General features: G+C 40.9%; 1 protein-coding gene across 4 annotated transcripts; it reads left to right on the top strand.

Annotated features, from left to right (window-relative positions):
* The first annotated feature begins 11,087 nt into the window (after positions 1-11,087).
* ilrun (inflammation and lipid regulator with UBA-like and NBR1-like domains) lies at positions 11,088-92,653 on the top strand. 4 transcript variants are annotated; one of them, XR_013889252.1, is made up of 6 exons: positions 11,089-11,471; positions 39,779-39,933; positions 48,790-48,987; positions 52,669-52,997; positions 66,797-66,940; positions 68,279-68,394. XR_013889252.1 is itself a non-coding variant. In XM_080210237.1 (5 exons), the coding sequence occupies exons 1-5, from the start codon at positions 11,317-11,319 to the stop codon at positions 92,466-92,468; spliced, it is 954 nt and encodes a 317-aa protein (XP_080066363.1). In that variant the 5' UTR covers positions 11,088-11,316; the 3' UTR covers positions 92,469-92,653. The 4 variants fall into 4 exon arrangements, 2 of the variants coding, with proteins under 2 accessions (XP_080066363.1, XP_080066364.1); XR_013889253.1 differs by having other exon boundaries at positions 52,669-58,791; XM_080210237.1 differs by lacking the exons at positions 66,797-66,940; positions 68,279-68,394 and adding an exon at positions 92,352-92,653 and having other exon boundaries at positions 11,088-11,471.
* Positions 92,654-108,788: the final 16,135 nt, after the last annotated feature.

The following is a 108,788-nucleotide window of genomic DNA, read 5'->3' as shown; positions in this document are numbered from 1 at the left end:
GATCTGAAACGTCAACCTGCTGTCTCCAGCAGTACATAGAAGGTAGCATTGCTGATGTGAAACAAAGTCTTTGAGAATCCTAAGTTGTCTTTTGTTTCTTCCAACTCTAACTCTCATCCTTGGATTGGCATTTGAAATATTGAAGTTGAAAATTTGTCATGGCCTTCTGCCATGCAATTGATGCCAAATCCAAAAGTGGCATAGTGATTCGCACTGCTGTCTCACAGCTCCAGGGACCCAGGTTCAATTCTGGCCTTGGGTGACTGTGTGGAGTTTACATGTTCTCCCCATGTCATCATGGGTTTCCTCTGGTGTTCCAGTTTACTCCCACACCCCAAAGGTGTGCAAGTTTGGTGGACTGGCTATGCTAATGTACCCAAAGATATGTAGGTTAGAGGATTATCAGGGTAAATATGTGAGGTTACAGGGAAAGGATGTGGGCATGGGTAAGATGCTCTATCAGAGAGGCATTACAGACTCGATAGGCTGAATGGCCTCCTTCTGCACTGCAGGAATTCTTTGAAAATTATAGTCTGCTGTCTGTGTTAAAATACCACGAACAGAGATACTGAGCTTACTTTTAGTTTCATATGCTATATCAGACTATACCCTGCCCACCGCCCCCCACCAACGTGAACGAGCCTCTGGATTAATATCGGGCCCTGAATATTCTTCCTATAATTGCATTTTTTTGTTGCTGGAGCGTGTTACAAAGCACAATGATGATGGTATTTCCACCCAGGTGTCTGCATCTATCCCATGAGTATAATGTTTGCAGGTACAGGTTCTCAGGTGTAGCACACCACCCAAATAGCAGATAATAAGTTTAGATTCTTGTGTGAAGTTAACAAGTTGCACCTGGAATCCCGAGGCTTTGGTGAGCTTTGTAGATTGTCTTTCATGTTGTAAATGACACAAAGAGAACATGATACGAAATGGTGGTGGGGGAAGCTGCAGCCTTATCATTGTTACAAGGTGATGTGCAAAGAGAATAGTGCCTCCACTTAGCCAACATTTAGAAGTTGTAAAGGCTCTGCACTGTATGGCAATCTGTATCCAGTGGAAGTTGCACAGACTGCTTTATAAGTCTGGAACTACACTCTTGAGGCTCCAGCCCTTTTAGAGATTTCATCTCGTAAAGCTTTGACAATGGGTTTGGTGTGACAGTGCTCAGTGACTGTTTACAATCTGGAGCCTGTGGTCATGCTATTGATTTATTGAGAGATCCTGGCTTTATTTAGTTTTGCAACCTGACAATATTGATTAATTAGCACAACTGTGTCATTGTTAAAGCACTTATATTAAATGCTCCTTCTTACTTTTAATTCTACCACCCTGACCAGCATAGGTACAATACATTAAATAATGTCTCTCTCATACCAGTGATAATCCACATAAATCTTCAGGCCTTTTGCAAAGATAATGTGATCTTCATTATCCAAGGAATACCTGAATTGGGTAAAAGCTTAATACCACAGGGACACGCTAATCAGGAGTCTCCAGTTACAAGATCAACACAACTGTTAGGAAAGAGTCTGTCTAAACTGATTTTTAATAAAATATTCATGTAAATCAATTTAAATTTCAATGATAAGTGCAGGAAAAACTCTTGAGCTTCAGAGTCATGATCAATGTGTCCCTTCAGGATTAAGCTTTTTATACAATTCTGGTATCCAGTGTCGTTGCTTGCACTGTGCCACTTTGAGTTTTCAAGAGGCCAGAGTCCAATAATTTTACATTTATTATCACCGGCCTAATACAACATTGACAGCATTATTTATTACACTACACTTATACCAGCTTGGCTCAGAACCAAACAGCAAATCAAAAGACTCAGGGCTGGACTTTCATTGAGTCAGGAAAATTCTGCAGGGTTTCAGAAATGGTGAGCAGGATCTGGAGAGGGAAACCCTACCCTTCTTAAGTAAGATCTATTTTTCCCCAGTAGGCGAAAGGGGGTCGATTGTGACTCACACTGTAAAACCTGAATTCAGCAGTACCGAATTCAAATAGACACCATTTGGCTTTTGCATGGACCTTATCCTGCATTCTACGAAATGATTCTGTGATTTTCTTATTCTTTGAATTCCAGCTGGTTTTATTAAATGAACTAGCCAGAGGAGGAAAATAATGAAAACTCAATACAGTAAAATGTGCAGCTTTGTTCAGTCTATCACAGGGGATATTCGGATGCCTGTGGGAACATCACCAGGTCAGTCAGGTCATGAGCCTTAGAGGACACCTGCTGAGGAATCAGGAGCATTTCAAAAGCTAAGTTTGAAACAACTGTCTCATTTTACCCAATTCCCCTCATATCTCTTCCACCCATCACCCTCTCAAATCTTCTCTGTAACCCCATGCTCCTTCCAATGCCCGAGCTACTTCCATTCCTATGTTTTTAACTTCTAATACCTCTATGAATCTTCCATGCCCACGTCTCCCCTATTCAAAACATACAGAAATAGTGAGCCATACATTAACGTTGGTAAGTCTTTGAAATGCTCCTGAAACTGACAAAATAGGAAAACGGGCTCTGAAAATCTCTTTTAGCAAAAAACTGCTAGTGTTACAACCTCAAAATTGTCAATCAGTTACTCACAGACCTGAATCCATTTGCCAGTCTTGCAGCATTCTTAACAAGGTCATCTGAAAACTGTATTGACAGAAGCAGTTTAAATAGATGACTAAATATTGTTGTTGCAGATGGTCTCATTATGAATGCCTGACTGAGCTCCAAGAATGGAAAATGAACTCAGCCACAGTGTGGCAGTCACAGATTAATGAACGAGACATAAATGCTCTTGGAGGGCAAATAAAGTCTATAAAGTTGTTATGATCTTAAGTTTTTACATAACTCATTCTCCAAATTAAAAAAATGGCTGTAGCTCTCAAGAGTTAAAAACTCTGTTGGGCTGTTTTGATTGACAGATGTAGGTCGGAAACAGACTTCATGCCTGGTCGTATTGGTTCAATGAAGCACTATTGTTCCCCAAAGGCTATCATAACATCATTATGCATGCACGGCTGAGTTTCAAACAATTATCTCTGCAGGAGGTTCCAAGATCATAATTTAATTGTTAGCTCAAAGAGGCAATTAAATGATCAGCTGTTTTAGATGTGGGGTCTGAATAGAAATTTATTTTTTTCATTAGAGATTAACCACTTGGAGAGAGTTAAAAGCTTTGAATGGGAGTTTTTTTTACAATCATCTAGTCATAGAAGAACTGTTTTAGATTATGCAGAAAGTGGAATCGTTGTGGGTAGAGATTAGGAACAGCAAAGGGAGGAAGACGCTGGTGGGTGGGACCTCGAGGTCCTTGTGCATGAGTCGCAAAAACCCAGCTTGCAGGTGCAGCAGGTGGTCAGGAAGGCGAATGGGATGCTGGCCTTCATAGCGAGGGGGATTGAATATAAAAGTAGGGAGGTCTTGCTGCGGCTATATAGGGCATTGGTGAGGCCGCAGCTGGAGTACTGTGTGCAGTTTTGGGCACCGTACTTACGCAAGGATATTTTGGCCTTGGAGGGAGTGCAGAGGAGGTTTACTAGGCTGATACCGGAGTTGAGGGGGTTGAGCTATGAGGAGAGGCTGAATAAACTAGGCTTGTACTCGTTAGAGTTTAGAAGAATGAGGGGAGATCTCATTGAGACGTATAAGATGATGAATGGGATGGATAGGATAGAGGTGGAGAGACTCTTCCCGCTCAGAAAGGACAGTAGGACTAGGGGGCACAGCCTCAAGATAAAGGGGGGGCGGTTTAGAACGGAGTTGAGGAAGAACGTCTTCACTCAAAGGATGGTGAATCTCTGGAATTCTCTGCCCGTTGAAGTGGTGGAGGCTACCTCGCTAAATATTTTTAAGACGCAGGTTGATGGGTTTTTGATAAGAGAGGGGAATAAGGGTTATGGGGAGAGGGCGGGAATGTGGAACTGAGCCACGACAGATCAGCCATGATCTTATTGAATGGCGGGGCAGGCTTGAAGGGCCAGATGGCCTACTCCTGCTCCTATTTCTTATGTTCTTATTTTGAGTTTATTTTTGTCATCTCCACATGGTTCCTGAGGTCTGCCCATGATGAACCCTGGGTGTGTGGCGATAGAGATGATATGAAAGGTTTGAGGGGCCATGGGGGATGGGTGGGGAAGAGGGGTTGTGAGGGGTGAGGCGAGAGTGTCTAACAACACATAAAACTGCAACAATATCCCAAAAGATTGAGTCATGTCTTCTAATTGGCCTACCTCAGCATTTGCTCACTATGCTCTGCTTCTGAGGTTATTGCACCTTACTCTATCCTGTATTTACCCTCTTCCTTCGATGATAAAGTTACCCATTTCAGGATCCTTTTTACCAATGCAGGTCTGGCAAACTGGAGCTATCCATCTCGATTACAAAAATGTGGCCTTCAATATCAATTGAATTTATAACAGGAGAAAACTTTAACATCTGTTTCAATATATGTCATTATGTATGCTTTTTGTCTGTTCCAGCTGTTATCCTGCAGTCTGCAGGGTATTGGTGCTATAACTTAGCTAACCTTTAAACAGAAGATTCTATGTTCAACTCCCACAGGTGTCTATTAGATGTAACAACCTTGTAAAGTGAATGGCACTCTTGAAATTGTGTCACCTCAGAGGATCTTTTCCTTGGGAAGCAGATTGTGCAGCCCAAGTAAAGCAACATTTGGTGGCTGTGTCACTGCAATTTTAACATCAATGAGAAAGAAACAATGAATAGCAGCTTCCCTTGAGGGACAATATTTTGTGTTTCATCAACATGTTGAGGCTCAGTAATTTGTACATCTGATGATAACAGGTTCAAACAAAAGCAAATGAATAACAGCAACACGCATAGGTTTAGCACAGTGGCATAATGGTTAACACTGCTGCCTCACAGTGCCAGGGACCTGGGTTTGATTTCTGGCTTGTGTCAATGTCTGTGTGCAGTTTGCACATTCTCCCCATGTCTGCATGGGATTCCTCCAGGTGCTGTGGTTTCCTCCTACAATCTGAAAGATGTGCTGGTTAGGGGCACTGACCCGAACAGTCAATGAACTGTTGCGACTCGGAGAATTTCACAGTAACTTCATTGTAGTGTTAATGTCAGCCTTACTTGTGACTAAGAAGTAAACTTCATTTTGTTTTACTTTTTAAGGCACTAAAATAGTTCAAAGTCTTTTCCCAGTTGTTTTATCAAACAACATTTTTGGACAAAACTACAAAAGGAGATTTTAGAACAGGTGGAAGAGGTAGATTTTAAGAGGCACTTTAAAGGAGAGACACATCGAGAGCTTTAGGCAAAGAATCCCAGAGCTCAGGGCTTAGGCAGCTGAAGACACAGCTGGCAAGCTTTGAGTGACTAAAATTGGGATGTGCATGAGGCCAGATTGGAAAAGCACAGAGATCTCGAAAACAATCAGCGTTTAACATAACTCTTTGCATATTTTTTTAAACTAAGAGCATAAGAAGCAGGAGTAGAAGTCAGCCGTTTGACTCTTCAAGCCTGCTCTGCCATTCAATAAGGTCATGGCTGGTTGTTCTGCCTCAATTCCATTGCCCCACACAACTCCCAAAATCCTTTCATTCCTACTTAAAATTGAAATCATGCTGCAGTTGGGAACACCAGCTCCTTAAGTTGGCGTGATAGATAACAGGTGGATGAGGATGGTGTGATGGGCTGTTTCAAAGGCCCGCCACAGTACATCATGTGAGTTTGGTACATGGTTGTCAGGCAGCCTAGCTCTCAACATACCTTCCCCCCCCCCCCCCAACCAAACTCTTTAATCTCTGATGCCTCCTCATATCCCCTTTGTCCCCTCCATGCCCCCTCACATTAAATAAAAGCTAATACTCCCCTTCAAGCAATGTAAACAGACCTGCATAAGCTGAGTTCATCTTCCATTCTTGGAGCTCAGTCAAGCATTCATAATGAGGCCATCTGCGACAAAATTTAACCATCTATTCAAACTGCTTCTGTCAATATAGTTTTCAGATGGCCTTGTTAAGAATGAAGGGCTGAGCTCCAAGATTGACAAATGGATTCAGGTCTGTGAGTAGCTGATCGACTTTCTTATAAGGTTGTAAGGGTCACAATTTTTTTTGTAAAAGAAATTTTCACAGACTGTTTTCCTATTTCATCTGTTTCAGGAGCATTTCAAAAACATGCCAATGTTAATTTATGGCTCACCATTTCTGTACATTATGAATACTGGAGAAGTGGGCATGGCAGATTCATGGGGGTATCGAAGTAAAAACATAGGAATGCAAGGGGCTCAGGCATTGGAAGGAGCATGGGGGAACAGAGGGGATATGGGGGGAATGATGGTGTATTGGGGATATGAGGGGAATAGGATAAAATGAGACAGTGTTGGCAAGACCTTTCAAACTTACCTTTTGAAATGTTCCTGACTTCTCAGCAGGTATCCTCCAAGGCTCACTACCCCGTGTAGTAGACTGAACAAAGCTGTACATTTAACTTTGTCTAGTTTTGCTATTTTTTTTCTCCTCTGGCTCATTCCTTTAGCAAAACCAGCTGGAATTTAATGAATAAAAAAAACATAGAATCCCTACAGTGCAAAAGGAGATCATTCAGCCCATCAAGTTTGCACTGAATCTGCAATCAAGCATCTTACCTAAGCCCTATCTCCACATATTCACCCCACTAATTTCCTTAACCTATAGATAGGCACTAAGGGGCAATATACCATGGCCAATCCACCAAACCTGCATGTCTTTGGATTATGGGAGGAAACTACAGCACCTGGAAGAAACCCATGCAGACGTGGGAAAAACACGCAAACTCCACACAGTCACCCACTTAAGGATGGAATTGAACCTGGGACAATGTGAATGGCACTGTGACACAGTAGTTAGCATTGCTACTTCACAGCGCCAGGGTTTGATTTCCAGCTTGGGTCACTATCTGTGCAGAATCTGCATGTTCTCTGTGTCAGGTGTCTTCTGGGTGCTCAGTTTCCTCCCACAGTCCAAAAGACATGCTGGTTAGGTGAACTGGCTATGCTAAATTCTCCTTACTGTACCTGTAAAGGCACCAGGGTGTGGCAACTAGGGAATTTTCACAGTAAGTTCATTGCAGTGTTAATGTAAGCCTACTTGTGACACTAATAAATAAAATAAATTGCAGCAGTGGTAATCACTGTGCCAATTAAATAAGAAGTTTAACAACAGCACATCTTGCATCGGCAGTTCTTCATTCAACCGTATCTAACCATTAAAATATCTAATTCAAGTATTTTTCGTCCCAAAGTTCTCTGGATTAGTATTCAAAATGTGGGTATGCCGGTGTTGGACTGGCGTAAACACAGTGAAAAGTCTGACAACACCAGGTTTTAGTCCAACCTATTTATTTGATAATATACTCACAAGCTTTCGGGGTTAGCCCTTTTGTCAGGTGAATGGAGAGTTCTGGCCTCAGACAGAGCATATAAAGCACAGACAGTTTAGAGATTACTGATTAGAATGCGAATCCTTACACCTAACCTGCTGTTCAAGACCTGAAGTGGCTGATAATGTGAGTGGAAGGAGCACTGATCACAGTTTAAAGAGATGTGTATTGTCTCCAGACAGTACAGTAAGTGAGGTTTTGCAAAACCAGGCAAGTCACGGGGGTTACAGATAGTGCGACATGAACCCAAGATCCCTGTTGAGACCGTCCTCATGTGTGCGGAACTTGGCTATCAGTCTCTGTTCAGCGACTCTGCGCTGTCGTGTGTCGTGAAAGCCGCCTTGGAGAATGCTTACCCGAAGGTCAGAGGCTGAATGCCCGTGACCACTGAAGTGTTCGCCAACAGGAAGGGAACAGTCTTGCCTGGTGACTGTCGAGCGATGTTCATTCATCCGTTGTCGTAGCGTCTGCGTGGTCTCCCCAATGTACCATGCTTCGGGACATCCTTTCTTGCAACGTATCAGGTAGACAATGTTGGCCGAGTTGCAAGAGTATTTACCATGTACCTGGTGGACGGTATTCTCACGTGTGATGATGGTATCCATGTCGATGATCCGGCATGTCTTGCAGAGGTTGCTGTGGCAGGGTTGTGTGGTATTGTGGTCACTGTTCTCCTGAAGGCTGGGTAGTTTGCTGCGAACAATGGTCTGTTTGAGGTTGTGTGGTTGTCTGAAAGCAAGAAGTGGGGGTGTGGGGATAGCCCTGGCGAGATGTTCGTCTTCATCAATGATATGTTGAAGACTCTGGAGAAGATGTCGTAGCTTCTCCGCTCCGGGGAAGTACTGGACGACGAAGGGTACTCTGTCCACTGTGTCCCGTGTTTGCCTTCTGAGGAGATCGGTGCGGTTTTTCGCTGTGGCGCATCGGAACTGCCGATCTATGAGTCGAGCACCATATCCTGTTCTTATGAGGGCATCTTTCAGGGTCTGGAGGTGTCTGTCACGATCCTCCTCATCTGAGCAAATCCTGTGTATACGGAGGGCTTGTCCATAGGGAATGGCTTCTTTAACATGTTTAGGGTGGAAACTGGAGAAGTGGAGCATTGTGAGATTGTCTGTGGGCTTGCAGTACAGTGAGGTGCTGAGGTGACCGTCCTTAATGGAGATGCGTGTGTCCAAGAATGCAACTGATTCTGGGGAATAGTCCATGGTGAGTCTGATGGTGGGGTGGAATTTGTTGATATCATTATATAGTTGTTTCAGTGATTGTTCACCATGAGGCCAAAGGAAGAAAATGTCATCGATGTATCTAGTGTACAGCATCGGTTGAAGATTCTGTGCAGTGAAGAAGTCTTGTTCGAACCTGTGCATGAAGATGTTGGCATATTGAGGTGCAATTTGGTCCCCATGGCTGTTCCATGTGTCTGGATGAAAAACTGGTTGTTGAAGGTGAAGACATTGTGGTCCAGGATAAAGCGGATGAGTTGTAAAATTGCATCTGGAAACTGGCAGTTGTCTGCATTGAGTACTGAGGCAGTCGCAGCAATGCCATCGTTGTGGGGGATGTTGGTGTAGAGCGCTGAGACATCCATTGCGACGAGGAGTGTCCCTGGTTCAACTGCTCCGTGTGTGCTGAGTTTCAGCAGGAAGTCCGTAGTGTCGCGACAAAAGCTGGGGGTTCTTTGTACAATGGGTTTCAGGATGCCCTCGACGTAGCCGGAGAGGTTCTCACACAGAGTTCCATTGCCCGATACGATGGGACGGCCAGGTGTGTTTGCCTTGTGTATCTTTGGGAGGCAGTAGAGATCTCCAATGCGGGGAGTACGTGGAATGAGAGCACGGAGGGTGCTCTGAAGGTCCGGATCAAAGGTCTTGATCAGATTGTTGAGTTGACGAGTGTGTTCTTTGGTCGGATCTGTGGGTAATTGTCTGTAGTGTTCCTCATTGTTTAGTTGTCGGTACACTTCTTTACAGTAATCCGTTCTGTTCAGTATGACGATGGCCCCTCCTTTGTCTGCTGGTTTGATGACAATGTTGCGGTTTGTCTTGAGAGCGTGGATGGCGTTGCGTTGTGCTTGGGTGATGTTCGGGGCTGTCTTGTGAGTGCGGCTGATGAATCTGGTGTTAACGCACCTCCTGATGGTTTGGGCATACAAATCCAGTCGAGGGCAGCGGCCTTCTGGAGGAGTCCAATTGGATTCTCCGGAGTCTTCAACATATCATTGATGAAGACGAACATCTCGCCAGGGCTATCCCCACACCCCAACTTCTTGCTTTCAGACAACCACACAACCTCAAACAGACCATTGTTTGCAGCAAACTACCCAGCCTTCAGGAGAACAGTGACCACAATACCACACAACCCTGCCACAGCAACCTCTGCAAGACATGCCGGATCATCGACATGGATACCATCACACGTGAGAATACCATCCACCAGGTACATGGTAAATACTCTTGCAACTCGGCCAACATTGTCTACCTGATACGTTGCAAGAAAGGATGTCCCGAAGCATGGTACATTGGGGAGACCACGCAGACGCTACGACAACGGATGAATGAACATCGCTCGACAGTCACCAGGCAAGACTGTTCCCTTCCTGTTGGCGAACACTTCAGTGGTCACGGGCATTCAGCCTCTGACCTTCGGGTAAGCATTCTCCAAGGCGGCTTTCACGACACACGACAGCGCAGAGTCGCTGAACAGAGACTGATAGCCAAGTTCCGCACACATGAGGACGGTCTCAACAGGGATCTTGGGTTCATGTCGCACTATCTGTAACCCCCGTGACTTGCCTGAGTTTGCAAAACCTCACTTACTGTACTGTCTGGAGACAATACACATCTCTTTAAACTGTGATCAGTGCTCCTTCCACTCACATTATCAGCCACTTCAGGTCTTGAACAGCAGGTTAGGTGTAAGGATTCGCATTCTAATCAGTAATCTCTAAACTGTCTGTGCCTTATATGCTCTGTCTGAGGCCAGAACTCTCCATTCACCTGACGAAGGGGCTAACCCCGAAAGCTTGTGAGTATATTATCAAATAAATAGGTTGGACTAAAACCTGGCATTAGTATTCAAACACATTAACGTTGAAATTCATCTTGGGTACAAAATGGTAATGTTGGAATCACCAATAAGCACCATATGATATTTAATTGCACAAAATTGCAATAAAACTGAATGACAGGTGCTGTGGATATCAGACAAACGATCAGACACTACATGCCTTGCATCAACACTTGTAAAATCTCGACCCCATCTTATCCTACAACTCTATACAAGTTCAAGGAACAGCACCTTATTTTTCTATTAAGCACTTGGCAACCCCTTTTGCCTTCATTTAACTTAAAAACTGAACTAAATTTCCCAATTGCTTTGAAGGATGGGGTTTGCAGCTTGTTCATGGGAATGGTTTGATTCCTTGGGTAAGGATTGAAACACCAAGCTGCCCTATACCCATGGCTAATCCCAGAGAGTTGACAACCACCCTACAGCCCTCTCAACACCATGGCCCTAGCTGATTGTCCTTTTGACCTGAGGGAGGGTGGCCATCTTCAGAGGGACGGTGACGTCACGGGCGAGTATGACGTCAGCGCAACGGTGACGCCGGGGCGAGTGTGACGTCAGCGCGGCGGTGACGCCGGGGCGAGTGTGTGTGTGACTCGTGGGGAGGGCAGGCCTGGCGGGGCGCGCATGCGCATGGCCTGCGAGAGGGGGGACCGTGCGGTTGAAGCGGACGCCATCGGAACGAGGTAGCGACAATGTTGGAGGGGTAGGCCTCGGCCTGGAGTTACACACGTCACAGCGCACCCCTAATACAGCAAGCTGAGCGGGGGCCCCCTCACCGACAGCCGGCCCGGCGGCACTTCAAAGAGAGACAAGAGAAAGGAGGAGACCCAAGAAAGAGGAAAGCCATGGACGTGGATATGGACTTAGATCAGGATCTGATGCAGAAATTTAGCTGCATGGGAACCACCGACAAGGATGTGCTCATCTCCGAGTTCCAGAGGCTGCTGGGCTTCCAGCTCAACCCGGCCGGCTGCGCCTTCTTCCTGGACATGACCAATTGGTGAGTGCCAGGCCTCCCCTGCAGGCCCCGCCGTCCTCCTCCTCCCCCTCCCCCGCTCCGGTTGATAGGCCGAGGGTGCTCACTCCGGGGCCTTGTTGTGCGTCTGGCCGCGGATTACATAAGCGGCTTGAGTGGGAGGGGGGACGCTACCATCCGCCTCCCTCCTCCGTTACCGAAGGGGTGATGATTGCTGGAGATTTTGGGGAGGGGCCTCCGTCCCGGCCCTCCGCCTCTGCCACAACGCCGCCGCGCCTTGTTCAACTGGCCGCCCCGCTCCTTTTTCTGTCGAGTCATTTTGCAGCCTAGCTGAAAAGTTGTGCGATTTAATGGTGCCGCCGACCATCTATTTATTGACTCTTTCTTGGCTGTGTTCGGGCAGACTATCAAATGTCTGCTTGCACACTTTGTGGCCAATAAAAGTTGATGAGAATTGGCTACCTTTTATTGTCGTCAATACGTTAATATTTAAAAGTTATAAGTATCCTCATTTGGCAGCAGTCTTCCAGAAAGTTCCACATAACTTGCAATATTTCTCCAGTTATGCTTGAACGCTGTCCTGTCAGAAATTTCCAACTAATTTCAACACATTTTCAATCTGGTAGAATTTGAGAAATCTGCTGATGTGAGATGAAGTTCAAAAGCTGGCCAGACTAAGCACATTTTCTTCCCTTTGTCTTCTGAGTTTTTTCAAAAACAGATCGTAAAAGGGGTTTGATTTACTTGACATATTTCTGAATAGTATTTTTATTTTGTGCAAGTTTTTTTCAGTTGACATAGAAATGCTGAATGTCCAAGCATAGTAAATAACTTTCAAATGTTGACTTTGAAGTTCAAGTTTTGGATTTTCTCAAAAGTGAGATTGAGCGCAGTTGGCTCACTTGTTTGTGTTTGTCATTTTCTGATGAGCTCCACAAAACTAGCCTTAAATGCATTTAACTTTACGTGTTCAGTACGATGTAAACAATTCTGTTGTTTTCACAAATGGCATTTTATGTAAATTAGAGTAATGGCATTCTCTTCTGTTGGATGCTCTTGTGAAGTGCTTTTGAACGTTTTTACGACAGCAAATCTACTACATAAATGCAAGTTGTGGTTTCGGTAGTCTGAGACGGAACTTGCAGTTGACAATGCCTTTCAGTCTTTCAAAATATCCCAAAATGTTTCACTTTCAATTCATTACTTTAGACTGTTTTTTGTCACAGTTAAAACAGGGTTCCACAAACATGATTGAGTTAAATCAACAGTTATTTTGTTGTATATGGGATGTTGGTTGAGTGATAAATTTTGGCTAGAACTGGGAGAGTCCAATCTTCCTTTCCCCTCAAACTAAAAGTAGAAGATATTTGAACAATTCAGGAATTTACTCAAAGTATGAGAAGTTTCCAATTGTTGAAGAAATTATATTTTGCTAGGCCAGGAATTATAATCATAGGTCATTCAGCACCTCATGCGTTAGGCAATCCTGACTCATTATCTATGGTGAGCTAGGTACTACACCAGAAGAAACATCTGTATCCTTCATCCAGATTGATGTGCTGGATTTTAATAGACTGAATCAAATTTTTTATAATTAACCTATACCGTATATCATGGGTGCACTGTTGCAGTTTTTCCACCTTGCACACTGATTTCTAACAGGTATGCTTGTGGCAGGTCTTACATAATATGCAACTACCCCAATAACTGACTTCCTTTAGGAAAGTAAAGTTGCCATAGTCCCTGATGAGCATAGGCTGCTCTGTCCTTTTGAGATGGAGAGTTGACTGGAACTGATTTAACTGAGGTCACCCCATCTCATGAGAGGCAAGGTTGAAAAGGCAGGACTTCACGAATCACCTTAGTCGGTATTGGAATTGAACCCGTGCTGTTAGCGTTGCCCTGCATCACAAACCAGCTGTCTAGCTAACTGACCCCCGACTTTGTTTATATAGTGCCTTTAGTGTAGTGAAAGACCCAAAAAGCTTCATGGATCATAACCAATCTAAATGTGACACTGGCTACTTGAGATATTAGAACAGACGATCAAAAACTTGGTCAGAGACGTAAGGCAGAAGTTGACCTTTGAAGCCTCAAAATAGGGTTTAATTTTCTTTAATATTTAGCATTTATTGTCCATACCTAATTGCCTTTGAGGATGTGGTGATGAGCTGTTTTCTCAAATTGCTACAGTCCAGGTGGTGTAAGGACATACATAGTGCTGCTCTAAACAGTTCCAAGATTTTCATTCAGTGACAATGGAAAAACATTGAACATCCAAGTCAGCATGATGTGGCTTGGAGGGAACTTGCAGATGGTTGTGTTCCCATACACCTGCTGCTCTTATTCTAGGTGGTAGAGGTTGCTGGGATGGAGGGAACCTTGCTGAGTTTTTGCAGTACATCTTGTAGATGGTACAAACTATTGCCACTGCATTGGTGGTTGAGGGAGTGAATGGTTGTGGATAGGGCGCTAATTAAATAGGCTTCTTTGTCATGGGTAGTGTCAAGCCTGTTGAGTGTTGTTGGAGCTGCACTCAGTCTGGCAAGTGGAGAGTATTCTATTACATTCCTGACTTGTCTTGTGGATGGTGGACAGGCTTGGGGAGGCAGGAGCTTGGGGCAGGATTCCTTGCTTCTGACTACTTTGATTTGCCACTTGTCAGACAACGTCTGGATGTCATTTAGGTGTTCCTGCATTTAAGAACATAAGAACATAAGAAATAGGAGCAGGAGTAGGCCATCTAGCCCTTCGAGCCTGCCCTGCCATTCAATAAGATCATGGCTGATCTGTCGTGGCTCAGTTCCACTTTCCCGCCCTCTCCCCATAACCCTTAATCCCTTCTCTTATCAAAAACCCATCAACCCGCTTCTTAAAAATATTTAGCGAGGCAGCCTCCACCACTTCAACGGGCAGAGAATTCCAGAGATTCACCACCCTTTGAGTGAAGAAGTTCCTCCTCAACTCCGTTCTAAACCGCCTCCCCTTTATCTTGAGGCTGTGCCCCCTAGTCCTACTGTCTTTTTTGAGCGGGAAGAGTCTCTCCACCTCTATCCTATCCATCCCATTCATCATCTTATACGTCTCAATGAGATCTCCCCTCATTCTTCTAAACTCTAACGAGTACAAGCCTAGTTTATTCAGCCTCTCCTCATAGCTCAATCCCCTCAACTCCGGTATCAGCCTAGTAAACCTCCTCTGCACTCCCTCCAGGGCCAAAATATCCTTGCGCAGGTGCGGCGCCCAAAACTGCACACAGTACTCCAGCTGCGGCCTCACCAATGCCCTATACAGCTGCAGCAAGACCTCCCTACTTTTATATTCAATCCCCCTCGCTATGAAGGCCAGCATCCCATTCGCCTTCCTGACCACCTGCTGCACCTGCAAGCTGGGTTTTTGCGATTCATGCACAAGGACCCCGAGGTCCCTCTGCACCGTCGCCTGCTGCAGTTTTTCGCCCCGTAAGTAATAGTCCTTCCTACCATTCTTCCTACCAAAGTGGACCACCTCACACTTGCCAACATTAAATTCCATTTGCCATTTCCTGGCCCATTCGCCCAGCCTATCTAGATCCTTCTGCAGACTCTCCACACCCTCCGCACAATTTGCCGTTCCCCCAATCTTGGTGTCATCAGCAAATTTCGACACCCTGCACTCGGTTCCCTCCTCCAGATCATCTATATAAATGGTAAATAGCTGAGGCCCCAGCACCGACCCCTGGGGCACCCCACTAGTCACCATCCGCCAATCCGAATAGCACCCATTGACCCCCACTCTCTGCCTCCTATTTGACAACCAATCCTCTATCCACGCTAACACCCTACCCCCAACTCCATGTCCCCTGACCTTCTGCAATAACCTCTTGTGAGGTACCTTGTCAAACGCCTTCTGAAAATCCAGAAAGACCACATCCACCGGCTCTCCTCTATCCACTGCCCTAGACACATCCTCATAGAACTCCAGTAAATTTGTCAGACACGACTTCCCTTTAATGAAACCGTGTTGCGTCCGCCCTATCAAGCAATTCCCTTCAAGATGCCTCGCAATTTCCTGCTTAATGACGGATTCTAACATTTTACCTACCACAGACGTTAAACTAACCGGCCTATAATTCCCCGCCTTTTGCCTGGCACCCTTCTTAAACAACGGCGTAACATTAGCCGTTTTCCAATCTTCCGGCACTTCCCCGGAATCCAGCGACGTCTGGAAAATAACCACCAAGGCATCCACTATCACCTCCGCCATTTCTTTCAGAACCCTCGGATGCATTCCATCCGGTCCTGGGGACTTGTCCACAATCAGCCCCTCCAGTCTGTCGAGCACCACCTCTCTAGTAACAGTAATGTCATTAAGACCCTCCATTCCTACCACCTTTCCATCGCTAACACCCGGCAAATTATTCACGTCCTCCTCCGTGAAGACAGAAACAAAAAAGTTATTCAAGACCTTCGCCATATCCCCATCTCCTACCACTAGCTCCCCTTTCTCATCCTCTAAAGGACCAACGTTCACCCTAGCCAGCCTCTTCCTTTTTATATATTTATAAAAACTCTTGCTATCCTTTTTTATATTAAGTGCTAGCCCAGCCTCATAGCTTCTCCTACCCTCCTTTATCAACTTCTTTGTCAATCTTTGTTGACATTTAAACCTTTCCCAATCCTCTTCTCGCCCACTGCTCTTAGCTACTCTAAATTCCTCCGCTTTTAATTTAACACTTTCCTTCACCTCCTTCGTTATCCACGGCTTATTACCTCTCTTCCTACTGTCCTTTTTAACCATCGGAATAAATTTCTGCTGAGCACCAAGAAAGATCTCCTTAAAGATCCTCCACTGCTCCTCAGCAGACCTACCTTCCAACACATTCCCCCAGTCCACATTCGCCAATTCTTCTCTCATCCTACCATACTCCCCTCTGTTCAAACAAAGGACGCGTGTCCGGGAACCCACTTTCTCCTCCTCCATCTGCACCAGAAACTCCACCATACAATGATCACTCTCTCCAAGAGGATCCTTCACCGCAAGGTCCCTAATTCTACCCGCCTCATTACATAGCACCAGATCCAAGATAGCTTGCTCCCTCGTCGGCTCCAACACACACTGTTCAAGGAAATGATCCCGGCAGCATTCCAAGAACTCCTCCTCGAGCCCACCTCGTCCAACATGGGTCGACCAATCAATATGCAGATTGAAATCTCCCATAACTACTGCCGTCCCATTCCTGCACGCCGCACTTATTTGCGTGTTAACAGCCCGCCCCACCTCCAGATCATTATTCGGGGGCCTATAGACGACACCCACCAGCGTCTTCCTCCCTTTGCTGTTCCTAATCTCCACCCACAACGATTCCACGTTCTGCTCTTTGGCTCCGATATCATCCCTTGCTACCACCTTGATACTATCCTTAATCAGCAGAGCTACGCCACCCCCTCTTTCCTCCTGCCTATCCTTCCTAAACACTTGATAGCCCTGTACATTCATCTCCCAGTCCCTGTCACCTTGCAGCCACGTCTCTGTAATGGCCACCAGATCGTATCCATTTGTGTCGATCTGCGCCACCAGCTCATCCACTTTATTCCGAATGCTTCGTGCATTCAGATAAAGCGCTTTCATCCCAGCCTTCACCTGGACCCTATTTGCCGTAACGCCACCAATTGGGACATCCTCGGCCTCTTCCCTTACCTGTACCCTATCCTTAACTTTAGACCTCGTAGCGTCACCTACCCTCGCACCCTCCCCCCCTAATTAGTTTAAAGCCCTGTCTACAGTCCTCTTTACTCGATTGGACATGGACTGTTTCAGTATCAAGAATGCTGCTACACATTATGCAGTTGTGTTCTCACTTCTGACCTTTTAATGGAAGGAAGTCATTAAAACAGCTGAAGATGGTTTGGCCTAGGACGCAGCCTTGAGGAACTTCAGCAGTCATGTCCTCAAACTGAGGCGATTGTCCTCCAGCAACCATAGCCATTTTCCTTTGTGTCAGGTATAACTCTATATAAATACTGTGGTGGAGAGTTTTTTTCCTGATTCTCATTGACTCGTTAGATGTACGAGGCCGATTTTTTTTAATGCAAAAAGTAGTGGGTACCTGGAACTTGCTGCCGGGGGAGGTAGTGGAAGCAGATACAATAGTGGCTTTTAAGGGGTATCTTGACAAATATATGAATAGGATGGTAATAGAGGGATATGGCCCCTGGAAGGGTAGGGGGGTTTTAGTTAAGTTGGGCAATAAGGTTGCTGCAGGTTTGGAGGGCCAAAGGGCCTGTTGGTGTGCTATAATTTTCTTTGTTTTGTTCTTTTGACTCCAGTTTTGCTAGGGCTTCTTGATGTCACACTTGGTCAAATGTTACCTTGATGTCAATGTCAAGTCACTTTCGTACAAGCGAACGGCTAGTGTGTGTGTGTTTACCATCTTTGTTTGACACATAGAGGTTGTGAGGATGTGTCTTAGAGTCAAACAAATCTTTCTGATGCCGTCCATATCACGGTTATACAGTGCTGGGAAACGAAATGTCCATTTGTGGGATGGAGAACTGGGGCTGAGTGTTAATGCTGTGGCTGGAAAGTGTGATCAGTGTTCATTTATGTTTCTTTCTTGATTTTCAGAAGGCGTTTGACAAGGTACCTCACAAGAGGTTATTGCAGAAGGTCAGGGGACGTGGAGTTGGGGGTAGGGTGTTAGCGTGGATAGAGGACTGGTTGTCAAATAGGAGGCAGAGAGTGGGGGTCAATGGGTGCTATTCGGATTGGCGGTTGGTGACTAGTGGAGTGCTTCAGGGGTTGGTGCTGGGGCCTCAGCTATTTACCATTTATATCGATGATCTGGAGGAGGGAACCGAGTGTATGGTGTCGAAATTTGCTGATGACACCGAGATTGGTGGAAAGGCAAATTGTGCGGAGGGTGTGGAGAGTCTGCAGAAGGATCTAGATAGGCTGGGCAAATGGGCCAGGAACTGGCAAATGGAATTTAATGTTGGCAAGTGCGAGGTGGTCCACTTTGGTAGGAATAATGGTAGGAAGGATTATTACTTACGTGGAGAAAAACTGCAGCAGGCGACGGTGCAGAGGGACCTCGGGGTCCTTGTGCATGAGTCGCAAAAACCCAGCTTGCAGGTGCAGCAGGTGGTCAGGAAGGCGAATGGGATGCTGGCCTTCATAGCGAGGGGGATTGAATATAAAAGTAGGGAGGTCTTGCTGCGGCTGTGTAGGGCATTGGTGAGGCCGCAGCTGGAGTACTGTGTGCAGTTTTGGGCGCCGTACTTACGCAAGGATATTTTGGCCTTGGCGGGAGTGCAGAGGAGGTTTACTAGGCTGATGCCGGAGTTGAGGGGGTTGAGCTATGAGGAGAGGCTGAATAAACTAGGCTTGTACTCGTTAGAGTTTAGAAGAATGAGGGGAGATCTCATTGAGACGTATAAGATGATGAATGGGATGGATAGGATAGAGGTGGAGAGACTCTTCCCGCTCAAAGGACAGTAGGACTAGGGGGCACAGCCTCAAGATAAAGGGGGGGGGGGCGGTTTAGAACGGAGTTGAGGAAGAACTTCTTCACTCAAAGGGTGGTAAATCTCTGGAATTCTCTGCCTGTTGAAGCGGTGGAGGCTACCTCGCTAAATATTTGTAAGAAGCGGGTTGATGGGTTTTTGATAGGCAAGGGGATTAAGGGTTATGGGGAGAGGGCGGGAATGTGGAACTGAGCCATGACAGATCAGCCGTGATCTTATTGAATGGCGGGGCAGGCTCGAGGGGCCAGATGGCCTACTCCTGCTCCTATTTCTTATGTTCTTATGTAAATGCAGCACCAAAATTTTTGGGGCTCAAAAGTTGTGTTATATGTCAGGTTATCTTGTATGCTGAGATCAACAACACTATTAAGGAGCATCTTAAAGGAAGAGAGCAAATAAGATCGAAAAATGGCATTTCCAAACTTGGAATCAATGTGCATTTGGCTACAGCAGCCAATAGCTTTTTAAAATTCATTTATGGGATAAGGGCTTTGCTGGTGAGCATAGCATTTATTGCCCATTCCTAATTGCGCTCGAAGGCTGTGGTGAGCTGTGTTCTTGAACAGTCCTTGAGGTTTAGATATACACACCCTGCTGTTATGGGGAGAGTTTTAAGAGTTTGACTTAGTGACAATGAAGAGACAAAGATATATTTCCAAATCAGGATGGTGAGAAACTTAAAGGGGAACCTCCAGGTTTCTGATGTCCTTTCCCTTCTAGATGATAGTGGTCATGGGTTTGAAAGGTGCTGCCTAAGAAACCTTGGTGAGTTCCTGCAGTACATCGTGTAGATGATATACACTGCCGTTAGTGTTCATCAGTGATGGGGGAGGAGTGAATGTTTCTGGAAAGAGTCCTAATAGTGAGCTGCTTTGTCTTGGATGGTGTCAAGCTTCTTCGGTGTTGTTGGAGCTGCAGTCATCCAGAAAAGTGGAGAGTATTCCATCACACTCCTAACTTGTGCTTTGACCAACTTTCAGAAGTCAGGACATGTATGGCAAGATTCCGAGCCTCTGATCTGCTTTTAGTATCCATCACAGTATTTGTATGGCTAGTCCAGTTCAATTTCTGATCAATGATAACACTCAGGGCATTAATAGTAGAGTGATTTAAAATTAGGGATGTGCAAGAGACTGAATTGGAGGACCTTAGGGATCTGTGATTTGTAGAGCTGAAGGATTTGGGCAGCACTGAGTGATTTGAAAACAAGGATGAAAATTTTAAATTCGAGCCCACACTGGACTGGAAACCACTAAGTGATTTGAGATGAAGGTAGGAGGCCTTGCTTTTGGAGCAGCTATGTAGTCTGAAGTCAGATCACATATTTGAGGTCAGTCAGGATACCCAAGTTGGGAGTGATCTGGTTCAGGAGGAATGGAATTTGTGCAGGGACTAAAGACTTGTTTTCAGGCTGCCCAGTATTTACCAGTGTTGGATGTTGAATAAGCAACATGACAAAAAAAAGTAGTAGTCTTTGAGAGAGGTGGTGGTGATCATGAGGTAGAGCTGCGAATCATTGATGTACCCATGGAGCCTGGCAAGTTTTTGGATTATGTTGCGAGAAGGTAACTGAGAAATTGGTATGGCTCAAGATCAGACCATGGGGAGCACCGGACATAGTGGTATAGAAGTGATTGTATGTGATTTTTTTTGGATCAGTGAAGAATTGAGAAAGACTAGTGCAGTCTCACCTGCTGAACGATGGAGAGGTATTCAAGGGACATGGTCAACTATATCAAAGTTGCAGTCAAACAGCAAAGGATGAGGAGAAATATTTCACCACAGTCTCAGGGTGCTATATGTGACTTTGCTGTCTCGCAGTTGCAAGGGTGAAAATCTGTTTGGAGGGATTCAAACATGGAACTTTTTGGAAAGGCGCTTGTGGATTTTGATGTTGGTAACATATTCAGAACTTAGGAAAAGAGAGAGTTGAAGATGGAACAGTAGTTTGCAAGGTCAGGAATCAAGGGTGAGTTTTATTGAGTTGAGGGCTGGTGACAGCAGATTTGAAAAGGAGGGAGTTCTGAGGAAACTGATCTTTTAATACATTGAAGAGACTGGTGAGCTGAGGGTTGAGCATTGCTTTCTTGGACCCTCCCCCATTTGGATAAAGATGTTTTCAGATTCCTTCTCAAGGATTGTACTATAATTCTGTATTTGTTTTGCTAATAGGCTTTGTGGTGATTACTACCTTTGTGTTACATATAGTATGATCTGCATTGTATAGCTTCTAAAAGTGAGGAGAGTTCTTGTGTTTATAAGAATCTGGATTTTGCAGTCAGTGGCGAAGCCAAGATCATAGAATCACTACAGCACAGGAGGAGGCCATTTGGTCCACGAGTCTGTACCGAACCACAGTCCCACCCAGGCCCTATTCTCACAACCCCACACGTTTACCCCACTCATCTCCCTGACACACTAGAGTCAATTTAGCACGGCCAGTCAACCTAACCTGCACATCTTTGGACTGTGGGAGGAAACTGGAGCACCGGGAGGAAACTGGAGCACCCAGAGGAAATCCATGCAGATACTGGGAGAAAGTGCAAACTCCATACAGGGTACTTACTCATCATGTGTTAGAAGGAGAGATCCATCGGCCTCTGGTGACAACTTTTAATTCTTTGCGTATTTAGCAGCAGCTTTCTTTCATCGGGATTTCCAGAGTTGAGCTGCATTGATGTCATGGAGATGTCCAAGCAGTCAAATACATTAAAGAATTCCCACGTGCAATTATGAAATGAAAAGCACTAATAAAATCACTTCAACAAATTTTAAAGAGCGAAACACAGATTGGGGCATGCACCTGAGAATACACCTTGGATGAAATATGAATAAACTCTGAAAAGAAATTAATTAATTTAATAAGGGGTTAAAAATTTATGAACTATTATGATGAAGATATTTTAACAACATTCCAAGTACTACTTGGACCCACATTTGTGTTTGTTAGTTATTACTTGGATCCTTATTAAAAATGCATCTCGGTGAATAATTTTGATCTTTTATGGAGATATGCAAGCCTAACAGGGAGGTTCCTATCAGATAATTGATTTTGCTGATTGCTGGCTCCAGGGTTGTGGAGCTGTTTGTAGTACAGCCTGTGGCAGAACATTGAATGACAGATTGCAATTTAAGAATTTCTGCGTCAATTTATGCTTGAGGAACTGCTGACTCATGAGTCAGATTCAGAGGACGTTTCGTTATCAAAAACTCTATAAATAACAGATCATTGTCCTATTTCTGCCCCAATGAAAACATTGATTTTTGGAGACTGGGAGCATGATGTATCAATTTTAACTCCACTGCTATGCCAGCTCTCATTGCCAGAATGCCAATGATCAATATGTTTTGCTTTAGTGAAGTATCTTAGCCCACGATGGCACTATCTGATCTTGACAGCTGTTCTCTGCCAATTCGTGATTGAAATTGTTGGTGAGAGGAGAGCACAACTCACTTGTTCCTGCTATTAAATCAGAAGTAATGGACAAAACAAGCCAAAATATTTCCTGTTGAGAATGGATTGACAGAATGTTTGTATAATAAAAACATTGACTTTTGGAGACTGGGAGCATGATGTATCAATTTTAACTCCACTGCTATGCCAGCTCTCATTGCCAGAATGCCAATGATCAATATGTTTTGCTTTATTGAAGTATCTTAGCCCACAATGGCACTATCTGATCTTGACAGCTGTTCTCTGCCAATTCGTGATTGAAATTGTTGGTGAGAGGAGAGCACAACTCACTTGTTCCTGCACAAAACAAGCCAAAATATTTCCTGTTGAGAATGGATTGACAGAATGTTTGTATATGAAAAAATAAGCAATTGTCGTTCGTGTTTGAGTCTTGAAAACAAAATCCAGGCTGACACTTGATTACAGTACTGAATGTGAGCTGCGCTAATGAAGGTCTTTTGGATAAGAAATTAGCTAAGGCTCCTTCAGGTGAACATGAAATATTCCCTTTAAAGAAAGACTTATATTCATAAATGTTTTTTGTCAACACCAGATGTCCAAAGTGCTTAACAGTCCATTAAGTTAGTTTAAAGTCCAGCCACTTGTAATGTGAAAACCTGTTTTGTAGAGGAACTAATAATCTGGCCAGTATTTATTCTTCAACGACAGTTCAGTACAGAAGTCTGATCGTTACCAAATTGCTCTTTATGGGCTCTTGTGCTCTATTGTGTTGTTAACTATCGATATTCTCTTGATTAATTCAAGAGGTCCTGTGGTGAGTCAATTTGTTGGCATAGAATCATTGGTTCAGCAATGATATCGACACTGGCTCAGCCATGTTCGTCAGATAGATGATTCTGGGTGACATGGTGACACAGTGGTTAATGCTGTTGCCTCTTGGCACCAGGGACCTGGATTTAGTTCCAGCCTTGGGTCATTGTCTGTGTGGACTTTGCTCATTCTTCCCCTGTCTGTGAGGGTTTCCTCTGGGTGCTCAGATTTCCTTCCATGCTCCAGAGATGTGCAGGTAAGGTTTATTGGCCATGCTAAGTTGCCCCGTGGCGTCAGGGGAACTAACAGGGTAAATACTTTGGTTTACAGGGATAGGGTCGAGGTAGGGTTACTGTTGGTGCAGGCTTGATGGGCCAAATGGCTTCTTCAACGTTATAGGGGTTTTATTGTGGCCGCAAAATCTAAAACTGTCCTAAATGTTCGTACTTCAACTACAAGGACATTGCAAGTTTGATGTGAAGGTGATGGATATTGAACTTCACAATTGGGAGATGACTATGACCTCTGATGGTTCGGTTTGGAGGTGAGCATAAATGAAAAACTCATCTAGCTGAGAGGAGGCCTGGAGGAAATGGCAGCCAGTACTACCTTGGCCCACTGTCTTGTGGCAAACTCTTGTGCCAGAATGGTGATGCTGGGCCAAGAGTTGACCAGCACAGAGTAAACCATTGTCTTACTAGACAGAATGCTGCTGATGAATGCATAATTAACAACTTTCCCTTGCAACTTCCCAGCTGCACTGCATCCCAGAACTTGTGGTGCAGCTGCAAACTGCCCATGTACACGAAGCGGTCCTTTTAAGATGTACCATGGCAGTGCCAACATTAAGGGCACTTAAATGGTCATTGGATAAACATATGGATGATATTAGAATAGTGTAGGTTAGATAGGTTTTAGATTGGTTTCACAGGTTGGCGCAACATCAAGGGCTGAAAGGCCTGTACTGCGTTGTAATGTTCTATGTCTTAAAGGAATATTGCAGTTCAACAAATAGGCCATGCACAGTGCAAGGATGTTCGATGCAACAACAATGACTGCCCTGAGAAAGTTTGTTGTAAAGTGCTTGAGGATGTACTAAGCTCATGAAAGACTGTTAAGTTTTTTTCTATGGACCTGTACTACTTTGCAGCCCCAAGTTTTTTTTGCCTAAGTTTCATGTACTGTTTAAGAAGTAACTGTGCCAGACCATTGCAGTTAGCACATGCTGTATGGAGCAGGATCTATGGCTGCTACAGGTGCAACTTCAAAGCTTTAAAACAGCCAAAGACACCTAAGGTCCATCAATGTGATTTTGATGGCAGAACAAAATCACAAACAAGGTATTTCATTGTGCTGAGCTCAACAGCATGGAGACCATCTGCCAGAAAATTCAACATCAAGGGGTAGGGCAAGCCAATTATCCCACATGGGTGACTGTGGAAAGCACTTTGGGATGTTTCATTACATTAATGGTGCTATACAAGTTGTTATAGACTGGTACCGAAGGACCGGGATAATGGCGAACTGTTATAACACATGTGCCAAGCTTTTCCTCTTTCTTTTGCCCATTCTAATTTGTCAATCCAGCCTAATAGACAATTTCCTCTTAAATGCAGTCTGATGCTGATATGCCACTGCAAAAATGTTCTCAAATCAAATCGCAGCTTTGTTTTGTTTGTTTTCCTTTTTCTTCTAAGTTCTGAATGCTGAGGCCAATCGTTAAACTCAACTGCCATATTGACTGAGAATAGATAACTTGGCGCAGGTTATGTGATCAAACCTGGGACCTTCTAATATGTATGGCAGAGGTCCACGTTGGATAATATGTTTAAGGCTAAGATACTAGAGCCTAATATCAATTTTTTCACATGTTAACTGAGGAGGAATATTCTTCTTTTTGTTATGCTGTGTGATGCTTGCTTAATACTGTTTTGGATTTGGTCTTAAATATACTTCTGATTTCTTGTCCTGGATGTTATGTTGTGTTCAAGATGGCTGGGATAATTCAATCAGTGGTGCCATGGGAATAAATTTAGAATAAAATTTTCCCCCCTTCAACATGTTTGAGTGATTTGCTTTTTCTGCCTGACTCTGCCATCCAATAAATCAAAGGCAATCCGTAGTATCACCAGAATTGTGTATTTCGTAGTATTTCAGTCATAACTGAGGTTCCAAATTCCTAAGTTTTCCATTTTGAGAATGATTGGTAGAATAGGAAATGTCAGTTAATAGTCTTGCCCGACATTTTTCTGCCACTGTAGGCTGAATTTTCCATGGAGTGGCAATCACTGTTGGATTGCTATTTGCTCCTTTTTTACTTGCCTTAGCTTCTCGTTTCTTGCCTGGACGTCCAATCTGGACCTGCTGTGAGATATGTTGCGCAGCTGCTCTTCAAGCCCATAAGATTTTTGGATGAAGTAAAGACACGCCCCCTTTGTCCAGCACTACCTGCAATGTTCCAGTAGGTTTAAATGTCCCAGCTACTCCCACAGGAGAGAAAATAAGCATGTATGGTAGATGGGAAGCGTTCAGATTTTATTTATTCTCGTCACATGTCTTAACGTACAGTGAAAAGTATTATTTCTTGCATGCTGTACAGACAAAACATACTGTTTATAGAGAAGGGAAGCAGAGAGTGCAGAATGTACTGTTACAGTCATAGCTAGGGTGTAGAGAAAGATCAGCTTAATACATGGTAGATCCATTGAAAAGTCTGATAGCAGCAGGGAAGCAGTGTTCTTTTTAAAGTTGTTGAAGTTTGTTTATTAGTGTCTCAACAAGGCTTACATTAACATTGCAATGAAGTTACTATGCAAAAGTTGCTGTGAAGTTACTGTTCTTGCGTTGGTTGGTACGTGATCTCAGACTTTTGTATCTTTTTCCTGTCAGAAGAACATGGAAAAGAGTATGTTTGGGGTGTGTGGTTCCTCATAGAATTAGTGTAGTTGCTCAGGAGTTCGAACTGCTTTATTCCTTTGAACCTTTCCTGGTTCTGCTAGGAGAGTTCGAACCTCTGAAATCTCACTGACTTTAAATCAATTTCAGAGGGTTCCAGATTCAGGGTAATTGCCCAGCAGAAATAGAAAGTTCCTGGGCAATTCCTCTGCAGTCCTTGCCTGGGGACTTCTGAGGGGTTCCCCAGTGCACCTTCTGGGGTACTTCGAGGGAACAGAGGTAATAAAATGTCTCAAAGTGCTTCAAAGGAACATTATAAAACTAATTATGACACCAAGCCCCATGAGAAGGTATTACATCTGATGACCAAAAACTTGGATTCAAGCAAGGTTTTAATGGAGGGAAGTGAATTAGCAAGCTGTCGGGATGGTATTCCAAAGCTTGGGGTTCACAGAACAGCGGGTATAGTATCAATGGTGGAGCAATTAAAACTGGCAGTGCGCAAGATACCAGAATTAGAGGAGCAGCTATCTCATATTCAGATTACATGATATTGGAGTGTAGAGGCCTCCAAAAATGAGAAAATAAACAGTCTTACCGGTGGCGCAAAAATGAGGTTAGATATGCATCTTGGAGTCATGTGATGCCAAGAATCTGAATCAATTGAAAGTTTAAAGTTTATTTATTAGTCAGAAGTAGACTTAAGTTAACACTGCAACAAAGTTACTGTGAATCCCCAGTCACCACACTCTGGCACCTATTCGAGTTCACTGAGGTAGAATTTAGGATGGCCAATGTACCTAACCAGCACATCTTTCGGATTATGAGGGGAAACCAGAGCACCCAAAGGAAACCCATGCAGAAGGAGGGAAAACGTGCAGAATCCATGTGACCCAAGCCAGGAATTGAACTCAGATCCATGGCGATGTGAGGCAACAGTGCTGCCTTGCTTCTGAGTAGAAGGATGGGACCACTAGCTGGGGAACAGAGTTTGGAGCAGGACCGAAAGCAGTGGTGTCTTTCTTCGCCAATGTTTGATTGTAAAACATCTAATTCAGTATTGAATGTCAGATAAGCAGAGTTTGATAGTTTAGCAACAGTGGTGGAGTTGAGAAAGGTGGCAGTGAGATAGAGTTAGGTGTTGTCAATGTACGTGTGAAGACTAATGCTGTGCCTTCAAATGGATTTGCCAAGGGGCAGCATGTAGCTGAGAAACAGGAGGAGGCCATGCATCAATCCTCAGGCGATAGAGGAAGTAAGGGAGCAGGGAGAGAAGAAGCGTTTGCAAGTTCAGAAAATGCTGCACAATCTCAGCAGGTCTGACAGCATCCATGGAGAGAGAAAGAAGTAAACGTTTCAAGTAAGAATGACCCTTGATCAGAGCTTCGTCCTGTTCTGAAGAGGGGTCATCCTGACGAATGTTGGCTCTATTCTCTCTCCACAGATTCTGTCAGACCTGCTGAGATTTTGCAGCATTTTCTATGTTTTGTTTCAGATTCCAGTATCCACGCTATTTTACTTCTGATGATTGAAAATTATTCTCTGATGGTAATTGGATAGATAAGAATCATGTCATGACTACAGCACACATTATTTGCTAAGGAAGCTAAATTGCAGAAGGAAAATTGTCTTCCTGCACACAAAATAATCTTTTTGCATTCTGAAAATGAGGAATTGATCTCAGAAGCATAGAGTTCAAATAACACTTTTGGGATTTTAAAAATGATAGAAGTTATTAACACAAAAGGAAAATTTAAACAGAACTTGCCCTCCTGGCCCCCCCCCAGTGTTAATAGTGTAAAATGATTCTCTCACTGGGTGTTTTTGGCTTTCCTTTTAATGTGCTGTCATCACCCCTGTTGTGCACTCAACTATTGATCCCTGTATCTTGTAAATGACTACCTGATCTCCAATGTCCCTTTCTTCTCTGAAATACTTGGTCATTGTCACTTTCCAAATCCGACCCTTGTTTTCAAAGAACTCCCATGTTTGAATCCCACCGAAGGGTGATTTTGGGAGAAACATGAGAGGGATGGAACAAGGTGAGTTGTTCAAAGATCAAAGTTTGGGGAGTAAAGAGCAATGTCCATGGTGTATCTGGTGATGAGGACATGACTATGATGGCTATGTACTGGGCTGGGCATACAGTATCAAGGAGCTGTTATCTGTATTTGGAGACAGTGAAAATCGGAAGCTGTTTCAAGTTAGAGTATCAGGGGACCTGCTGTTGGAGTATTTTTGAAGGTATGAAGATGCAGGAGGTATACAGAGCTTCTTGAAGGGTAGAAGGATGAAACCACATGATCTGACGGAATTGGTCACCAAGCCATGTAAAAGGCAGACCAAAAGCTTGGTCAAAAGAGCATTTTGACCAAGTATCTTAGAGTTTTAAAAAGGGAAATTTAGAGCTTTGAGCCTTGGGTTAGGAGAAAGCACAGTTGCCAATGATATGACAGTGTAATTGGGGCTATCCAAGAGATCGATATTGGAGAACTAGAGGTGTTAGATGTGGAGGGGATGTGGTGGCAGTGGTAATAGGACTGAAGGAAGTTATAGAGACTTGAAGTCTAATTTTGCATGTTGTTAGATTTGGTTGCAGACCAGTTACTTATTGTAGATAAAATTTGAATTTCTTTTATATTCATTTTTATGGGATGTGAGCATCACTGTCTGGGCCAGCATTCATTCCCATCCTTAACTGCCCTCCATTTCAGAGGGCAGTGAGAGTCAACCATGTTGCTGTGGCTCTGGAGTCAAGTGTATGCCAGACCAGGTAAGGGCAGCAGATTTCCTTAAAAGGACATTAGTGAGGCAGGTGGGTGTTTACAACAATCAACAATGGTTTCATAGTCATCAATGGAGTTTATATTCCAGACTTTTATTTAATTTGAAACCCACCATCCGCTGCGGTAGGATTTGAACTGGTCCCCAGAGTATTATCCTCGATTTCTGGATTGCTAGTCCAGTGACGATACCACTGCCTCCCCTGAATCCCATGTGTTCATTAATAGAATAATGTAACAAGATTTAAACAAACTAAGTTTTTTAACAACAGAACAGCAGAAAACATGTGAACAGCACTTTATCTTGCGCTGTAATAATATGCAGAATTGAGATGAAGTAAATCTGAGTTAACAGTGCAACAGTGGTCAAACACCATAAATTTCACTAATTTCGTAGGCAAAATGAGGACAGATCCTACAAACTCGTCAAGCAACCCACCCATGTGTCAGTGATTACTGAGTCACAAAATCCTTTCAAACTCTCTCTTCTACATGAGAGATTTCAGCTCATCTCCCAAGCAGCAGCTGCATCTCAGCCTGGAAGCCTTCTCACTGCTTCGACTTGCATTAAGTTGCCAGATAATACTGACTCCAGCTCAGACTTCCCTGACTGCTTATCTCCCAGCTACTCAATCACCTTGTCCAAAACTGCTACCTGTTGGGTTGCATTCTCTTGCAACTCGGCCAACGTTGTCGACCCGATACACAGCAGGAAAGGATGTCCTGAGGCATGGTACATTGGGGAGACCATGCAGACGCTACCACAACGGATGAATGAACACTACTGGATAATCACCAGGCAAGACTGTTCTCTTCCTGTTATGGAACACTTCAGTGGTCACGGGCATTTGTCCTCTGAGCTTTGGGTAAGCGTTCTACAAGGCACCCTTCACGACACACGACAGCGAAGAGTTGCTGTTCAGAGACTGATAGCCAAGTTCCGCACACGAGGACGGTCTCAATTAGGATCTTGGGTTCATGTCACACTATCTGTAACCCCCATAACAACTTGCCTGGGCTTGGAAAATCTCACTAACTGTCCTGTCTGGAGACAATATACATCTCTTTAATGTGTGCTTAACGCGCTCTCCACTCACATTGTCTGTAACTTCAAGGCTTCTTTACTTGTAAAGACTTGCAAAAATTCCAATCATTATTTTGTAAATTGAGTTTGTGTCTTTATATGCTCTTTTTGTGAATAGAACTCCCACTCATCTGACAAAGGGGCAGCACTCCAAAAGCTAGTGGATTTTGCTACCACCTGTTGGACTTTAACCTGGTGTTGTGACTTCTTACTGTGTTTATCCCAGTCCAACGCCGGCATCTCCACATCCTGTTGGGTTGACCAGGTTGCAACTTAGCATTTCACCACTTAAATTATACCAACTATCTAGCTGTGCTGAGCAAACAATCATGGTTCGCCATGGGCTACACTTTTCCCCAACTGCTAGCTCCAATGAGCTGACAACTGTTCCAGAATTTCTCTGGGCCCCTACTCTCTAGGAGCATGGAGCTATCATTTCCAATGGTTTTCTGAGCCCAGCTCCCCGTTGGGTTCTCTGAGCTCAAGCTGTATGGAGCTAACAACAGCTGCCATGTGTGGGCTAACCCCATCAGGTGGTTTCCGTAGTCCTGTAGTTGGGTTTTGGTGGTGTACATCTGGCCTCATGGGCAATGTTTTTGGTGCCATCTCCTCAGCTGTCAAAGGGAACCTGGAATTGATCATGCATAGTCTATACCCCTGCTACACTTGTGCCAGAAGCCCTGACATGCCAAGAGCTTTAGATGTTGTCCTCCACCTCCAAAAGCACACAGAAGAATCCACTAACTTTGATTCCATTGCAATGTATTATATTGCTGCCTTAAATCCACACCCACCCTCAATTCTGAAGCTGGAGAAAATAAAACTCTTTTGATTAGAAAGATAAGTTTCAACAAATGGGACGAACTAGTTTCTTTTAATTAAAATAATGGGCTGCACATCGACGTCTTTGAATCCATTTATTATCAAGTCCAATCTCCAACACTTGGAGTTAAAGCTAGCCACTAGTTCTAGCAGTGCATTGTAGAGTTATGATTGTTTGTGAAAGAATGACCACTTGCCAAGATTCAGTATCTGAAACTGTTGATATGCTAACTACACATGAATTTGAAATCTGCTTTACATCCCATGTCCTCAACCCAGGAAGCAGCAGTTGATTTTATTGTGAAATCTATCTGACTCAATTTCCAGCATACAATTTAGTAGAATATTGCGGTGCTCGATAGCCTTAATGTTCCGAATATATCTCGTCCTTTGCTCAGTGCCCTGCTTTGCGATCCAGAGTAAGCCATGATCTCTGGCATGGAGGAAAGAGCAGGCATTCAGCCAATCCACACGGCCATCTAAATGCGAGTGCTGTCAGACCTTTTGAATAGAATTATTTTAGAATATATTTGTTAAAAGTTCCAATTATACCTTATTCTTTAGCACAAGTCTGCAATGAATTGTTTCTGCATTACAAAACAACATTTATGGCATTTCACTTGAATTTATGATCCAAATGCCAGTGAATATTTCGCACACTTCAAAAGTAACAATTTGGAAGTCTTGTCATCTTTTTCAAAGTGTTTGCAGTTTGACATGGTATCATTTAAAAGTGCTTTACTACTTTTATTGAAAGATTTGCCTTTATTCCAAATACCCCCAACTCAGTTGTGACTGTCTCAACATCATGTGAATGCTTGGCATGCCAGCTTGGATGAGAACAAATCTGTTAAGTAATCACTCTAAACTTCAGGAATGAGGCTAACTTTGCCAGGATAATTTCATGTTTGTGTCGTTGGTTATTTTTCTCAAGTGTTTGCTTCTTCCTGTATATTCAAAGTTAGCATGGAAATCATAAAATGTTCCTCTTCAGCTTTATTTGCTTTATTGTCACATCTATTAGTATACAGTGAAAAGTATTGTTTCTTGCATGCTATACAGAGAGCATACTGCTTATAGAGAAGGAAAGGAGAGAGTGCAGAATGTAGTGTTACAGTCATAGCTAGGCTGCAGAAAAAGATCAACTTAGTGCGAGCTAAGTCTAGTCAAAAGTCTGACAGCAGTAGGGAAGAAGCTGTTGTTGAGTCGGTTGGCACATGACCTCAGACTTTTGTACCTTTTTCCCAATGGAAGAAGGTGGAAGAGACAACGTCCGTGGTGCATGAGTCCTTAATTATGCTGGCTGCTTTGCCGAGTCAGTAGATAGGAGGATGGTTTGCGTGGATGGACTGGGATTCGTTCAAGTTTCTTGAAATCTTGGACAGGGCAGGAGCCATACCAAACTGTGATACAACCAGAAAGAATGCTTCCTATGGTGCATCTTAAAAGGTGGTGAGAATTGTAGCGGATGCACCAAATGTCCTTAACCTCCTAAGAAAGTAGAGGTATTGGTGGGGTTTCTTAACTAGAGCTTCGACCTAAGGGATTAGGACAGGTTGTTGGTGATCTGAACACCGACATCAAGAGTGGAAGCGCTTGACCACTTCCACTTCATTCCTTGATGTAGATGAGGTGTGTCCTCCACTATGGCAGCATGGCAGCAGTATCGAACATACACATTTATACCAAGTCCTGTACATTAAGGGATAGACACTTAATTTGTGCAATAACATTAAAGGAGGATGGCTGGTGGAATATTGCTGATGGCCCGTGAGCTCTGTGTGGCACTGAAAGAAATGTGAGCAGGCACAAAATAAGATGCATCAATTCAGGTTCATCCATTCTAGCTCCTGAAAATGTGTCTTGATGCGGTTTAATTTGTAAGGTAATTTAAATGGTTTGAGCTGCAGAAGTTTTTAAACTGGAGAATTCTCATGCTTATTTACGGGTGTTAGAACTTTGCATCTGTCTGGTAATGGAAAATGCTATTTTAAAGTCTTGAAGAAAATGGACCCTCGTTATAGTAGGACCTCATGGACACCTTGCTGGTGAAGTGAATTCATGGAAATTTTGGCTGTTGTATGAATTCGCTACTGTGCTCGAATCCTCCCAAAAATACACTAGCTATCAACAAGAAGTGTTTGCAATATTTGCTGCTGATAAGCTGTGCAGTTTTAACAGGTTAAGTTCCACTGCATGCTTCAGCAGTCCCTTGGAACTGGTCCATCTAAACAGAATGGGATTAGTTGTGGGGTTTTCTGGGTAGAGATAAAAAGAGAGTCATCAAAATGACAAGCTGCACAATTTCAATAGATACAAAAGATCACTAGTAGAAGATTTGCTAATGGTGATGTATATATTTTAAGAAACCAAATGGAATAATAACTCAAACCCAAAGTATCCTGCATCCATATCAGGGTAGTTAATGTGTAGAGAGGAACAATGTTCTTAAAGTTATGACATTACGGCTAATGTTAGAATTTGCAAACCCTTAACAAAATTAACTAATTTTTCGAGTGTCATATGTTGAATTCCATCTCAAGCTTGAGTTATCTGAAATTTACTTCTCATGCATACTAAAAATATATCATTTGTTTTTGCTTTTCTAATTAAAAATGTTTAATCACAATGTGGCACACTGGTGCTGCTATAACAACAGCCCTGCCAGTTTAAATACAGGTGCATTGAGCAGATGGAAGCTTTTAGGCTATCAGCAACCCAAACTTGCTTTCTCAGATCAGGCCTAGTGCACTAACTGACAAGCTCACTGTTGTATCATCTTCCAACTGATCTGAGAGATGGTGACTTGTTTTCTTAATTGGCTTTTAGACCAGCAATAGAAAATACTCACTTTTATTTGGGAGCTTTATTTTGTTAAATCTAGAGATTAGTTTTGATGTCAAAATGTTGTTAAGATGCTACAAGGAAGATAAATATTTCCTTTTGAGCTGACCCTGAAGGGGGGAAAATTGTCGTCTGTAGTCTCCAATATTCGGGCAGAAATAGTTGGAGACTTGAAGTACTGTATTGTCAACTGGGATATGAACAGTGTGAAGAGCACAGAGGGCACAAAATTCTTGAACTGCATTGAAGAGAACTTTTTAGCTACCTTTTAACAAGCCCAGTGAGAGGGGGCGCAATTCTAGATTTAATCTTAAAAAATTAAGCTGGGCAGTTTGTAGAAGTAGAAATGGATTTGCAACCACTTTGGAGGCAGTGACCATAATATAGTTAGATTTAGCATCATTATGAGAAAAGGACAAAAATAGAAAAGGAGCGAAGGCTGTAATTTGGAGGAAGACAAATTTTACCAAGCTGAACTCATGAAAGTGGACTGGATACAGTTACTAGAACAGAAAAGTGTGTCAAATCAGTGGTAGGCATTTAACAATGAGATTCTGTTTAGTCAAGTCCCCACAAAGTAAAATAATGGTATTGCCAAATCTAGGGCCCCAGGCTTTCCAGAGGCGTAAAGGGAAAGATTTTGCAGAAAAAAAAATTGACAATCAAAAGCTTTATATTGTAAAAAGCTTTGAAGTAGAGAAAGTACAGTAATGAAGTAAAATTAGGAAAGCAAAGAGAGGATATGAGAAAATACTGGCATGTAAAATGAAAGAAAACCAAATTTCACCACTTCATAAAGAGCTTGAGAATAGGGCCTATCAGAGATGCACGTGGTGACTTATGCTTTGATGCAGAAGATGTGGGCAGAGTTCTCTGTGAGTACTTTGTCTTCATGAAGGAGAGGGGTGATGCAGACAGTCTAGTTAAAGAGGAGGGTGAAATATTAGGCACAATAGGCATAACAAGAGTAGTAATACTGGAGGGACTGTTGTCCTTGAAGATGGATAAATCATAGCCAAATTGATTGAATCCCAGGCTATTAAAAGAAGTCAGGTAGGAAATACAGTGGGTGCTCAGAGGATCATTTTCCAATCCTCACTGGATACAGGCAAAATATCAAAGAATTTGAGGTCTCCAAATTTTGTACCATTATTTTAAAAAGGTGTAAAGGATAGGCCAGAAAAATTGTAGGCTGGTCAGTCTGACTTTGCTTGTGGGAAAATTATTGGAATCAATTTGGAGAAACAGGGTAAACTGTCACTTAGGCACAGTGTGATCTGGATTAGTCATCATGATTTTCTTCGGGGAGGATTGTGTCTTGCTAACTTAATCAAATGTTTTGAGAAAGCAAATGAATGTTGATGGGGGTAGTGCAGCACATGTTGTTCACATGGATTTTAGTAAGGCATGTGACGAGGTTCCACATGGCAGACCAGTCAGAAAAGTGAAATTTCATAGTGGTAGGTGGCAAGTTGGATCCAATATTGGTTCAGCGACAGAAAACAAAGAGTAATGTTGGATGGATGTTTTCGTGAATGGAAAGTGATTTCTAATGGCATTCCACATTTCTCTGTGTTGGGGTCCTTGCTATTTATATTTATCAATGATTTGCTCTTCAATGTGGGGGGCATGATTGGGAAATTTGCAGATGGCACAAAAATTGGCTGTGTAGTTAGTGAAGAGGAAAGCTGTTGTCTCCAGAATGACATCAGTGGTTTGGTTGAGTGGATGGAAAAGTGGCAAATGGAATTCAATCCAGGGAAGTGTGAGGTAATGCAGTTGGGGATGGCAAACAAAGCAAGGAAATACTGAGTGAATGGGAAGTTCGTGAGAGGGTGAGAGGAAGTGAGACACTTTGAAGTGCATATCAACAGATCCCTAAATGTGGCAGGACAGCTGGACAAGGAGATCAAGAAAACACATGGAAAGCTTTCTTCTGTTGGGCAAGGTATTGAAGACTGAAGCAGGGATTTAATGATGGAGCTGTGTAAAATGCTGATCAGTTGGAATTGTGTATACAGTTTAAATCACTAGGAGGACGTAATTGTTCTGGAGAGAGTGCAGAGGAGATTTACAAGAAAGTTATCAGGGCTTGAAAATTGCAGCTATGAGCAAAGATTGGATAGGCTAGGGTTGTTTCTCTTTGAATAGAGGAGGTTGAGAGGTAACCTTATTAAGGTATACAAAATTGAAGGTTAACAGGAGAGATCTGTTCCCTAAGATGAGGGATCAATTACTAGAGACATCGATTTAAGGTGGTCGGTAGAGGATTAGAGGGGACATGAGGGAAAACCTTTGCACCCTGAGAGTTGTGGTATCTGGAATTCAATGTCTGAATTGTGGTTGAGGCTGAAATGTTCAACTCATTTAAAAGATACCTGACCTGTATCTGGAGTGCTGCAAGGCTGCAGACCAGGTTCTGCAATGTGAGTGGCTAGTTTCTTTTCTCTCTCCATTTGGCTGGTGCAGACACAATGGGCTGAGTGGCCTCTTTCTATGCCATTAACATTTCTACGGTCCTATTGTTTGACAATCCTGCTATCTTTTGTTCCAAAAGTCAGTAGAAATGCAATCAAAGAAAAGGAAAATATCACAGTCTAATTTTTCAAGGATAAACTAATAGGTTATGTTGCTGTTAAGGAATCTGAGGTTATGGGCAATACTTTTCCTTTCACTCTGCTTTCAAGCTCATTGTCTGACAATTGTATTGCCACACTTGTTTGGACCTTAAGTGTCTTTCAAAAATGGGATTTTTTAACAGTTGGCACAAATTCTAGAAAGAATTAGGATGGTCTTGGCTTTCAGAAAATATTTGCTCACTTCAAACTTGAATATTTGTAACATACAAAGTGGCAGTTCACCTTGCATGGAATGGTTTTCTGTACTATTGCACTTTTCCTTTTCCATTTCCATACTTGTATCTTCCCAGACATGTTCCGATGTTCCTTCCATCTTGCTGCCTGGCAGAGGCGAGGCCCCCAATGAAAGGCTGCTTCTGCAGTGATGCTTCTGCCATTAATATCTTTGGTGGAGACTATTGCATGGAGCAGTGCTGTTCAACATGGTTGTGAGCCACTCACAAACGCCCCAGCCACACACAATTTCTGTGGCTTGGAGGAAACCATGTTTCTTGAGTCGAGAATTTTCTGCCCCTATAACTTTTAATTAACTGGCTATTACTCAATTTGTTTTAACCTCAGTCTCACATTTCACATCATGGGGCACCTATTGCAGAGGAGGCAGGCAGGTCAGAGGACTTGCTCATGGATTTGCTCCTGATTCTGGTCCAAGATGAATGCAACACCAAAAGGGGAGTTGCTCTGGCTGACTGACTTTCTTTTCCAGTTTTCTGTTATGTTCAGTGGTATGGGCAAGACGTTTTGACAGGTGGGTACTGTAGGATGTTCATTGTATAATTGATTTTTATGATGGATTGCAATTAATTTGATTAATACCAGTTAGAAAATTTTTAGTACTGACATCTTAAGCAGTTCCACAATTGTTCAATTTATTTGTCCATTGAGGTTGTGACTTTGCTGCTATTCTGCAGTTGTTATCTTTACTGATGTAATTTAAAACACAATTAACAGTGTAAATGTTTAGTTTGAGATTTGTTTGTGCCAAAATAATGATGCACAGCTCTCTGTTGATGTACCATGTCTATTCACTACTTGAACCTTAATAAATCCAAATGGTTTGTGATTTGATATCTGCTCTGAGCTCTGTTTCCTGATCCCAGCAGTGGAATGGGTTCAGGGTAGAGACTATCAAGTTAGCTTCCACATCCTGATTTAAGGTGGGAGACAGATTGAAGATTTTTGCTTCAGGTGATTATTCAGTAATATATACTAAACTGATGAGGACAGGATCAGTTGTGGTTATGATGGTATAACTACCTGATGTTATGGCCTTTTGGATACAAGATTGAACAATAATTTGTGTCTGTTGCCATCTGGAAGGAATAAACTTGTGGATGAACACTGGGAGAAATATTGGCTTGAAGAGAAAAGCTGAAAGAATAACATCCAGTACATTGCTTTTTCTGTCCTGTTCAGTCTTTCTCCATGCTTCTATATGATCTAAAATAATTTACAGAATAATGAACATGACTCACTTCGATATTTTAAGTTTATTTCTTAGTGTCACAAGTAGACTTACATCTTACATAAAGAGGAAAGATAAGGCAACTGGATCTCAAGTACTTGCTACTTTTGAAACTTGTCATGTATCATGAGGAATCCGTCTCCTAATGGCAAAAATTCCACTCGGTGGCTTTCTGAAAGCATGGTTATATTTGGGAATCCAGCTGACATCTTGCTTCAATATGTTTGATTGGACATGTTGAAGACTTCAGTTTTGCTGCTTCTATTCTTTGATACACCTCAGGGAGATCGTTCTTGCATCATTCTACTCCTCCTAATCTCAATATAGTTAGCACCCTTCCCATTTCTGCATGGTCCCATTCCAAGCTCTCCAAGATCCATCCTAAGCTTCCTTCCTTTTCTCCTCTGTATTCTATCGCTCTCTAACATGTATACTGTCCTCCTTACACCTGTTTTCACAGGGTAAGCTCCCATCCATTTGCTAAAGGCACTTTATTGTAATTGTCCATCCCTTCATTTGACCCCATAACCATGTATGCTTATGCTGGCATACGACTTTCTTGCAAATTGGTAAGAAGACAGAGTTGAGAAATTTGGCAGGATATAACATGTGGTATTCTCTAGGGATCTGCATTTAGGTCTCAGGGTTTCACCATCTATGTGGCTGTCTCGGATACAGGAATAGAGTTGCATTTCTCTGTTTCCAGGTAAACCAAGATTAGGAGCTGGAGTAAGTTGTGTAGATGGGGTGCAGGAAATTCAAAGGATCAATTAACAAACTTAAGCAAATACTCAAAGTTGTAGCAGATGGAGTTAAATGTGGGAAAATGAGCATTATCCACTTGGAATTCAAGAATGACAAATAATAACTTGAAGAATAAAGGGTTTTGGGTGTCCACATATGCATGCTAAAATACTATGTACAAGTGCAAAAAGTAGTTAACATGGGTGATGGAATTTTAGCTTTTATGCTAGATGGGAGATGTGGACCATGGGGGCTTGGTGGGGTGGGATGGGGGGGTAGTGTGGTTTGGGGAGATGGAAACAAAGGGGAAGAAATTATGCTTTCGACAGAGGACAGAACCTGGTTAAATGCTGACTGGAGTCCTGTGTTCAGTTTTTGCATGCCACGCTTCTGGAAGGTTGTATTAGCCTGGTAGAGGGTATGATGCACATTCAGCAGTATGTATCTGAGCATAAAGGCTCAAACTAAGAGGACAGCTTGGCTCATATTCCCTTGAGTTCAGAAAGTTGGGTAAATATATCAGGGAATATGGATCAAAGATAAACGTAATTGAGGTATAGATCATCAGTGATTGAATTGAATAGTAAAACAGGCTTGAGGAGCTGAATGGGCGACTCCTGATCCTATCTTCTTATGTTGTGGATGAGCCAGGATTTCCTACAATTGAAAATCAGGATGTTCGAAGCCATTGAATCCATCTCCTTCCCTGGTTGGTTGTTCATGTTGAACCAGACTACTCGCATCCATGGCATCCAGGTAAACCCATAGTTGAGCTTTAAACCTCATATCCACTACAAAGACTGTTTGCTTCCACCTTTGCCCCTGTCTTTCCACTCCTACTCCTGTCTTACCTTCACTCTGACAAAACCCTTATGCACCCCTTTATCATCTCTAGATTCAACTTCTGTAACTTTCTCCTTGTTGGTGTCCCAGTATCCATCCTCAGTAAAAGGCTAATTAAAATGCATCTCTTTGACCAAATTTCAGTCACCTATCCTAACCCACTCATAAAGGCTCACACCTCATTGAAACATCATGGGGCATTTTCTATGTTAAATGCAATATATATGTGTATATATATGAATGTTTATTGTTTTTTGGGTGTTGTGCTTTGTTTGTTGTGTGTTTGCTATTTGCTCTGTGTTCCAAGTAAAATCAAGTTTGTGCCCTTGTTGTGCGGGCAAACTTTTTTCCCCCCAGTGATACTTTTTGAATTCAGTTTTCTGGGGATTTATATGCAGGTCTTCCAGTATGTTATCTCAAAAAAATTAAATGTTTGTCGATTTCAGATAATTGATTGAGAAACTTTTTATTTTGTTTTTCAGGAATTTGCAGGCTGCCATTGGTGCTTACTATGACTTTGAAAGCCCAAATATAAATGCACCTTCTATGTCATTTGTAGAAGATGTTACAATAGGAGAGGGGGAGTCTGTTCCACCTGACACCCAGTTCACCAAAACATGGAGGATACAGAACACAGGTAATTATCTGTCTAGAGAATGACATTTTGAAAGGTTAAATGTTGATGTAAAAACATCAAATACACCAACTTATTGAAGTTCATCATACAGAATCGCAGACAAATGAAAAGATGCCTATCTTAGCTAACAAAATTTATTGTTCTGAAGTTGGTGAACCACCTCTGTTATACTAATGTTGGTGAAAACATTTGCCTATGTATCCATGTACATAGACAAAACCACAGTGCCGATGCTGACAAATAGAGGTAGATTAGGAATAGGGGAATACAGGGCAAGTCAGGATTGTACACAGTAAACCATATGCCACACAGACTCCAATTGCACCCTTTCTATCAGCAGAGTGCATGCATAAACGCACAATGTTTGATGGTGCTGATAGCATCAGGTTTGATCCTGAAGGCTATGGATGCAGGTCTGTCTTGTCTTATATTGTGGAGATGCTGATGTTGGACTGGGGTAAGCACAGTAAGAAGTCTCGCAACACCAGGTGAAAGTCCAACAGGTTTATTTGGTAGCAAAAGCCAATCGCCTTACTTTTCCACACTCTTCAAAATTATTTTGTGTCAGGGGCATATCCTAAGTTTTCTGCAGATACTAAAGGTTTGGCAGTTAGGAAAGCAATGTAAATCCATTTTTAAAAAAGAGCTTTTTTTTGCACTTGCATCAGTTTGAAAAAAATGCATGAGTTTGAAGGAGCTTGATAGATTGTATCCACTGGTTGGAAATCTAAAACGTGGTGCAGTTTCAGGCAAGAGGCTGAAATTGAATCCCTCGAAGGGTTGTATATCTTTGGAATTCTCTACTCCAGAGAGTTGTGGATGTTCCATTTGAATACATTTAAGACTGGGATACATAGATTTTTGGGTTCTCCAGGAGCCAAGAGGAATGGATGGGAGAAATCCCAGATTAACCATGATCATGTTTAATGGTGGAGGCACTCAACAGGCTGTATGGTTTGCTCCTGCTTCTATCTCTTGTGTGTTAATTTACCATCTTAAATGCAAGAAAATATCCTAAGGTGCCTCAGAAGTACTATTGAACAAAAATGGACACTAAATTGGACCAGGGCCTCTTAAACTATAAATTTTGTCTTTTTTAATTATATACATATTACCATCATAAGTTTGCACTTCCACATGTGTAATGAAAACTACACCTGCAAACTTGTCTTACTTAAGTTACACCCTATCACTGGCCTTTCCAGTAGTAAGGGCGTGCAATTATAGTATATTATGTTCTAAATGTGAGCATGAAAATTTAAAATGGATAAAGATTGACACAGTATTAATATTTACATAATAGAGCAAAAGACAGCTATGAGCAAAAGTAAAAGCAGGAGTAGACCTTAATGGGCCCTCATGGCTGATCTTCCTTAACTCCACCTTTCCATATTGCTTCATTCCTTGAAAGATCAAAAATTTATCTATCCCATCTTTTGATATAGTCAATGATGACATATCCCAGTGGATTGTGGACAGGTAATTTCAAAGAGTCACAACTCTGCATTAGAGATAATAACAAAACTGATATTAGGACTAATAATAAGAAAATTATTATGCTACCTTTAATGGAAAGGTGAAAAGGGCTGAAGAAAAAGTATGAATAAAGACCACAGCAAATAATATAAAAAGGAATATTAAGTCCTTTGAGATAACATGTGTTAATCAAGGGCAGCCAGTACAGATTTACTAAAGGCCAATCTTGTGACAAATTTAATTTTGTTTTAGAGAAGTGACTGGATTTTTAAAGGAGATGTGGAGATGAGAAGCATGGACCAAGTGGATAGTCAGAAGTTATTCTCTGAGGTGGAAGAGTTGATTACTAATGGGCATAGGTTTAATGTGCAAGGGGTAAGGTTTAAAGGAGATGCACGAGGCAAGTTTTTTGCTCAGTGGTGGTTGTTTCTACTACTGGAGGAGATCGTGGAAGCAGATGCAATCGTGACTTTTAAGGGGCGTCTGCACAAATCGTGAATGGATTGGGAATAGAGGGATATGATCCCTGGAAGAGTAGGGCTTTTAGTTCAATCGGCAGCATGGTCGGTGCAGGCTTGGAGGGCCGAAGGGCCTGTTCCTGTGCTGTAATTTTCTTTCTTCTTTGATCTATGTGGTATGCAAGGAATTTAATTATATATTTCATAAGCTTTTTCTCAAGAGGTTTGTCAGGAATGTAAAAGCAGTATGCATAGGAGGTTGATTGACAGACACATGAAAATATAGATGATCAGCAATGGCTTTGGGCTACACTATTTTATACTGTTGAAAAGTGCGGTGATTCTAACTCTGACCCCAAGAAAACATGCTGAATACGTTCGTCTGGTACAAAAAACTGCCATTGATCACTACTCTTTGCTCTCTGTATCTCAGCCAATTTTATTTCCAATTTGGTGCTGTCACCTCCATCTCACGGGCTTCAGTTTTTAAATTGTTCTGTTGTATTGCAGTATCAACTGCATTCACTTTATCAATCTTTGCAATTTCATAGCACGTAACCAAGTTAGTCAGATACGATTTACCTTTAACAAATCCCTGTTAGCTATCATTTATTTGCCTACGCACTTCAAAGTGACAATCTTGCTCCCAAAAATCGCTTTTCCAAGTTTCCCCAATGCTGACCGACCTATAATTGCTTTGTCTATCTTGCATACCTGTTCCAAAAAGGGAAGAAACATTTGCAATGTCCTACTCCTCCGACACCACTCCCATATCCAGGAATCGTTGAAGTTTTGGAAGGACTTGAGATCTCGAGGCTATTAGCCATTAAAGCATAGAAGGCTATAATAATTTTTATTCAAATTGAGTAATTTGGTTCAACTGTATAAGGAAAGACTTAAATATGCAAGTAGGAATAGCCATTGATTCAAAATTAAGAGAATGGGAAGAAGATTTGTTCTGCAGAGAGAGAGAGAGGAGGACTGCTTTACTACCAGAAATGATTGATGCAGAAACAATTGCATCTTGTAAATAAACCAGCACAAAGTCAGTGCTTGAGGAGATCTTAAATTGTGGGACAGGTTTTTATGCTGTAAATCTTTATGGCTGAAGTGCAAAGAAAGTTGTCTGCATTTGCCTTCACAATCTGTCAGAAAAGCACAGCAGAATGACCAAGAACTTAATTGTTTAAAAAGCCAAGGCAGCCTGTTTAATTATAGGTTTTGATATGATCAACAATATAACCCATTCAGGGCTGATAAGTGAAATCAACTGTTTATATTTGGCTGATATGGTTATTAGAAACAGTTGTCTATTCCTTTTTGAATCACAAAACTAAGGGTTGAAGTATTCTTGTCAGGAGATCTTGTTTCACTGAGGAGAGACAACTTGAGCATTCCAGCCAGCAGCAGGAGAGTTTAGTTTTCAAAGTGGGACACATTAAAGTTGTAGCAAATAAACATCTGTTTTTAAAACCATTTAAGACAGTCAGTCATATCTATTATTTCCTATATACCAGAGAATAAAGTGTATTTCAGTTTTTCATCCCATACAGTTCACTTGCCAAAATAAGCCAGCTGTTCCTTTGGAGTCTTATTCTGGCTTAGTCTGCATTCTGAAGAGAGAAGAATGACGTGACAGATGTAATAAATTTCACCAACCAGTGCACAGAGTAAGGGTTCTCTCGAGATCCAGATTTCATCACATGATCGTTCGTATAAATGTTAAGTCGGCTTAAAGCACACTCTGGGTCATGGGATGAGATTCACAAACGATAATGGTCAGTGACATCAAGTGTGGGAAACTAGCATTCAAACATAAATATTTTCAATCCTCATACGGACCTGAAGAGAACTTGTGGCATCAAATCATCACAATGCAATCTTTATAGATCAATGAGCTAGTCCTCAGATTTTAGAGGAAAAATAATCATGCATACTGAATTTAAAGCAATTGTATTTTTTATTCCCCCAGATGTATTTTCCTCCTTGTAATTAGTCATGCTCCTCACTTGGGACTAGGTATTTATCAAATAAATTTTTAAACTGTGGAGGTGGCTACCCCCTTTTCTGAAACTGCAAGTTAGTCTGGATACTAATTCTGTTCAGCTTGTTGGGGAAGGATGAAATTTGATTAAAACCTGAAAGAAAACAAGTTCCAGTGATTGTTCTGAATGATGTTGGGCTTATTTCAATTTGTGTGGATGATAGATTCTTATTCCTTCAGCTTTTTGTATGAGCAATTGTAATCCCTTGGCACAAGAGCAATATATGAATTACTGTCTCTCTTGAGGAATGTTTCCCAAACCTTTAATCACTGTGACTTTATTTTGACTCATCAAATTTGGTATGTTCCCCTAGTGAGAGCTGTGGCAAGACAAGAGTTGTAAGAGCAGGGTAGAGGCACTTTTGCAGCTTTTAATAAGATATGAGTAGGTCAGTGCTGCTGTGTTCTCTAAACACAACATATTGAGAAGGTAGCTACCAAAGATGTAACAACTGCTGTACTTATCAGGATGTTACTTACAACCTTTAAAAGGACTAATTCATGAACACAGGAATAACACTGATGTTTCAACATTAATAATTAATGGTATTCCCAGAAAATTGATTTACAGGGAAAAAATGTTTATCAAATTGAAAAATCAGGACGGGTTAGAAAGAAAAGGCATAAGAAGGAGAAACAGGGACATACTCTCCTGAATGGACTGATTCCACAGTTGCGAGACTGCGCAAGGGACAGTAATTTGTTAATATTCCGGTGTACCCAGTCCCGCTGTAGATCCACTTTACACAGGAACGGATCAGCAGAGATCATGGCCATGTCCCCAGTTACAGCCGATAAATGTGGCAAGTGTTGGATTTTTCAACTGAGGCAGGATGAGAGAAATAGAAATTTAAAAACAGGCTTAAAGGAAATGTGAATCAAATTGAAGTTAACACTTAAACAGTCTGCTCATCTTGGTATGATTCCAGTTGCCCTTTTGACATGGATTGAGAACCAGTGCTCTGAAGAGTCCATTGAGAGTTTGATGCATGGGTGGTCAACTGCACTGAGGCAGGCTTTTAATTTTTAGCTGCAGGAGGCTGCGGTCAAGTGCAAATTACCATTGAAAAATAGGCAGAAATTACAGAGAATTTGGTGAACTGGGATTTTATCAATAAAATAGATGGATAACTAGGCTTATTTTCATAGAGAATTAAAGCTAAGTCTGTGACGAAAATTGTGATTTATGGAAGGCTTGTGCTGCATGCCAAAAAAGTCCTACTGTGGAATACCACCATGGAACTCAATTTGCTTCTTTTAATACTCTGACATCACCTGTAGACTTCATTGATTTATTTGTTGGTTCTCAGTGTTCATATTATGGATCAGATGTCTGAGTGATTAGATGGTTCCATCATGTGACACAGCCAAGCCTGATGTATCTGCAACTGGAAAAGCAATAGTTGATAAAAGTCAGAATTTTGGGCAGCCTGAGTTTGGAAATAGGTGGAGATAGATGAAGTCAGTTACTTGAAGTTCAAAAACTTCAAAGAAAATGCTGCCACACTCTGGTGTGAAATTTATAGCAGTATCATCTTTTCAGTTCTGTAGTACCAATTAAAGTCATTCTGTGGGGCTGTTGTATAGAGGTTTATTTGTGAGCTGTTTCTGCTTGTATGTTCATGTTTCGATGGACTTTTTGATAGGGGAATGTTCTTACTCGAGTAGAAGTGGCCTCAGTTAGTCTAATTTGCTAGTTCTCCAGGCAATTGAAATACTCAATTTTGGCCAGTAATTGAGCTTGTCCCCTGAGATCTGACTCTATAATTCAATAATTCACTCCTACACGGTCATGAGTTGTAGAATTGTTGTTGTTCCCCTCTGTTGTTTTCTGAATACTAAGTACTATTATACTTTTGAAATGATGAAAATTACACAGCTAGACTACAGAAACTAATGTGTTTGTGAATTTCCTGGTGTACAAGAGAACACAAATATAAGAAATAGGAACAGGAGGAGGCCATTTGGCCCCTCGCGCCTGCTGCACCATTTAATGGATCATGCTGATCCAGCATTCCTCATGTCCACCTTCTTGCTCTTTCCTTGTAACCCTTGATTCCCTTACTGGGAAAAAAAACTATCTCAGACGTAAATATACACAAGAACGTTGCTTCCACAGCTCGCTGCAGCAAGGAATTCTAAAGACTCTCAACGACCTGAGAGAAGAACTTCTTCCTCATGTTTTCTTAAATTGGTGCCTCTTTACTTTGAGACTGTGCCTTCTGGTTGTAGACTCTCCTATGAGGAGAAACATCCTCTTAGCATTTACCCTGTCAAGCCCCATAAGAATCTTATATGTTTGAATTACATTACCTCCCATTCTTCTAAATTCCAATGAGTCGAGTCCCAAACTGTTTAACCTTTCCTCTTAAGACAACTTCTCCATATCAGGGATCATCCTAGTGAGACTTCTCCGAACTGTCTCCAATGAAATGATCTTTCTTTAAGGGGACCAAAACTGTCAGAATTCCAGATGTGGTCTCACCTGTGCCTTGCACAGTTGCAACAGGCCTTCCCTATTCTTGTACTCTAACCTCCTTGAAATAAGGCCCAAGATTTCATTCCTGATTCCTGCTGCATTTGTGTGCTAGCTTTGTGTTTCATGCACAAGGATCCCCAAGTCCCTTTATGTTGCAGCGTTTCTCCATTTAAATAATGCTTGGTTCTTCTGTTCTCCATTTCCTAAATGAACAACTTCACATTTTCCCACATTATAGTCCATTTGCAATTATTTTCCCACATACTTAGCCTATCAATATCTCTTTGTAAACTGTCTGTGTCCTTCTTACAGCTTATCTTTCCACCTATTTTATGACATCTGCAAGTTGGGCTACAATACTCTTGCTTTGGTGGGTTTGGGGAGGGAGGGAATTGGTGAGGAGCAGCGTGGGGAGGGGACAGGCAAGGGTGCAGGGGGTGTGGCATGAGAGGAAGGGAGCAAAGGGTGAGGATGTGGAGGTGATGTGAGGGGGAAAAGAGGACTGCTTGGGGGGGAGGGAGGGAATGGGGATGGTGAGGAAAGGTGTGGGAGGAGATGGGGCTGGCGAGGTTGAGGCTGGCATGGGGAGGAGGGAATGGTCGAGGGGGTTGGTCGATGTGTGGAGGGAGGGGAGTGGTCAGGATGGCGGTTTGGGAAAGAGGAGGGAATTGGTGAGGAGCAGCGTGGGAAGGGGACAGGCGGGGTTGCGAGGTGGGGAGGGAATGAGCAGTGTGGGATTGGAGTGGTGGGAGGGAGGGACCCGGCGGAGATGGGGTTACGATTGGCATGGGTGGGGGAAATGGGGGAGGGGTTACGGGGGGAGCAGGCAGGAGAGGGAAGGGGAACGGAGGGGAGAATGGGGGAGCAGGGAGAATGGTCGAGGTTGGCGTGGTGACAGCTGTGAGGGGAGGGAGGCAATGAATGGGGGTGCAGGGAGTGGACAAATGGCAGGGGTGTGGATCAAGCATGGGGAGGGAGTGGATGGAGGGGGGTAAAGAATGGTAGGGGGGGGTGGTGTGTGGACAGGGAGGGATGGAGGTGTGGGTGAGGTGGGCAGATTTCAGAGTGAGGGGGCAGGTGGGTGTGCGTGGGGTTTCTCCCGGGTGTTCCAGTTTCCGCCCACAGTCCAAAGATAGTTTAATTGGCCATGCTGAGTTGCTCCTAAGGTTCGGGAGATTGGCCTTGCTGAATTGCCTCTTGGGGCTAGGGTATTGGCCTTGCTGAATTGTGCCTTAGGTTAAGGAGATTAGTGGGGCAAATATGTGTCTGGGTGGGATTCTCTTCCATAGAGTTGGTGCTGCCTCGATGGGCTGAATAGCCTGCTTCTGCATTGTAGGGATTGGGGAGGAATGGCTGGAGTATGATGACTTTTAATTTGCCTGAAGTGTAACTTGTCTTTGAAAATACTTAATTTGGAAACAGTGTTAATTTAGTGACAATACCTGCAACACATAATTACATCTAATTTGAGTAGTAATCCACTGCAAGGCAAATATCAACATTTAGAATAAAACTATTACTGAAAACCTTGCTGGCATTTGTTGTTTTCCTGTGTCATGAATGAAACATGATCATTTTAAAAAATATATCCTAATATATAAATCTATAATTGAATAAGCTGGAGTCAGGCTCTGACATCAGGGTGAATTAAGTGCAGTAATAGATGTTTGCTGTCATGATTTGGAAAGAGACAATTAAATAAGTTGGCGCATGGAAATTTATTCATTTAAGTGCAGGTTTCATCCATAATGTAACAATAAACCCAGTGGTATGGCTGAATGAGAGTATTTTCTGACTGTTACTATCTGACTTATATTTGTGATGCTTCTTGTTTATGGGGAGGGGGCGGGGCATTCAGTGAAGGAAAAGTATGAAGAAATCTTCAGTTCATGCCGCACTTGAAATCCATGTTTCACTCTGTGGATCAAATCATTTTATTTTGCGCCAATTGAAGCTTATTCTTGATGCTTTAGTGTTCTCCATTTTACTGTTAAATTTGATAGTTTGTGGAATGAATCATTATTTTCTAATTTGGAAGGTTATATTCATTGGGTTGAGTTAGTAATTTTTCCAATCTGAAGTGGTAGCTTTTGACAGTAAAAGCGAAATACTGTGGAAGCTGGAGCTCTGAAATAAAAACAGTATGTGCTGGAAACGTCAGCAGGCAGGAATAGTGCTAATGTTTTGAGTTAATAAGACCCTTCGGAACTGTGGAGTCACATTGGACTCAAATGTTAGAACATAGATTATGTTAACGTATATTTTATATAACTGTTTCTCTCCCCATAGATGTTGCCAGAATGTTGAGTTTTTTTCAGCACTTCCTGTTCTTAAAGTTTTTGACCACATGAGTTAATGTCTGAACAGACAATACTGTACTTGTTTTCCCCTCTCCTCAGGCACAGAGCAATGGCCTCCTGGTGTGTCTTTAAAATATGTGGGAGGTGACCAATTTGGGCATGTTAACATGGTGATGGTTCGGTCACTGGAGCCTCAGGAAGTTACTGATGTCAGCGTTCAGATGCGAAGTCCAACTACTCCAGCAATGTACCAGGGACAGTGGCGCATGTGCACAGCTACTGGGCTTTACTTTGGAGGTAATGAGATCAAATGAATCACCTACTCCAGTATTTTCTTTTCAAGCAATAGGCAATTTGATGATCTCTTGTCTCTGTGAGTGAAAATTCTAACAGTCTGAGGGTGTAGAATCAGCTTTCTCGGGATCTAGGCTTTCAGAAAATGACTATTATAAGTTTTGTACAAAACCAATGAAACTGTGATAAACCAAGTAATTGCAATGCCTTAGTGCATAAATTATGTGAGCTTGCATTTTTTTGTTAACTTTTACATCTCTGTAACAAAGGTTTCCAAACTATAATTTGTCAGTCCTACTTGGCCCACGAATCCTGATAATCTGGCCCATGGAGCAAAGGTAGCTCTCTTTGCAATTCTATTTGTTTGCCTGGAAATTTTGCCGAATGTCATTGATGGGTGGCATTGTGGCACGATGGTTAGCACTGTTGTCTTGCAGTGCCAGGGACCCAGGTGACTCTGTGAAGTTTGCACGTTCTCCCCATGTCTGTGGTGAAACTTGCATGTTCTCTCCACGTCTGTCTGGGTTTCCTTTGGGTGCTCCAATTCCCTCCCACAGTCTAAAGATATGTGGATTAGGTGGATTGGTCATACTAAATTGCCCCTTAGTGTCAAAGATGCGTAGGTTAAATGGATTAGCCATGGTAAATGTGTGGGGTCACAGGGTGGATTGGAGGGTCTGGTGAGTTGGTGTAGACTCAATGGGCCAAGTCACCTCTTTCTGCACTGCAGAGCTTCTATGGTTGTATGGTTGACAATGTTGACTAACTGGAGGGTAAATCCTCAATCCGGATAGCAAGGCATGCTTGTTTCTGCAACTTGAGATGTTGCAGGTACAACATATCTGAAACATTTATATTGTGTTTTAGAACATGCACTGATGCTACCACCAAAAGAAAAGGCTTTGATATGTTCCTAGAAAGCTGCTAATCTTTCATCACTCTACAATTTCACCTCCCTTCCATTTTAATGGAACAAATATTACTGCTTTAAAATGTTTATGCACTATTTTAATCCTCTCTGTACCTGCTTAATCTTTTTAAATAAAGTCAAATTTTTGTTCATCACACTTTTTTGATGAGGATCGCCATTGGCTGATATGATGGTTTGGTAAGTCAGCTTGTATCTTGTACCAGTACTTTTGTGCAATGAGCAGTTTATGATTTGTTGATTTCAGTTGGGCACAGTCTTGAGTCCTTGCGTCATTCTTACTTATCCCCTTCTCTGCTCTTGCTCCCTCCCCATTCCTCTGAATTGCTTAGCAACGTATGAAATACTCAATATGTAGTAGGTTTGACAGGTCTTTGAATATTGGGGATTGCATATTTTCTTTTGCATTATGTTGAGAGAACTGTCACCAATCTCTATTTGGATTTTGTTGAATCATAGAAAATTTTTAACCTTCAGTGAATCAGCACAAAGAGAGCTCTGCTGCCTCAATTCATATTAAAATTTGCTTCAGTTTTCTGAAGGAGCTACTCTGGACTTGAAATTAATGCAAGATTTATAAGAATAAATCTGGCAAACAGCACTGCTGATTTGTATTATGAAGCAGTTGTGATGCAACAGCTGTTTTTGCCCCTTGATTCTCAGTAGTCGAGGTGGACAATTTGTAAATGGCTAAAAAAGTTTCACAACAGAAAGGGTATTGTGGAGAGTCTGCAGAAGGATCTAGATAGGCTGGGCGAATGGGCCAGGAAATGGCAAATGGAATTTAATGTTGGCAAGTGTGAGGTGGTCCACTTTGGTAGGAAGAATGGTAGGAAGGACTATTACTTACGGGGCGAAAAACTGCAGCAGGCGACGGTGCAGAGGGACCTCGGGGTCCTTGTGCATGAGTCGCAAAAACCCAGCTTGCAGGTGCAGCAGGTGGTCAGGAAGGCGAATGGGATGCTGGCCTTCATAGCGAGGGGGATTGAATATAAAAGTAGGGAGGTCTTGCTGCAGCTGTATAGGGCATTGGTGAGGCCGCAGCTGGAGTACTGTGTGCAGTTTTGGGCGCCGCACCTGCGCAAGGATATTTTGGCCCTGGAGGGAGTGCAGAGGAGGTTTACTAGGCTGATACCGGAGTTGAGGGGATTGAGCTATGAGGAGAGGCTGAATAAACTAGGCTTGTACTCGTTAGAGTTTAGAAGAATGAGGGGAGATCTCATTGAGACGTATAAGATGATGAATGGGATGGATAGGATAGAGGTGGAGAGACTCTTCCCGCTCAAAAAAGACAGTAGGACTAGGGGGCACAGCCTCAAGATAAAGGGGAGGCGGTTTAGAACGGAGTTGAGGAGGAACTTCTTCACTCAAAGGGTGGTGAATCTCTGGAATTCTCTGCCCGTTGAAGTGGTGGAGGCTGCCTCGCTAAATATTTTTAAGAAGCGGGTTGATGGGTTCTTGATAAGAGAGGGGATTAAGGGTTATGGGGAGAGGGCGGGAAAGTGGAACTGAGCCACAACAGATCAGCCATGATCTTATTGAGTGGCGGGGCGGGCTCGAGGGGCTAGATGGCCTACTCCTGCTCCTATTTCTTATGTTCTTATGTTCTTATGTTCTATAATGGGGTATATCCAGACTGAAGCATGGCAGCACAGTAGTTAGCACAGTGTGAAGACCCAGGTTCAATTCCGACATTGAGTTACTGTGGAGTTTGCTGTTGTACTTGTGTCTGCGCAGATTTCTTCCAAGTGCTCTGGTTTCCTCCCACAGTCCAAATTTGTGCAGGTTAGGTTGATTGGCCATGCTGACTTACCCTTTAGTTTCCCATGATATGTGGGTTAGGTGGATTAATAGGGTAAATACATGAGGTTCTGGGGTTGGGACCTGGGTAGGATGCTCTTTTGCAGAGTGGATGCAGTCTCACTGGATCAAATGCACTGTAGGGACTCTGAGAGTCACCTTTTTGTTGTGCTTGTGTATCTCCTCATTGACTATAGAATGTGATTTGAGACTTGGGAAAAGATTCCCTTGTGCATTTTTAATTTGGGCTTTTGTGTGGCATGAGAAGATGCAAAAATCCATCTCATGGGGAAGTCTTTGTTCATAGAGGCATTAAGCAGGAATGAGCTTGGTTTATCTCAGATCTGTGGTGGTAAGATGCCATAATTGATGTAAATGCTCTCCAACAAAATGATGATGAGGGAGGGGCTGTGGGGCACCGATTGCAGGTTAATGACTGCTTCCCTCCCTTTGCCGAAAGTAGATTTATTACTATTAAAGTAGGAATAAGCTTGGCTGTGATGATCTTTCATAATCAGATAGCCTTGCCATCATTCAAGGTAACCTTGGAAAGGCCATGTGTTGTCAGTCAAAGCCTACTATCGAAGAAATGAGCAGAAAATTGAGAACAATAATAATATTTGGACATCTAATAGAAAAACTGTTTGCATTGTTGGCTGCCTTTATTTCTTCTTCCTGTTTCTTTTCAAATAATCTTTTTCCCAAGGCAAAACTGCAAGTTGGAGAAGGAAGCACATTTTGCAATTCATATGCATAGAATATCTATAATCCTAACTGGAAGCTCACCTTTGTATATTGATTTAAAAAAAAACATGTTTATATGGGGTGGAAAATGTTTAAATGTAAGTTGTACTGAGTTTTCTGTGGATAATTAGAATTTTTTACAGAAAGAAATTTTAGCTCTCAGTCATAATTGCCATGCTTATCATAATTCCATGCTTTTGTGTCGCTCTCAGATGTGATTTGGGTGATTCTGAGTGTTGAAATCGGAGGCCTTTTAGGAGTTACGCAGCAGCTTTCTTCATTTGAAACAGAATTTTCTTCACAACCCTGTCGCAAGATTGAAGGCAATTTTAACCCTTTCGCTTCACCACAGAAAAACAGGCAATCTGAAGACAACAATGTGAAGGACCCTGGGGGCCAAAGTACAAATCCCATTAGTAAAAATTCATGGGGCCCAACTGAAGACCAAAATGAACAAGATCAAAATGGACTGTCGCAGAACTCTGTAAATATCTCCCCTAACAGTCACTCTAGCAACTTATCAGTGGTGACTTACAGTCAGGTAAATACAGAATGATTTGTTTGTTCCTTTTTATATTTTTTCTATGCATGTGTGAATGAGCTTATGAAGTTGAGGGATGATAGTGTTGGGAGAGAACCGTTTCCCATTTTATGCCTTGAAGCACCATTGAAGATCCCTAGCTCAGGTCATTCTGCAGGCCAGATGTCATAGGAGCCTGACTATATTTTTACTCTTGCCACAAGTAAACCTTAACTTCAGAAGTGATTGCTGGGTTAGTGAGGTTGATTTTAAAATTTGACGGTAGCCTTTCTCATCCTATATTGTAAAATTTGAGTTGAACTACCAATTTGAAGTACTCTTGCGACTTGTGAGGGTGAAATTTGTTTTATCTTGGATTGTAATGATACATTGTACTGGCAAGCTTTCTCATCTCTTTTATTTACCCCCTGGATAACAACAAATATAGATGGCTGAATTATCTGCAACCTGCTATTTGACATAAAATCCTTTGGAGTGCAATTTTATTGACACTGGGAGGCGTACCACATTTTGCATCCTTAGCTTCATAAGGGTATTTGAATGCTTACAGAGGCTGAAGAACACAAATGTATGTTATATGTGTTCTGTAAATAAAATGAAAAATCTGAACGTTGTTTTAATTCATTTTAAGTTTTGCTGTTTTGATTCTTAACTGTCATTTTCTAGCATAGTATTTTATCTGTTTTCTTCCTTCATCTGCCCAGTTCAAACTGCTTTCTCTCAGTAACGAGTGTGATGCACTGTCTGTACCTGAATCTTCTGCATATCACATTCATATTAGCCCAGTAGCAGATGATCCTTGTCTTTTCCCTGCCTTAAGCATAGTGCGACGGTCCTGAATTGGTGCAAGTGTGTTGCTCTGCCTGTTACTCGTGTGAGGATCCAACTTTGCTAGTTAAATTACAAGGTACTGAGATTTCTTTTCTTTGAAATTCTCAAGTCCGCTTCGTTGTGCGAAACTTAGAATCAGTGCACTGTCAGTTTTATTAACTGGGTAAACATACGTACTTAGCACGCTCATTATTGAGTATGGAAAATAATTGAGAATTTTACCTGCAGTAGCTTTAATTAGACCTTTTTTTTCCCTTCCCTTAAAGACCGTTAATGTGTTGTAATTACTTTGGACAGAAGTGAGGATTCAGGAAACAGTTTTAAAGTGGTTGCAAGGTCCCGGATTAAATTCCTCGTCTGTGCATCTAGCTAGTTTTACAAGGGGCAATAGTGAGTGAGATGAGGGTAGTATATTAACGATTTTCAGTATAAGGAAGGCAGATGTTTTGGGAGGGTTGGTCCTTGAGCATGAATTAGTAATCCATATTGTATGTATAAGTAGAATGCTGGGGAAGAATTTGGTCCCCTTCTGCTGCTGGTGCCCTCGATGAACATGTTTATACAAGTTTTTGTGTGAGATACTGGAGTCAGCTGGTGCCCAGGGAGTTGTACCTTGCTGTCATTCATAGCTGGTCAGGGCAAGAGTCTCACGGAGAGTTGTTTGAGAAGAAACTCTTCACAAGGTTGTTCTTCCTAATTTAAATTCTAAAAAGAAACAGACAATCCACTTTCAGTTCTGCTCTATTCATTAAAATAATTAAAAATGAAAGTCTGAACTGACAGTGCACTTGATGTTTTAGAGACAATTCTTGAGTACTTGCTGGCATTCATTTGCTCAAGTGATGTCCACTTGAGGGGGGGTGGGGGGTCAGGAAACCTGCAGATTGTCTGATCTAAAACAAAAAGCATCTTTCAGTGAGGCCCTTCTTGAAAAGATGATCTTATGATCCTGTATTTGAAAGGTGAATAATGATATGTTAAAGGTAGCATGGTCTTGGAATATGTTGGGAATGTTTTTAAAAAATGCTACATGTTTAGTATATACTGCAGCTTGAAATATCCTTTCATTTAATTGTGCCTTTTTTTGAATGGTGATATACCTGTACTTAGGGAACTGAAATCACTTCAAATACTGGGCTGCTAAAGGATAAGTTATGCTTCCCAAGTGCTACTGAATTGGATAGAGTGCTGTAGTTTTTGATTCTTTGCTGTAGATGGCATGCTTGTGTGCGCCCATGAAATGCTTACATTTCCAGTAGAAATTCTTGATCGTATCTATTTAGTATTAAATGTCTATTTTGACTGTAAAAATTGCTAAAGTGAGGCTGTAACATTAAACAACTAAATGGTTCCCTTTGCCTATCGGCTAAATGGTTTTGAGAATATCAGTTTTGAATAAGTTGAACCAAATCTGAACAGTGAGATTGACTTCTCATCAAATTGTGTTGTTCCATAACACTGTAATCCTTAGCTTTTTGTTTGCTGTGTTGTGATGTGTGGAAGTTAATTGGCAAAATAACAGAAATATTTTCAATTTTGCAAAGTAGCGTTTGTGTGTCAGAGAATGTCTGATTACTGAACCCTCTTATCTCGGTTATGTTTATCAGTTCTTTCCTTGTTATTGGTCTTGCTTTTACTTCAGATTAGTTTTCCAGGTCAAGAATGTTTTTGATATAATTATGTATTTAAATCATTAGCAAATATTTTCCCCATTGTCATATCTTGCAGTTACAACTTGAATTGGATACTGGAATGTAATTTGCTTGACAGCTGTAGCGGAATAAATACCGTTGAGTGTTTTGATGAGCAATTTTTTGTATTCCATTCCATAAATGACGTTGCATTGGTGTGAATGTGATAAACTTCTATAATTGCAGGACTAAATCCTGTCAGGCTGGGTTCAACACACCTGAAATGATAAGTATGTAAGGATGCATATTTAATTGAAAACAATCCTATTGATGATAAACAGCCAAAACAAGAAGTTCTCAAGAAAAATCTTGCTGATGCAAGGCATTCCCCCAAATCTTTACAGGGCAGGGGAGAAGAGAAGAAGAATGAAAGTGTAATAACTTGAGTTTCAGCACTGATTTTGACAGCAGCTAGAGTGGAACCCTTAAAGGTCAGGAGAGTTACTTTGTGAGTCTTGAGGTCATTTTCCTAAAGTACAAGGCCAACAGTTAAAAGCGTTTGCTTAAAATGGCTTACTTGTAGATCAGTTAATGAAGAGCTCACTGAAATGCAAAAAAAAATTGTACAGAAAAAAATTGTCAGTTGACTTATGGCAATTATTGCATTTTTAATTCTGAGATCAGCCACAATCTTGATCTGACTTGAGCAACTCTGAGCTGATAATAGCTAACTCTCAATCATGCTCCAAGAACTGACACGGTATATCGTTTCGTGTGCAGTACCACAGTGTAACAGTATATAAAGTTGTGCCTGTATTTTTCACTTGTTCAGTTCCCAGTTGGAAATGGATGTGCCTGGAAAGAGAAGGTGTTTTTGTGGTGTAATATCTGGGTCTTGGGAATAAGTAGAGGTAAATTAGAGAGCAGTTGGTTATTTTAAAACTGCTTAAAGTTCTTCAAAGTAAGCTTCTTAGTATGTGTTGTGCCCAGTCCCTGAGGAATTGATTGGAGGCTAGGAACCCATTATCAGGATTGGAAGAATTTATTCGAGTCTTGAGTCTGAGCAAATTCTTATTGTTATTTTGATCATTTTTAATTACTCTGCCCAGTCAGTACTTGCTCTCAATTTGTATTGGGTTGGCTTCTCACTATTCTGCGTCCAGACCAGGCTTGAATTCTTTGAGTAACTCTCAGCTTCCCTTAGTCGGTATTCTCCAAAGGGAGGCACTTGTTGCTGCCTCCTTAAAACTAACAGTTGCAACTCCTGCATTCTCTTGACATCTAATCTCGTCAACTTTCCTATCTCACTCACCCCACCCACCATCAACTCCCAAACACCAACCCTTGAACTCTGCCAGCAGGTTAAGAATCACTACCTCACACGGCGTGTTCCTCCAGAATGTACACTTATTGGAATCAATGCTCTTATCTCCACAATCTCACTGTATTCAAATCCATATCATTGATTTTTCTCCTGGTAACACGTTTTCCTTTTGAGTGCTTGCCTTTTTCCAACATGCTAACCTCTCCTTTTAAAACAAATTCTTGTTCTTCTCAATCACCCAAGTTTTTCATCAAGATAGCCTCATTCCTTTTCTGTTGTAGGCTCCATACTGAGAGTGCCTTCTTACCCTTGGTGATTTCAACCTCCATCTCAACTTGGCTCCCTCCTTTGTATACTGCCTTTTCCTCCTTCCTTAATATTTTTCTCTGTATAAACTCACCTACCCACATTCACAGCCACACTGTGCTGTGAACTGTCTTCTTTCCTATCTCCCTGAGCTCGTATTGGCAACCTCCTGCTCTCTCAACTAAATTGTTGAACAGTCAATTGTCTTTTCCACAAAGAATGTTAGTTGCCATTGCCAATGTCCCTCTTCTCAGATTCTGTCTCCCTCCCTTTCAAGACTGCCATCATCACTTCTCTTCTTGTTACAAACTAGTATTCCATCTTCAATTTTCTCTTGTTCAACATGTTCATTGTTTTTTGAACATGTCCCCAACTCGCTGTTTGAATCTCTTGGATCAGCTTTGCACACTACCACTACATTGAAATGGCCATATTCAGTCAAAAATCATATCTGTAATTAATTGTGGCACACTTCGTGTCATTTTGACCACTGTACAGCTTGACATGGCTGAACTTGTCACTCCTCTATTCACTTGAATTAGATTGCCATCACCCAATTGTACTTCACCTATTCAGTCATAGCCAGAGTATCTCCTGCCATGACTTTTCTTCCCCATCGTTTGGTTCCCTCATGTTTCTCATTTATATGCTTCCCCTTGGTGACATGATCAGAAGCAGACTCCTGAGACTGATTTAAAAGTCGTATCTGCTTGTGCATCTGCAAAGAAGATGGTGAAGCCATCAAAATGGTGCCACAAGTTAAAAACTAAGAGAAAATTCTTCATGTAAAGGTTTGTCCCAATATTTTTGTTACAACAAATGCTACAGTAGAAGTTACTAAAGTAGTTTAAGAATGGAAGGTGCATGCAAATTTATTCTTTTGAAATTGAGCCAGATTTGGAGATTAGGGGGATGTGCAGTGAACCCAAGTTAGGCTCCAAAGCTCACCAATGTTTGTTATTTATTTGTTGAATATGCAACATATGATTAGAGGCCAGTCCACTGTTACAAGGGTGATTTTAGGCTTTTGTACACGCTGTGGGGAAGGCACCCTCAGTAAATTTGATGGAGATAAAAGCCTAGATTTCCACTCAGACAAGATTCTGAATGGCAACTGTGCCGTTATATTTTTAATCGCATATTGGCTACTTCCCCTGCAGTTTCAGGGTTAGACAGTATGGGAAGCACTCCGTGGTGTTGCAGTGTCAGTAGATGGAAAATAGCCAAAAATACACCACACAGCTCAAAATGGATGAATCACAATTTCCTTTTGTTAAACATTGGGAAGTCTAAACCATGGTTTTCAAATGTCACCTTCCCAGAACTCAGCATAAACCCAATTTGCATGCTATTAACCTTTCATAAGCCACTAACAGAGCTTAGCTAAACTATTTGCAGCTTTGGGCTCAGAACTTTGCACTTCTGTCTTGGCACTTTTTTGTAACTTCCACTTGTTCACCCTAATATTGATGGGCTTACTATAAGCCATCCACGGGCTAAGCTCTAAAATTCTGTCCATAAATCTCTCTGCCAATTTAGTATCTCCTTGTGGTTTCTTGAGACCTATTTGTTTGACCAAGTTTGTAGTTTCCCTCTGAGTATCTCATCCTTAATATCAGTTTTTGCTGATTATGCTACTGTGCAGTGTTTTGGGACTTAACTCTGTTGAAGTTATTATCATTGCAAATTGTCAGAATTTAGGGTAAGAAAAATTCCAAATCTTCTTCTTAATGTTGAACATAGTTTTGTTTTTAATCCTCGATGTAAAGGAAAATAAATATGCTGGAGAGTTTTCATTCAGTTCTTAGTGGGAACTTATCCATTACGCAAAAATTCTCTATTCTTCAAATATTATCACTAGCTACAGGCATCTAAAACCCTGAAGCTGACAGCAAAGGAGAAATACTGTAGGAGAGTTTTTCTAAGGTTAGAATTAAGGTGCATTATTGGCTAATGTTGGTCACGACCATTCGTTGCATTTGATTTGTGCTTCACCTGCTCTGGAATGTTTGTCCTAGGTAGTGAGTGCATAGATATGTTCAAATCTCCAGCACTTCACAAATTAATTGGCCATATTTGCCTAGAGCTGGATGCTTTGTGTCTGGTGTTAGACACCTCTCTGCACCTTTCAGCTTGTAAAGAAGTGATTAAATTGCTAAGTTGTTAACAGCATCTGGTATCAGAATGAACAGGGCAACTAACTGTGGAGCTCCTTAACCAGTTAGATTGAAAGGTAAACTAAAAAGACTGAAGAATTATTTGATGACTTGTACAGAAAGAAAAAGTAAGGGAAGCAAGGTTCGACAGAAAATGACACAAAGGAAATCTTGAGTGACAATTAAGGAATGAGACTGCGCTCGTAATACTTAATTTTCTATGTCAGATCAGTTGATTGACAGTAGTTTATTAACTATTAATTGTTCAGAGTGCTTGCTTTTGAAATTGAGACTCTGTGGTGAGTTTCGTGTGTATGTACCACATAACTGCAGCGACTTCATGATATTTATTGCATGCCAGTGGTAGGGCAGACAGCAATTCATTTCTAAAACTAATGGCACAACAACACAACTTGAACTCTTTTAGATATTAGCATATAATAATGCGTCTGCTTAAGCTTTGAAGTTGCTATAACATTAACACACAAATAACGATGAGCACTAGTAGCCTCACTGATTTTTTGACAGAAAAATCTAGTCCTAATCTTTTGGGATAATTAACTAAAACTTCTGTGACCTTTAAGTTTGTAAAAGGGAAATAAATAAGTTTATTCTTTTATTTTTCTTGGAATTTTTAATCATTGGTAAATTAGGGCTTTCAGTGAATGAAAAGCCTTGAGCAGTGATTTCTATCATTGCTTTGATATGCCAGGTGTGCTGTGAAACTAAACATTTGTTTCAAAGCTGGAAATGTTTTCCTTCTGACGAGGTAAAGTTGCGAAGTACTTGTTGCGAATTCACTTGAAAAGAAAGATGCAACTTTTCTCCTCATGTCTGGCAAATAGGTCGTGTGTGGGAATATAATTCAGTGACTGAGTTGTGTGAGCCAATTTTTGTGTATAAACCTAGATTATTCAGCCTGGTGACAGTGATGGGAGGAGTGCACCATGGCTAAATACGAATCTACTATATTTATATGGCTATATTTGCCAATGAGGTAATTGGAGAGCAACCAAGAATGAGAAAACAGGGTGATCAATATTTTTCTTCCCTTTGTTCTTTCCCCATGCTGCCCACCACCCATCCAAAAGTACGTCCAGGAATGCTAAATCCTGTCTGTTGCCTTAGATCAGCTGATTTCAGGAGAGCCAAACTACAGAATAGGAATTGAAGCCAGAAAGTTCCTGGCCTATGGCTTGGTGGTAAAAGACTTGTTTACAGGATGAGTCATTGCTCTTGGGTTCAAAGCTTAAAGATCAGATTCCTGTGTTCCAACTTGTAGCTTCTGAGTTTCAACAAATTCAGGCCCCCACAAAACTTCATACCTTTTTCATAAGATGTATCAAATTTCTAAAGCTTCCAACGGAATTATTCTATAATAAACAGTTCAAGTTTTTTGCGACGCGCAGAACTATTAGTTTGTCATTAATGAAAAGACTTTCACCATTTTGTGTTTGCTGTTTGAAACATCCACTTGGCTTGCAGCAAGATGCCAAATGTCATAGATAAGAGAGGTGACCAATTAGTCTAAATTGGTTGAATTGGCCAGGTTACAAGGAAATCCCAGCTTTCTTTGAATTGTATCTGAGAACCTTTTGTTTGTACCTGAACAGATAGGACCTCAATCTGACATCTCATTTAGGCACTTCTGATACTTCAGTAGTATTGCATTATCAGCCTAGTTTGGCTGTTCAAACTCTCGAATGGAGGGCTTCAACTTATTTCATTCTGAGTCCCAATTGTCTGCTGTGCAATGTTGTCGGAAGGCATTGTACTGAAAATAAGATCTGTAGTGTAATCACAATCCTGTTTTGAGTTGGATATGAATTTGTCTTTCCCCTCAGAAGGTTTGGTCTTGAGTTCTCCCAAGTGCCTCAGTGACGTAATTCATGCAAGTAGCAAACTCCCAGCATACATCATTACGTATCCCTTTAATTGTTCACAACTCCAAGAATGCACAGCGGGCAATGTCGCTGAAATATGTTGGAATTCCTAGAGTGCAAATGAACACTGCTGGTGTCTTCTTGCTGTAATACAGTGATGGGGCTTAAAAACAGAAAGCATTGCTTTTTTATATCTGGTTTGTTCAAGCTGTGTCTAATTTTCTGATGGGATATGCAGCTTAGACCATCTCACACCCTTCTGATAGGAAATTGGGAAGAAATAAAACTCTTGATTCCTACCAAGTCATCTGAGGAAAGAAGGTTAAAGCAAATATATTTTGGCTGTTGATTAATCTCAGGCATACCTACTGATATATTGATTAAGGTCCAGCGAGCCTTGGAGGTGCCCGTGAGCCACAACTCATTATTTCAAATGTATTTTTTGCCACGGTAGAACTAAGAAAATTGTGCAGTGTTCCAGTATCCTGGCCAATGTTTCTTTGCCAACCAGTGACACCCAGAATAGGTTATCTGATTATTTATTCACGGTGTCTGTGGAACATTGTTGTGAATAAATTAGCTGCTGTGATGGCCTACATGATAGTAATTATACTTCAAAAAGCCATTATTTGTGACATACATTGTGAAATACGTATACATGTATTGAGTACATGAAAAGTAAATGCTTTTTTCTGCTTAATGCAGAAAATATATTCAATTATTTTCTGAACTTTTGAAGAAAAAGAACCTAATCCAAAAATCTGGCCTTATTTTTGTTGTTGAATTAAGTATAATTTATTGCGTACATAAACCTGATCCAGTACTAGGATGCTAGGAAAGTACTTACTCCTTTCCTCATTTTATAATTATCCCTTTTTAAGTTTTTTGTTTTAATTTGTTCTGGATCATATTAAGCAAATTTGTTTTCTCTTATCAGATTTTTGAAAAGTACAAGACATTCTAGGATTGGCTTCTAACATTTTGACTATAATTGTGCCCTATACTTCTGTCAGCAAACATGAATGAGACTAATCGCAATCTTGGCCTGTAATTTTAAGTGAGCTCTGTACATTCACTCTATTTTAAATTCTTGTCTTTTCTTGTTCCTCTCCTTTTCGTTTTCTGCTGTAGAAGGGGAAGGGTTTCTCAGTGCTTCTAGCTCTTAGTTTGACCAGTTTTGACGGGCATATGTTTTGCAATGGAATTTTTGTAACTTTGTTGATGCTTCCCCCCTTTCTAAAGGAGTTGTCTGCCACTGAACCACAATTTCATGGACGTAGGAATTAGGAGCAGGCCACTTGGCCCCTCGAGTCGAAATAAGATCATGGCTCATCTGATTTTCACTTGGACTTCACATTCCTGCCTACCTCTGCGAACCTTTCACCCCCTTGCTCATCAAGCATCCATCTAGCTCTGCCTTAAAGACATTCAAGGATTCTGCCTCAACCACCTTTTGAGGAAGAGAATTCCAAAGTGTCTCAATCCTCGTCTCTGTTCCAAATGGGTGGCCTCGTACCTTGAAACAGTGACCTCAAGTTCTAGATTTTCCCAGAAGAGGAAATATTCTTTTGGCATCCGCCCTGTAAAGTTCCCTCAGGATCTTAAATGCTTCAAACAAGTTGCCTCTTAGTCTTCTAAACGCCAATGCATGCAAACCTAGCCTGTCCAGTCTTTTTTTATAAGACAAGCTGCCTATTTGAGGTATTAATCTAGTAACCCTTTTCTGAACTGCATCTAATGTACTTCTTTCCTTAAATAAGAAGACCAAAACTGTAAATAGTACTCCAGATGTGGTCTCATCAATGCCTTGTATAATTGAAACATAATCTCAACATAATTGGAAGCATCAACAAAGTTACAAAAATTCCATTGCAAAACATATGCCTGTCAAAACTGGTCGAACTAAGAGCTAGAAGCACTGAGAAACCCTTCCCCTTCTACAGCAACAGAAAGGAAAAGAGAGGAATTTAAAATGGAGTGATTGTACAGAGCTCACTTAAAACTACAGGCCAAGATTGCAATTAGTCTTATTCATGTTTGCTGACAGAAGTAGAGGGCACAATTATAGTCAAAATGTTAGAAGCCAGTCCTAGAATGTCTTGTACTTTTATATTCAATTCCCTTTGCAATAAACAATAATGGTCTAATAGATTTGCTAATTACTTGCTATACCTGCATGCTGATCTGTTGCGATTCATGCACAAGGAAACTCAGGTGCCTCTACCTAATATGCCTAACTTTTTTTTATCCATCCTACCAAGATTCCGCATTATATTCCATTTGCTATATCTTTGTCACTCATTTAACCTTTTGTAGCCACCTTGTATCCTGTTTACAACTTGTGCCATCAGCAAACTTAGCAGTCGCTTTATTCAAACCATTTATAAAAATTGTAAACTCAGCACTGATCCATTGTGGCACACCACTCAACCAGAAAGTTACCCATTTATGCCCACTGTTTTCTATTAGCTAACCAATATTCTATCCATGCCAATATGTTACTTCCCTACACCATTCGTTTTTATTTTCTGCAATAACCTTTGAAAAGATACCATCTCAAATCCCTTCTGAAAATCTGTCAGTTCCCCTTTAAACACACCACTGGTTATTTCTTCAGAAAAGTCCAATGATTTGGTTAAACACTATTTCTGTTTCACAAAACCATGTTGACGTGGCCTGATTACTCTGCATTTATTTAAGTACCCTATTACAAGGTCTTTGATAATAGTTTGTAACAATTTCCCAATGAAAGATGTTAAGCTATCTGGCCTATAGTTTCCTGCTTTTTATCTCCCACCTTTTAAAAATAAGAGTTACGTTATTTTTCCCTAAGTCTAATGAATTCTGGAAAATTAAAACCAACACATCCATTATCTCTAGCCACTTCTTTTCCGACCTTGGGTAAAATCCATTCGGACCCACCATCCCAACAATTTAAGAATTGCTTCCCTATGATAGTAATCTTCTTCAGTTTCTGCCTTCCTTCTAGTTCCTGATGTACGGCTATTTCTGGGATGTTATTTGTGAAGACCAATGCCAAATAACTATTCACTTCATCTGCCATCTCTTTCTTTCCACTATTCCCTCCCTGATGCACTTTCTCTTTCAAAGAAGTCCAATAAATTGGTTATGCATGATTTCCCTTTCACAAAACCTTTGACTTTGCCTGCTTGCCTTGAATTTCCAGGTGCTCTACTATAATAACATCTTTAATAATAGCTTCCAACATCTTTTCTATAACAGATGTTAGGCTAACTGACAACTTTCTTATTTTCTGTCTCCCTCCATTTTTGAATAAGATTACATTTACTATTTTCCAGTCCCCGAAGGTAGAGAATTTTGGAAAATTAAAACCAATGCGTTGACTACTTCTAATAGCATTTTTGATTAAAATGAAAGTTACTATTATAACCCAATATGTTTATTGCATGAAAATAATTCCCAATTTCCATTAATAAATGAGAATCAGTTTCTTCTAAAATTCCAACTATTTACAAAGAAACAGATCAGCATAAGCAGTTCAGGTAAACTAGTAGAAGATACAATTAACATGCATGGTTCTCTTATTATTTTCGTTGCAGTCCCCTTCTACCATCACCACACAAAATTAAAATGTAATGGACTGTCTCCCTGGCTGCTGCCCATGTTCTGGTGCGACCAAGAGCTTTCCCTGGCATCCTTTCTGGCTTTCAGGGTTGCCCCCATCCCCTTTCTTTATTTTTTTTTACTTCCTGGACTGTGTCCTGTTTCCAGATGATGTCAAAAGTTCAACCTGAACTGGTCATAGTGGCCCTGGAGAATGTGGAATGCCTGAATTGAGTGAGTCAAGATGATTGCTCCAGCTTCTCCGATAACTGGTTCCCTAATTCCCACCCATCATACGTTCTGTATCTGGAAAAGCAGCAAGACCGAGAGAGAGGGAGCCTATCTTTGGGGGAGATGGAGCAACAGCTTGGGAGAAATAGAACCTGTGATTGGAGCAGAAGTTTCTCGCAGATTCTGTTTTGCACACTCGCTGCAGTTTTCTTTGTCTTTGCACATGTACCTGTAATCGCCAAACCAGTGGAGCTGTGATGTATAGAGCAAGGGTGGCCTTCCTTGAATTTCTTGTCCCAGTCTGTTATGCGGACAACTGGTGGTGCTTTGGTGATGAGTTTGCCTGCTACCCCCATTTATCTTGAACCCTGGTTGGCTAGTCGTTGAACTACAGCGAAGCTATAGCTAAACCAGATCCTTTGCCCCTTTGTGTATTTTTGAGAAGGAGCAGTTGGGTATTGGTAGGGGCGAATCTTTTGTTTTTCCTTACGTTTAAGGCAAATGCGTTCTCTTGTTACTCAGGCTAACATTGGCTAATTCTGCACAGACAAATCAGAATTCTCCTCTTCTGTCGAGCTTGCATGGCGGAATTAGAAAAACCTCTATTAGCTAAGCTATGGGGCATTTGTAAAATTAATTGATGGATATATTTATTCTGCGTGAATGTTTACGATCTTTGTTGTGACTGGTTGTGTGCTGGTCACAAAGAATTGGACATGTTAGTGTTTGATCTTCACAAATAATACCAAAATTGTGATGTTGTTGAAGAGGGAAACAGATCAATGATATATATTGCAAGGTGCAAAGATCTATAATAATTTGTAGTTCTTGAAGTTATCTATGATGATGTTGATTAAGAATTGTTTGATTAGGTGAACAGTTGCAAGCAATTCTTTTGTTAAGTGCATTTTGTGAACAGTGCCATCTTCAGGAATAATGTCATAAAGCTAGAATTGCCTGAATTTTTTTTTCTACGTGGAACCAATTCAGTTGTCTGTTTTTTGGAGAGTTTGTATGCATTGGTAGGGTAAAACCATGGCACTTAATGAATTGCTTTGCTAGAAGGATGTGAGATAATTAGAGCGTTTAACAGTATCTATCTTGAGAGCACCATTTATTGAATACTTCTCTCTGTGCTTCTGTATAACTGTAGTCTGTGAAAGCATTCTGATGAAGCTGAAGGAATGGTAAGCTTATTGTTGTGCTTGTTGCACACTGTGGGGCATTGCAGCTCAATATTGCTGCTTTTCCTTCTGTTTTCAGAATATGTGACATGAAGCATATATTCTGTGGTGATGGGAGGCAACAGCATTTTTGAGTTTTTGAGGAGATGGAGGCCTCCAAAGACACTTGATCGTGGGTAAGATGGGACTCCCATTATTCGATTTTGAGGACTTCTTTCAGTTAGGCAATGAAGATTATAATTCTGTATCAAATATTTAACTTCGAAGGATGTTCGCCATTATTCAGTTCTGAATGGATTGTTGACTTTCTCCATCCCTTGTCTTCAAACTCAACATAAAATACCAGTGTCATGGTAATAGTCAAGTCATTCATAGCTCAAACATCAGATTCATTTGTAGTTGAGTTTGGAAAAGGATTAATATGCCTGGGTAATTTGCAGTGTGTGGCTGATGGCTTTAGCTGTAGGAGCTATGAATACAATTAAATTTAGTAAGTCACTGAGAAGTTCAGCTGTATAAAATAAAATACTTTGAATCTGGCTGTTCGATTTTGAAATTCCTAGTCCAGCACTCATTTCTGTGAATTTTTTAAGGTGACATTTTAATAGAATCTTTAACTTTTTCTTTGTGTCTTTGAATCATAATTTTGTGTGTGCTTGACTTTACAGAATGCCACAGAGAAATGTTGATTACACAAATGCCACCACATCCCAATAGGAAATTGGAATGGCCTCAGTTCTATGGGGTGATGGATGACTGGCAGCAAGATACAAGGCTGAAATCAAACAGAGGGTTTCTATTGTCATAAACCTGTGAGTGAAGCTTCAGAAGTTTTCAGAGTAACTCCTAAGTTGCTGCCTTGTATCTCTGCCAGCCATATTTCCTTCATAGTAAATATAAAGTATCTTTTAAAGGGATAAAGTGTCTTTGAGTTGCTAGTGTGTGTTTATTATTTGGCATTGAGCAGTAAATGTTGTCAAGAATGCTTTTAAGAAGTGTTTAGGAATGTGAATTTGGGCCAGAAAAGTTCTACTTCTTGCTGGTGTAACACCATTAGTTTTTTTTCCCTGGTCCAGAGAGAATGGTTGAGTTCAGTTTCTCATTTAACCTGGAAGTTGATAATTGTTTTTCCTCTTTTACACGCCCCTCTTCTATCCTCCCCAACCCTTTTTAAAGTCTTTTACATTTCCTGGGGGGATGGATTGTGGACTGCCTCGCTGGCCTTCTTCAATCATGCTAGACAGTTGCTTACCAGATGACATGTCAAAGTGGCACAAGTCATTTGACACCCTTGATATTTGTTTTGACTCACTCTGAGAGGAAATGAGGGCCTACAGTTCATAATGGCACAGTTAAGAATCAAGCTTCACTTTATGGCAACATCTCTCTGGCTTGTAGTGCTTTGGAGCTCCAACAAGCTTGTATCACTGTATTGCTTGCTTGCAACTCCCTTTATAATTTTCCTTTCAGCCTACAAGACTGTTCTAACTTCCTGTTGTGATGATGGATATAAAGTGGTTGACTTTTGTTATATCATTCAGAACCATACTTTGTTGACTTGAATGGGTTGTAAAAGGTTGCATGGATAAGCAGTAATTGTTCTAGGTTAGAGCGGTAACGAAGCCTTTCAAATCATTTTTGTGCATCGGCTTTTGAATTAATGATTAAGATTATTGAGACTGTTTTGGACAATGAAATCATTTATCTTCTACCCAGATGTTGTTCATTAGGATTGTCAGCAGACAATGGAAGAATATTCCATACCACTCAGGTCATGCGACTAAGCCTGCCAAAATTGGCCCTAGAAGAAAATGTCAGGTCACTCGAACCTGAGACTTGAACTGAAGCCATTTAGCTGAGATTTCAGCATTTTCAGTTGGCTTCTTCTGTCTTCTGTTGAATTGTGAATGGAGATGGAGCAATGGAGGGAGAAAGAGGGAGAATGAAAGAACAACAAGGGCAGAAATGGAAGTGGAAATAAGAGCTTGGTAGATATTTTGTTTTCAAACTAATGTGTAAAGTCATGTCAATATTTGAGGCTTCGTTACAGCCCTACTTTAAGTGGAAATCGTTAGTAGCACACTACTCCCATGAAATTCTGCTTCTGTTGCTAAGGAAAACATTTTCACTCTTCTTTTTTTTCTTTTCAGGGTTTCCATGGCCCTTATCCTTTTGGTCAGTCTTAAAACGGGTATTGCCATTGTCCAGCAGCCTCTGTGGGTCTTGGTGTCACTCTGCAATTTTGCTATGGCCCTACCCCCCTTTTGACCCAACACTGAAAAATGATGGCTGGTTGTTTCAAAACAATGTATGCATGTGTGAATGCTAAATTAAAGAGTGCTGTAATTGTTTAAAAAAACAATGGATTTTTTAGATGACATTGTCAGAATAATTATGTAGTTAAACACAAAGCCATGTTCAAATTATTTTGCCTACTGAGCGACTGTAGTTTAAGCAAAAGGTAAAAAAAAATTATTTTGTATTCGTTTGTTCAAAGCATCTTAATTGTTGGAATTTTTCCTGTGCGAGTGAGAGTTTGTTCTGTAACCTGCGGAGTACCACATGGAGAGTGCATGAGTGGAGTAGGATTGGGTGCAAGATGAGTGTAACTCAATATAGAATGGGAGCAGTCTATGACAGCACAATCAATTGGAGACTTTTCCAAACTGTACAAATGAAGTTTATTAAATTAACACTGAAAAGTCTCTAATCAAGCTTGTGTCTAATTTTAGAAGTCACATTCTCAATTACAGTTGATGCCAACAAAAATGGCAAGCTTTCAATTTGTTGGGGATGTTTTATTCCAGACTCCAGTTGATTGTAAACATTGTGCACTAATGGGTTTTGCTATGTGTGGATGATCTGTTAAATGGATGATTTCATGTTCACCAAAGCATCCAAAATCACATGTCAATTACTCATTTATATGTGCTGAAACAACTGATGTCTCCTACATCCAATATGAGTTTGTTAGATATCCAAAACCATCCATTCAACTACGTTGTTTAACCTAAAAGAAAGTCTCTCCTGTTTTCAAATATATTTTTCCTAAAAGTTGGCATTTTTTTGCCAGTGGTTCTATGTATTCGTAGCAAATGTTCCCTTCCCTACACTAGCAATACTATTTTTAATATTGTCTTAGAACTGCCACCCTTATAATGTGCTAGTTTGTGTCATTGGGCTGGCTAAGCAGTGATATTCACCTGCAAATGGTACTTTGCCAGTAATTCCATTGATGCTTAGTAATAAAACAGAATTGTGTGATATTGTATCTGTTGCAGATGCCAGTTCATAATACATTAGATGAGCACACTGATTGTACTGCGGTTTTGGTTCAGACGTTTTCTGCCTCAAGGACTAGTAGGGCATGTTTGTGCTTGGAATTCCCCACATTGTGCGTTCCTAATCCAATTTAGAGCATAAATGGTACAAAGTGAAAATACAGGTTCCCTCACAGGAAAACAAAGGAAGAAAGTTAATCACCCAGGTTGCTGCAGCTGCTGAGACCTAGGAACAAGCCATCTTTGCAAAAATGTTGTGGTGTCTGGGAGAAACCTAGTGAGGTGGAATTTGTTAAATAATAGGAAAACACCAAAATCTGACTGCATGGCAAGCTAATAGTAGAGTACATTGTATTCCTTGGTATTTAGAAAGCCCAATGTTTTTGTCCTTAAAGAAAAACCCACCTAAGGTGTATATAAGTTAGACATTTGATCCTGTAGTTCCCAAAGTTGAAAGCACAGTACACAATTTCTCATACTTGCAAAATTTTTCATTCTGGAACTAAGCAAAGTTTGTTCACAATATTTCTAAACACTTTTAAATTCCTATTTGCCTTGGCGCAATATGGCATTGAACATAAAACACAGGAGGTGATGTGAGGCAGTTAGAACAGGGATGGCCATAGTTCTAGAACCAAGTAGGCTGAGGTAAGAATGTGAACAGAAAATAAAGGTGAAATGGTTTCTGCAGTTTTAAGATTAATTACTGATCCTGAGGTTCTTTTTAATTTGATTCTATCCAATGCTAATGCTGATGATTGGGGTCTCATTCTCTACCTTGTAATGTCTTGACCAAAAGCACTGAGGATGTACTGAGCAACATCAAATTGAAGGGAGCACTAGTGGTATTTCTGGAACACTGCATCAAACTGGTGTGACCATCTGCCGCCTGAGGATGAGGGCAGCTGTTAATAAAGATGAATGCTGTAGTAAAATACATCTTAAAGATTTATGCGCTAATCTGATCTATAGCCCTCTTAGGAGAAAAGCCATTTGGACTTCCCAAAATACTGAATCAAAAGAAAATGGTGGTGACTAAATGCTTATTTTTTAAAAGATGTATAAAATACTAGGTATTAGTTGAGAGTGGTGACAAATGGAGGTCTGAGCCTTTGCATATTTGAAGAGATTGTTTTAAATAAAGATTTTAAATAAAAATTGTGCATTTGCAAGTCCGAACAAATATTTTGCACCAGTTGTCAAATGCTGTACTTTTCCCGTCTCTTCATACGCTGCTCCTCTTACATGCAGTTCTTTTTTTTCAGCCTAGGTCATGGACACTTTCATGGCTTAGCATTTAACATTTCCGTGTGTGGGTTTTCTGAGTAATCTATAAGTTTTGGCAGAAAATGGCAAAAACCACAGATTAGTGAATTGTTTGCAGCATTGGCCATTGCAAAATTTGCATTTTAATTTTTTTTACTGTTGCAGTTCAGCCTATCAAATATGAAAGGCTATACAGACCCCCAGATGTTCTGCAACAGTATAGGATATGCATGACAAGTAAGTTGCAAATTTAGTTGCCCTGACCTACAGTGGGCAACAGTTGAACAAAATCAGACACTAAAGTACACACTTAAGGATAGACTCCCAAGTTGTCATTAAAATGCATAACAACTCCAGTAAATGTTGAAATTGGTTTTAATATGTGTACTCTTTAAACTGCTTGATATTCTTGAGTCACCATCAGTAGAAGCAAGTGTAATCCACTGAAAATGTATGTATTGGTAAACTTTTGAAAATGTTTGAAAATGGAAGTATGTATGTACATGGCTAATTGCTGCACTGAACTGATCCAAACGTAAACACTTGGAAATGGTTTAAATTAAAGAAATGTCAATTTATTTAACTTGTGTGAATAATTTTACATACAGCTTAAGGTTGTTAATTCATACTAAATACTATAATTTTTTTCCTCAGTATTGTAAAGTCTGAGCAATTATGAAAATGTAATTGAATGTTTAAGTAATTTTATAATCTTACCAAGGTGTCAGAGTTTAAGTTCAGAATGGACCACATCTTTGCAAATGTATTATATAGGAAGAATGTACAGAATTTTTTAATGCAAAATCTATTTTTTGTGATGAAGCTGTTGTATCTATTGTGGATGATGTTGAGTCACATGTGAATCCAGGAGATGTTGTTTATTTTTATTTCCTGCTCATTATTAATCGAAAAAGAATGAATATTTATCTTTGTATGTGTTATTATGATGCACCATTAACATTGTTCCTGGAATTGGCTGCAAGATTCTCCCCACGCAGAACAAAATTGCTGTTGGCATTTCAGGAGGCTGGTATATTGAAATATTTGATTGACTTAGCTTAATTGACACATTCTTAATTTTAGAAAAGGGGAGTTAAAAACAGACCGCTAGACATACTCAGCAAGACTGTCAGCGTCTCTGGAGAGAGAAACTGTTAATGTTTCAGATCGATAATCCTTCTTCAGAACTTGGAGAAGTAATGTAATAGGCTTTAAGTCGGCCACATGGGGAGGATGGAAAAAGAACATCTGTGATGGGGTGAAAAATGGGAGATATATGACGAAAGGAGCAAAAGATTGCCAAGATGCTGCAAAACAATCCATACCTCAGCAATTCACTGTGTGAAGAAATTTCTCTTAAACGCTTTCTTCGTTCTCTAACTTGTAATTTTTTAATTGGTAGTACCACTCCCTGTTACGACCAGCATTTGTTAAATCTTCCCTCAGTGGAAATGGTCCAGCCATCTCTGGCCGCTGCTCTTGGTAATTCTACACACTAAAAATATTCATTGTTTTTTTTCTTAATTGAGTGCCTAGGACCCCACAAAGTACTCCAGTTGTAACTTAACCAATACCATCATTGCTTTTTTATTCTTGTGCTTTACGGCCTTTTTCATAAACTAGTCTGCATATATTTTGAGCCAACTAATTTTTCTGGGTATTGTCCCTGAAGCAGTAAAAATTAAACCACTAAAAAAGCATCAAATCCATTCCCTAAGTGTAGCCAGAATGGGGAGATGGTAATTTCAATGTGACAGTTTTTTAATGTTTCACCTTGACCTGTTAGTGATTAGTGTCAGGAGCTACGATTGAACTTGGCTTAATAAATAGGAGAGTAGCTCCTCCAACAGTGCAAGTACTCTAATAAATAATTGCCAATGCTTTAAATGTTGAGGACAGTGACAGCTTTCCAGCCCATGGATTCTCCTGATACCAAGTTTACAGCATTCAGAATTTATTTTCAGCTATATCTGGAACATTAATGTCACAACCTTGAACCCAAGTGCTTAGCTATAACCAGTGCTTAGACGTACAAACCAAAGAAGTTTATTTCAAGCATGATGCTGTTTTCGTTGAGAAAATCATTTCAATCTGTGAAATTTATCAGGATCACTAACTTTAGTTTCCCACAGGGGAACTGTTTTCTTCTAGTTCTTTGGACATTAACTGAACTTAATATTTATGATGTTTCTTCATGAAAATGAGTACCAGCCGATAAAGGCTGGGAGCCACAAATGAATGTTAAATTGCCTGTGACTCTGGAGCGGCAGATTTCTGACCCCTGCCCTGTATCATATTGTCTACCTGCTATAATAAACAGGTAACCAGTTTTCACATCTCCAAGCATGCAGACCTTGCTAACAATTTTTAAGATAAATGTGCAGGTGTCTCAGATTTGGCCATTTTCCCTATTTAAGGAACTGACATTCATTTTAAAATCACTTTTCTTTGCTCTGTCCGATGCCAAGAATCTGGGAGGTGGAGCAAAGATGGATTTCAGAATTATGTTCATTGAACTTTTCTTCTGATATGAAACCTCTTTTAAAAGAAATTACATCTCTCAAAAAATAACTATGCACTGGGGAGCCTTTATTATCTGCACTTCAGTTATCTATTGGATTTCTTGAGATGGAACTTTGCACGCACCCATTGATTCATTGCACAGCTGCCAACTCCAGATTCCACCTGTCTGACATAAATCAGCCACATAAGTCAGGATAGATCAAATTGAATGTTATTTCAGTTGCACAACTAGCCTATTGCTCCTCCATATGTTTAAACCAACATTTTGCGACCCTTGGTTATCACACTATTTCCATTATCTACTGGGAAGGCTGGGACAGTGGCTGCGGGGAAATGGAAAAGCAGACAATGTCTACATTCTGCTGGATAATAGGAATTCCACTTCATATATGCAATGGTAAGTGATTGAGAGCAAATACCTCTGTGACTTTTTATAACTTTTTACATTTTGGCTACAGTTGTTTCACTGTCCTTGTTGGTCAGCACCAAGCCTCGAGTTATGTTTAAAATTGCTTTCTCTCACTCGGCCACAGGTAATGTTCTATCTCTTTGAAGTATCTGTATATGGGAAAGAAATAACATAAAAACAAAACCATGCTTGATGGAAAAAAGTACTTTAGGCCTTAGCTGAAAGGCTGCCTCAGTAGTTTTCCCAACACAGAGCAGCATACCAAGAGGCTTCACGTGGCTATTCCCAAACATAGCTCTCAACATCGCTCCTTTTTTCATCTATGCCCTGTTATTCATGAATCAACAAGGCTTCATCTCATGTTCTGATTTTTATGTACTAACTCCTTTTTTATTTTGCTAACTTTCTTTGTCTACCTAATGTTGGATAATTGGAAATTTTTGTTTTGAGATACGTATTTCACATAACGAAGAAGGCAACTTATCTCTGGCCTACTCAGGTTCTGGGTAAGACAACAGATGCTTTCTACCTTGGTTTATGATCCGACAGATGGTAATTACCACAAAGACCAAATCCCGAAGAGAAACTTGGCCAATGAAGCACAGCTCTTTTTTGTGTCCCGACCAGGAGAAAATGAGTTTGCTGAATTCAAATGCCACAATTTCCAAGAATACTTTTGGAATTATAAACAGTAAATCCAAACATTTACAACAAAAGAAACTTAAACACACCAGATTGTATATGGAGTGTTAAAATTAGTTTTCAGGTTGTTCTCCCAAAAATGCTTTCTACTTAGCCAGACTTTCAAGTAAACACCTTTTAGGCAACAATCTCTTAGAGATGTTTATAAAAGTTCCAATAATATTCCCACAAGGCAAACCCACTGATGCTTTAAGAAAGATGTATTTCAGGGTCTCATTCACTCCCACTCTGCTGTGGAAATTCAAGAAACTTCAGAACAAAACCCTGCTTTCTGGAAAAACAAACATTTTTTGGCCTTAAGTGGAAGGCTACTTCAGCTCTTTTCCCAGCACAGAGTGGCATGCCAAGAGGCCTCGCATCACTATTCCCAAATCCACTTCTCCACATTTCTCCTCAAGTACTCTTTTCCTCTTTATCTGGATTCCATTCTGCATAGCCTTATTTTGAAACTTGATTTTCCCAGAATAGAAAAATCTTTCATATTTTCCCCATTGCTCCCAATTACAAGTTAAGTAAAATTGAATAACCCTGTCTTGTTCATTTATGAAACTGTTGGAAGCTGTAAGCAAGTTTTTACTTCCATTTGAAATTTTACAACTGAAAACAACAGCATCTTACCTGTAATGCAAATTTCTATCCACTCTATGCTTGCTTACAGGAAATTCAGCTTGGGGCCAGGTTTACTTCAAATGCATGCCTTTCATACCTCAACTTTTTTGTCCTAATCCTTGCAGACAAACTGTCCTCTAATTAAATTAGTTTTACACACACAGACACACACACCACAAGCCTGCTTCACAGAACAACATGATAAACTCAAAATATTAACTAGAAGCTTCATTCTGGTTTCGACCAATAAGTCCTGTTAAGTTTTAGCATCCATGAAATGTGAAAATGTTTATTGAAAGCTAGAATGACATTTTGAAGATGGCTAAAGCACTGGAATGTGATACACAAGGCATGAAAGTCTTTGCATAACATCTTCACTCTTCGGTAATTGATTTTTGGAACTGGGTCCACAGTGAAAATTTTGAAGCAAGCAAGACATCTGTAGATTACTGGTATCAGCAACTACTCCAGTTTATTCCCAGAGCACTTGTTCAAATTTGATTTAATGTAAACCACAGAGTATAAACAGTCCATTTGATCAGTCAACCTTTTCCTCCCACAAACAATGTGCTTTACTTTTGTCTGTACTTCTAATTACTTTTGGTCAATTGAGGAGCAATAATTTCTATTTATATAGCATCTTTAATATAATTCAACCTTTCTATGCATTTCACGTATGTGCTGTCAAACAACATCTGACACGAAACTATATGAGCGATGAAAATTATGGTTTAGGAAATCAGTTTTAAAGTTGAAGAGTTGCTTAAGTGAACACAATGGATGAATAGGGACTCAGTGCGAGTTAGCACACTGGCAGCAGCGTTTTGGGTAACAAGTTTGTGGAGTGTGGAAGTTGGGAGGATGGTGAGGAGTGTATTGGAACGAGGGCATGGAGGAAGGTTTCAGTACTAGATGATTCCTTAGAGTGAGGGGATTGTTCTCTGAGGAGAGATTGAGTAGACAATCTGTTCTCTGTAATTGAGAAGAATGAGAGATGATCTAATTGAAACACAGCATTCCCACCCCAGTCCAATGCTGGCTTCTCCACATCATAAGATTCTTGAAAGAGATTGATAAGGTAGGTGGAGGGCAGATGGTCCTGTCTTGGGGGTCTGAAATAAGAGGTCACAGTTTCAGAATAATGTGTTGACCATTACTCAGACTGAGTGGAGAAATTACTTTGAGAGGGTTATAGATCTTTAGAATCTTCCCTCCCGAGGGCTATGGATGCTCAGTTACTAAATATGTTGAACACGTACTTTGAATTTTGGATACTAGGGGATAAAGAATATTGGGATATCGTGGGAAGGTGAGTTTTAATACAAGATCAGCTATGATTGTATTAAATGGTGGAACAGACTCAAGGGGCTGGTGATTTATTCTGTATGTTTCTTTGGAATGAGGTAGGACTAAGTTGTGTTGCAGGTGGAAAGAGATGGTGCAGATATAGTCAAAGTTCATCTGCATAAAATATGATACCAATGTTGCGAACAGTCTGATTCAGTCCTAGACATTTGGTGGGAAGTAGAATGGTGATGGTAGCTAGGGAAGGGAGTTTGTGGTGAGGCCCGAAGACCATGCTCAGAAGAAACAACACAAAATATAATAATTAGAGAATGATAAGATGTTTTAGAATAAATTTAACTTTTTTCATACTAATGCAAGGAACTCTTGGAATTAATGATGAACAGAATTGTACTCTGGAATTCTCTTTCCAAATCTCTTCCCCTTTTTTGAAAAATCCCTCAAACCTATCTCTTACTGGATTTCTGTCACACCCAATGACTCAAGTCTTGTTTTTCTATTGATTCACTGAGTCTCCTGTAAGCACCATGTTGTGTTTCCCACAAGTACAAGCCATTATAATTGGCATAACTCTAGAAGTAGAAGTTGAGAAAACCTGTTAAGTGTGTATGGAATGTTGTAGGACTTTTTTAAGAACATAAGAAATAGGAGCAGGAGTAGGCCATCTAGCCCTTCGAGCCTGCCCCGCCATTCAATAAGATCATGGCTGATCTGTCGCTGCTCAGTTCCACTTTCCCGCCCTCTCCCCATAACCCTTAATCCCCTCTCTTATCAAAAACCCATCAACCCGTGTCTTAAAAATATTTAGCGAGGCAGCCTCCACCACTTCAACGGGCAGAGAATTCCAGAGATTCACCACCCTTTGAGTGAAGAAGTTCCTCCTCAACTCCGTTCTAAACCGCCCCCCCTTTTATCTTGAGGCTGTGCCCCCTAGTCCTACTGTCTTTTTTGAGCGGGAAGAGTCTCTCCACCTCTATCCTATCCATCCCATTCATCATCTTATACGTCTCAATGAGATCTCCCCTCATTCTTCTAAACTCTAACGAAGAATTTAGCTTGAACAGAGGAGTGACTTTATTGGTTTCTAAAGTAAGCCATGTGAACGTTATTCCATTTTGAAATTGAATACTTTTGTGCATTAGATACAAGATGTTTAGAGTGGGAAGATAATAGGAGGAAGCCAAGTTGCTCAAGAACTCTGATTTTTAGCCTTATCGCTTGTTGGGGACAAATCACATTCGTTGAAATTGTGACACCTCATATCCAAATTAACACTTGATTAAACCAAGGAAGCTGTTGAGAATTTTGTTATTGTTGCCTTTGGATCAAATCTGTCTTTTCCTTAGCAAATAACCTTCATCTGTTGAAGCTTGGTTCATTTCTGTACAGGGCAGGTCTAAGGAGGCTAGGACCACTAGCTTTTATTGTATTTTGTTACTGACTCCAACTCATCTTAAGCATAGAAACATACAGCTCAAATTATTGATGAAAAATTTGTATTTGCCCCCATAAATCATAAAACAATCAGATATTTTGTTATTAAACTAACCTCACCTGCAAAGGAGCTTGGAATTGGCCAGAGAGACAATGTAATGCTGTTGGCATCACTCTATGCAGACTGCAAAAAGATAGAGCTGTCTTCCTTGAGACGTGATCTTATTTATTTTGTACTTGCATGTGGTATATATCAATCTAAAGCACAACCAAAGCTATCATTTTATTTTACAGAGGCGATTTACTGGTGCATCTGCTGACTTTCTTTGAAATAGAAAGATTGAACTAGGGGACAAACTGACTTAAAATACCTGTTGTGGAGCTGGTTCCACAATGGCATTCAACCTGATTTTTTTTTTTTAATTACAAGTTTATTTGCAGAAGATCAATGAAGAACTGTTGCAGTTCTTCATTGATCTCCATTGGAGTTTATATTATGGCTTTAAGATTCTAGGAAAGAGCATGAAGGATGAGCTACAAAAACAATTTTCATCTGGCCTCAAAAAAACTTCATATGTGTATCTTCTGAGGCTGTGATTTCTTGTACGCTTGTATTTTCAACATTTAATGTTTCTGTTTTTCATAGTGCAAAGTTGACTGCCTTAACCTGTGTACCATATTTTTAATATTTGGGTCCAATTCCTAAATATCAAGCCCAAAAACCTGATTTCTTCTTCCAACTGGTTACTCAGATCAAATACTGATTCCACTGGGAGGAATTCTTTGAAGCACCCCCCTATTTCAACATCGGAGCTCCAAGTTTTACTGATCGAAACTCCTTCATGCATTTGCTGTTTAATATATTGCAGCCATTGTTATCAACTGACCGAATTTGAATATCAGATAAAACAAAAGCTCAGTCCTTATAAATTATGCCTATATTCTAATGTCCATAATTCCATTAGATATCACTATCTCTCATCTAATAATCTTGGCCGCAATTATTAGTTTCTTATAGTCACTATCACCTAATTTTCAATCTTGGTTTGTCAATTGGAATTGGCCCCCATATTTTATCAGCTATGTCAACTGCCAACGCCTGAAATTTTATTGGCCAACAAAAACCTAATTTTCAGTTCTTAAACCTCTAAGAAGAGCTGGTCCAACATTCCAAAGGTAGTGGTTGCAGGAAGAGAAAATAAACCAGGTAAGTGTATGCTCCTCAATTCTCCTTAAAAGGCTGAAAAAAAATACGGAAAGATTGGAAAAATAGTAAAGCAAGAAGAATTCGGATGTTCTTTATTTAAAAACCATGTTTAACGCAGGTGCACAATGCTGTTTTGTGACTCGAGTACCCAGTTATAAAGACTGCATAATCTCTCTAGACTTGGACTTTAATTTTTATACCATGTTTATGTCTTTGGGTTTGTTTAGCACGGTATCAACGTTGAAAATGAATCCTTTGTTAGACCCAATCCCTTTCTCAGTCTCCCTGTACTAATGTTACCTTTCTAACAAATATGTAATAGTTTTGTCAGTATTGAATTTCATTGATCCCCTAACCAATTATTGAAGTTGTTTTAACTGTCCCTTCAAATTAACAGCATTTTCTGCCCTCACTGTTCTTTCACGTTTTCTGTTTGTGAACTTCATAAGATGAACTTGGAATTTTTTTCTTCAGTTCACTTAGGCAGATGCACATAGTAGGACTAAGCACTGACCTGTTGCAGCACTTGATTATTGTAGTTTGACCACTCTGCACTACATTTTGTTAGTATTTGATTTTTTCTCGTTTTAGTCTAACATCTTTTAATCATGCACCATATCCTAAATTTCCTACGTTGATTGGATTTTTCTGAAGTCCAAATAAATCTCAAGAAATTTCATGATTCTTCATTTGTAAGGTCCAGAAAGAAATTGGAAGTTTATCACCTGTTGATTTAATATTTGTTCCAGATACTTGATTAATTTTCAGAGCCTTAATTTTAGTTATCTTTCTTTTGTCTTATAACCATCGCTTACATAACAGGACTGCCTTCATTTAAAAATGTTGGAAAATTTGCAGATAGTTATTTCATGTAGCGTTTGGCTAGGAAGCTTGTTACTTGTAGTGCAAAATGTTTGTAATTTCTCCTAGTTGATGTGTTTTAAAGATATAATTTTATATTTGTGGAAGTTATGGTTATTTATAAAGGATGAAGAGCGCCGTACTAAAGGTAGGTCATTTTCCTTTTATAAAAGTTTGTTGGTAGCATTTAAAATGTCAGAATTCATAAACTGTCTCATTGGGCAGAGGAAAATTATCGATAAACCATTCAGTGCCTTTTGTTTCCATTTTCCAAGTGTTTAACATAAAATAAGCATTATTTTTGGTGTCCTGAGAGAAATTTCGTTGCCTAAAAGAAAATAAATGTTGAGTTAAAATTACAGGTTCCATAAAGTTGCCCGAGTCACTGTTTACTTTTGTCCCTAGACATTTTTTTGCTCACCACCTAAATTTATCCTGCACACTGTTCCTCATCAAAGAGGATAAACAGCAAACCTTCATAGAATTGCATAGAAATTGCAACACCGAAACTTGTAGATTGGTCCAAACAATTTGTGTTGCTGCTTATCCACCACATGAGCAGCTGTCATCTCATATGCTCTGTAGTCATAATCCCTTTATTCCCATCTCTCTGCCTTCTGTCTAACTTATTCCTGAATAACTATATGGTCTCTGCCTCAGTCATTAACTCCAGTAATACAGTCTACAGCTGCACAACACTCAGTTAAATAAGAGTTTCTCCCGTTCTCTGTCTCAAGTCTCTTGCATTTCACTGGACATTTATGATTCCTCATTCTTTCCCCCTCAACCACTATATAAAAAAACACTTTCTATTGTTACCTATTGTTAAATAATCTTAAACAATTTAATCAAATCACTCATCTTCTAACGGAAAGAGCCCCAATTTTTCAATTTTGTTTTCTCAAACTGAGGCAACATTGTAATGAACCTGCACTGTTCTTGCTTCAACATCCTTCCTATTTTTTGGAACATATGCTGCTCTAACTGAGATTTTATATCGATTGTACATATATTCACTTTCAACCACATTCTGTGCTTCATGGAAGACGCTGGTGGGTGTCGTCTATAGGCCCCCGAATAATGATCTGGAGGTGGGGCGGGCTGTTAACACGCAAATAAGTGCGGCGTGCAGGAATGGGACGGCAGTAGTTATGGGAGATTTCAATCTACATATTGATTGGTCGACCCATGTTGGACGAGGTGGGCTCGAGGAGGAGTTCTTGGAATGCTGCCGGGATAATTTCCTTGAACAGTGTGTGTTGGAGCCGACGAGGGAGCAAGCTATCTTGGATCTGGTGCTATGTAATGAGGCGGGTAGAATTAGGGACCTTGCGGTGAAGGATCCTCTTGGAGAGAGTGATCATTGTATGGTGGAGTTTCTGGTGCAGATGGAGGAGGAGAAAGTGGGTTCCCGGATGCGCGTCCTTTGTTTGAATAGAGGGGAGTATGGTAGGATGAGAGAAGAATTAGCGAATGTGGACTGGGGGAATGTGTTGGAAGGTAGGTCTGCTGAGGAGCAGTGGAGGATCTTTAAGGAGATCTTTCTTGGTGCTCAGCAGAAATTTATTCCGATGGTTAAAAAGGACAGTAGGAAGAGAGGTAATAAGCCGTGGATAACGAAGGAGGTGAAGGAAAGTGTTAAACTAAAAGCAGAGGAATTTAGAGTAGCTAAGAGCAGTGGGCGAGAAGAGGATTGGGAAAGGTTTAAATGTCAACAAAGATTGACAAAGAAGTTGATAAAGGAGGGTAGGAGAAGCTATGAGGCTGGGCTAGCACTTAATATAAAAAAGGATAGCAAGAGTTTTTATAAATATATAAAAAGGAAGAGGCTGGCTAGGGTGAACGTTGGTCCTTTAGAGGATGAGAAAGGGGAGCTAGTGGTAGGGGATGGGGATATGGCGAAGGTCTTGAATAACTTTTTTGTTTCTGTCTTCACGGAGGAGGACGTGAATAATTTGCCGGGTGTTAGCGATGGAAAGGTGGTAGGAATGGAGGGTCTTAATGACATTACTGTTACTAGAGAGGTGGTGCTCGACAGACTGGAGGGGCTGATTGTGGACAAGTCCCCAGGACCGGATGGAATGCATCCGAGGGTTCTGAAAGAAATGGCGGAGGTGATAGTGGATGCCTTGGTGGTTATTTTCCAGACGTCGCTGGATTCTGGGGAAGTGCCGGAAGATTGGAAAACGGCTAATGTTACGCCGTTGTTTAAGAAGGGTGCCAGGCAAAAGGCGGGGAATTATAGGCCGGTTAGTTTAACGTCTGTGGTAGGTAAAATGTTAGAATCTGTCATTAAGCAGGAAATTGCGAGGCATCTTGAAGGGAATTGCTTGATAGGGCGGACGCAACACGGTTTCATTAAAGGGAAGTCGTGTCTGACAAATTTACTGGAGTTCTATGAGGATGTGTCTAGGGCAGTGGATAGAGGAGAGCCGGTGGATGTGGTCTTTCTGGATTTTCAGAAGGCATTTGACAAGGTACCTCACAAGAGGTTATTGCAGAAGGTCAGGGGACATGGAGTTGGGGGTAGGGTGTTAGCGTGGATAGAGGATTGGTTGTCAAATAGGAGGCAGAGAGTGGGGGTCAATGGGTGCTATTCGGATTGGCGGATGGTGACTAGTGGGGTGCCCCAGGGGTCAGTGCTGGGGCCTCAGCTATTTACCATTTATATAGATGATCTGGAGGAGGGAACCGAGTGCAGGGTGTCGAAATTTGCTGATGACACCAAGATTGGGGGAACGGCAAATTGTGCGGAGGGTGTGGAGAGTCTGCAGAAGGATCTAGATAGGCTGGGCGAATGGGCCAGGAAATGGCAAATGGAATTTAATGTTGGCAAGTGTGAGGTGGTCCACTTTGGTAGGAAGAATGGTAGGAAGGACTATTACTTACGTGGCAAAAAACTGCAGCAGGCGACGGTGCAGAGGGACCTCGGGGTCCTTGTGCATGAGTCGCAAAAACCCAGCTTGCAGGTGCAGCAGGTGGTCAGGAAGGCGAATGGGATGCTGGCCTTCATAGCGAGGGGGATTGAATATAAAAGTAGGGAGGTCTTGCTGCAGCTGTATAGGGCATTGGTGAGGCCGCAGCTGGAGTACTGTGTGCAGTTTTGGGCGCCGCACCTGCGCAAGGATATTTTGGCCCTGGAGGGAGTGCAGAGGAGGTTTACTAGGCTGATACCGGAGTTGAGGGGATTGAGCTATGAGGAGAGGCTGAATAAACTAGGCTTGTACTCGTTAGAGTTTAGAAGAATGAGGGGAGATCTCATTGAGACGTATAAGATGATGAATGGGATGGATAGGATAGAGGTGGAGAGACTCTTCCCGCTCAAAAAAGACAGTAGGACTAGGGGGCACAGCCTCAAGATAAAGGGGAGGCGGTTTAGAACGGAGTTGAGGAGGAACTTCTTCACTCAAAGGGTGGTGAATCTCTGGAATTCTCTGCCCGTTGAAGTGGTGGAGGCTGCCTCGCTAAATATTTTTAAGAAGCGGGTTGATGGGTTTTTGATAAGAGAGGGGATTAAGGGTTATGGGGAGAGGGCGGGAAAGTGGAACTGAGCCACAACAGATCAGCCATGATCTTATTGAATGGCGGGGCAGGCTCGAAGGGCTAGATGGCCTACTCCTGCTCCTATTTCTTATGTTCTTATGTTCTTAAAACAGTATTCGGTTAGCTTTTGTGCTAATGTGCACTTGAATACTGCTCTTAAAGCCTTGTGAGCCAGAACACCCTAATCCCTGTTATCTTCTGCAATCACCCAGCCTTTTCCACAAGTGTAATTTCTTCTATTTTTCTCACAAAATGAGACCTCCTCATGTTGGCTGTTGTTGAATTGCACTTGCCATTTATTTGCCTAAATCGCCATTTTATCTGTCTCTTTTTGTCTGCTTAGCTCATCACAACAAAATGTGATAGAGGGTAACTTGATCTGATTTATTAGCTGACTCTCGTTTTCCTTTCAGGTGACATCTAACCTTTGCGACTTGTTAGATGGTTTTTTGGTGTACAATTTATCTCTTTGCAAAACATTTTCTTACAATGAAATGTACAATGCTTTCCCTCATGCACCTTTTTTCTTCAGAATTGAATTTCTAAAATAAAGATTATTAAATACGCTGCCAAGAAAATGCAACATTTTGCAAATGGTCGAAATTTCATTTACATTGCAACTTTTATATTTCTGCATATTTTAATTTTCTGTATTAATTGAATTGTCCTTCTAAAAAAAAACTTTTCTTAAAGTCTTGCAATTTCTTGCCCATAGGTCTCCTATTAAACATTTTGTCCTCCTAATTGGGGATAAAGATTAAGGTATGAAAATGAATGAAATATGCATTAGCCAGGTGCTACCTCTTTCTAATGTTGTGAAAACTATAATTTTTATTTGCTGTATTTTATTTGCATTTGTATTGCTCAAAGGAGGGCAAGAGGCATTCGGAAGAGAGATACTTACTGAAGACAATGTCATGAAAAAATTTTGTGGCCAAGTTCAGATTTAAATGAACGGTACTTAACATAATATTTCATTTAATTTCATTACCTCTAGTTTTATCAAAAGGGGTGATCGCAAATGACATTTAACTCATTTTGTTATCGAGCAGCCTGACCTTCACCTTGAATTTTTGAAGATCACAGTAATAGACTTGAATGAAAATTTTAAAAAATTAAGATTGGCATTGTTCTCTTGATAGTACAATAATTTTCTCAAATGTTCTCTAACTTTGAGATGCAGTAAAGTTAATTGTACTGGATTTGCAACATCTTAAATCATCTTATGCTTTAGGAATTTGGTTTGAATTAAGACATGATAATATGTTTTTGAAGTATTCAAAACAGAACCATCACATTTAAATCTATGGCATTTAATAGAGTACCGAGAGATAGGTTTGGTCAAAATTGAGAAAACTTGCACAGCTGGAGCCAAGGAATTTAATGTGACCCATTAACTGTAAAACAGTTGTACGATTTAGAAGGTTTATGGTCCTTGAGTGAAGTTAAAGGATCTTTCTTACCACACTTCAAATCTTTAGAAGGAGCTGTACTGTGATGTGGTAATAGCAAATAAAGTGCAACTTGCAGATTTAGAGTAAATCTGTAAACTTAATTCAGTGCGCAGCTACAGAGTTGTGCAATGCACCACACAACAAAATATACTTAAAATTTACTTGGATAATAAATAAAATATATTTGATATCACTGCTTTTTAAGATTCTTCTCATCTATTTGTCCTTATTCTGTGGCAGCCTTTCTACTTAATTATTCTATTAAAGCAAGCATTGAAGGTTTGGAAAAGAAAATTCAAATGAGGAACAAAATATTTTTATCCAGTGTTGCCAATTAAATATCATATACATTTACTCAAAATGCAGCATTTGATAGAATTTCTTGGTCAGATGCTGCACATGAACAGATATACAGCAACCAGACTTTGTCTTGGTTGGCTGCTGTTATGTCATCACAAAAGGCAGCTGGTGTAATTATGATTTGCGGTGACTTAGTTTGAGTCATTAATATTTCTCTTTCACCACCTCACACGCACTCTCCCATGCCTACCCACAAATGAGATGGACTAAATGTTATTTTTTCATGCTAAGAGTTATTAGCAGTGTGTGCAGACACCTGCCTTTTCTCTCTCAGGCCCAGTACCAAATATTGTCAGATTAGGTGCTGGCTAGATTTGGAATTAAGCTCCTGGTTTAATTTTATCTTCAAAGACCATCCTGTTAGTGGGGTTTTCCAATGAGATGGCAAATATACTCGGGAAACCAATGTCACAGTATAAAGGTAAAAAGTTATCAAAAAATCAGTGATCAATGGGAGAAATTGTGATGGTCTCAGATACAGGATACCCAGACCACTTGAATAGGTTCTAATGTCATCAGTAAAAAAAACAGGACAGTTACACATTTTTGTAATCTGATTCTCCTCCACCTTACATTAGGTTAAAATTAATTTCATATAATGCTTATACATCAATATAAATCTTTGTCAGATACTTCAACCAATTGCTTAGTACTTTCCAAGGCTTTTTACTCTTATGTGAGAAATAAAAGAATGATTGGGTGAGGTTAGGGCCAGTCAAGGATAGTAGTGGGAACTTGTGCATGGAGTCAGAAGAGATAGGTGAGGCAATGAACGAATACTTTTCGTCAGTGCTCACCGAGGAGAGGGATCGTGTTTTTGAGGATGAGAATGTGATACAGGCTGATAGGCTGGAGGAGGTAGATATTCTGAGGGGAGGTATGATAGCAATTTTGAAAAACCTAAGCCCCTGGACTGGATGGGATATATCCTAGGATTGTTTGTGAGGCAAGGGAGGAGTTTGCAGAGCCTTTGGCTTTGTTCTTTGGGTCGTCACTGCCCATAGGGATAGTGCTGGAGGACTGGAGAGTGGCGAATGTTGCTCCACTCTTTAAGAAAGGAAGTAAGAATGACCCTGGTAATTATAGGCTGGTCAGTCTTACTTTGGTGGTCAGTAAGTTAATGGAAAAGGCCCTGAGGGATAGGATTTATGATCATTTGGAAAGCTGCAGCTTAATCCGGGATAGTCAACATGGATTCGTGAAGGGTAAGTCTTGCTTCACAAATTTGGTAGAATTCTTTGAGGAGGTAACTAAGTGTGTGGATGAAGGTAGAGTAGTTGATGTCGTATACATGGATTTTAATAAGGTGTTTGATAAGGTTCCCCGTGGTCAGCTCGTGAAGAAAGTAAGGTGTGGGCTAAAGGGAAATTTGGCCGATTGGCTAAGTAACTGGCTATCTCATAGAACACAGTAAGAAGTCTCACAACACCAGGTTAAAGTCCAACAGGTTTATTTGGTAGCAAACGCCACTAGCTTTCAGGGCTTTGCTCCTGACGAAGGGGCAAAGCCCCAAAAGCTAGTGACATTTGCTACCAAATAAACCTGTTGGACTTTAACCTGGTGTTGTGAGACTTCTTACTGTGTTTTACCCCAGTCCAACACTGACATCTCCACATCATGTCTCATAGAAGACGGTGGTGGTGGATGGAAAATTTTCAGACTGGAGGCCAGTTACCAGCGATGTACCACAGGGACCAGTGCTGGGTCCTCTGCTATTTGTAATTTTTATCAATGACTTGGAGGAGGGAGTTGAAGGGTGGGTCAGTAAATTTGCTGATGATACCAAGATTGGTGGAGTAATGGATGAGGTGGAGAACTCTTGCAGGCTGCAAAGAGACATTGATAGGATGCAGAGCTGGGCCGAAAAATGGCAGATGGAGTTTAACCCTGATAGGTGCGTGGTGATTCATTTTGGTAGGACAAACTTGAATGCAGATTACAAGGTCAACAGCAGGGTTCTGAGGAATGTGGGGGAACAGAGATTTTGGGGTTCATATCCACAGATCTCTGAAGGTTGCCACTCAAGTGGATAAAGCCATGAAGAAGGCCTATACTGTGTTCGCGTTTATTAACAGTGGGTTTAAGAGCCGTGGGGTTATGCTGCAACTGTACAGGACCTTGGTGAGACCACATATGGAATATTGTGTGTAGTTCTGGTCATCTCACTATAAGAAGGATCTGGAAACATTGGAGAGAGTGCAGAGGAGATTTACCAGGATTCTGCCTGGTTTGGAGGGTAGGTCTCAAGAGGAAAGGTTGAGGGAACTAGTGCTTTTCTCTTTAGAGCGGAGGAGGATGAGGTGTGACTTAATAGAAGTTTATAAGATGATGAGGGGGATAGATAGAGTGGACGTTTCTTTGGGTGGATGTAGCTGTTATTGGGGGGCATAACTAAAAGGTTCATGGCGGGAAAAATTAGCAGCGATGTCTGAAGTAGGCTCTTTACTCGGAGTGGTTGGTGTGTAGAATGCACTGCCTGCTGTGATATTGGAGTTGGACACTTGAGGAACTTTCAAGCAATTATTGGATAGGCACATGGAGCACACCAGAATGATAGGGAGTGGGATAGCATTCCTCAGACGAGGAGCATATCCTATATATATAATCCATCTAATTTTCTGTTTGGGATTTTGATCTATGAAAAGTAGTACGACTTTTTACCTTGAGGCAGGAACGACTCTTTTTAAAAAAAAGCTCTTGTAGCAGGATTCAGAAGCAACAAAGTTGAGAACCTCTGAGTATGTCAGATGGTGGCAAGTTCCACTTTCCAGATACACTTTGAGTGAAGATGTTTCCCTTGAATTTCTTAGCAGATTTATTGTTGACAGCCATATATACACAAGTGCGTACGTCCCTATACTTAGCCTATCAAACTTCATAATTTTCAAGATCACTGCCTCTCGGCCTTCTCTGTTGTAGAGAAGAGAATCCCAGTTTGTTCAGCACTTTGATATCCTTGCTGTAATATGGAAAACCCAACTAAGGAAAGTACACAGAAGTGAGGATCCGTTCTGCTGGTGGAAGAAGTGTTTTATTGTAGTTCTCTTTCTCTCTCTCCCCTCTCCCTTTGCAAAAAGGAACTGAAACATTTTAAGATCGAATAATCTGCAGTAAGATTTAAAATAGATATTGTGATTGCAAGACCGGATAATTTTTGCAGATGAGGTTTGCAATTTATATTTCTGTCTCCAGCCTAGGATGTGCAGGACTGTGAAGTGAAGCTTCTGAAGTCTACATCACTAGCTTCCAATGAAACTACTTTGCCTTTATTATTATGATCTTTAGTTCATACCAAATACTGTTGTTTATTGTGGATGCAACTGGTACAACCCTTGGCAAGAAGAAGGAACCTGAATAAGGGAACTTAATACATCTGATGTATATTTAATGGGTGTTTGTGTACAACTTGGTTGTTCTGGGGCAGAGCCACCCTATGTAAACCAACAGAAGCAAGTCACTCCCTTTTTTAAGAGGAACCTGTTGTCATTGGAAAAATTTCCATAGCTGCTGGTGAGTTTTTGAGAAATCACACAATGTAGTAAGTAAATTTCAGTGGTACATGGGTGGTGTAGATGTTTGTTTTTCATGAGGTGGAGTTCTTTGAACGTCATTGTAAAGTGCATCAAGATCTAGAATGTCCGGACTTTTTCAGCAGGAAACTTGCTCAAATTCAAAATGATTGGCAAAAAGCAATATGACGAGGAAAAACTTCAATCAACAAGTGGTGCAGATTGGGAATGCACTGACCAAACGTGGTAGAGCTAAATTCAGTTGTGGCTTTCAGAAGGGATTTGGATAAGTGGTGGAGAAAATTTGCAGGGCTATGGGAAAGGGTGAGGGACTGGATGAGCTGTTATGCACCTGTAGAAAACCGGCATAAACAAAATGACCCAAGTGACATACTGTGCTGTGACCAATCTCATGCTATATTTTGATTCTTTTGTTGTCTGAAAAGCATTAAAGATAATGTTTTTGTGTAATTATTTAATGAATGGCTATTGGTAATGGGCTTTCTGAAGTGAATCAGTTACTTGATATGGTAATTTTCTGAGACGTTACTTAATTTTCATAAAGATGCAGCGCAAAGTTTTTTGGCATCTAACTGCATTGATGGAAACAGCTCTAAAGATCATTCTCATGCAATCTTTTGTACGAATAACATTGTCATGAGAGCACAAAGAAAACCTGATCTTGAATTGTAAATATTAATTGGAAACGCTATGCAAAAAACTCTGACAAGGATGCCTTTTTGGGCTACTTCCAAATCAAAGGGAAGGGATATTTGGCCCAGGAACACTTTACGTCAGTGCTAAATATTTGTAGCATTGGCAGTGTGCAGAATGAAGTTTCCTCAACTCTGCTGCATCAAAAAGGTGAAATCCCAAGTGCAATATAATTGTCCGCAAACGGAGGCCTTTGAGTAGTATTGCCCATTTTAATTATGTGGATTTGCATTCTTGAAGCTCCATGTTAAATTCGCTTAATGTAAAGTCCCCATAGTTGTGAGAGAAAATAGACTTCCATCCCATCATGGTTGGTTGAATTTGAATCCAGGTCCTAGCGTTTTAAGGTCAGTCTCTTATCATCTGCAGTATCCAATTTGTGTTCATCATTTCCACAAATTGCTTTAACTTTTAAGTTTTTTAATATTATCCAAAGTTTTAGGTATACTATATGGTCCATATACATAAGATCATAAGAAATAAGAATAGGAGTAGGCTATTGGACCTTGGGCCCAGTCCATCATTCAGTAAGATGATCTGATTGTGGCCTTGTCTTCACTTTCCTGTCCACTCACGCCCTCCACCAATAATGTTTTTCATTAAAATCTAACTCAGCCTTGAATATATTCAATGACCCAGGTTCCACTTTCGAAGAGAGCTGCAAGACCATCTGGGAGTCAAAATTCCTGCTCCATGTTAGTTGGGAGACCCCTTATTTTTAAATTAAGCTACTTTGCTCTAGATCTCCCCTTGAGGAGAAGCATCCTCTCGGCATCTACACTGTCAAGATCATACATGTTTGAGGCGGATTACATCTCATTCTTCTTAACTCCAATGAGTAGAGGTCCAACCTACTAAACCTTTCTTATGACAATCTGTTTATCCCAGGAATCCACGTAGTCAGTCACCTTGCTGCCAGTACAAGTAAATGCTTCCTTAAAAGAGGTGATCAAAACTATAAGCAGTATTCTAGGTATGATCTAACTGATGCCCCCCTGTCGATTAGTAGCAAGACTTTCACTTTTATACTCAATGCTCCTTGCATTTGTAGCACCTGTTTTTGAATTAAATATTACCTACAATTACAAAACTGTTACATTAATTTATCAAACCTACAATTTTGCTAACTTCCTTGTTGAAATAATCATTTTATTACTAGATTGATGCCTTTGTCACCTTTAAACTCATATTCCAATGCCCCTGCCCTCCTGAAAGCTGGCGCTCCCCCCCCCCCCCTCTGTTTTTCATACTTCAGCTCAGTGAGAATACCTGCTACATCCTATCCTTCGGATTTCACTCTTGCATTGTTTCTGTGCTTGCTGAACTTTATTTGTTCTCAATCCCTCAAGTGTGATATTCTTATCCTCAGGCTGAGATCTCTCCATGACCGCACATCCTTGCCTCCAACCCCATCCAACAGTTTCCATTCACATTCTACAGTCCCAAAGAATACTCTTCCTCTATCTCTAGCCCCTTGTGCATCTTGGAGTCTCTTCGCCCTATCATTGGTAGCTCTGGAATTTCCTCTCTACACCTGTTCACCTCCTCTAATGTAAAGCCCGTCTCTTCCAAATGTTTGTCAGCTTTCCCAACCTCTGCAACTCAATATTAATTTATGTCTAATTACTGTGTTATACCATAGGATGCTAAAGGAACTTGATAAATGCAAATTGTTTTGGGTGGAAATTAGTATTATTTGTTTCTGCAAGACTTTGAGTTCAGGGGCTTTTTTGGTTAAATCTTCTATTAGTGTTGGAGACTAAAATAATTAAATTTTGATGGTCAACTATTCCATGATGTGCTGCAGCACAAATGTCAAAGACTCCAAAATAATGTTACTTCTCATTCTTCTTAACTCCAATGAGTAGAGGTTCAACCTGCTAACCTTCCTTCATATGACAACCTGTTCATCCCAGGAATCTGCCTTGTCAGTCAATGACAAATGACAAAGACTCCTAGATAACGTACTTAGAAATTTAATGTACTTAGAAATTTGGTTTTGCTGTTAATATTTGCTTATTATTGGTGTTGTTAGCTGCTCCAGGAAGTAGTTTCAATTTTGTTTCTGCTGTTTGATCTGGAGTGAATCTTTCGTTTCTGTGTGTGTATTTCCCAAATATCAATGAAATTGAGCTGCATATTTTGCATGACACCAGTTTTGTTCTGAATGGTTAAGTAGTTTTATTCCCCACACAGTGAACGCACAGACTTGTGTAAGGATAAATTATCATGCAATATCTGACACGACTGAATTAACACGACTTGCATTCCTTTCCCCTGCAGCCTCTTTTCTTGTAGATAATCTTACAGCATTTAGCGCTGTCATTGTTCTGAAAAGCTTCTCTATAAGAAACATGTTCATCAACTCTTCCAGATGACCAGCCAACTGGACCCAAAGTTATTTTCCCAGTAGATTTCTCAAACAAACTAATCAGCCATTTATGTGTTTCTGGAGAGATAAGCAACTTCCAGTTGGCATTAAAATGCTTTTCAGCTTTGAAATTGCGTTCTGGCATAGGTCTAACCTATGACACTAACCCCCTTAAAAGCAAGCTTCTGCTTAAATATCTTGTAAATAACTATTTAGCTTCTTTCTATGAGAAAGTAGTTAACAAATCCAGAAATGTGACAGTATCATGCAGCATCTTCCCCCCCCCCCCCCCCCCCGCCACTCCCCGCCAACCATCCTTGCCCCATCCATTTCAATTGTGTCCTGTGTAAGTAATCACATGCCACTTCAATGTCTTGTATTGGTTCTAATGGGGTATGAACTTTGGAGTGTTTTCTTTGCTGCGAGTTTCTGGTTTTAGACTGCTGAAACGTCATTTCACTTTGCATCCTTTCAGATATCCTAGAAAATAGACTTGTTTTATGTGAAGTAGCTCAAAACAGATAAATGCACTTTAAAAGTCGCTTACACCAATATTATGATCGCTCTTGCCTTTATTTTCTTGGCATCTGAATCTGCCAGGATTGCTTGTTTGGTTTCAGGTTTTCTGTTTCTTAAAGAATTTTAATGACCATTTACTTTGTTTTCTCAATATAGATCCATTCTAGCTGCAAAGCCATGGATGGGATCGATTCCCAAGGTGCTAATGCTGCTCTGGACGAGGAACTCGAAAGTGAGCCAAGTGATATAGATTGCGCACCTTTTAAGCACTGAACATTTAACCCAGCAGCTTGGCTGAGGTTGTCGCACACGAGACATAAACATGGATCCTACACCAGCTTGGGAAACTGCATTAGTATTAAAACAACATCAGCCAACTCTGTCTTGTTCATTTCTGTATAATAAGCTGCATCAAGCCTTCAAAAAGATAAAGCATGGAATAAATAATGTATGGCCTATTACTTCTGTTCTATATGAAGTTTATGTGGCAATTTAAGATGGTGTGGACTCTAATAACAGGAACAATAGAGTGAATGAAGAGGAGGAGCCAGACATTGGAAAGGAAGAAATCAATTCTGGGAATAAGTAGAGGAGAAAGGAGAGTGGGGCCAGCAAAAATTAGAAGAGAAGGAGTGAAGGAAGTAGTGGATGAGAGGAGTGGTGGAGGATAGGCAAACTGAACTGAAGGTGGGGAAAGACAGAAATAAATGAGGTAAATGATGTGTAAATGTGGTAAGAAATGCAAAATGGTCAGATGTACCATTTACTTTCTATGCTGAAACAATACAGAAACATCCTGAGTCGAATCAGAGATCCAGGACACTGCTCCAACATATTGAATATCATTAACCTATCATCATATGCAGATATCAGCTTAGTCTGCTAAGTTCAACAAATACATAGAATATATTCAGGAAATAGTATTACATGCACTTGTATACATGGGGATAATGACAAAGGGATAATGTCACTGGGCAAGCAATCCAGCGGCCTAGGTTAACATGCTGGGAATGTGGGTTCAAATCCCACAATGGCAGCTGGTGGAATTTAAACACAATTAATTAAATTTGGAGTTGAAAGCTAGTCCATGACAACCTTTCATCAATTGTAAAAACCCATCTCATTCACTATGCCATTCAAGGAAGGAAATCTGCCATCCTTCTCTGTTCTAGCCTATATGTAACTCAACTGCCCTCAAATGGCCTAACAAGCCACTCAGTTCAAAAGCAATTATGCATGGGCAACATATGCATTCCTCAGCAGTGATTCCCATAATCCCATTAAAATATTTTAAAAAATTTTTTGTGGCAAGATTTTCTGTTATTTGAGAACCCCCTTTACAACCATCTTTAGGCTCCAGTGTAAGATTTGACAATTGTTCCCTCATCTGTTTAAGTCTATTGATAAAAGGAATGTATAAGGCAAACACAATTCATACTTGGGTTAAACAGATCAAAGCCACAGAATTTAAACCTCGGGGCACTACAAGTGAAGTTACTTTTCTTGGGTTTGCTGTCCCGGGTATGGCCTTTGACCAGGGATACTTTTCATTGGCAATCTGTCTCTCTGTGGCATGAGAGATTCAGTCTTGTAACATCTGATTAACAAATAAGGTTGTAACTTTACTCTCTCATGTATTCCACAGCTTCAGAATTCTCTTTTTAAAAAAAGCTACATCCAAAATATTTTTCATTTACTCTCTTATGTACACCCTTGACCCCTGTCAGATCTCATATTTATTTCTACCATATTTTTATTGTTTCTTAATTTTAAATGCCTGTAACAAATCATCCTTAATCTCCTTTGTTCCGATTCAAAACAGCATCAGTTTTTTTTCCCCAGTATGTTTTTTTGTGTTCTACATGCCAGGCTGCATTTCCCGTGTTAGTTCAACATCCTTCCTTTAATTGTAGAACCTAATATCGTGCAAATTGCTCCCGAGGCTGGTGTTTTTAAGGTTTTAAGTCTATTAAATAATAGATCTTGACTTTAATTTTCCATACCTTCCATTGAAACCCAGCATTCCAATTTTACGGCCTTATTCAGTTGAAATGATACTTTTAATTCTTTTTACTAAGCCCTCAAATCTTGCATGTCACCCCACATTCAAAATGTGATCAGAACTTTTATTTTTACCAAAATCTACTATTTTACATTTACTGATACAAAGTTTCATCTATCAATTCTTATCAATATCCCCTTGTAACTTCCTTTGGTTTCAGAATTACTCACTATGTTTTCTATATTAATATTGCATGCAAATTTCGACATCACTGTGTCTGGCTCCACATCCAAGTAATTGAAGTGTATAATGAAAAGTAGTGATCTTGGAACAAAGGGCTGTGGGACGCTGTCTTCAGCCATTCTGAGAAACTGACCTCAACCCCTATACACTTCATTCAATGTAACAGGTTTTAATAGAGTCATAGAGGTTTATAGCATGGAAACAGGCGTTTCGCCCCAACTTGTCCATGCCACCCTTTTAAACCTGAAGCTAGTCCCATTTGCTCACATTTGGCCCATATCGCTCTATACCCATGTAACTGTCTAAATGCTTTTTAAAAGATAAAATTGTACCTGCCTCTACTACTACCTCTGGCAGCTTGTTCCAGATACCACCCTCTGTGTGAAAAAATTGCCCCTCTGGACACTTTTGTATCTTTCCCCTCTCACCTTAAACTTGTGTCCTCTAGTTTTACACTCCCCTACCTTTGGGAAAAGAGATTGACTACCTAGCTGATCTATGCCCCTCGTTATTTCATAGACCTCTATAAGATTACCCCCCAGCCTTCTACACTCCAGAGAAAAAAATCCCAGTCTATCCAGCCTCTCCTCATAACTGAAACCATCAAATCCTGGGAGCATTCTAGTAAATCTTTAAGATAATCTTTACCTTAGTTCTATTGCCCTTAATCTCCTGCAATAATCGGTAACTTTTTAAAGGCACTCTGAAAGTCTGTTTACAAAACATCAACTGCATTTACACCATCCACCATATTTGATACTTCTGAAGAGCTCACAGGCAACATGGTTGGACAGTGATTAGCATTGGTGCCTCTCAGTGCCAGGGACCTGGGTTCAATTCCAACCTCAGGTCACTGTGTGGAGTTAGCATGTTCTCTGTGTATCTGCGTGGGTTTCCTCAGGGTGCTCCGGTTTCCTCCCATATGACAAAGATGTGCAGATTAGGTGGATTGGCTATGCTAAATTGCCCTTAGGAGGACTAACAGGGATAAATCTTGGGTGGGATCATTGTCGGTGCAGGCTTGGTGGGCTAAATGGCCTCCTGCACCACAGCGTTTCTGTGATTCTAGGAACTTTTTTGGGTTTGTTAAATGTGCTCTTCCTTGCTGAAATTTGTGTTGATGGGTTCTAATTATGTCCTCTTTATCTTGGCATTTAATAATTTCATTTTTAAAGCTTCCAAAAATTTCCTTACCACAACCAAAGTAACTGATCTATAATTCTTGCTTGGGTAAGTACAACCTCCACTTCTGAAAATCTACGAAATTGGCCACTCTTACCCTTTGCCGTGCATCACACCCAATAGAATCCTGTAATATAATGTGGAGAACCTCAACTGTTTGTTTCCAATTTTCCCTCAGGATCTGTGGATCTATCTATGTAATGAGGAACTGGCCACCTATTCATTAATTCTTTTTGTAATTTCCTGTTTATTATAATACTTCAATTTTAACCAATTCAGGATTTATTTTCTCCTCTGTTTCCTCTTCTATATTCAGTTGAAACAACTTGTTAAATTTACACTTATCCTCTATTCATCTCAATTTCCCATCTTGGGACCCCCACCTAATACTTAATTCTCTCTTTTACTGATGCGTCTGTAGAATATTTAATGTTCTTTTTTTAATACTGTGAGATTCACTTCTCATACTCTCTCCTGGTCTCTCCTTTAACAACATCACTTGGTTTTATTATCGCCACGAACACCCTCTTTTTAACTTTTAGTTTCTCAGCTCTTTATCAACAGCATCTTGAAGTTTTATTTTAATGGTGTAGGTTTTCTCTGCAGCTTTGCTGCCTCCTTAATCAAATGACGGTCCTGTCAATTTCTCTTTACACCTCACTTTAAACAGGAGTTATTGAATAGGTGCGGAGCATTACATTTTTCAGCTTTGATTATGAACACTGGATTGGCTTGCTTAGTCTTGTTCAATGGAAGTAACTTTGGGGAAATTCTCATTCCTTGTATTTCTTCCTTCGTCGATTCTGACACTTCTCATAAAAACCCAATATCTATCTCTTTCCCACTCCTTTCCAGTATTGAACAAACTTTGTTAGTTACATGAAGCCTATAGCTCCCTGAGACGCAATTACTTTTGCCTCCAAATTATTTGTACTTTTTAAAAATGACCCTTTTTCCTTGGATTCTTTGTTCAAGTCAACACTGTGTGACTTTATCTCATTCTGTTTTTCTTGGTGCTAACTTAATAATTTTGCTTCCTATTATTTTTTCTATTTTTGCTTTTTTTTATTTTCATGGTTGCAGTTTCTATTTCTAGCCTCCTGCTTGCTGTTTTTGAATGCTTTAATTTTCCCTACCCCTTCCTTTCCAGTATGAATAAACCTTGTGCTAATCTGAATGCTACCAATCTTTCAAACAATCATTACTGATACTAAAAACACAAGCTAATATTGAATAAGCCTTGATGAATGCATAAAATGATCATTCATGCAGTTTAAATGAACCTCTAATAAAGTTTTAAGGGATAATGTGTAACTGTACTTCAGTCTATCTTGTTGGCTGACTGTGTTATTACTACCTTCATGTTTTCAGTTTAATCACCTTCGGAGGGTCAAAATAGCAACAGTACTTATCAGTGATTATAACTATTTTGGTTAAACTTTCTCCATATTTTCCACATCTGATAATATCAAAATCTGATTAGTCCCCCATTTCAGCACTTTTGGTTTGAACTTTGGACCTTGATTCATTTATAGATCTGTCTCTAGATTATAAGCAACTTTTGTTTTGAAGTACTTAATGGGTCAATAACCTTATAGTGCTACACATCATATTTTAATATGAAAAGTGCAACAGCAATGCAAATTGTATGTCATTGGATGCTTGCCTACTGACAGCCAACAAAATCTAGCATTAAAATGCTTAGGCATTATCTAATCTTCGTCGAATGTATTTTTAATGGGCAATAGGTGTTGGTGTTGATTCAGGGCAATTTCCTCAATTACACCAGCAGCTGCAACTTTAACACTGACGTCAAGTTGGGAATGTATTACCAACACTTGTACATATTGCAACACTACAGCAAACAATGCTGCTCATTAATAAGTATTTTCCAATTCCATAATACCTATTAATTCTGTTATCATTGAGGGTCTTGGCAGCATCAGTAGACACAGCTGTTGGTAAATTTAACTGTTAATAAACAGTACAAGACTTATCAAGAGGTTTTACCTAGAATTGTCCCTCGGCATGCTCTGTTGACGTGTAAGGTGGGATTTTATGACCTCACTCATCCCAAAACTGTAAAATACCACCTGAGGTCAATGGACTTTACCTTTGTCCGTCCCTCGGCTGCTCTGATCGCTACAGTGGGCGGTGCGGTAAAATTCCGATGGTGTCTCACTCATGTAGATTATTGACAAATTTAACATTAACCCTTTCCACTATACGTCCCCAGAGTCTAATATATTATTTTTGTTATCCAACGTTAATCATCTAACAAGACAACTGATATGGTTAGATGCAAAGTTGATAATTTGATCCGCATCTGTAACCTTGGCTATGATTTGGCAAATGCAAACTATTATAGTGGCTTTATTTGTTATTTCCTTTCCCGTTGTTTAGGTTGTTTCCATAAATGTCCATCCTTCGCTGAGTGACATACAGGGTGGAATTTTCCTTGTCCCAGGTTGGTGGGCTTAGAGATAGAGTGGTGGAAAAGTGGGGTGCTGTGTTGGGATACCTTCCTGATTCATTCCTGCTTTTGGGAAAGTTTCCCAGAAATGCACTAGAATGCAGATTAGCTGCCCACTGAATGGCAGAGGTTTGAAGAAGTGTCTTAAAGAAGGAAAAGAAGGTATAGGAAGGAAATTCCTGAACTAAGGGCCAAGGCAACTGAAGGCACATCCACTGAGGGTGCAGCAATTATGACTGGGATTTCACAGGAGGCCAGATCAAGAGAGTGCAGATATCTCGGAGGCTTCTGGCTTTGGAGGAGATTACAGAGTCAGGGAGGGACAAAGTGGAGAGAGATTTGAAAATAAAAGTGAGAGTTTTAAAATCAAAATGGTTGACCAAAAGCCAATGTAGGGCAGTGAGATCTGTGGTAATGGAAAAATTGGACTCAAGTTATAAAACAGGCAGCAGAGTTTTGGATGACCCCAAGTTACTGCCTTAGAACCTTGTTTCTTATTTTCCATAGTTTCTCAACTATTCACTTTTACAAGACGACCTCAATATCTACTAAATTTGCTAGAAAAGATATTGCTTCTGCAAATCCATAATGACTTCTCTTTACAACATCAGGGCCAGTGTTTCATTATCTGTCCTTTAAGATACCTTCTAATAACTTGCCTACCTCCGATATTAAACCTATAATTTCATGGGTCAACCTTGTGCTCTATTTTAAAGATTATTGTCATGAAAGCTTTTATCCCAAGCTTGGATACTCTTCCAATTTTCAAAGATTCCCAATAACAAATTTCAGTGGACACTTCTTTAAGGCCATCCAGTTTGGTGCTTTGTTACCTTTAAACTTTGTGGGCAAAATAAACTTTGACTGCCTTAGCTGAACTTCGATACTCCCAAAGATTCAGGTTGTGTGTTAGGGAAAATGTTTTTGTGCAAAGGGAGAAGATGATTGAGTTTGTTTGCTGTCTCTGGTACTGTCATTATCCTGACTATCTTTGGAGTCTTTCGGTGCTCTCACAGTTTTCTTTTTTGCTGGACTGCAGGAAATATATTCCTCAAATAATTGACATGCAATACCTGCTAATGGCTGTCATGCCAATCCTCCTCATCATTTTTAAAGGATAGCCATCTTCCTTAGTGCAAATGACAATAGACAGTTTTCCTTTTTAAGTGTGACAGACATGTAGAGAATTTCAATTTCAGCGTATTTTAGAAGGAAGTGATTTAGCTGTGACTTTGATGTTCTAGATGTCCAGATCCACTGCCATTATTGTGCTTATTCACCATCAGTTATTGAGTCAAACACCTATGTACCCCCGCTGAGAGTCTGACCTCAATTTTTTATTTCCGATTTCTGGTTTTCCATGTTGCCTTTTACTTGTGCTGTCTTCTGGCTGGTCGAAGTTACAGTTACTCAGTAAATGTCTTGGAGATCATTAATATTAGTTTTTTCTGGAAGCTACTTAATTGCAGCTACTTAACATGTGAGATCTCACAGTAAGTATGTTATTCTCTGGACACTGTTGTGTGAGCTGGATTTTTCACCCTCCCCATGGCGTGTTTTGCAGTGGCGGGAGGCAGCGTGTGTTGTTCAGTGGCAGTGGAATCTTATGGGCCTGCCGTTGGGGGTCCCTGTTGAATGCATGCCTTGCTGTCGGGAAACCCGCAGAATGGTAGCAAGATTCGGTCTGTGTCTGACTCCTTTGAAATCTCTTGGTCATCTGGCGATGATGTCATGCTTATATCATCATTAAAACCATTGTCTAATTAACATAACTATTCAGCCTTTATTTGACACCTTCCCCCACCCCCTCTATCTCACAACTATTACATTTTGTGAAACTACTTATATTCCCACCCCTATCTTAACACGGGAGTTAAAACTGTTGATGTCTTTTTACTCTTCTTGATTTCATCTTAAATATTCTCGGCTGAGGGTGCTGGCTTACACTCGATTCCCATACTCAAGTATCACTTCTTGACGTATTGGCTGCGGAGTTCATCTCGTCCTCTCCATCATGGTAACACTGGAATGATTGTCTCCTTGCAGGTTCTAAGAGTATTTGAGCCTTTCTTCTATGGAGAGCCCCAAGTGGTTTCTGTAGAGATATGGTCATGAGTTTGCTCTCTGACTATACCTTCCACTTGAAGGTCTCTTATCCTTATCTTTTGTCCAGCTACTAATGTGAAGAGTGTCTCGATGCTTGGTAGTTACACCAGCTGGACAGTTTCACTTCGTTTGCTTATGGTATCTTACTTGGTCACGAACCAGAAATTTAAAATAAAAAATTGAGGACAAATTGAGGTTTAAGAAGGGTAGTAGGGATAACCTGGGTAATTATAGGCCGGTGAGTTTGATGTCCGTGGTAGGGAAGTTGTTGGAGAGGATTCTTAGGATTTATGCACATTTAGAACGGAACAATCTCATTAGTGATAGACAGTATGGCTTTGTAAGAGGGAGGTCGTGCCTTACAAATTTGGTCGAGTTTCTTGAGGAGGTGACAAAAACAGTTGACGTAGGAAGGGCCCTGGATGTCGTCTATATGGACTTCAATGAGGCGTTTGACAAAGTCCCTCACGGCAGGTTGGTTAAGAACGTTAAGGCTCATGGGATACAAGGAGAGGTGGCTTGGCCACAGGAGAGAGAGGGTAGCAGTCGAAGGGTCTTTTTCCGGCTGGAGGTCTGTGACCAGTGGTGTTCCGCAGGGCTCTGTACTGGGACCTCTGCTATTTGTGATATATATAAATGATCTGGAAGGAGGTGTAACTGTTGTTATCAGCAAGTTTGCAGATGACACAAAGGTGGCTGGACTTGCGGATAGCTGTGAACATTGCCGGACAATACATCAGGAGATAGGCTGGAAAATTGGGCTGAGAACTGGCAGGTGGAATTTAATCCAGATAAATGTGAGGTGATGCATTTTGGAAGAACTAATGTAAGGGGGAGCTATACAAAAAATGGAAGGGCCATCAAGACTGTAGAAACACAGAGGGACCTAGGTGTGCAAGTCCACAAATCCCTGAAGGTGGCAGCACAGGTGGAGAAGGTGGTGAAGAAGGCATATGGTATGCTTGCCTTTATAGGACAGGGTATAGAGTATAAAAGCTGGAATCTGATGTTGCAGCTGTGTAGATTGCTGGTTAGGCCACATTTGGAGTACTGCGTCCAGTCCTGGTCGCCGCACTACCAGAAGGACGTGGAGGCTTTAGAGAGAGTGCAGAGAAGGTTTACCAGGATGTTGCTTGGTATGGAGGGTCTTAGCCATGAGGAGAGATTGGATAGACTGTTGTTCTCCCTGGAAAGACAGAATGAGGGGAGACCTAATAGAGGTGTACAAAATTATGAAGGGTATAGATAGGGTGAATAGTGGGAAGCTTTTTCCCTGGCCGGATGTGACAATCATGAGGGGTCATAGGCTCAAGATGAGAGGGGCGAGGTATAACTCCGATATCAGAGGAACGTTTTTACACAGGGTGATGGGGGCCTGGAATGTGCTGCCAAGTAGGCTGGTGGAGGCAGACACGCTGGCATTGTTTAAGAATTACCTGGATAGTCACATGAGCAGCCTGGGAATGGAGGGATACAAATGAATGGTCTAGTTGGACCACTGCGTGGCACAGGCTTGGAGGGCCGAAGGGCCTGTTTCCTGTGCTGCACTGTTCTTTGTTCTTTGTCAAACTCTGGGGTACAAGAAGAATTTGATGAAATAATTGGTGAATAAGTACAATTTTTTTCCAAGACGGCGCTGGAGTGAAGTGACTTCTTGCAAGTTGTGCCCATCACACCTTCGAGTTCTATCTTTTACTCTTGTTTTATGCTTCTAAAACTTCATTCTAACTCTTTTAAACTCTCTAATCATGCTTTAATGCAATTTCTTACAAATTTGCTATATCCTAGCTATGACTATAACACTACATTCTACATTCTCTCCTTCTCTGTGAATGGTACACTTTGTATAGCAGACAAGAAACAATACTTTTCATTGTGTTAATACATGTGACAATAATAAATCAAATCAAAAAAATAATGGCACTGGACTTGAGCATCTAGAACATCAAAGTCAGTGTTGATTTTGTGTCTGAGTTTGTTACAGTGAAGGAATTTGGATCTTTAACTTTCTCCACATCGATCGTTCTGCTGGTGAAATGCCATTACTTCATGGTGTTGTCCTGTAATTGAGTAAAGCTAACTCTAGGTCATTGTACTTTTTCCAACAACGTATTGGGAGTTTTTACACCTCTCTCCACTTCTCCATTAGTCTGCGGATGGGTGGCAAACTGGGCACATGGTGAAATCCACATTTACTGCAAATTTTTGTTCATTCATAGACAGTGGACTGTTGATCGAGACTACCTTGTCCAGAGCACTGTGTGTAGAGTAAATGTGTTTCACAGCTTTTGTCTCGGATTTTGTGGTTGTGGCTTAAAGCCTACTGATTGCCAATGACTATGAAGTGTATTTTACCTCTGAGATCAAACAGATCCGTTGCTAATCTTGCCAAGATCTGGGTGGAAATGTTAGTGATAGTAATTGTTCTGTTGGTTCTTGGTTGTTGGTAACACAAGTATAGCAATCAAAGTAAGTTCCTGCCTGCCTGTTGTACTTGTGCTCTGTGTTTGGTAATGCCCAAATGACAACATTGGAGCTTTTGGAGAATGTATTCTCACAATACTCTCAGGATTATTATCCTGTCATTGAAAATTGCAAGGTCATCAACAATCATCAGATGTTTTTGTTGTTCATGGTATTGTCATAAGAGGATATTTTTCTGAGGGTCATACGACTTTTGAACTCTCACTTTGAAGACAGCAAAGGTGAGATGATGGAATATTTTTAAGGCAGAGGTGCACAGAACTGACTATCTGGGACATATGCAGGTCAACCACTTTGGCAGCATGCTCTGACCTGGCTACATTCCGTGCCTTTCAACTAAGCTTCTCTAATCTCTCTGAATTTGTTTGCAGAGGCTGGCAGGCTACTTGTTATTGAAGGACATGCTTCTACCTTAGATGTGAATGTCAAATCTTGTTTTGTTGCAGTGTCACCAATGGTATTTCTGTAGTTGCCTGACTTTTTCCTGGTACATAGTCTGTTGTACGGTCATATGCACAAATCTCATCTGGAAATGCTGTGTCTTGGGAACATCTTTGCAATATCCTTGGAGTTCAAGAGAGTGACTATTGGTGTATGTTCCATCTCAATCCTGAATTGTAAGCCTTATTAAGTAATCTGAAAATTTCTTATGCATCCATGTTGCTGCTGGTTCTACGTATGAACTTATGAATAAGCAGCGAAGCCAGTCATTTGGCCTCTTGAACCTGCTCTGCTATTCAATAAGATCATGGCTGTATTTCGAGTTCTACAGTCCCATCAACTCTCAATAATCTTTGATTCCCTTGGATAACAGAAACTATCCACCTCTGCTTTAAAAATATTCAATCATCCCGCCTTTGCTCCCTTCAGAGTCAGAGTTTAAAAGTTGTATGACCCTCAGAAGAAAAATTCTCCTAATCTCTGCTGGATAAGGGTGACCCCTAGTTTTAGACTTTCACAAGAGAGAGGAAATATCCTTTCCACATCCACCTTGTCAAGATCGTTTCGAACCTTACATTCTTCAATCAAGTCACCACTTGTTCTTAACTCCAGTGGAAACAAGCTCGGTCTGTCCAGCCTTTCCTCATAAGACAACCCTCTTGTTCCTGATACCAATCCAGTATTCCCTCTGAACTGCCTCCAACACATTTACACCCTTCCTTAAATAAGGAGATCAAGACTGCACACAGTATTTGAGATGTGGTCTCATCAAGCCCTGTTTACTTGAAGTATATCTTTTATGTTCAATTCCTCTCAAGTCAAGTTTATTTATTAGTTGCAATAAGGTTTACATTAACACCGCAATGAAGTTACTGTGAAATTCCCTTGGTCGCCACACTCCGGCGCCTGTTTGGCTCAGTGCACCTAACCAGCATATCTTTCAGACTGTGGGAGGAAATTGGATTGCTTGGAGGAAACCCATGCAGACACGGGGAGAATGTGTAAACTGTACACAGTGATCCTAGCCAGGAATCAAACCTGGGTCCCTGGTGCTGTGAAGCAGCAGTGCTAACCACTGTGCTACTGTGCCATCTCATAATAAAGGATAGCATTCCATTAGCCTTCTATATTCCATTAGCCGCCTTGAGCAGACTCAAGGGGCTGAATGGCCTAATTTGTACTGCTGTCTGTTTATAAGTCTTCATAATTAACTTTTAGCAAAACCTTGACATTTTTAAGACTCATTAACTTTCTTGAACTATATTTTGGCATTGAAACAATTTTTGAAAGCAATATTAAACAAGGAAGTTTAAGTGTATTTATTAGTGTCACGAGTAGGCTTACATTAACACTGCAATGAAGTTACTGTGAAAATCCCCTAGTCGCCACACACTGGTGCCTATTCGGGTACACTGAGGGAAAATTTAGCATGGCCAATGCACCTAGGCAGCTTGTCTTTTGGATTGTGGGAGCACAGAGGAAATGCACGCAGACAAGGGGAGAAGTGGAGACTCCCAGGACAGTGACCCAAGCTGGGAATCAAACTGGGTCCCTGGTGCTATGAGGCTGCGGTGCTAACCACTGTGCCACTGTTCCGCCCCCAGAAGATCAATCTGCCTATGCTTTTTACAATAGCACTTGTACATAAGAACATAAGAAATAGGAGCAGGAGTAGGCCATCTAGCCCTTTGAGCCTGCCCTGCCATTCAACGAGATCATGGCTGATCCGAAGTGGATCAGTTCCACTTTCCCGCTTTCTCCCCATAACCCTTAATTCCCCTGTCTATCAGAAACCGATCTACCCGTGACTTAAATATATTCAGCGAGGTAGCCTCCACCACTTCAACGGGCAGAGAATTCCAGAGATTCACCACCCTTTGAGTGAAGAAGTTCCTCCTCAACTCTGATCTAAACTACCCTCCCCTTATTTTGAGGCTGTGCCCTCTAGTTCTGTTTTCCCTTCTAAGCGGGAAGAATCTCTCTACCTCTACCCTATCCATCCCCTTTATTATCTTGTATGTCTCTATAAGATCCCCCCTCAGCCTTCTAAACTCCAACAAGCACAGGCCCAATCTATTCAATCTCTCTTCATAAACTAACCCCCTCATCTCCGGTATTGATCTGGTGAACCTCCTCTGTATTCCTTCCAAGGCCAATATATCCCTTTGCAAATAAGGGGACCAAAACTGCACACAGTACTTGTATTTCTGACAGTCTAAGCAATGATATTAAGTGGGGGAAAGCAGGGCTGTAAAGTCCATGTGACCACATTATTCTTAAAAAAAAGGCCATGCTGCTCCAGATTTCTGCCAGTTCTGTAAGTGGTGACCATTATACACACAAGAGTTTGTTGATGAACTAATTTCAACTTCCATTGGAGTAAGCATCCCTTGCTGACAATCCAACTAAAATTAAAGGCTTATTTGGTCAGTAATCACAATTCTTGTACCAGGTCTCTGTTATCTTACCTGAATTATGTTTCTGTTATTTTTGTATTCGTGTTGCATCTTTGGTGTCCTGCACTTTCTTGACAGAAAACTTCTCTTGTTCATCTAACATGTTAGACATTTCCACATTTTTATCACATGTTGTGGTGATTGGCTAGTATAACTTAGTTAACCTCTGGTTATCCTTATGAAAAGGTCAGTCTGTAGAAGGACAACCATCTTAGGGTGGCACAGAGGCACATTGTTGCCTCATAGCACCAGGGACTTGGGTTCAATTCCAGCCTTGGGTCACTGTCTGTGTAGAGTTTGCATGTTCTCCCTGTGTCTGGGTGGGTTTCTTCCGGGTGCTCCGGTTGCCTCCCACAGTCCAAAGGTATGCAGGTTAGGTGGATTGGCCATTCTAATTACCCTTTAATGTCCAAAGATGTTTAGGTTATGTAGGTTAAACATGGTAAATGCGTGGTTTTAAGGGGATAGGATGGAGGGTGGAGCCTTTGAGATGGTCTTTCGAGACAAACTTTGCTATAAGAGGAAAAAGAACGTTGCAATGCAGTTAATTGAAGAATTTTCTGATAGTGTGACATACCTAACTGGATTCATAGAAACCCTACAGTGCAGAAGGAAGCCATTCGGCCCATCAAGTCTGCACTGACAACAATCCCACCTAGGCCCTCTTCCTGAAACCCCACATATTTACCCTGCCAATCTCTCTAACATATACATCGCTGGACGCTATGGGGCAATTTAGCATGGCCAATCAACCTAACTGGCACATCTTTGGACTGTGGGCGGAAACGGGACCATCCAGAGGAGACATGGGGTGAAAGTGCAAGCTCTGCACAGACAGTGACCCAAGCTGGGAATCGAACCCAGGTCCCTGGAGCTGTGAGGCAGCAGGTCTAACCACTGTGCTGCCCATTACTAACTTATTCAGCCTACTGAAAATTAAACAAGGAATGAAGCACTCCAAGTACCTGTTGTTAAAATGTGGTGTGTTAAGAAATAGGAGCAGGAGTAGGCCATCCCGCTTTCACCCCATAACCCTTAATTCCCTTGTCTGTCAAAAACCTATCTACCTGTGTCTTAAATATATTTAGCGAGGTAGCCTCCACCCCTTCAACGGGCAGAGAATTCCAGAGATTCACCACCCTTTGAGTGAAGAAGTTCCTCCTCAACTCCATTCTAAACTGCACCCCCCCCCCCCCCCCCCAACCTTAATCTTGAGGCTGTGCCCTCTAGTCCTGCTATCCTTTCTGAGCGGGATGAATCTCTCTACCTCTACCCTATCCATCCCCTTCACTATCTTATACGTCTCTATAAGATCCCCCCTCATCCTTCTAAACGCCAACAAGTACAGACCCAGTCTATTTCATCTCTCTTCATAGTCTAATCCCCTCATCTCCGGTATCAGCCTAGTGAACCTCCTCTGCATTCCCTCCAAGGCCAATATATCCTTGCGCAAGTGCGGCAACCAAAACTGCACACAGTACTCCAGCTGCGGCCTCACCAGTGCCCTGTACAGTTGCAGCAAGACCTCCCTGCTTTTATATTCTATCCCCCTCGCTGTTGTGCAGAGTAAAGATGAAAAATAACATATAGTTATACATCTGCTCCCTGAAGAGGATTAATATTGGTTAATTTATCATTCTTCTTGCTTAGATTGTGCAGAAACCCTAAAGCATTCTCACCAATGTTTTATAGGTCTTGTGCAGCTGTCGTGAGTTAATCTCCAATTTGTTACAAGATTAGATGCGTCGTAATTTTTCGCTGCTGTTCTAAGAGTTGTCGTGTTCATTTTTATAGCATTTAACTATCTTTTGGTGTTGACATTGTGCATTAAGGGGATTGATTTATTTCTGGCATATGCCACATTACCACAGTTGCAGTTACCATTTCCAAACCTTTGTGAGTGCCCTGCAGATGGTGGGGTAAAATATTCCAGGAGGTGCGTAGTTCAGTAGGTTGAGTCCGTGATGGGAAGAGCAACATCTGTGGTTAAAATTAGTTTGTCTTTGAAGACGTGAGTTTGAATGCAATAAAGGAAGTAGTTTATTGTCAGTTGTAAACATTCAGGATTTTATTGCTATCCAGGCGAATAATTTTTTGCAGCAAGCCTGGTGGGTTGCCAAAGATATGTGCAGCCAGAATACTGTGACTGAGAGTTCAAAAATTGTCATATTGCACAGGGATATAACTATTGTTGTGTATACTTCCCCTCTTTGTGTATTTAGTGAAGTTAAGACAAGAGTATAACTCCCTCTTCATAAATGCAATTCACACGGAGTTCACCTCCATTATCCTGATGGCAGTTTACATCTCACCCCATGTATACGTGAAGATTGCACTGGACGAAATATACACCACTACGAGTAGTCTTGAGACAAGACATCCCAAGGCCTTGTTCATCGTGGCTGGGGACCTTGATCGGACCAAGCTGAAGGATGTCCTACCAAGATACCACCAACATAGCTCCTGTTCCACCAGAGGCCCAAACATCCCAGACCACTGCTACACAAATATCAAAAATGCCTACCGCTCTATCGCCTGCCTACACTTTGGCAAATCAGACCACACGGCTGTGCTCCTACTCCTGGCTTACAAGCAAAAACTGAAGCAGGAGAATTCATCAAAGAGAGCCGTGCAATGTTGGTCTGAGGAATTGGATGATCTCCTACGGGACTGCTTGGAGTCAGTGGACTGGTCAGTATTTAAAAACTCTGCGACCAGCCTGAATGAGTGTGCCATGACAGTAACTGACAGTAAGGAGACCCATCAAAGATATCAAAAGACAGTATCGGACCAAGCTAGAGTCCCAGGCTAGCTACACTGACCCTCACCGACTATAGTGAGGTCTGCAAGACAACATGCTACAAGATAAAAGCATGTAAAATTGTTAGCTCCAACACGCTCCTCCCTGAGGAGCTCAATGCCTTCTACGCCTGCTTTGAGCAAGAGGTCAGCGAGAGCGTGCCCTCCACCCTGGAAGCCCTGGATGAACCTGTATCTGAGCTCACCATTGCAGATGTCAGAGCAGCTTTCTCAAACCACAGTGACTGGCCCAGATGGGGCACTGAAATGAGCACTTAGCTCCTACACGGATCAGCTGGTGAGGGTACTCACAGGCAACTTCAGCCTCTCTTTACAACAATCTGAAGCCCCTCTCTGCTTCAAGAAGACCATCGTCCTGGTACCAAAGAAAAGCCAAGCATCATACC

Source organism: Carcharhinus amblyrhynchos, chromosome 22, assembly GCF_965287045.1.
Source record: "Carcharhinus amblyrhynchos chromosome 22, sCarAmb.v2.hapA, whole genome shotgun sequence".
NCBI classification, from domain to species: Eukaryota; Metazoa; Chordata; class Chondrichthyes; order Carcharhiniformes; family Carcharhinidae; genus Carcharhinus; species Carcharhinus amblyrhynchos.
The sequence above is the reverse complement of the archived record's forward strand: the minus strand, read 5'-3'. Positions and strand labels throughout refer to the sequence as shown.

Excerpts from the sequence above, each read along its gene's own strand:
- ilrun (XM_080210237.1), top strand. The coding sequence starts at position 11,317 with ATGGACGTGGATATGGACTTAGATCAGGATCTGATGCAGAAATTTAGC. Across the intron at positions 39,934-48,789 it reads ATGGAGGATACAGAACACAG|GCACAGAGCAATGGCCTCCT; the intron begins GTAATTATCTGT and ends CCCTCTCCTCAG. Across the intron at positions 48,988-52,668 it reads TACTGGGCTTTACTTTGGAG|ATGTGATTTGGGTGATTCTG; the intron begins GTAATGAGATCA and ends TGTCGCTCTCAG.